The sequence below is a fragment of the Mya arenaria genome, chromosome 7, assembly GCF_026914265.1.
Source record: "Mya arenaria isolate MELC-2E11 chromosome 7, ASM2691426v1".
NCBI lineage: Eukaryota > Metazoa > Mollusca > Bivalvia > Myida > Myidae > Mya > Mya arenaria.
This window is the reverse complement of record NC_069128.1, coordinates 29,031,234-29,151,459: the sequence shown is the minus strand read 5'-3', so window position 1 is coordinate 29,151,459 and position 120,226 is coordinate 29,031,234. Positions and strand designations below refer to the sequence as shown.

Below are 120,226 nucleotides of genomic sequence, written 5' to 3'. Positions count from 1 at the left end.
GTAGTAGTAGTAGTAGTAGTAGTAGTAGTAGTAGTAGTAGTAGTAGTAGTAGTAGTTTTCACTTGTCTGCATGGTTTTAACTTACATTCTTCAAGGCCATTTAATAAATGCAGGTGTGTAATCTGCAAAGAAAGAAGCATAGAAAATAAATTGTTTAATTTTTAAATGCCATGGGCAGCTTTATAAAAACATTAAAACTTCAGTTTAATTATTTCAATTATGACGGAGTGTACCTGATAATAAAGTAAAACATTGAATGGCTTTCACGGTTTAAACAATGGACAAAGCCAAAGTATACCAACAAGTACCGTTTGTAAACTGAGTGCATGCCCAAATGCATTTTGATTTAAGCATGCTGTAAGTAACTCACTCAAATTTATTTTAGCATTTGATGTTGTCATTTACAAGCCTGTGGCGTCGTAAAATGACTTATCTTTTAAAAACAATGTGTTTTGCTGAAAACTACCGTCAAGTTGAATGTTCTTGAAAGCAAAGCCTTGTTGTACGTCGTAACTTGTAATGTGCCCGATTTATTGAGGTCTTCCTTTGGGACAAGAAACCAGCAGTTGTCAAGGTCAATCATTTGTTGAAGGCGGTAACACACATCCAGAACACAGTTACACGATGCGTCTTTGTCACAGATGCCTGCAGTCTGTAAAATAACAGCAACAAAACAAAATATGTTTGTTGACAGTTATTTGGATCAGGTATTTTGCCGCGAAAACTGTTACGAATTCATCATGCAGGCATTATTCCTGATAATTCTATAAAAGCTAAACACTATTTGCACTGTCAAACTCGCAATAATATTTGTATTACAACCTTCATTTTCAGCCAATGAAATTGCAGGTAGTCAATCATTTAGTACTAGGCTTAATCATGAAGATTGTCAATTTTCGCGGGTATTTAAAGGTGCGCCTTTGGCTACTCATCCGATGAAAACACCTTGCGTCAGAATATGTGCTGACAATGAGATAGTATTCTATTATAGTTAGATGACTTAAAATCACATTTTAATGATTATGAATGGCTCGATCGCTTCGCTAACTCCGCCCATTCTTAATCATTAAATTGTGACTTCGTGTTATCTAACTATTATTAAGCTATTTAACTTTTACAGTGTTGCACCTGCATAATAAGATCATTTTTAGTTTCTTACCAGAACAGGCATTTATAAACACATATGTTATTAACTCGTTTAAAGACATGAAGAGTATGACCTATGTCAAGGTTAAACACATTAGCAGTAAGTGCGAAATGCACAAAGTATTGAGTAAATTAGTGATGTGTAATTTATACATATATTCATAATAATGATACAGCAATGTTGCAGCATGGAAAACAGTATGGTAACGAGGATGAATATTATTAAGAAGAATTATTGAGTATACCATAACGATCAAGTTGTGATTCTTGAACAAAGGTTCAGAGCATAATCAGTCTACATTTATTAACATAGATTAATAGATGGTGGTATATAAACTCAGATGATAGTTTCATTTTTTGTGCTACCGATCGTGTTTTTTAGAAACATTGACGGTAAAATGCTGGCTTAAGTTATGTTTATAATAAGACCAGTGGTTCACTTATTGAATGAACTTACGTCGATTCTGTTTGATGTAACATTGTGTACTTTTTTCGGTGTTAAACTCTTTCCGACATAAAGAGTCAATTGAAACATTGAAACATTGACGGTAAAATGCTGGCTTAAGTTATGTTTATAATAAGACCAGTGGTTCACTTATTGAATGAACTTACGTCGATTCTGTTTGATGTAACATTGTGTACTTTTTTCGGTGTTAAACTCTTTCCGACATAAAGAGTCAATTGCAATTTATGAACACCACTACCGTCGTCCGATGCTTGAAATGTGACTCTGAAAATATAGCGAAATATTTATTTAATTACCAATCATTAATACACCACATACTCGCTTTGTTAATGGACATGGAAACATCAGTGTAGCTTGGGTTGAACCATTTGTTTCAAAATAGCTTTTATCTTTTATTGGCAATTGTGTAACCAGGTTTTAACACGTATTCGCTCTGTAGATGGCAGTGGCATCGGCACTGGTGTTGGAGTCGAACCAAGTATCCAGAAAGTCTTCTTTTATTTTATTTTATTTTATATTTTATTTTTATTTATTTTATATTTTATTTATTTATTATTTATTTATTTATTTATTTATTTATTTATTTATTTATTTATTTATTTATTTATTTATTTATTTATTTATTTATTTATTTATTTATTTATTTATTAATTTATTTATTTATTTTATTTTATTTATTTATTATTTTTTTTTTGGGGGGGGGTTGCTCCCGGGTAATACCTCATATTCGGTTAGCTATCGCGGCGGCAGCATCGGTGGTATAAGAGCTTCGAAAATAATTCAATGGGCATTTGTCTTACAAAGTAATATACATTGGTGTTTGGGTCCATGAAATATTTTAAAAATATTTTAATAAGGGAATAATGCTTGCAATTACGCTTCACATGCTAACCTTTATCATTGACTTATGCCTACATTACGCTTCACATGCAGCTAACAAGGAACAAATGCCTACAAAAACGCTACACATGTAGATCACATGGGACTAAAGCCTACTATTACGATACTCAGGCAAAACTTCATCATTTCATAGAGGTGATATAGTACCAGATAAGCTGATCTGATTGACAGAAAGTTTAAGTTCATATTCTCAATACTGATTTGCATAAGTTTGTTATGTGTTCGTATAAATTGAAAACTCCATTAACACACACACCTCGATGTATACGTATATGTCCCATTTTCAACGTTTTTCTCAAGATACTCATCTGAGACTCTCGGTGGTGTGTTGTCAATATGAACTTCAGTGTAATCAACAGCCATATTGTTCATGGCATCAGTTGCACGCAGCCAAACCCTAACGTGACTCCCATCGTCGAGTTGCTCCGTGATGACGTAACTCTCCTCCAATGGTATAGGCTTCCAATTTGAAGCTGGAATCTAAATTATTACTCGATTTAATAATTTGTAATTTCAAATTGATATTTCAGGGAAATGCAGATACCCTGTAAAAGTCTAATTGTGATGCTTGTTATTACATTTAGATAATGAGCCCTATAATTAATGAGCGTATGAATTTTTTTTCAAGCATTTTCGTTAATTTAAAAGACAAACTTACCATTAAGATGTAAAATTGTACTGTTTTAGTCAAATACACTTTATATAAACTGACAAATCAACTAAACATGTCCAATATGAAATGTCGTTAAGTAAACAATGACAGTACAGTACGCTCTTTGATAAGTGCAGATCCAAAGCCGAATGGCAAATCAACTCTACAAGGCTCTACTATACTCTTTTGTGTATACCGAATGCGCTTCGGTATGATATTGACAATAATGAAACAAATCTGTGTTTAAAAATTAATCTGCACTCAGACAAATATTTATTAACTAACCTGTCTGTCGTCTGTAAAAACACGATTAAGTTCAAATTTGACTAGACCGTGTTTATTAGGTATCGCCTTCAATGTTCTATCGCCCTCATTGTCATCGATAGCAACGTATCTGAAACAGATATCAAGATAAAGTGTAATTTGTGGTGTGTTCCGAAACCTGCCCCATGGCAATTTAAATTAAACAATAGTATTTGTATTTGTCCAAAAAACGGACTCCTTCTTGAGTTAAGTTGTATTAGCTTGCACAGATGAGCAAAGTATGCAATGCGGTGAATGCAATGAAAGGCTAATTGTGATGCTGTGTTAAGTGATGAAATGCTGCCCTTTTCAACCCAACGTTTATCATTAAAATGGATAGTTCTTTACAGTGGCTGGTTTGTTTTTTAATGATAGGTAAATTGGTATTCAAACTGTGGGTTGAGGTTAAACAAAGAAACGGTTTGCTTTGACAAACAACAATCTTAAATGTTCTGTTTCTTTATAACAATTGATGAATTTACTTTTTGCTTCTCACAATTCCATTATCTTCCAAATCTTGGAACTGGGTTGGATAAGGCAATACTTTATTGAGCAACTTTCCATCGTCGTGTACTTTATTTATGAAGTGATTTTCCCAGTTGATTTCAATCCTTGATTTTGAATCCTTTGCAGATGTCTGCCACATGAATCCAGTTTCCTTAACAGCACTGACAATATATAAACCACCATCTCCAACGACCGTATGTTTAACATCTTCAGCGTTTGGTATCTTTGTAAGAAGACCAGGTTTTGTAATTGTTATTTCAGACGAGTCGTCAAACAACACAAGGCGCCTTGCAATCTTTGTATTGTTAGCCCTATCGGCGGCTGTAAGTAAGACAGAAAACATTCCCGACCTCGGAGGAGTAAATGTCGGAGATCTGACGTTGTTGGTATTGTTTTCAGTGTAGGTGAACACAGGAGACAGCGGATTTCGCTCAATGAGCTCGTCATGAATATTGGGCTCAAGAAGAAATGCCTCAATTCTGTATTCAAGGAGACCAGAGAGATCGTCGAACCATCCCGACCATCGTGGTGTTATGGGATTCTGGAATATGGTTAAATTGATTAATATATTATATACTCACTTCATATAAAGGTCGACCAGCAGAAATGAGTAATTCAGTATGTTTTTCGAATTTTATTTTTACATTGCTTTCACAGCAACCTTTCGCGATATATTTACTATGTAGCATATTTCTGCTTGTCGCCGTGTCTATAAAAGGTATCACACAATCATTTTAAATGTTTTCTGATTCAACAAGAAATTTGTATAGAATGTGTTCATTCGATGACTTCATGATTTTAATCTAAAATATTTAACCTATGATTGCAATGCCGATATGGACTGTTAATTCCACATATTATGTTATATTTGCTATAACCTATATTTTCAATTTGCTTTTCATGTGTAAATTAAACACCAAATATGTTCAGACACATCAACACATTTAGCAAAAACGATACTAATTGCTAAGTGTGTCGTTTTATATCATTGCATTCCTTGTTTATTTTATGTCTACTATCCTTGTGCAATTAAACAGAATCTTTGTTAAACTTAAGCTGCTTGGCTGGCCTATGTGTTTATAAAAGCATGCACAGTTTGAGATTTGAAATCAGATGTTGTATTCGACTCGAGTCAATTTTTCAGCGTGAATTCGAAATCTGAACAAAATCCACAAAAGTCGAAAACGACCTCGCGAATGTTACGACATGACGTCAGCATGGTGGAACACAGCCGTAGCCGTATTGCACTGGAGTGGAAAACAGATGTCCGTATTTTGTGATAAATGTGTGGATTTGGGATTGGTATTTTATAGATACGTATAACCCAAAATTAGGATAATTAATCAAATAAAAACATAAATGTTATTGGTATAACCTTAGTAAGGTCTTCATAAACTGTGATTGGTTCTTCTCCTGGTATACACATTCTTCCAGAGTCTTGTTCGGAACAATGATACAAAGTCAAATTTAAACTCAACTCTTTCCGACACTGTGTGGCCATTATACAACTCGGTTCTGTAAAAGGTATTTGTGTTGATGTTGTGCAGATTCCGGAACCCACCACTTCTTACGTTGAAACTCACGGTAAAGCTGCGGAAATACAAACAAAATTATAATTTGCACCATTCTAGCAAACGTCAGTATGAACATTTATTCGACTTAAACTATTAAACACTATAATTGCAAGCTTGTGTTTTCGATCTTTGTTTCTTTATATTCGCATTTTATATCACAACGGGCCAGTATCGAATTTCGCAGTTTCCTTAGTCTATTACTAAATAAATTTCAATGGTTAGAACATCAAGTCAATGAGAACAAATGTAAGACAAACAATATAAAGAAAATAACTTACTTGTCTCCGTCTTCAATACTATACAAGTGGTCTCTTTGTAGGTGGGTTCACTTTAAATCAAACAAAGGATCTGTGTATGACACTTGTGGGCAATGGAGCAGGCTATCGTAAGCGATGACAGGAACACCTTAGTTGAAATAAGTAAAACAAAACTTTGAGAATGAATATATCGCACATTGTCATTTTTAAAACATACTGTGTTACTTAAGGTGACAGTTTTCTGCATTTTGTGTTTCACACTTTGACGGAAAAGGGTAGAAATTGCGACAAATCGGCACACGGAGGAGCGAAGTAATAACTAAGCGCATTATCGCGAAGCCTCTTGGTGTATGTTCGCATGTTTGCCTGGCAAATTGATTTCATCTACCACTTGGAGCATTTTTGCAAGCTAAGGGGCAAAACTGCCGCAAGAGTCAGAGCGAAATTGCGCCAAATAGCCCGGAAAATAATGCAGCGCATTACAGTATCAAGATTGGTCTTGATAAAGCAAAACCCGCCACATGGAGGGGCGTAAATGCGACAATGCCGAAGATTCGAAGCTAAAATGTAAAAATAGGACCTTGGGCAAAATTGCGTCAAATTATCCCGGGGAAATAATACTGCATTACATTTTCGTCCCACCACAGCGTATTTTCGCTGCGCCACTTGGCGCTATTTCGCGTTGTAACTTGGTGCATTTTCGCCTTTCGGTAGGCACGAAGCCACTTTGCGTAGGTGTGCATTTTCGCTCAGCATACTGATTACATCAACCACTTGGAGCATTTTCGCAAGAGTGGTGGGCCAAGGGGCAAACCTGCCGCAAGCAATTGCGGCAAATAGCCGGAAAAATAATGCAGCGCATTACAATATCAGGATTGGTCTTAATAACGCGAAATCCGCCACATGGAGGGGCGTATATCCGACCATGACGAAGATTGCGAAGCTAAAATGTAAATATGTCCTAGTGCAAAATTGTCCCAGGGAAATTATAATGCCTTGAATTTTCATCCCGCTACTTGGCGTATTTTCGTTGCGCCAATTGGCGCTATTTCGCCTTTCGGTAGGCACGGAAATTCAGCGTAATAATTTGTTGTTATAACGTATTATGCATGACGAACGGAAGGCAACACGGCGGAATTGCGCAATAAACGCATTTTGCTCACATCTTGCCCCGCAATGTGATGGATTCTGTATTTTTTGAAAAGGCGAACACAAAATGGCAGAAATCAGTGAACATAATTACTTGAATGTACGCCACATAAAGCATTCGAAATAATACTTTATATATGGAAATACTGCAAATCACTTATTGTACGCTAAGACTTACAATTAGGAGTTGGGGTTGAATACTCTCATTATTCGTGTCGTATTCTGCTAACTAATAATCGAGTAAATTACATTGCACGTGTTTTGTCATTTCAGACGCGTATACACACCTGGATATCCTTCATGGCGTACCGCACGGAAAAGTTATATACATGTACACGTATCCGTATAGCCGTATAGGTGGCGTTTCGAAACCTCCGTTATGTTTAATTATGTTTAATATTTGCAACATTATAAATGGTTTCCTTACCACTTTGATCCTTGTTGACTTTCATATGAACAATATGGGCGTTGCTAGAAACGATTCCGAAACCTGATTTTGAAACATAGTTTTCCGAGGGAAAGGTCGTGAACATCGGCTCAAATTTGGCTTGGAGTTGAACGTGGACATAATTGAAGTTATCCTGGTTACTCCAGATTGGTGCATTGGTTTTAGCACACGGCTCACTGCGTATTAAAGGTATAAAAACATTAATAATCGACACATGACAAAATAATGGTACTATTTGATTGGTTGTAGCACATGGCGCACTAGGTAATAAAAGTTATATAGCATTGGTTGTATTACACGACACTCTGCGTAATAAAAGTAACATATTATTGGTTGTAGCACACGGCAAACTGTATATTAAAGGTAACATACTATTGGTTCTTCTACGTAATAAAGGAATCATAACATTGGTTGGAGCACATGGCACACTGCGTAATAAAGGTAGCATATCATTGGTTGTACTACGTAATAAAGGCATTATAACATTGGTTGGAGCACACGGCATACTGTGAAACAAAGTGGTTATAAAATTGAATTGAATGTTTGATAAATGTAGAATTATATGCATGCAATTGACACACTTTGCCTTTAAAATTGTTTTACTAATACAATGTACAATTAAATCGTTTTTTAAAGATTTTTTCGGGCACAGGTTGACAACCGTTAATTGGATTGACCAAACGTAAAATTACAACTGTTATCAAATACACTAAGCAAATCGTTCTCATCAATCGGTTTCGATGCTGTGTTATATGACTGGCACGTCATAAATGTGTCACTTAATTCGTAATTCTCTTGATGGTTTGTTAGCGAAAGTCACTTCCATTAAATGCTTCAAAATATGTAAATGCTAATTGCATTTGTAAACACACCAGTATGCATGTAATAACCTCTTATTGTACAATTCATGTCATATTGTTAAAATTACGTTTTGAGAAATGCATAATATTTATATATATTAGGTTTTAAGCGTTTACATTGTAAAATAACAACAAACATACTTCATGTAGAAGAGGTTCTTCAAATCGGTTCTCCTGTCATCTTTTAAAGTTACATCGCAGGAAAGCACTTTTGGCATGTTCTTTCCATACGAAACTGCAGCAAAGTGGGAGTGAGTAATTGGTCGTTATGTCCGCATATTGTTTCTTTGCCATTATAACGTTAAACGGGTTTTATTGTCATGACTGGGATATAGTTTGTTTCTAAATACTGCTATGTAATGTGCTACATTCATATGTATTACTACTAAGCAATATTCATACAATGTATTACCACGAATCATTTCTCATCACATATATCTTTATAACATTAAAGCAATTGCCATACTTTGTTTAACAACTAAATATTATTGATCAGTATATGCATGACAACCTAGCGGATTGCATCAAATGAATTATAACTGAGCACAATGCATCATAATTATGTATTACAACTAAGCATTTTCATTGTATTGTTTAAAACAAGCAATACTCATCATATGCATTACAACTAAGCGATATTCGTCATATTTATTACCAATAAGCAACTACTCAATATCATCAATACATTGTATTTCTACTAATCAATATTATCAATACTATGTATTTCTATTTCTCAATATTATCAATACTTTGTATTTCTACTAATCAATATTCGTCAGATATATTACAAATAAGCAACTACTCAATATTATCAATACTATGTATCTCTATTAATCAGCATTCGTCAGATATATTACAAATAAGCAACTACTCAATATTATCAATACCATGTATTTCTACTAATCAATATTCGTCAGATATATTACAAATAAGCAACTAATCAATACTATCAATAATATGTATTTCTACTAATCAATATTATCAATAATGTGTATTTCTACTATTCAATACTATCAATAATATGTATTTCTACTTCTCAATATATCAATAATATGTATATCTACTAATCAATATTCGTCATATACATTACAAATAAGCAACTTCTCAATATTATCAATACCATGTATTTCTACTTATCAATATTCGTCAGTAATATATTACAAATAAGCAACTACTCAATATTATCAATACCATGTATTTCTACTAATCAATATTCGTCATATACATTACAAATAAGCAACTACTCAATATTATCAATAATATGTATTTCTACCAATCAATATTCGTCAGATATACTACAAATAAGCAACTACTCAATATTATCAATACTTTGTATATCTACTAATCAATATTCGTCATATACATTACAAATAAGCAACTACTCGATATTATCAATAATATGTATTTCTACTAATCAATATTCGTCAGATATATTACAAATAAATAACTACTCAATAGCATTAATACTATGTATTTCTACTACTCAATATTATCAATAATATGTATTTCTACTAATCAATTTTCGTCATATATATTACAAATAAGCAACTACTCAATAGTATCAATACCATGTATTTCTACTAATCAATATTCGTCATATATATCACAAATAAGCAACTACTCAATATTATCAATACCATGTATTTCTACTAATCAAAATTCGTCAGATATATCACAAATAAGCAACTACTCAATATTATCAATACCATGTATTTCTACTAATCAATATTTGTCATATATATTACAAATAAGCAACTACTCAATAGTATTAATACTATTTATTTCCACTAATCAATATTCGTCAGTAATATTACGAATAAGCAACTACTCAATACTATCAATACCATGTATTTCTACTTATCAATGTTCGTCACTAATATTGCAAACAAGCAGCAACTCAATATTATCAATACCATGTATTTCTACTAATCAATACTATCAATATTATGTATTTCTAGTACTCAATATTATCAAAAATATGTATTTCTACTTCTCAATATTATCAATAATATGTATTTCTACTTCTCAATATATCAATACTATGTATATCTACTAATCAATATTCGTCATATACATTAAAAATAAGCAACTTCTCAATATTATCAATACCATGTATTTCTACTTATCAATATTCGTCAGTAATATATTACAAATAAGCAACTACTCAATATTATCAATACCATGTATTTCTACTAATCAATATTCGTCATATACATTACAAATAAGCAACTACTCAATATTATCAATAATATGTATTTCTACCAATCAATATTCGTCAGATATACTACAAATAAGCAACTACTCAATATTATCAATACTTTGTATTTCTACTAATCAATATTCGTCATATACATTACAAATAAGCAACTACTCGATATTATCAATAATATGTATTTCTACTAATCAATATTCGTCAGATATATTACAAATAAATAACTACTCAATAGCATTAATACTATGTATTTCTACTACTCAATATTATCAATAATATGTATTTCTACTAATCAATTTTCGTCATATATATTACAAATAAGCAACTACTCAATAGTATCAATACCATGTATTTCTACTAATCAATATTCGTCATATATATCACAAATAAGCAACTACTCAAATATATCAATACCATGAATTTCTACTAATCAATATTCGTCATATATATTACAAATAAGCAACTACTCAATAGTATTAATACTATTTATTTCCACTAATCAATATTCGTCAGTAATATTACGAATAAGCAACTACTCAATACTATCAATACCATGTATTTCTACTAATCAATGTTCGTCACTAATATTGCAAACAAGCAGCAACTCAATATTATCAATACCATGTATTTCTACTAATCAATACTATCAATATTATGTATTTCTACTACTCAATGTTATCAATAATATGTATTTCTACTTCTCAATATTATCAATAATATGTATTTCTACTAATCAATATTCGTCAGTAATATTACAAATAAGCAACTACACATTATTATCAATACCATGTATTTCTACTAATCAATATTCGTCATATATATTACAAATAAGCAACTACTCAATAATATCAATACTATGTATTTCTACTAATCAATATTCGTCATATATATTACAAATAAGCAACTACTCAATATGATCAATACTTTGTATTTCTACTTATCAATATTCGTCATATACATTACAAAAAAGCAACTACTCAATATTATCAATACTTTGTATTTCTACTAATCAATATTCGTCATATACATTACATATAAGCAACTACTCGATATTATCAATAATATGTATTTCTACCAATCAATATTCGTCATATACATTACAAATAAGCAACTACTCAATATTATCAATACTATGTATTTCTACTAATCAATATTCGTCAGATACATTACAAATAAGCAACTACTCAATATTATCAATAATATGTATTTCTACTAATCAATATTCGTCATATATATTACAAATAAGCAACTACTCAATACTATCAATACTATGTATTTCTACTAATCAATATTCGTCAGATATATTACAAATAAGCAACTACTCAATATTATCAATACTTTGTATTTCTACTAATCAATATTCGTCATATACATTGCAAATAAGCAACTACTCGATATTATCAATAATATGTATTTCTACTAATCAATATTCGTCAGTAATATATTACAAATAAGCAACTACTCAATACTATCAATACTATGTATTTCTACTAATCAATATTCGTCATATACATTACAAATAAGCAACTACTCAATATTATCAATAATATGTATTTCTACTAATCAAAATTCGTCAGATATATTACACATAAGAAACTACTCAATATTATCAATACTATGTATTTTTACTGCTCAATATTATCAATGCTTTGTATTTCTACTAATCAATATTCGTCATATACATTACAAATAAGCAACTACTCAATATTATCAATACTATGTATTTCTACTAATCAATATTCGTCAGATATATTACAAATAAGCAACTACTCAATATTATCAATACTTTGTATTTCTACTAATCAATATTCGTCATATACATTACAAATAAGCAACTACTCGATATTATCAATAATATGTATTTCTACTAATCAATATTCGTCATATACATTACAAATAAGCAACTACTCAATACTATCAATACTATGTATTTCTACTAATCAATATTCGTCATATACATTACAAAAAACAACTACTCAATACTATCAATACCATGTATTTCTACTAATCAATATTCGTCAGATATATCACAAATAAGCAACTACTCAATATTATCAATACCATGTATTTCTACTAATCAATATTCGTCAGATATATCACAAATAAGCAACTACTCAATATTATCAATACCATGTATTTCTACTAATCAATATTTGTCATATATATTACAAATAAGCAACTACTCAATAGTATTAATACTATTTATTTCCACTAATCAATATTCGTCAGTAATATTACGAATAAGCAACTACTCAATACTATCAATACCATGTATTTCTACTAATCAATGTTCGTCACTAATATTGCAAACAAGCAGCAACTCAATTTTATCAATACCATGTATTTCTACTAATCAATACTATCAATATTATGTATTTCTACTACTCAATATTATCAATAATATGTATTTCTACTTCTCAATATTATCAATACTATGTATTTCTACTAATCAATATTTTTCAGTTATATTACAAATAAGCAACTAATCAATACTATCAATAATATGTATTTCTACTAATCAATATTATCAATAATGTGTATTTCTCTACTTAATACTATCTATAATATGTATTTCTACTTCTCAATATATCAATACAATGTATATCTACTAATCAATATTCGTCATATACATTACAAATAAGCAACTACTCAATATTATCAATACCATGTATTTCTACTTATCAATATTCGTCAGTAATATATTACAAATAAGCAACTACTCAATATTATCAATACCATGTATTTCTACTAATCAATATTCGTCATATACATTACAAATAAGCAACTACTCAATATTATCAATAATATGTATTTCTACCAATCAATATTCGTCAGATATACTACAAATAAGCAACTACTCAATAAAATCAATACTTTGTATTTCTACTAATCAATATTCGTCATATACATTACAAATAAGCAACTACTCGATATTATCAATAATATGTATTTCTGCTAATCAATATTCGTCAGATATATTACAAATAAAAAACTACTCAATAGCATTAATACTATGTATTTCTACTACTCAATATTATCAATAATATGTATTTCTACTAATCAATTTTCCTCATATATATTACAAATAAGCAACTACTCAATAGTATCAATACCATGTATTTCTACTAATCAATATTCGTCAGATATATCACAAATAAGCAACTACTCAATATTATCAATACCATGTATTTCTACTAATCAATATTTGTCATATATATTACAAATAAGCAACTACTCAATAGTATTAATACTATTTATTTCCACTAATCAATATTCGTCAGTAATATTACGAATAAGCAACTACTCAATACTATCAATACCATGTATTTCTACTTATCAATGTTCGTCACTAATATTGCAAACAAGCAGCAACTCAATATTATCAATACCATGTATTTCTACTAATTAATACTATCAATATTATGTATTTCTACTACTCAATATTATCAATAATATGTATTTCTACTAATCAATATTCGTCAGTAATATTACAAATAAGCAACTACTCATTATTATCAATACCATGTATTTCTACTAATCAATATTCGTCATATATATTACAAATAAGCAACTACTCAATAATATCAATACTATGTATTTCTACTAATCAATATTCGTCATATATATTACAAAAAAGCAACTACTCAATATTATCAATACTTTGTATTTCTACTAATCAATATTCGTCATATACATTACAAATAAGCAACTACTCAATATTATCAATAATATGTATTTCTACTAATCAAAATTCGTCAGATATATTACAAATAAGAAACTACTCAATATTATCAATACTATGTATTTTTACTGCTCAATATTATCAATGCTTTGTATTTCTACTAATTAATTTTCGTCCGTAATATTACAAATAAGCAACTACTCAATATTATCAATACCATGTATTTCTACTAATCAATATTCGTCATATACATTACAAATAAGCAACTACTCAATATTATCAATAATATGTATTTCTACTAATCAATATTCGTCAGATATATTACAATTAACCAACTACTCAATATTATCAATACTTTGTATTTCTACTAATCAATATTCGTCATATACATTGCAAATAGGCAACTACTCAATATTATCAATAATATGTATTTCTACTAATCAATATTCGTCAGATATATTACAAATAAGCAACTACTCAATAGTATCAATACTTTGTATTTCTACTAATCAATATTCGTCATATACATTGCAAATAGGCAACTACTCAATATTATCAATTATATGTATTTCTACTAATCAATATTCGTCAGATATATTACAAATAAGCAACTACTCAATAGTATCAATACTTTGTATTTCTACTAATCAATTTTCGTCATATATATTACAAATAAGCAACTACTCACTATTATCAATACTTTGTATTTCTACTAATCAATATTCGTCATATATATTACAAACAAGCAACTACTCAATATTATCAATACCATGTATTTCTACTAATCAATATTCGTCATGTTTATTACAAATAAGCAACTACTCAATAATATTAATACTAGTATGTATTTCTACTAATCAATATTCGTCAGTAATATTACAAATAAACAACTACTCAATACTATCAATACCATGTATTTCTACTAATCAATATTCGTCAGTAATATTACAAATAAGCAACTACTCAATATTATCAATAATATGTATTTCTACTAATCAATATTCGTCATATATATATTACAAATAAGCAACTACTCAATATTATCAATACTATGTATTTCTACTAATCAATATTCGTCAGTAATATTACAAATAAGCAACTACTCAATACTATCAATACTATGTATTTCTACTTATCATTAATCGTCAGATATATTACAAATAAGCAACTACTCAATATTATCAATACTATGTATTTCTACTAATCAATATTCGTCATATACATTACAAAGAAGCAACTACTCAATATTATCAATAATATGTATTTCTACTACTCAAAATTATCAAAACTTTGTATTCTACTAATCAGTATTTGTCAAATATATAACAAATAAGCAACTACTCAATTTTATCAATGATATGTATTTCTACTAATAAATATTCGTCATATACATTACAAATAAGCAATTTATCAATACTATCATTACTATGTATTTCTACTAATCAATATTTGTCATATACATATCAAAAAAGCAACTTATGAATACTATCATTACTAGGTATTTCTTCTAATCAATATTCGTCATATACATTACAAATAAGCAATTAATCAATACTATTATTACTATGTATTTCTACTAATCAATATTCGTCATATACATTACAAATAATATATATATTGTATTTTCATACTTTATTTTATAGATACTACTAAGCAATGCTTATTCTATGTATGAGTAATAAGCATTTTTTATCATATGCATTGCTTATAAACATTATTCATCATAAGCATTATAAATTATATACATAACTTCTAAGCAAAATTCATACTTTGTTCAACTACTAAGAAATGTTCATTATATGTATTTCTTTTAAACAACAGTCATCATACGTATTACAACTGAGACTTTTGCTTCAAATGTATTACTGATGTATTATCGAGGTCTGCTCGCGCCTATTGGCTACATTAAGTCTTGACCCCGCCGTGACGCCATCACGACTAAAATTGTGCTTAAATGCCATAAATGACATGAGATAGAAGTGACAGCAATTCGCAGTCAAATCCAGACATTGGAAGACATGAAGAAACAGAGTGAGATACAAGAGATCCGGCTGCGATACCCTAGCTCTTTACGAAGAGACCTCTTGGCCATTTAACGTGCTCGGTGTAAAGCACCGATACACGGGATACAACTTTCATTGGTTGAACCAGTACTGAGTACACCTGCGCACTTATTGTAGCTAATTACCTTATGTAGTGGCAATGGCATCGTTATTTTAAGCTTGGAATTATTAGATTTATTAGATCAATGATGTAAATGGGCCGGTCTTGTCCATGAGAGGGTTTAGTTTGCTCATGATCTAAGTAATGTATAGTTCGATGATACCCACTCCAGCTGTTGTAGACAAACGTTTGCGCATACATGCTATATAGCGTGCAAAATTGTACCAGTGTCATTTTTTCATATAGCATCTAATCAAACAATATCACAAGAACCAACTTAGCATTATAAATGCGTATAAATGTGCCGGCTCTCTAAATATGTTATACGCAATTCCATTAATTTTAGCCATATTTGGGTGACTGTACGATGTTTTCGTCAGTTAAATTAGGAGAAGTAATTGCATGAATTATCGCATGTTAGTGTATATATATATATATATATATATATATATATATATATATATATATATATATATATATATATATATATATATATATATATATATATATATATATATATATAAGCGGCAGCTACTTTTATCGTTCAATTGGTCAAGTTATGTACCAGTCAGTTGTAACCACCCCCCCCCACCCACCCACACACCCCCACCCCCAGGGCCGGGGATTAGCGGGGACTTTGACTTTCCGTCCAGCCAAGCACGGGTAAAATCCCCGCCTTGCGAGGACAAACTGCTGGTAAAATCCCCGCCAAATGCCCCCACACCACACGGACCTTAAGTAAGGACCATTCCCCACTATTTTTGGCGCGAAGACAAAACCACCGCATTCACCCGACACTGCAGAGCCACCTGTAAGGTAAAAACGCCCATTTTCCCGGCTAACCCCGGTATACCACGGGACCTGGTGGTGGGGGGCGGGCGTGGTCACAATTGACTGGTGCATTATTGGTCTGAAAATAATAAGTAAACTTGCAAGGACAGTTTAGCCAGTCAGGTAAAATAATTTATTCACTGGTTGACTATTTGATCTCTTTCCGATGTCAATAATCTATGATTGTCCTTAGTAGAACTTATTTGTGCAAATACAATACTCTTATACAAAAATTCATATTTATAAATATTATATGGTGTTAGATGTATATTATTAAATGGCTATTTCAAGTATATGTATTTCATATATGTTTATTGTGATTAAGAGCAATCTTCAGCGAATGAAGTGAGAGCATCCTTTTCATTCCTGACTATTATTTACTTGTTTACAATGTTCTGTATCTTTGAGAGCACAATGCTCCAGGTTTTCCTACTGAAAACATCTAAAAGAAGCTAAGAAGACTAGCATAAGTTTTATCACAGAGAGGTGACGCATTTCAGCACTTTGTCATTTTACATAACTAATTGTTTATTCTTAGATGATTAGCCACGAGATTGTTTTTTTCTGAAAATTAACCAAAATAAAGTAACCATTTTTTTCGTATTAGTTCTGGTTCTTTTTAAGTATGGCTCTGACTGGTCAATGAAGGTCATTGTACAACAAATCACGATCAATGTCGACAAGACAACGTATGGAATCGCTGCCGTCCCTACAATTATAACAGTACCTAAACAGCTCGTTGTCGTTTGACGGAAAAAAGTTATCCGGTGTTTAATTCACACTTACTTGTTTTCTTTAGATAATTTCTGATGGATGTGACAGATAGGCGTGTCTTGCAACCTTTTCATACGCAGCCGACATCCCTTTTGCGATATAAGAAAACGTCCAAAAGACGGGTTATTTATTGCTATGCGCGCAAAGGTGGGTGGTGAGCACTTAATTAGTTACCCGTAGTTTAGAGTGAAGATACCCCGATTTCAGCCGACTTAATTTATGTAAGTACCAAACGCCCGACCATTGAAGGTTGGCAAATCCTTATGACAAATTGTAAAGGTAACTTCTTCTCTTAATCTAGAAGCAAAAGACAGTGCTGTAATTTCCTTTTCGTGGTGACTGGTCGGTTTCGTTTGCTTAGTTAGCGAGCAATCTCTGCCTTTATCATTCTAGTGACGATCAGAAGCCGCCTCATATCTGGTTTCGTAACGCTTTGGGTCATGTTTGCTTATCATTCCAACGTGTCATCGCAGTTTACCAGGATGGTGAATTATATTAATTTTTGCAGTAAGTGACGTCTCCTCTTATCCTCTTTTACTCTAATGAGTTCTAGATAAGCTCTGAATTCGGTGTGCATGTTTGTCAGTCTGATTTGTATTCAACAAGATTAACCAGGGTGTTTAACTGACTAAGTTGGGAGGTAGAAAGTAAGACCAGGCCGGGCCACTGGAACTGTATCGTTTTTTTTAATCAATTTTCGACTCTTTAAACGAGAAACATAAAACCCGATTTTGGTGACATAACTGTGGGAATAGTTTGCCGTGTCCTCTTCTACACATTGTTTGAGTTCTTCTGACTACTTCATTGTAGAGTGTACCAGACAATGGTGGATTTCAGATTGGGTACAGACTAATCAGCAAGTTCTTTTAAACGAATACATGAGTGCCCCAATGGTGTTTACTTAATTCGGTGGAAAGTTGGCGTGTAGTACGTGTAATGTTGTCAGTGTAATGTATATAACAGACCCAAAACGGGATGGTTTAATATAGCTTTATTACATTCATACTCATACGCACACGATCTTGAATCTAATCAATCTAATCAATAACTTAACTATCGACATACATGCAACTGTTAGCCAGAGGCGGGCTTATCATACACAGAGGCGGGTTTACCAATAGTGGGCTCTGATTGGCCACTACATCCCTCCTTTACATGGATTTGATTTTACTTATATGAAAAAAGATCAATAAATCATATAAACATATTTTTATGAATTATTCATAAAACATTGTATTATTTCTTTTTAACAGAAACTATCATTTTCTTAAATATCATTGCAATAATCAAATCACTTGCAACCATGTATTAAAATAAACAAGATAATTGTCTGTCTATAAATTAACCTCTGACCCTTTTTCCTCACAAATTTAGAAAATGTCAGGTAATAAAACTGTCTAATAGCACACACATTATAGATCATTAAGAAAAAGCATTAAGTTCGAATGTTAGATATTCTGGCTTGTCTTTATAACATTAAGATGATATCATGTAAATGGTTTGACCGGGAACAGATTTCCCAGCAAATGTCCGTTTAATTATCATGATGTGGTTGTAAATCAGTTTCGGATCTCTGCAATGTTTTGGTCCATTGGACGCTCCCAGATTTTTGAATTTAATTGTTATTACTCCCCTAAAATGGTTAACACACTTCACGGATTGAGTTTATTAGCATTTTGCATGGGAATAGTTGTGTGTTTTTTTGCTATTAACACTCTATTATTATCTAGAAACTCATTTATACTATGCAGGCATTATTATGACCTGGATAAGAAAATCACACAATTAACACTCATTCAATCACGATAACGTATCGGCATCTGACGATGTCTGTTTGGTCGCCGTTGTTCGTTTTCGTTGTTTTGCTGCTCACGCGGTCCTGAACGCTGTTTATGTTGTTGGCTGTGTGTGGGCGGTACAGGTACCAACTTAAAGTGTGCGGCGTCGCGTGTCATTTCACGGCCATCATAGCGTACTGTGACCATGGATCCCTTTCGTCTGACGACGTATCCCCATTTATGACTGAATGGCGTTGTTAATTTATTTTGTTTGGGTTGTATAACGAGGACCGGATCGCCTGGCTGTAATGTAAACGGTTTTGCCTTCCGTTTCTCATCGGCATACTTTTTGTTCTTTTGCTTTGATTTAGTATCCCTTTTGCGTACATATATATCATTTCTCGGCACGATAAATGTTGGAAGCTTTGTCTTCATTTTGCGATTGAACATTATTTCAAATGGCGAAAGTCCTGTGCTTGGATGTGGGGTTGATCTGTAATTCATTAGAAAAATAGTAAGTTCAGATTTAAAGTTCTTTCCAGACGCTGTAGCAGTTTTCATTGTTTTTACTAGTGGCTTCATAAATGCTTCTACCAATCCGTTGGCTTGTGGGGCTAGTGGGGTTACCTTCCGGTGTTTGAACCCGATACTGTTTGCAAATTGCGTAAATTCATGGCTATTGAACGGCGCTCCGTTGTCGGATTTTACCACACTTGGAATTGAGAACATTCCAAAAATTCTTTCAAGGTGCGATATGACATTTTGTGCAGTCAGGCTTGTTAACTTTTCAACTAATGGGTATCTACTGTAGTCACAGATAACTACCATAAAATATTCTCCTGTGGGAAACGGCCCACAAAAATCAACTGACACTTCATCCCACGGTTTCTTTGCTAATGGGCTTGGCTTGATCGGTTCTACTGTCGTTTGTGGTGATGCGGACATGCATGGTATGCAATTTTTGCATTGTTCGTCGACTAGTTTGTCCAGATAGGGGAACCAGCAGGTTTCTCGTAAGAGCGCTTTTGTTCTGTTTCTCCCTTGGTGACCTTCGTGTGCTAGGCTAATTATTTTTGATTGCAGGCTGTTTGGGATACACAGCTTGATTCCTCGTAGGAGAACGTTTCCATGCTCTGTTGACAGGACGGTCAGTTCGTCTGCAAGCTGCTGATAACAGTTATAGCTGCCATCACCGGCGCATGTTTGCTTAATCCACGTGTTGTTTTGAAGCGCGGATATTATGCATGTCAACACACAATCTTTGGCTGTGGCACTTGCCACGTCTTGGAGATTTAATGACTTGGGCACTGCGGCATTGGCAATAAAATTCACATATTCCTCAGCTATGTTTTCGTGTGAGTAATTATTTATTGGATGTCGGGAACAGTAATCTGCTATCATTTTATTTCCAGGCATGTGCTTGACTGTAAAATTGTAGGTGGTAAGTCTCAATCGCCATCGTTCAAGTCTAGCTGACTGTATTTGTTTAGAGTTTGTGCATATTGAGAGCAGGGGTCTGCAGTCGGTTACTAGCTGGAATGCCTTTCCATACAAGTAAATGTGAAAATGTTTGCAGCCCCAAACACATGCAAGCATTTCTCGTTCTGTTTGGCTGTAACGCTTTTCCACTGGCGTCAATGACCGGCTTCCATATGCGATAACTTTGTTTTCTTGTATTAATATCCCTGATATTCCCTCGGGGCTTGCATCTACCCATAGTTCTGTGTGTTTTTTCGGGTCAAAATAGCTCATCACTGTATCGCTCCATAGCGCTTGTTTCAGCTGGTCGAAAGCAGTCTGCTGCTGATTTGTCCATTTAAAATCGCTGCTATCTTTCAATAAATCACGCAGGGGTGCCGTAATTGTAGAGTACTTGTCAATGAACTTTGAGAGGTAATTGGTCATACCTAAGAATGACCTTAATTCACCTGTAGTCTTCGGCTCGGCTATATTTTGAACTGCTGTGATTTTGGCCGGATCGGGACTTATGCCTTTGTCCGAAAAAACAAAGCCATAGAATTTGACAGAGGTTTTACCAAATTCGCACTTCTGCTTGTTGAGTGTGAGATTTTTGTCTTACATTCGTTGCAGTACGGCTACGAGTCTCCGATCATGTTCGTCACGGTTTGGTGCGTGTATTATAATGTCATCCGATATGTTCAATGTTCCCTCGAGACCTGTAAGCACTTGTCGTATTTCATTCTGGAATATTTCTTGCGCTACGCTTACACCGAAATTCAGTCGTTTGTACCTGTATAATCCGACATGCGATGCAAACACTGTCATGTTGCGTGACTCCTCGGACAGCTCAAGCTGGTGAAATCCTTTATTAAAATCCACTTTGGAGAACACCTTTGATCCGTTTAATTCCAGGATTATGTCATCAGTTGTAGGCACTACATGACGCTCGCGTTTCAATGCTTGATTTGCTTTTCTCATATCTACACAAAGCCTTATTTGGTCTGGAGCGTTTGGCTTTGGTGCTACAACAATGTTCGAAACCCAAGGTGTCGGCCCGTCCACCTTTTCAATGACATCTTGCTGTTCTAGTCGTATTATTTCCTGTTCCACTTTTTCTCGCACGTGGAATGGAATTCTTCTAGCTGGTTGTGCTATAGGCACGACGTTTTCGTCAACATGGAACTTGATTTGTTTGTCTTTTAATTTGCCTAAACCAGTGAACACGGACTGATATTTGTCACATAATTCCTCGTATTTGTTACTGTTCACTGAGTTTATTACTGGCACAATACCGAGTTCAACAGATGAAAGGTAACTGATTAATGTCACTGATGATCCCTGAACAATGTGAAATTCTGCTGCTGTCACTTTTGATTTAGTTTCCACTGTAAATGTATATTTGCCTTTTATAGTTAACGGTTTATTTTGTGCAAATGCGAACACTTCTATGTTTGTTTTTTCAGCATTGGCCTTGGTTTCATTTTGTTAACAACATCTTGGCTGATTATGTTTATTGAACTTCCGGTATCAATTAGAGTTTTCGTTTGAACACCATTTATGCTTAATATTATCTTTGGTACTTTGTTATCTGTCAAAACGTTGACTCCAAATAATGTGTCTGTATCCGACACCGAATGCTCCTTTTGTGCCTCATTTTCCACCTGGTCAATTCCATGAACCTGTGCCTTACGCGTTCGTTTTCTGCATACGCCAATAAAGTGGTTTGGTTTACGACAATAATTACATGTCGCTCCGTAGGCTGGGCACTTGGTCTGATGTGGATATATGCCGCCACAGTTTCTGCACGTTTGTCTTGATTGTGACTGTTGTTGACGTTTTCTTTGTGCTGAGGGTGGATAACTATAATTTGCATGTTGCGATTTTGTGTGTTGCGGTGTGACTTTAATTTTATTTACGTCGCTGTATTGCGGTTCCATTGCTTTGGCTTGTCTGTCCGCAATTTCCATTGTTCTTCCCATTGTTAAAATATCTTTAAGCGGCTTGTCTTCTTCCAGACATTTAAGTCGTAGTTTCTTTGACACGCAGCCTTGGATGATTTGGCTCTTTATTTCACCGTCTTTGTCCGAAAATTCACAATTGTCTGCCTTGTGGCGGAGGCAAGTTGCAAATTGGTCTATTGTTTCGGCGTGATGTTGTTTTAGGTTCCTAAATTCGAACCGCTCGAACTCTCTGTTTTTCTTCGGTTGGAAATAGCCTGTTAACCCTTGCTTGACGTCATCGTAGTTTGAATCGCTGTCTCCAAGATTCAATGTTTCGTATATTTCGAATACTTCATCTCCGGCATAGTGAAGTAATAGCGCTTTCCTCCGTTTTTTGGAGTCAATGCTAAGTCCTGTGAACAAATTTTCCAACTTTGTCACGTATTTAGTCCATCTTGTGCCAAGGGATGTTTCCTCCCCGTACACATCAAATTTCGGGAACGGCGCTAATCCAGCCATTGTGCGTTAATCCTGACACTGACGTATTTCATATGTTAATCTACTAGCACTTTAATCCTCAATCCTCGTCGCCAATGTAATGTTGTCAGTGTAATGTATATAACAGACCCAAAACGGGATGGTTTAATATAGCTTTATTACATTCATACTCATACGCACACGATCTTGAATCTAATCAATCTAATCAATAACTTAACTATCGACATACATGCAACTGTTAGCCAGAGGCGGGCTTATCATACACAGAGGCGGGTTTACCAATAGTGGGCTCTGATTGGCCACTACAGTACGGAAGAAATTTTGTAAGTATATACCGTTACAATGATCAGTTAGTGATCGTTGCCGGTACAACCATTTTTATCAAATCGAAGACGGTTAACCAGTTTAGATACAATTCAACTATATTAAAAAGCGAAGTTATCGATGTGTTCTGTTTTAATAAATTAATTCCACACGTTAAGATTCAAGCCCATATTGAATTTAAAATACACACAACTGTAATTGAATGTGCCAGTTATCTTCAAAAAGTGTCAATATCAATCATTGAATGCATTGAACTATACAATGCACGGTACAGAATTACATAAGTACGTTAAATAAATACACAAAAAAAAACGTTTTACTTCTTGATTTTTGGTGAAATATGGAGTTTTTTTCAGTGAAATAACAGTGACCTTGATATTTTACTGCTGTGGCACTGCAAATTTAGGAGCAAAAATATTTACTTTAGGAACTACTTTTAAAATCAATTGTAGTTACTTCCCTTCGATCAGAACTATAAAACTTCAATTTCGAACCTGTAAAGTATGTTAAATTATAATTTGATTTTAAAACAAGATTTCATTTGATTGTGTAAAGATTTTTTTTAAATAAACACAACTGATAAATTACAATACCTAATCAAGTATGTATCCATTTTATTGTTACCGTTGCAATTTGGTAAATTGTTTCATGTCCTGTAATATTTGAAATTAACTCTTGCATCTTGCATTAAATGTTATTTTTAGGTACATAAATGCATGAATAAAATTGCATTGATAGATATATAATGTATAATATTTTAGCACTGAAACAAGAGAAAATTACAAATATTAAATAATGATTGCCGAAATGTTTCTCAACGGTCCAGCGTAGGAAAGACAATGTACGTTATCAGCGATCAAAACTTAGCGTGGGGGGGGGGGGAGTCTCAGAAGGAGCCGTGTAGCAAAAGGTTATTAAAAAAGGGTATACTTAGAAAACAAAATCAAAATGCCAATAAATCTCCTTAAATAATCATAACAGACATAAAACAATTGTTAATGTAAGTGTTAGATTGTATTTTATATCACTTTTGACATAAAATACGATCTGAAACTGAAATCATCAAACTTCCTTTAAAAATGTACGTCTGACCTAATGCAACTGTTTATGGTACTCTGTCTAATTTACTGCTACTATGTCACATTGAGTATAGGACAAAGCTGGATTTTAGACTACGTCCGACGTTTTGGACCATCTTTACGCTTGTGTTTAACGAGAAAACGAGATTGTAATGAGTAGTGACCAGTCCCTTACAACACCTGCAAGGTGGTTACCTGCCTACATATCCTTAATAAGTACCAGATCCAACCGAAAAGCGAATTTTGTGGCGATTTATTGCCACCTGGGCAAGCGTTTTACGAGTTTCCCAAGACTGGTGACATAATTGTAAGGTAGTTTGGCGTGTCTCCTCCAACAATTATGGTAGACATCCGCATACTTCACATTTGTGAGTACCAGACCAAGCCGTAGAACGGGCTTTGTGGTTATCTGCAAACACACTTTGCAAGTGCTTTTAACGAGTTAACGAGTTTTTTTCCAAGAAGTCTGACCTGTTCTGATGAAGGTTCCCTTGAACACGTATTCTGTGGTCCATGGAAACTGGATTTTGGCGACTTTGATCCGTCATGGTGAGTGCTTTGATAGAATAAACGCTTTTTCCAAGATTGGTGACCTATATGGTGTAGTAGATATTCGTGTCGCTCTGGGTGGTATTCTGAACCAGTTAAACGACTATGGTAACTATGGAAACCGAATTGTTTATACATATTTGCCATTTCTAGCATCGTCGGCAACCGAGGTACTTTCTTCCGTTACACTTCATAACGAAGCATATCGAAGTGTGTATCGTGGGTATCCGACTATGCATTTCTAACAATGGGTTGATCTAATCATTTTCCAAAAAAGGGGAGTAAATATATTTGCCTTTTTTACCCATTTTGTGTATTGTGTTAGCTTCTGCAACTGATTCAATTGCACAATATATTTACATACAATAGTTCTGTGTCTCAAATTAAGACAGAGGTCAGTTTGGATAACGATTTCTTGTGAAATTACATATGAAGTTCTTCGATTTCCTTGAAAATTAGTCACAAACTATACTAGTGGATTTTAATTATTATAATGGGCAATTAGCTTACTTATGAAATACGAAAGTAAAGACAGTTGTTAAGTTTGAAACGCTTAATCAAACACTTCAAACCAATCCTCTTAAAAGCCACTAAGGGCTGCTTACAGCTTCTGCGAACTTTTATGATATATTGAACACAATAGAACATACTTAAATCACAATGAAATGTAACAATGTAAGGAAATAAATTATGATGACAATATTTTAAATTGAGAAAGGAAATTTATTCTAAAGTTGTTTCATGTACTTGCGGACCTTAAGTCACTAAGAGCTTCTTACAGCTTCTACGAACTTGATATACAGTCGAACCCCGATGGCTCGAACTTCGAGGGACCAGCGTAAATACATCGAGCCAAGCGGGAATGATTCCGTTCAGTTAAAAGAAATCGGTCCTTAACATTCAGTTCGGGCCAACCAGGAATTCGAGCCAAGCGAGTTCGAGCCAACGGGGTTCGACTGTATTTGAAAACAATTGGGCATACTTAAAATCACTATTATATCACAGATCATACACAAGCGTTATCGAGTTTATTTGTTTGGTATATTTTCTATATCAAGACTTTGTCAAACGAAAGAGGAACTGAATGTTGACGTGTCATTTATTGTTTATGGCTGCACTCTCACAGATTGACCGTTTTGACAACATTTTTTTTGTCTTAAAACGAGCCAATTGTTTTGCAAATGTCTGAAAATCAGCGATATAAGACTGCTGACGATCTCAGTTTTTCATATTTACGTTCAAAAATTGATGTTTTAAGGCTAAAAGCTTTACTAACGCTTTAAGAAGAATAAAAATTTTCGGCAGTTTTCCAAACAATTAAGATAATTATGTTCTATAGATTTTATCTTATACGACCAAATTGAAGGCATTAAGGCCAAAATCAGCTGATTCTGAAAAACAAAACAATTTAAAACAAATGTAAATACTGTCAATCTGTGAGTGTGCAACTTTAAATGACTAAAAATGAAATAATAAAAACCAAATATTGTACCAAAGTAAAAGTACAGCTTTAAACATAGGTTGGGAATACAAAACCACCAAAAGCAAGAACAATAATACTGGTAGATTTGAACACTTTTATACCGGCATAAATGCGTACCCTCCTGATAAAAGCCTGCGTATACCATGAAAACCTTCTTTAAAGCTGCACTCTCACAGATTAAACGTTTTGAAAACTGTTCTTTTTTTTGTCTTGGAACGAGCATTTTTTTGCGAAAATCCATGGAAACCAGTGCTGACAAAAATAAGATCGCAGATTATTATATTCAAGTTCACAAATTGATGTTTTAGGCATTTTTCTTACACCGTAAGTAATTTAAGCCATAAAACATTAATTTTCGAACGGAAATATGAAAATCTACGATCTGATTTTTTGTCAACAATCTAAGATCATTGATTTGCAGATATTTACGCAAAAATCTGCTCGTTCCAAGACAAAAACATAAAAAAATGTAAAAATGGTATATCTGTGAGAGTGCAGCTTTAAGGCCAATATAAGAAAACATTCACATTATACAAACGTTGGTGTTAATTGACGTGAAAAGAAAAAGAATCATGCAGTCTTGTGGTGGACTGATCAGGTGACCTCTTGAAGTTCTGTTCACTTGTACAGTCACAAAATAGTTGTTTACTATAAAGTGACACTCTTATTCAAAACAATGCATATAAATGTTTAATAAACATCCATTTTTAGTAATATACCTTTTACTACTTACAAAAGTATGCATTTATTGAAAATATTAATCACTGATGACAAGATTGTAACTGAGTTTTTAATAGCTGAAAACGCAAAAATATTAAATGATTGGTGAGTGCTAAAAGATTTACTATGTTATACTATTGTCTTAAAAGGTAAAAATGCTGTGTTTTTCTGTACCTTTCTTTCAAAAAAAATAACTATGTGAAGAACTACAGTAAAAAGCTCAGTAGCCAAAAGTTAAACATAATCCTCGTTTATTGGCACTGGGTAAACGCCAAAGACATAGAACACACAAACAAATATTTTACAAACAAGAAACATGGAACAACAGCACAAAACTCAACAAACAGCACAGTGCTTTATACTATACAAAAAACTACGTATGTTTATTAAACTCTGTATCCTTCATAAGAAACATTGTTTTTGACATTTAGTCGACCTTTTTGGTATATTCAAACAATTGCATTAATTGTGGTAAATCTTTTTTTGGGAGTAAGAGTGCATCTTGGTACAATTGGCATTAACAATTGATGATAAATTTAAAAACTGAGAAAAAAGGGTAAAATCCAGAAAATTATAAAACAGAAAAAAAGTTTTTCGGAGATTATACCAAAATTTAAAAAAAAAAAAACGGAAGATGAAATTATTCGTTCGAGCCGCTAACGATTAAGTTTGACTACAGCTCGAACTAAACCGAATCCCCGTGTTGTCCAATTTTAGCATTTGTCACATAAACATTCTTTATCAATATAATGCATCATCGTCAATTATTTGTAAAGTGGATGTATTTGCGTATTTAAAGAAACACTATTAATGAGATCTTCGATCCGGTCATATCAGGGTATTCATAGAAAAGGCTTCTCGATAAAGGAATAATAGAATAGGTATACACATGTACAAGTTAAGTTGAATTTTAAGGATCAATTGCAGTTAAACCATCTGATATAATAAGGGTCTAGAGTGACCCGCAAAGTTGGGAAATATTTGAGTAGATCTTGCTTTGATTTTATGTGTTTATATAAATTAAATTTGAAACTCAAAAGTTTTAGAGTTGAAGTCAGTACGATTTCATTAGGTTCATTCGGAACTTATCGGCTATTTTCTATCGAAAACATCCTCGGATGTATATGTACGGTTAACAATGTCAGAATGCTTTACACTATAACTAGACTGGCGGATTCGTGGACTTGTGGTAACACATTTGACTGTCCATCCAGGGGTGGCAGGTTCGATTTCCCGCCGCACCACTAAAAATACTATAAGTCTAATCGTCTTCCGGGAGAAACATTAAAAGGGGAACCCGTTTGCCAGTGTTAAACATTCCTGCACGTAAAAGAACCTGGGGCTACATTCTATCTGTGCACATTGCTCAGAAAACCTTACAGTACATGACTTACAATTTTATCGGAGCATTCGCCGAGTAGGCCTTACCCGAGTGCGAGTATAAATAATATTTTTTTACTCCTACCCATAACGCTCCTAAACATTCCAATTAAAAATTAACGGTTAGCAAAGCAATCATATGATGCATTTAAATTTGTTATCAGCTGACAGTTTTAACTAATATAAACAAATCCAGAAAGTTTCAACAATTTATTACGAAGTGAACGTATACAAAAAACATCACAAAAAGTACAGGGAACAAGTCACGGAGCAGTCCGTAGTCTCATTGCGTTACGTTATTAAAATATATTAAAAGTAAAAGGGTTTTTTTTTCAAAAAACGCTCATACTGCACGTACACACTTTCGGTGGCGTTCAACCCATTGTTTGAATATCTGTCCGTACCACTCTTTCTGATATCGTTCCTCTGTTGTTCTCACAGCGGAACGAAGGTCCTGTAGATCTTCGTAGCGATTACCCCGTATATCATTATTTAGCCTCGAGAAGATTTCAAAATCATTTCGATGATAATGACAAATATGCCTAATGTGTCAACCCCCACCCCCTTCTACTCAAGTGGATGATGATAAAATGAAATCATAACTGGTGTTTCTGATTAACTGAAACTTTCTTAATCATTTCATTATTTCTTGAACGTGTCTCTTCTAAATAGCCCTTCAAATTTAAACGAATAACAAGTTCAATCTAAGTGTTTCAATGATTCTTAAAGTATGTAATGCATTGTAACACGTGCATTATCAACAATTTGAAGTACTGTTATATTTCTATTTAATAATCGGAAAATATTATGTCAGTAAATGTCACACAAATTAAAACGTACAGACTGAAAAAGGACGACCAGCTTGGTTAGGCCTAAAAAAATTGTTTGGTTAGGGTTACATCCTTTTCAAAAATAGGTAGGGTAGGTAGGCTTTTTATATTGAAAAAAATATATATTAGCGTAAGGCATTATATAAGAATGCAATTTTCATCCTTGGAGAATGGTGTTAAAGTTATCTTCTATATAAGCATTTAAGGGTTTAAACGTCATAATGAAAAGCAAAACTTTTTTTAGATTTTTTAGTTTTTCATTTTTTTTTCAAACTGATTATAAAAACGATAGGGTCGGCGCCTATTCCATAGGTAGGGTCGGGTAACCCGAACCAAATGTATTTTTATAGGCCTTATTATGAACGCCCCTTTATGACGTCCTGAGGATAATCATCAAACATTTGCCATTCTTTTTCGGTTACAGTATGGATGCAAATACTGAATCATGAACGTTCGGATTAACGCTGTTTTTATCTGTTTATATATTTTATGTTTGGAGTTGGTGACGTCGCTTTCGGGACCGTATGTAACTTATTTAGTTTCTAGTTTCAATTAATTCTTTATTCTTGCTAAAGCCATTACTAAGACTTCATTATAAATATTTTATTTTATAAAAAAAATCAGTATGTTCGTGAACCATTTTGTTCATAAAAAGACAACAACAGTATTCAACGTAATTCAATTATTTTGCTATTTATAATCTTTTTGAAACATTTAAAACAGTCAATACTTTTATGGCTATAATATAGACTTACAATGAAGATATGTGAACTCTTTTCTCCATCCACTAGCAATAAATGGCACAGTAGATGATCTTTATAAGCTTTTAGCTTTCGATCAAATTCTTAAATATTTAGAATGAAATACATGTTGTCACTTGTATATTTTCATTAAAAAAATATGTTTAAACCAACAATAAATGATATCGAAAACTACGAGTTTCAGTTAATGCCAGTTAACATACCACACTTAATGTGATTATTATCATATTCGAGAACTATTTGTCAGTGTTTGGACTTCAAAGCTGCACTCTCACAGATTAATTTTTTGACTTTTTTTATTTTATTTTTTGTCTTGTAATGAGCTTATCTTTGAGTAAATGTCTGGAAACCAGTGATAAAAGACAGCTGACAGAAGACAAGATCACAGTTTCTATATTTACGTTTGAAAAATGATGTTTAAAGCTGCATCCTCACAGATTGACCATTTTCACAACCTGTTTGTGTTTTGTCTTGGAAATACCAATTTTGCGTAAATATCTGCAAACCAATGATTCATGATTGCTGACAAAAATTCAGATCGTAGATTTTCATATTTCCGTTCGAAAATTAAAGTTTTATGGCTTAAACCGTTACTAACGGTTTAAGAAAAAGGCATAAAACACCAATTTTTGAACTTAAATATAAAAATATTTTTTCTATTTTTTGTCAGCAGTCTTATATAACTGGTTTCCATGGATTTTCGCAAAAAATTGGCTCTTTTCAAGACAAAAAAAAAAAAAGTTGTCAAAACGTTCAATCTGTGAGAGTGCAGCTTTAATGATTAAAAAGTGTTTAAAACTCTAAGAAAAAGACAGTTTCGGCAATTTTCCAAACAATTCATATCTGTTCTATTGTGGGTTAGCTTATTTGACTAAATTGAAGGCGTTGTTGTCCAAATCAGCTGTTTTTAGAACAGTTTAAAATATCAAATAGAGAGAGTGCATCTTTAAATAACAATTATATTCTTCATGGTGATCAAAATGAATCAATTTTTATTTTCGATATTTAAGATTAAGGTAGAAATTTTGCTTCTTAAGCTTTGAACTTTTGAAGTGACACTCTTACTTAAATTCAATACATACATATATCTATCAAACATAATTTTTAAGTGAAAAACATTAAACTACTTACAGAAACTCGTATTAGCCTACTTTGGTCGAGATTAGGCAAGTTTTTAAATATATTGTCGCCAATTATCAAGTTTTAGTACTACGATTGTCCCGGTATCGCGTCAAATACGTTATAGTTCATTGATTAATAAATTATGGTATGTCTTTACAGACATGTGTGTTCCAGGAAAGTGCTAAGATCATATAGCGACTACACGTCATGTGGGTTTTGGTGAGTATAAAAGTCATTAAAGAGGATATATAAAAAACGGCTATGGAAAAGAGGTTTCGAATTTCAAGTGACTCTCTAATTTAAAATTGATACACTCACTTCTATAACAGACATTCATTTTGAGTGATAAACCTTTAATACTGACCAAATAATGTATTTATAGAAAATATTATTTATTGATAACAAATTTGTAACCATGTTTTTATTAGCAGAAAGCGCTATTTTTTTAAATGATTGTTGAATGCTAAAAGATTTACTGTGATCTACAATAGTGTTTTATGCTCATTCCTTTCAAATTAAATTCGGTATCCTTTATACGAACCATTGTTGTTGACATTTATTCATCCTTTTTGATAAATTAAAACAATTTTATAATTTTAGTAATCTTATTTGGGAATAAGAGTGCGTCTTTAAGTATTTTCGTGTTATTTGGGCCTGATATCGAAGCACCGCTTAAGCAGTTTCTATAGGGCATTTAAAGTGTTATTTTGTGTACGCTCTTCCGAATGATGTTCTTTCAATTATGCATGCTTACAGCCAAAAAGGAGATTGGAAAACAAGATAATTATGATAGAAGCTCAACTCATGAAGACGGAACACAGATAAATAAAGCAGACATAAAATAGATAGTTAAATAAATTTTGCCGAAAAAGGGAGGCTATAATGTGAACTATACAAAGATATATTATGCAAGCAGCCTCAAAACACGCCATGAAACACACGATTTAATCACACAAGTAGGAAATAAATATAATTATGATACACAAGCAATACGAATAATACAAATAATAAATATACATAATCAAGACATATAAACATGTCACACTATTATAACTATCATTCTTAGCACAACATCCAAAAAAAACATTAAGAACATGACAAAAAAATAAAAAAAGTCAAACCTATTTATTAACTTTGAAAAGGGTATTGGAGGTGGGGATTAAATTTAAACTATAAATAACCGTTTGGCTGGCGGCGCGCTGAACAATAAATCCGATATATGTTCTCTCAATAATGCATGCTTACAGCCTAAAGGGAGCTTGGAAAGCAATATCAATACAAGAGATGTGTTAAGAAAAGATAGGATACAGGAATGTACTGGTAAAAATATATTGATTATTGCACTTGACTTGAAATTATAACATCTGTAAACAAGATTGAGTTTTACAGGGGATGGGGTCGATGCCATAGACGTCGCTACTACTTGGAAACCAAAGAATTCTGCTGTGAAGACTGGACGGAGGACAACCATGGCTCCTGTAGTAGACGTGGGTATTTCATACGCTTCTTGGGCCCATTTTATAAATAGATCTTATATGTATATGTTTGTCATAGTTACAAAACAAATATGTCATAAAGTTATATCACAGACTGTTTAACAAAGAATAAGGGATGATATCTATACTAAATCACAACATCATTAGAATGCTTTGGATACATACCTGCGTTAATAAAGACTAAATTCAGTGTTGCAAATAATTATATAACACAGGATAACCCATTCAACTTATTTCCAATGGGGTCCTTATTACAAATATAATTATTTGCCAAGATCTTAGATGTTAGTTGTTTAAGTTAGGTTTTCTTATACAAACAAATAACATACTCTGAATAGTTAAAGAATGATATAATGTTTGAGATTGAAATTCTTTTACAGTTATAATGCAACTGACTGTAAAAAAACATATGACACTTTAACATTATATGACAAAAATCTTAGAACTGATAGGCAAGCTTAAAAACTAAATGATAACAATTAATAAAATATGAAATCTTCCAATTTTGCACATTTCATACCAACAGTGAGATGTGATTTCACTTTTTTTTAAAGTATTCTTATTTTTCAATTCTTTTAACTTACTATATTAATCACGTTTACAGCAATATGCAGAGTGCCATGCCAAAACGGAGGGACGTGCATTGCTCCAAATAAATGCCAGTGTCCTCCTTCCTACGATGATGGAAGATACTGCACCAACGGTAAATACTTTTAATCATTGAATGCAATACAAACAGAGAGAGCCGGTGTGGGGGGAGTGAGCAAGAGAGAGAGAGAGCCAGAGAGAGAAGAGTGAGAGAGGGAGAGAGAGACAGAGGGGAGAGACGGAGGGAAGAGAGAGCAAGAGAGAGAGAGACAGAGAGAGAGAGAGAGAGAGAGAGAGAGAGAGAGAGAGAGAGAGAGAGAGAGAGAGAGAGAGAGAGAGAGAGAGAGAGAGAGAGAGAGACGGGGGTGGGGGAGAGAGAGTCAGAGAGAGCCATAGAGAGCCGGGGGGAGAGAGAGCCAAAGAGAGAGCAAGAGAGAGAGAGAGAGAGAGAGAGGGACGGGGGTGGGGAGAGAGAGCGAGCGAGAGAGAGAGAGAGAGAGAGAGAGAGAGAGAGAGAGACGGGGAGAGAGAGAGAGAGCCGGGGAAGAGAGAGAGAGCCGGGGCAGAGAGAGAGAGAGAGAGAGAGAGAGAAAGAGAGAGAGAGAGAGAGAAAGAGAGAGAGAGAGAGACGGGGTGGGAGAGAGAGAAAGAGAGAGAGAGAGAGAGAGAGAGAGAGAAAGAGAGAGAGAGAGAGAGCTGGGGAAGAGAAAGCCAGAGAGAGAGAGCCGGGGAGAGAGAGAGCCGGGGAGAGAGAAAGAGACGGAGGGGAGAGAGAGCAAAAGAGCAAGAGAGAGGAACACAGTTTTATTAGCTAAAACATTTTGCAGATAACAGCATGTGTATTCTGTATTTGATGTTCTAAATAAAAAATAAATATTGCAAGCGGCATTTTTTTATTTCTTAAAAGGAACACAGTTTAATTTGCTGAAACGTTTTGCAGAAAACAACATGTGTAATTTACCGCTGATGTTTTAAACATTGTTTTGTGTCTATTGAAAGCGGTGTATTTTTCTTTCTTAAAAGGAACACAGCTTTATTAGCTAAAACATTTTGCAGATAACATGTGTAAAAAAAACAAAAAAAAACATGTGATATGTTCTAAACGTTGTTTTGTGTCTATTGCAAGCGACATTTTTTTCTTAAAAGGAACAAGGTTTTATCAGCTTAAACGCTTTGCACATATTGATAGTGTCTTTGATTTAATAAGTCCCAGATGACAAACAAAAAACAGTAATTTGCAATGGTTTTAGATATTTAGAAAGACTTTATCAGGTTTCACAAACAATCTTTGCTTTGAATTTATTGTCCGGTTTAAAATGCTTTCAATCTGTTTTGAAGGTTATGATAATAACTTCTTTAACGACGCTGAAAGTATTGAAGGCTGTAGGCACGACAAGCGTGATTTTACTTTTTTTCCAAATCTGGCAATTTACATAAAATCCCAAAAATCGTTTTTAAAGTGGCCCTAAACTGCAATCAATTAGGGCCTGTAACTACCTAAGAATACGTAAAGTAAATTGATGTGTTTTATTGCAGTTGGCTTGTTTCATGACAGTAACTGATGTGAAAGGATACATGTTTAAAGATAAACCCGGTTTAATGGCACTGGGCAAACGCCAAATTCATAGAACATAAAATCACAAGTCGTTTTCTAGTGTTAAGTCATGTAACTGAAACCCGGTATTGGCTGAGGACGTTTTGACTATTTGAAGGAGACAAATTAAAACAGGGTCTTCTAGTCATGCTTTCTAATTCATATTAACTTGAATTCGTATGAAGGTATTTAAGATTGTCAACCAGTAGATCTGACCATGCCTGATTTCGATTTGCGTAAAGTGACACTCTTATTAAAAAAACAATACATACATATGAATAAAAACCATAAATTTTGACTGATAAACCTTAAACTCTTTACTAAATAATGCATTTATGAAATCTATTAACTACTGTTAACAACATTGTAACATTGAAATTTAAAAGCAAAAAATGCAAAGATATTAATTGATTGGTGAATGCTAAAAGATTTACTGTAGTCTACTATAGTTTCATAAGGTAGAAATACTGTGTTTTATGTACTCATTCCTTTCAAAATAAATTCGATATCTTTCATTAGAACCATTGTTTTTAACATTTATTCATCCTTTTTGGGATATTAAAACAATATTATTTATTGTGGTCAATCTTATTTGGGAGTAAGAGAGCATCTTTAATCACATACACCACACCGTTTAACGGGGCACGAAATCTAACGCGAGATATAAACTAAGCTATGCGTTTTATTTCTAGTCCAATGCTCACATCTACACCCGTGTTTCCCTGGCTTGTGCACATCGTCAAGCCGCTGTAGTTGTATGGATGGATGGCAAGGGTCAAACTGCCTGACATGTACGTATACAATATTAACCCTTACATGTAAATAAGTTTTAAATTTCATAATTAGCCTGATGTTTGGAAATGTTGTTATCAATACAATATACCCATATGTGTTCTGTTGTGTACTGGTTTTTATTGATATGTTAATGAAAAGTCATTTGTACTTCTTAAGTTATACATTTATAATGAATATTGAATAATAGCAAAATAACGAGTATTGCTTTATAGCAAAACTCAGTATAACTTATGCTTGGTAATAATATATACTTAGTTTAAATTGATATAAGTAGTTGTACTTATGATGAATATTGCTTATTTTATAAACATATGATAAATATGATTGAGTAGAAAGATAGCATGACTATTGCTTAGTATTAATATACAGTCGAACCCCGTTCGAAATGCTAACATACAATATAAAGAAATCGGTCCTTTACATCAAATTCGACCCAACGAGGAATTCGAGCCAAGCGAGTTCGAGACATCGGGGTTCGACTGTATATGATACATATTTTAATTGTAACACATATGAATTAGACACACTACATAGCAATACTAAGAAACAAACTATAGCTCAGTGATTAAAGCCGCACTCTCACAGATATACCGTTTTTACACCTTTTTTTATTTTCTGTCTTATAAAGAGAAAATTTATGCGTAAATATCTGCAAACCAATGATAAAAGATTGCTGACAAAAGATCAGATCGCAGATTTTCATATTTCGTTCGAAAATGAATGTTTTATGCTAACGGTTTAAGAAAAATGCATAAAACATCAATATTTGAACTTAAATATAAAAATCTGCGATCTAATGTTTTGTTGTTGTTTTTTTTCTAACTGGTTTACATGCATTTTCGCAAATTGGCTCGTTCCAAGACAAAAAGTAAAAAAGTTGTCAAAACATTCAATATGTGAGAGTACAGTTTTAAGGTTCATGGCAATAATGTCAAAAATACAATAAGCTTACATTATACTTACTTATCACGTCCACGTTGCTGCAGTTACGAACGGAGCGAACATGCCAAAATTGCTTTCATGCGACGTTACTTTGAAAGATGATAGAAGAACCGATTTGAAGAACCTTTTCTACATGAAGTATGTTTGCTGTTGTTTCTAACATTTATACGTTAAATATAAGCATTTATCTGCATTTCTCAATCACTACTGTTGACAATTGTACATGAACCGTACGTTTGGAAGTACTTAATTGAACATTTATGACACCAGAGTTTAGAAATGCACTGAGCATTACACAATTATACATCGTTGAATTGAAATGATAATTGACAATTGAAAAGGCGGTACGAGTTAACAGTCTCTCCTGGGCCAAACAAATCAAGCAAATAAATCATCAAGAGAATAACGAATTAGGTGTCACATCTATGACATGCAAATTGACTTTAACACATCATCAAATCACAAAATACCGCCGTCATCTATAAGCCGTATTATTTTGCGTATCAAATTCAATTCACCACTGAAAAGGCGAGCTCATAAACTCGCAATGCATTGGTTTCGCTCCAATAAATAAAACCGTAGCTTTAAATTTCGCTTTTGTACCTGAAAACGTATTCTATACATTGCAAACGATCAAGTTACGTTTATTTTATTAACTAGCACGTCTGGCAAGTTTATTTGAAAAAAGTAGAATGTTAATGCTCTAGTTGTGCCATATTTTAGTGAAATGGCGAACGAAATGAGTATGCGACACATTACCTTAAACACTCCTAGAATTTAGTATTGGTCAGTCCAATTACGGTTGACAAATTGTGCCTTAAAATATATATAGTAAAACGTATTAATTGTATTAAAATAGTATGTCGCCGTATGCGACAGCAAAATATTATATTACATTCATTACGCAGTGAGCCGTGTGCTAAAGTCAATGTTTTGTTACCTTTATTACGCAGTGCGCCGTATGAGACAACTTATGTAATGATACCATTATTACGCAGTGCGCCGAGTGCTACAACCAATATTATGTTACCTTTATTACGCAGTGCGCCGTGTGCTACAGCCAATGTTTTGTTACCTTTATTACGCAGTGCGCCGTGTGCTACAGCCAATGTTTTGTTACCTTTATTACGCAGTGCGCCGTGTGCTACAACCAATGTTATGTTACCTTTATTACGCAGTGCGCCGTGTGCTTCAACCAATGTTATATTACCTTTATTACGCAGTGCGCCGTGTGCTACAACCAATGTTTTGTTACCTTTATTACGCAGTGCGCCGTGTGCTACAACCAATGTTATGTTACCTTTATTACGCAGTGCGCCGTGTGCTACAACCAATGTTATGTTACCTTTATTACGCAGTGCGCTGTGTGCTACATCCAATGTTATGTTACCGTTATTACGCAGTGCGCCGTATGGTACATCCAATGTTTTGTTAACTTTATTACGCAGTGCGCCGTGTGCTACATCCAATGTTATGTTACCTTTATTACGCAGTGCGCCGTGTGCTACAACCAATGTTATGTTACCTTTATTACGCAGTGCGCCGTGTGCTACAACCAATGTTATGTTACCTTTATTACGCAGTGCGCCGTGTGCTACAACCAATGTTATGTTACCTTTATTACGCAGTGCGCCGTGTGCTACAACCAATGTTATGTTACCTTTATTACGCAGTGCGCCGTGTGCTTCAACCAATGTTATGTTACCTTTATTACGCAGTGCGCCGTGTGCTACATCCAATGTTATGTTACCTTTATTACGCAGTGCGCCGTGTGCTACATCCAATGTTATGTTACCTTTATTACGCAGTGCGCCGTGTGCTACATCCAATGTTTTGTTACCTTTATTACGCAGTGCGCCGTGTGCTACATCCAATGTTATGTTACCTTTATTACGCAGTGCGCCGTGTGCTACATCCAATGTTATGTTACCTTTATTACGCAGTGCGCCGTGTGCTACAACCAATGTTATGTTACCTTTATTACGCAGTGCGCCGTGTGCTACAACCAATGTTATGTTACCTTTATTACGCAGTGCGCCGTGTGCTTCAACCAATGTTATGTTACCTTTATTACGCAGTGCGCCGTGTGCTTCAACCAATGTTATGTTACCTTTATTACGCAGTGCGCCGTGTGGTACATCCAATGTTTTGTTACCTTTATTACGCAGTGCGCCGTGTGCTACAACCAATGTTTTGTTACCTTTATTTCGCAGTGCGCCGTGTGCTACATCCAATGTTATGTTACCTTTATTACGCAGTGCGCCGTGTGCTACATATAATGTTATGTTACCTTTATTACGCAGTGCGCCGTGTGCTACATCCAATGTTATGTTACCTTTATTACGCAGTGCGCCGTGTGCTACATCCAATGTCATGTTACCTTTATTACGCAGTGCGCCGTGTGCTACATCCAATGTCATGTTACCTTTATTACGCAGTGCGCCGTGTGCTACATCCAATATTATGTTACCTTAATTACGCAGTGCGCCGTGTGCTACATCCAATGTTGTGTTACCTTTATTTCGCAGTGCGCCGTGTGCTACATCCAATGTTATGTTACCTTTATTTCGCAGTGCGCGGTGTGCTACATCCAATGTTTTGTTACCTTTATTACGCAGTGCGCCGTGTGCTACATCCAATGTTATGTTACCTTTATTACGCAGTGCGCCGTGTGCTACAGCCAATGTTATGTTACCTTTATTTCGCAGTGCGCCGTGTGCTACATCCAATGTTATGTTACCTTTATTACGCAGTGCGCCGTGTGCTACATCCAATGTCATGTTACCTTTATTTCGCAGTGCGCCGTGTGCTACATCCAATGTCATGTTACCTTTATTACGCAGTGCGCCGTGTGCTACATCCAATGTCATGTTACCTTTATTACGCAGTGCGCCGTGTGCTACATCCAATGTTATGTTACCTTTATTACGCAGTGCGCCGTGTGCTGCATCAAATGTCATGTTACCTTTATTACGCAGTGCGCCGTATGCTGCATCAAATGTCATGTTACCTTTATTACGCAGTGCGCCGTGTGCTACATCAAATGTTATGTTACCTTTATTACGCAGTGCGCCGTGTGCTACATCCAATGTCATGTTACCTTTATTACGCAGTGCGCCGTGTGCTACATTAAATGTTGTGCGCCTTGTGCTACATCCAATGTTATGTTACCTTTATTTCGCAGTGCGCCGTGTGCTACAACCAATGTTATGTTACCTTTATTACGCAGTGCGCCTTGTGCTACACCCAATGTTATGTTACCTTTATTTCGCAGTGCGCCGTGTGCTACATCAAATGTTATGTTACCTTTATTTCGCAGTGCGCCGTGTGCTACATCAAATGTTATGTTACCTTTATTACGCAGTGCGCCTTGTGCTACACCCAATATTATGTTACCTTTATTTCGCAGTGCGCCGTGTGCTACATCCAATGTTATGTTACCTTTATTTCGCAGTGCGCCGTGTGCTACAACCAATGTTATGTTACCTTTATTACGCAGTGCGCCTTGTGCTACACCCAATATTATGTTACCTTTATTTCGCAGTGCGCCGTGTGCTACATCAAATGTTATGTTACCTTTATTACGCAGTGCGCCGTGTGCTACATCCAATGTCATGTTACCTTTATTACGCAGTGCGCCGTGTGCTACATCCAATGTCATGTTACCTTTATTAGAAGTGCGCCGCGTGCTATATCCAATGTTATGTTACCTTTATTACGCAGTGCGCCGTGTGCTACATCCAATGTTATTTTACCTTTTTTACACAGTGTGCCGTGTGCTACATCCAATGCGCCGATCTGGAGTAACCAGGATAATTTCAATTATGTCAACTTTAAACTTAGTGCCATATTTGAACCGATGTCTACGATTTACCAATCAGAAACCTATGTTTCAACATCAGGTTTCGGAATCGTCTCAGGCAACGCCCATATTGTTCATAGGAAAGTCAATAAGGACCAAAGCGGTAAGGAAACCATTTTTAAATGTTGCAAATAATGAATGTATTTAAATTAAAGAGTGTTTGCAAGACTCTAAATGTACTGAAACGTATCATGTAGATTAACTTTTTGTGTGGTATGTCTTCCAGTGCCATTAAACCGGGTTTATGTTTAAACATTTTGCTACTGAGCATGTTTCTGTAGTTTTTTCACGTATGTTTTCCAGGACATTCACGTATTGTACAATGTACGCGTCTTAAATGGCATACATTCACGTATTGTACAATGTACGCGTCTTAAATGGCATACATTCACGTATTGTACAATGTACGCGTCTTAAATGACATACATTCACGTATTGTACAATGTACGCGTCTTAAATGGCATATCACGTTTAAAGTTATTTATACGATTATCAATCAGTAAAAATGAACACGTTAATTGAGATGATTAGACTCAACTGCATCTCCTACATGTACATGTGGGTGTTAGCGATCAAATAGTAGAACATATTACAAATAATGTTCGCTTCATGAACGCGTTTATTTTAGTTACTATGTTGACTCATCTTTGTCATTCCATTTTATGCGATTTCGCGCGGTGAAATGCCCAAAGTACAAACTCCGACACATGGCGGAGCGAAAAAGCGACAATAAGGCAAATAGCGGGACATACATGCGCCTGGCGTATCTTCATCCTTTTCACTTTCGTTAGGTTTGCGCAATACGGTATCAACGCAAATCACATTGTTGAATTTCCAGCCTCCCAAAAGGCGAGCAAGCAAAATTGTGCCAAGTGGAGTAGCCAAATAGCGCGGAGGAAAAATATGCCATTCGTCGTTTTCCGGTATTTTTATACGCTAATGAGTTGTTTTACTTATTTACCTAGGTAAGCCTTTCATCGCCTACAATCACACGTTCAGCTGCTCTGATGTCTCTAACACGAATCCGTCGTCTGGTTTTAACTGCACCCTTTCACAAAAAGACTACATATACAGTATTGAACATGGTGACAAGTGAGTGCTTCTGTACAGCTTTTGTCTCGTTTGAATTGGGGGTTTTAAATAATTGATACATGAAACTTAATGTAATGTTATCTTTATACTAATGGACTTCGGAAAATACAAGAATCCATACTGGTCCGTTGCTATATAAAATAAGGATATTGAGACACATAGGTCGAACACACATTGTTCAAGCTAAAAATTATAGCATTTAATAGTTATAGCTTAATTCGTGTTTATTCTGAGGTTTGATACAATAATTAAAATGATAACTTTGTTTGTATTTTCGCAGCTTTACCGTGACGTTTAACGTGAAAAGTGGTGGGTTCCGGAATCTGCGGAACATAAACACAAATAGATTCTACAACACCAATGTGTATGATGGCCATACAGTGTCGGATACTGTGGAGTTTAAATTTGACTTTGTAGCCCCAAAGCATTGTTCCGAACCAGACTCCGGAAGAACGTGTAGATCAGGAGAAGAACCAATCAGACTCAATGACGATTTAACAAAGGTTATACCAATTACATATTATTAAATGCTTTGCCTTTATTTGTGTTCTTAAAAGCCAAAAGGGGGTATATAATATTTATTGTGTATATATCATAAATCTTCAATCCGCATCACAAAATACGTTTGTCATGTTCCTCTCTTGCACAAAACGGTCATATTGCACTCTGCTGACGTACGAAATACCATTGAACTATGTTTAAATGGCGTCACGAAACAGTACGTCATTATTCGACTCAAGTGGATTTTTCAGATAACATGGCATGCCTTAAAGCTGCACTCTCACAATTTTACTGTTTTGACAACTTTTTGTCTTATATTGGATATACAAATATCTTGTTTAAACAGCTCTACCTTTCCGTACGTATATTACGTCAAAGCAAAATAGCTGATATGAAAAAAATGATTTTTTATAGCAATTAAGATGATTGTGTGATACCTTTTATATCAATTGCGACAAGACGAAATATGTTTCATAGAAAATATGACGTCTTAGTTAGCTGTGCATGCAGACATAATAACTGAAAATTAAAAACAAAGAAATGCCTGTTTCTGCTTGCCGTCTTTCCTATGAAATAAATATATAATAATCCATGGAACTATATTCCAGAATCCCATAACACCACGATGGTCCGGATGGTTCGACACTCTTTCTGGACTCCTTGAATACAGACTTGAGGCATATCTCCTCGAGCCTAATATTCATGACGAGCTAATTGAGCTAAATCCACTGTCTCCTGTTTTCACCTACACTGAAAACAATACCAACAACGTCGAATTTCCGACATTTACTCCTCCGAGGTCGGGGATGTTTTCCGTCTTACTGACAGCCGTTGATATGGCTAGCAATACAAAGATTGCAAGGCGCCTTGTGTTGTTTGACGACTCGTCTGAAATAACAATTACAAAACCTGGTCTTCTTACGAAAATGCCGAACCCTGAAGATGTGGAACAGATTGTCGTTGGAGACGGGGGGTTATATATAGTCAGTGCTATAAAGGAAACTGGATATTTGTGGCAAACATCTAGCAATGATTCGAAATCACAGATTGAAATCAACTGGGCAAATCACTTCAAAAATAAAGTACACGACGAAGGAAAATTGCTGAATAAAGTATTACCTTACCCAACACAATTCCAAGATTTGGAAGACGATGGAATTCTTAGAAGCAAAAAGTAGAGTAAATCATTGTAACATACGTACAGATAAAAACTTAAAAAAATCAAAAATTAGTTAAAATAAGGCTAAACATGTCGTTTCTTTATATAGCCCCAACCCAGCGATCTGAAAACCTTTCTTCTTTTTTTTTAAACCCAGCCATTTTAGAAAAATAAAATAGCCATTTCATTGATACACCTTGATTATAAAAGTGCATCCTTAGACTGCTTGAAACAACATCACAAATAAGTTTTCCTCATGGTATATAAGCTCACCTGAGCAATATAACTAAAGATTAAGTCCGTTTCTTGAAAAAAAATACTGCCACTTGTGAATCGCCATAGGAGTGTGCCGCCAATGGGATTAGAGAGATGAATACGTACACTTTCTCGTTATAATATGTTTCAGATACGTTGCTATCGATGACAATGAAGGAGATAGAACATTGAAGGCGATACCTAGTAAACATGGACTTGTCAAATTTGAGCTAAGTCGTGTTTATACCGACGACAAAGAGGTTAGTTATATTTATATTTAGAATTATTTTTATACATGAACTATTTTTTAAATTTTATCTTTACCCCGAAGCTCATACGGTAGAGTTGTTGATTTGATTGTCCATTTTGCTTAGGATTGGCATTATCTTATCAAAGGGCGTATCGCTTATTCTTAACGGCACTTCCAAATACCTAAGTAGTAAATATAATATTTGTTTCGGAAATATTAAGTTGATTGGTCAGTTTAGAAAAACAGTGTGTATTTGAACTATGCAGTAAAATGTTTTATCTTACTTGTGACGTTGACTTAATAATGTACGAGATGATCGGATATTTCGTCGTATGTTTGTAGATAAAAGCGCTCAATATCCTTATTTTTATAATAAAAATCCCTGTTAGGCTTCACGAGGGCTCCTTATACTTATACTTATAACAAACATCACAATAAGGCTTTGCCAGAGGGCACTATATCTTTATATTAATAACAAACATCCCAATTAGGCTTTGCCAGAGGGCACTATATCTTTATATTAATAACAAACATCCCAATTAGGCTTTGCCAGAGGGCTCAATATCTTTATATTAATAACAAACATCCCGATTAGGCTTTGGCAGAGTGCTCAATATCATTATATTAATAACAAACATCCCAATTAGTATTTGGCAGAGGGCTCAATATCTTTATATTAATAACAAACATCCCAATTAGGCTTTGGCAGAGTGCTCAATATCTTTATATTAATAACAAACATCCCAATTAGTATTTGGCAGAGGGCTCAATATCTTTATATTAATAACAAACATCCCAATTAGGCTTTGTCAGAGGGCTCAATATCTTTATATTAATAACAAACATCCCAATTAGGCTTTGTCAGAGGGCTCAATATCTTTATATTAATAACAAACATCACAATAAGGCTTTGGCAGTTGCAATTGTCTGAATTATCCATTACTAATCACAAATTCGTCGCACGAATAACAATTTAGATCCCAACAAAATGGGAGCCTATACCATTGGAGGAGAGCTATGTAATATTTGAGAAACTCAACGATGGGAGTCACGTTAGGGTTTGGCTGCGTGCGACTGACGTCATGAACAATACAGCTGTTGATTACACTGAAGTTCATATTGACAACACACCACCGAGATTCTTAGACGAGCATCTTGAGATGAACATTAAAAATGGGACATATACGTATGCATCGAGGTTAGTATGTGGATATTTTTCAATTCAAAAGAGCATAAAACAAATTTAATCAAAGTAATTAGAGAACATGTACGTTAAATGACTTTCAATTTCATCAGCTAAACAGTTACTTTGAACAACTAAATCTAAAGAAACAATTGAGTCTGACGCGTGTAGCGTTATTGGAGGTTTTAGTCCAATATAAACTGATTTGACAATACTTTGTTTGACACCAAAACAGTTACATTGCCATCGCCATTAACGGATGCAAAAAATCGGTACCTGCTACATAAGCCAATAAAAACAAATACATATACAACTAACCATTCACATATGATGTTCGATTATAACCTTTTTCATAATTTCAATGTCTTTTAAGAGTTACGTTTCAAGCATCGGACGATGGTAGTGGTGTTCATAAGCTGCAAATGACGTTTTATGTCGGAAACAGTTCTATACCGAAGAAAGTATACAATGTTTCAGCAAACAAAAACGACGTAAGTACAGTTTAATAAATGAACCACGGCATGCAGTAAACGTATCATCATAAACATGTCCAAACTTAAGCAAGGAGTATAACGTTTATGCTCACTTGAATCGCAAATTGACTGCACCATTAAAATAATGTATTTTTAAGCTCATTGACTCTTTCAGAAAATTTATTTTGTGTTAAATAACGCCAGACATATATGTTATTATGCCAAACTACTACTATAAGACCCATACCAGCTTGATAGGGCTCCTCATAATATTGGAATATAAATATTTTAGATCTGTTTAATTTGGTATTTTGGAATGCTCAATTACGAGTTCCAAAAATATTGCAGTGCAATAATATCAATGTCCTTAACTGAGGAAGTTATTTGTCACTTTGTGATACTGGAAAAGTGCCAAATTACGTGTCTTTTTGCCGATAAGAAGAAACGCAACACATACAGTATCATGTCAACTGAAGCAAGAGTTGCATGTATACAATCTTATAATTACTATTATTATTATTATTATTATTATTATTATATACACCCACTGAATTTAAAGGGCACCAAATATTTATCTATATTTATAAATGTAAACTATTATGCTCTGCAAATATGTCCAAGGGCCATTAGTTAAAGTGCTAGTCGTAATAATACGTATAAACAATGTTAATTCTCGTTACCGAACTGTTTACCGTACTGCAACGTTATTGCATTCAAATCAAACACTTGACATATTTCATGTGTTTAGATGATGTACTTAGGTTAAGTTCTGTTCTGTTCTTTAATAGTATATTATGTTCTGTTTATATGTGGATGCAAAACTGTCAATGAAGTAAGCTTTGTGAATTTGACAGAGTATGAAGTGTGTGTTTTATAAAATTATCAGGAATTTTGTCTGCATGTTGATTTCAGAGTCGTTTACAGCGACAAAATGCATGGTCCAGATCCCTTTCAAGAAATAATATTTATTTCTGTTGCTGTTATCTTACAGACTGCAGGCATATGTGAAAAAGACCCATCGTGTAACTGTGTTCTGGATGTGTGTTACCGTGCTCAACAGATGATTGAATTTGACAACTGCTGGTTTCTCGTCCCAAAGGAAGACCTCAACAAATCGGCCACATTACAAGTTACCACGTACAACCAGGCTTTGCTTTCAAGAAAATTCAACTTGACGGTAATCACGGATATTTTTGCAATAAAAATTAACATTAATAAAGTTATTATTATAAGGTCACAGGCTACAACTTGTAAATGACATTTAGTGCTCAAATAAACTCACACCATACTTTATTTGAATTCAGTTTACAAACAGATATTTTGCAAAGGTTTTGAAATTAGAGTTGTGATTTAAATTAAAACGCGATAGCCTTTCCATGATTTAAAAACACTGCGTAGGAATTACAATAAATAACATTAAGAGTTTGAATGTATACGAAGCCACTTAAGATATTAAAATAAAATGTTTTGGTTTTCTAAAAATCTTTTTTGCAGATAACACACCTGAATGCATTAAATGGCCTTGAAGAATGTAAGTTAAAACTGTATTAAAAAGGGACAATAACCATTTTACAAGTTCTTTTTCCTAACGGTTTTCATAGCAATAGTCAATTTATATAAGTTTACAATATCACTGACACTACTTGTTCTCTTACAATACTAGAACAGACATCATCACCACCACGGCTAGTTAAACTACTACTACTACTACTACTACTACTACTACTACTACTACTACTACTACTACTACTACTACTACTACTACTACTACTACTACTACTACTGCTACTGCTGCTACTGCTGCTGCTGCTGCTGCTACTGCTACTGCTACTGCTACTGCTATAACGACTACTACTATTACTACTACTACTACTACTACTACTACTACTACTACTACTACTACTACTACTACTACTACTACTACTACTACTACTACTGCTGCTACTGCTACTACTACTACTACTACTACTACTACTAATACTACTACTTTTACCACTACTACTATTACCACTACCACTACCACTGCCACTGCTACTGCTGCTGCTACTGCTACTGCTACTGTTACCGCTACCGCTACCGCTACTTTTGCTGCTACTGCTACTACTACTACTACTACTACTACTACTACTACTACTACTACTACTACTACTTCCACCACCACCACCACAACCACCACCACCACCACTACTACTACTACTACTACTACTACTACTACTACTACTACTACTACTACTACTACTACTACTACTACTACTACTGCTGTTACTGCTACTGCTACTGCTACCACTGCCACTGCCACTGCCACTGCCACTGCTACTACTACTACTACTACTACTACTACTACTACTACTACTACTACTACTACTACTACTACTACTACTACTACTACTACTACTACTACTACTTTTACCACTACTACTATTACCACTACCACTACCACTGCCACTGCTACTGCTGCTGCTACTGCTACTGCTACTGTTACCGCTACCGCTACCGCTACTTTTGCTGCTACTGCTACTACTACTACTACTACTACTACTACTACTACTACTACTACTACTACTACTACTACCGCTACCACTGCCACTGCCACTACTACTACTACTACTACTACTGCTACTGCTACTGCTACTACTACTCTATACTGCTACTGCTACTACTACTACTACTACTACTACTACTACTACTACTACTACTACTACTACTACTACTACTACTACTACTACTACTACTACTACTACTACTACTACTACTACTACTACTACTACTACTACTACTACTACTACTACTACTATTACCACTTCCACCGCCACTGCTGCTGCTGCTGCTGCTGCTGCTACTGCTACTGCTACCGCTACTGCTACTATTGCTACTACTGCTACTACTACTACTACTACTACAACTACTACTACTACTATTGTGAATTACGTCTTTTACTTATACTTTATAAAACAAACAGATTCCGGACCAACAAACATACGAATTGAAGAGATATTGCCAAATGGAGCCCGCCTTGTATGGGATATACCAGATACACCTTCATGCTACGGGAGGGTGGAGATAGCATTAGTCGTCTATCTTGGCAACGGACAAACTAGAGTGATACAGGTTAACAGCGAACAGAATTCAGTTGACATTCTCGGCTTGGACCCAGACAAAGAGTATAATGTGTCACTGAATGTTGGATACGAGGAGACCGAACTGGCTGCTCTACCATACGCTTTTAAAACTGGTATTAACGATAGATGTTTACATGTCAACATACGACACTAACCGAATCCTATTGTTGCTTTTTAGGTCATCGGTGACCTGGAGAAATACCTATTTAAATGGCAGGAATTCAGACAGCAATTCTTACTTTAAAGGCATTCGGTTATTTTCGTCTGTAGCTAATCTTTCTTTAAAGTTTTAAACACCCTCCCTGCTGAGATATATATGTCGCCGAAATAAGAAAATTATCAAAATGGTTATAACTGTCCGTCAATGGTCTACATATAATACTTATAGATAATACTACTTTGATACATTTAAACTTTTAAAGGATAAGCAACGTGCGTTCTTTTTCAGCGGAGAAAGAAAATCATCTGAGTGTAGGCGTAATTGTCGGTATTTTTGTCAGTAAGTAAATATAACCTGCTAGTACTTGTGTATTAAGGGACTGTACACCAGATTGGAAACCAAAAAGTGTGTTATTTTCTGTAACGAATCTCAGGACAATTATTAAATAGAATGTGTTACGCTTTGATATCATAATTGTAAAATTGCAGATCAGTGTTGTATCCACTGTGCTACGAAGGCTTTAGTATATTTGAGCTATATACCTAACTTGGTAATATCACGTGATAACATCGACTAGCCAATCACGTAATAGAAATGAATTATTCTAGGTAGACATACCCAGTAATCTTTTATACTAAAAAATACGAAACAACTGCTAAACTTAAATAAATTGTAAACTATGTGGTACTTCAGTTGGTAAGTTTCAATGCAGTGTATACATTAATACCTAGTTTTCATTAGTTTTCGACAATTTTCTTTTTTTCTTGCAAATTGATCATCTGGTGTACAGTTGCTTTAATAATCAAATGGAAAACCCATTATAAAGACTCGTACAAGTTTGCACGTAATACAAGTTGTCATTTCTTATGCGCAATACCATTATCAATATGTCCTGATTTTTAGATTATTCGGGATATTTGTTTAAAAAAGATCTGGGACATCTTCTTTTTACTTTTTCTTAACTTTGTGTATACAATTTATAAATTTATTGTTATTTATAAATAGATATATATTCATTGAATTGGCATTCGATTGGTTTACTATAACACCCATTAAACCCATTTAAGGTGTATTAGTGGTTATCGCAGTGTTGATAGCAATTATTGTGGTCATGTATCGGCGAGGTCATATGAAGCCGATACGACGAGGACTTGAAGCAGTATCGGTCAGGTATAGGTCATCAATGGCTGGCTTTGTCGTTCGCAGTAAAGTAAGTATATGCATAGTATTTGTATATTTTATAATTATTACACACCACTGTGGGTCATATGACAGTATAAGGACCGGCCAGTCAGTCCCCTAAGGTATAAATGGACCGCTTTGTTTGCCGAGGTCCATTCACCTTCGGCGGCTGACTGGCCGGTCCTTTTAATGACATGAGGCCCGAAATCGTGTTTTATATTCCTTAAATTATACCGAACATTTAATATTACCATTGAATACTTTGAAAGCGCTTTTGATGAATTTTATTGAACTAAGCAATAAATGTTTAGTTAGTCGTACAAAGCATCTGTTTGACGTCAGCGGTCCATATTATTTTCTGCGAGGTCCGGACCGGCCAAAAACATGATATTGACCGCTGACGTTATTAACTCGTGCTCATATATTAAACCTTACATAAATGTGTTCCTTCTTACTGTTTATACAATTTATCGGTCCGTATATCGATGTATTTTAATAAAAAAAAATGTGTTTTTTGGCCGGTCCGGACCTCGCCATAACAATAATATGTACCGCTGATGTCATATAATATGGACCGCTGACGTCATAAAACTGGTTAGTGCTGCTTGCAATTTTCACAACGACATTTTTTTTCGCAAGTAAACATTATTAGATGTGTTAAATAAAACACATCAAAGGCGCTTTAAAATCATTAGATGATAAAAGAGTGTTCGGTATAATATGAGAAATATTATACACCTTTTCGGGCCATATGGCATTATAATGACCGGCCAGTCAGCCCCCGAAGGTGAATGGACCTCGGCTAAAGCCTCTGTCCAAATACACCTTTGGGGGCTGACTGACCGGTCCTTATAATGTCATATGACCATCAGTGGTGTGTAATATTTCTTAAATATTGATTACTACAGGTTTCATATAACTTCTGAGAATATCCATCACACAACAATCCTTAAGATGCAGCTTTTTTAAATGTTTGAACGAGTACGAGTGATTAGCATTGCTATAAACCTATAAACCTTGGATTGACAACTCTCGTCTGTGTTAATGCGATTAGCTTGAACTCACGCGTGCAGCGCGATTTCCTTCCGAAAAATTACCGTGTGGTCATTTTCGAGACGTCCGATATCGGCCGAATATATACATGTAGGAAAACGTTAATTAGAACTAAATATAAACTTAACCAGGAGCTTATTAGGTCCTGATTAATACTTCGATAATTAAAGAAAATACATTAACGACAAACTTCAAACATATTACATGCGACATGTCGATCGGTGTTCAAAAATAATTATTATCAACAAAGCTGGCGGAAATAACCGAATATCGCCGTTAATCACCGATCGGAGATTCGGCGGAATTTTCCGATATTTGCAGAGCGCGCGCTAAGGATTGTTGGTAAATTATTATTTCTTATCGTTTCATTGATATCGGGCAGTTGCCAATTTATGGTTTATAGGTACGTGGCATTGCAGTCGCTTTTTAATTGGACTCTCATAGTCAACGAACTGTTTTTGCAAATTCATTAAATGCCAAAATGTAGCTAGTATTATATTGTTCAATTGAATTTGTGTTAGTCATATTTATATGTGACAAAGTTTGTTTAGAATGTCTTTACTTATTTATTGTACATTATTTTTTCAAGTCCATGAATAGACTTTTGTTTAATTTATGATTGAATGTTGTTAATAACAGTTGCAAATTAAAATTCGGTTCCACCGTTTCTTGTTTGTTTATTTGCTATTTAAATTCACCGTCATACCAAAAATCTCATCGTCGTCGTCGTCGTTGTTGTTGTTGTTGTTAATTATGTTAAATTAAATATTTCAGAACTCTCGGTCTCATGATAACTCTATGTACATCTACGGTGACATGGACTACGCAGATGTTGATTCTTGGCAACTAGCTCGAAATGACGTTAGTTTGCAAAGTATCATTAAATCAGGGACGTTTGCTGACATTTACACGGCGTCCATCGCAAACAACTGTAACACAGTGATAGCAAAGGTTCTTAAAAGTAAGTAATCGCGTTTCATGCGTGAATATAGCCATGCTTTAACTATAGCTGGTACCAACCTATTCAGGACTCCTCATCCATTTTATCATTTGGAACTCCTCGGCCATTTTTTTCGAAAACAACCTCGGATGTATGCCGGTACATCAGTTGAAGTAGTTCGTATTTTTTTAATTATTTCATTAATTAAATGTAGTGTTATAGAGTTGTTTTTATTGATCTAAGTTTAAATTGATTGCCAGTGAAGTTAATTATTGCAAACATCATTAAGATTCCCAAGAGTTTAGTCATAAAGTTTAACTGCTAAATAAAATTACTACGCGATCTACTTGCAGCGGACTTAAACGTACTTCTTTTTTGAGTATGTAAACCGTCCAAATACATCCAAGGTTGTTTTCGAAAAAAAATGGCCGAGGAGTTCCGAATGCCATTTTTATCAACAACAACCTCAGATGTATGCCGGTACATCAGTAAAGGTAGTTCGTAAATGTTTGAATTATATCATTAATTAAATGTGGTGTTTTAGCTTGTATTTATTGATCGAAGTTTAAATTGATTGCCAGTGAAGTGTATTATTGCAAATATAATAAAGATTCTTAAGATTTAAGTCTTAAAAATTGCCTATTAAATTACTACGCGATCTACTTGCATCGGACCCGATTTTTTGACATTGTAAATCGTTCATATACATCCGAGGTTGTTTTCGATTGAAAATGGCCGTGGAGTTACGAATGGTAGCAACCCTACGAGTTTTAAAATTCGTTTTAAAGTGTTATGAATAGTCAGTATATCAGTACACAATTCAAAACAAACCCTGATATGTTATTGTAAAAATATGATATCTGAAAAGAGTATTTGTTCAACGAATATATTATATTAAATATTGCTTGTGTTACCTAATTGCTACCTGAAATAAAATATATTTATTAAAGTTTGATCGTGCACAAAAACTCTGTTTTTTATAGGTGAATATTCAAAACAAGACGAACATCTAATGAAAGCCAAAATCAATTACTTCTCTACCGTCGTTGGCAAGCATGAAAATGTAATCAAGTTTATTGGAGCAGTTGTCGACGACATAGTCAGTAAGTATCTTTGAATAACGCTTTTATTTATAAATAGTATTCATTATTATTTATCATTATAAACATTTCATGAAATTGAGTTTCTTGTGTTTTCGTAGAGCTATATGCAATCGTTTGTCCCCCATTTCGATAAATGCTTGTTCTTTATGGGAATTTATTGATTAAACACAACAAGCTGAAGGCATGTGTCCTACATTTCTACGTTAAACATGAATCATGAAGATGGCCTTGTCAAAATTGCTCTTATCATGTATGTCATCAGGTATTCTCAATTAAGCCGAGTAGTGAATGAGTATTTTCAATTACACCGAGCTATAAATGAACATTCCCTATTAAGCCAAACAGTCAACTAACATATTCTGTTACGCAGAGCTATCTATGATCCTTCACTATTACGCCAAGCTTTAAATGAACATTCTGTTACGCCGAGCTATCAATGAACATATTTTATTACGCCGACTATGAACGAGAGTCAATGAACACTCTCTAATAAATCAAGCTATCAATGAACATTCTTTTTAAAACCGAGCAGCCAATAAACACTCTCTCTCTCTTTTAAGCCGAGCAGCCAATGAACACTCTCTCTCTCTCTCTCTTTAAAGCCGAGCAGTCAATAAACACTCTCTCTTTTAAGCCGAGCAGCCAATAAACACTCTCTCTCTTTAAAGCCGAGCACACTCTCTCTCTTTGAATACTCTCTTTTTTTAAGCCAAGCAGCCAATAAACACTCTCTCTCTCTCTTTAAAGCCGAGCAGCCAATGAACACTCTCTTTTAAGCCGAGCAGCCAATGAACACTCTCTCTCTGTTAAGCCGAGCAGTCAATAAACACTCTCTCTCTTTTAAGCCGAGCATAAAATGAACACTCTCTCTCTTTTAAGCCGAGCAGCCAATGAACACTCTCTCTCTCTCTTTTAAACCGAGCAGCCAATGGACACTCTCTCTCTCTTTAAAGCCGAGCAGTCAATGAACACTCTCCCTCTTTAAAGCCGAGCAGCCAATGAACACTCTCTCTCTCTTTTAAGCCGAGCAGCCAATGAACACCCTCTATCAAAAGCCGAGCAGCCAATGAACACTCTCTCTCTTTAAAGCCGAGCAGCCAATGAACACTCTGTCTCTTTAAAGCCGAGCAGTCAATAAACACTCTCTCTCTTTAAAGCCGAGCAGTCAATAAACACTCTCTCTCTCTCTCTTTAAAGCCGAGCAGCCAATAAACACTCTCTCTCTCTTTTAAGCCGAGCAGCCAATAAACACTCTCTCTCTTTAAAGCCGAGCAGTCAATGAACACCCTCTCTCTTTTAAGCCGAGCAGCCAATGAACACTCTCTCTCTCTCTCTTTTAAGCCGAGCAGCCAATGAACACTCTCTCTCTTTAAAGCCGAGCAGCCAATGAACACTCTCTCTCTTTTAAGCCGAGCAGCCAATGAACACTCTCTCTCTTTAAAGCCGAGCAGTCAATGAACACTCTCTCTCTCTTTTAAGCCGAGCAGCCAATCAACACTCTCTCTCTTTTAAGCCGAGCAGCCAATAAACACTCTCTCTCTTTAAAGCTGAGCAGCCAATGAACACTCTCTCTCTTTTAAGCCGAGAAGCCAATGAACACTCTCTCTCTTTTAAGCCGAGCAGCCAATAAACACTCTCTCTCTTTTAAGCCGAGCAGCCAATAAACACTCTCTCTCTCTCTTTAAAGCCGAGCAGTCAATAAACACTCTTTCTCTTTAAAGCCGAGCAGCCAATAAACACTCTCTTTTAAGCCGAGCAGTCAATAAACACTCTCTCTCTTTAAAGCCGAGCAGCCAATAAACACTCTCTTTAAAGCCGAGCAGCCAATGAATCTCTCTCTCTCTCTCTCTCTCTCTCTCTCTCTATCTCTCTCTCTCTCTTTCTCTCTCTCTCTCTCTCTCTCTTAAGCCGAACAGCCAATGAACACTCTCTCTCTTTTAAGCCGAGCAGCTAATGAACACTCTCTCTCTTTTAAGCCGAGCAGCCAATGAACACTCTCTCTCTCTTTAAAGCCGAGCAGCCAATGAACACTCTCTCTCTTTTAAGCCGAGCAGCCAATGAACACTCTCTCTCTCTTTTAAGCCGAGCAGCCAATAAACACTCTCTCTCTCTTTTAAGCCGAGCAGCCAATGGACACTCTCTCTCTTTAAAGCCAAGCAGTCAATGAACACTCTCTCTCTTTAAAGCCGAGCAGTCAATAAACACTCTCTCTCTTTAAAGCCGAGCAGTCAATGAACACTCTCTCTCTTTAAAGCCGACCAGCCAATAAACACTCTCTCTCTTTTAAGCCGAGTAGCCAATGAACACTCTCTCTCTCTTTTAAGCCGAGCAGCCAATGAACACTCTCTCTCTCTAAAGCCGAGCAGCCAATGAACACTCTCTCTCTTTTAAGCCGAGCAGCCAATGAACACTCTCTCTCTCTCTTTTAAGCCGAGCAGCCAATGAACACTCTCTCTCTCTAAAGCCGAGCAGCCAATGAACACTCTCTCTCTTTTAAGCCGAGCACCCAATGAACACTCTTTCTCTTTGAAGCCGAGCAGCCAAAGCAGCCAATAAACACTCTCTCTCTCTCTTTTAAGCCGAGTAGCCAATGAACACTCTCTCTCTCTTTTAAGCCGAGCAGCCAATAAACACTCTCTCTCTTTAAAGCCGAGCAGCCAATGAACACTCTCTCTCTTTTAAGCCGAGCAGCCAATGAACACTCTCTCTCTCTTTTAAGCCGAGCAGCCAATGAACACTCTCTCTCTTTTAAGCCGAGCAGCCAATAAACACTCTCTCTCTTTTAAGCCGAGCGGTCAATAAACACTCTCTCTCTTTAAAGCCGAGCAGTCAATAAACACTCTCTCTCTTTAAAGCCGAGCAGTCAATAAACACTCTCTCTCTTTAAAGCCGAGCAGTCAATAAACACTCTCTCTTTTAAGCCGAGCAGCCAATAAACACTCTCTCTCTCTTTTAAGCCGAGCAGCCAATGAACACTCTCTCTCTCTTTTAAGCCGAGCAGCCAATGAACACTCTCTCTCTTTTAAGCCGAGCAGCCAATGAACACTCTCTCTCTTTTAAGCCGAGCAGCCAATGAACACACTCTCTCTTTTAAGCCGAGCAGCCAATAAACACTCTCTCTTTCTTTTGATCCGAGCAGCCAATGGACACTCTCTCTCTTTAAAGCCGAGCAGTCAATGAACACTCTCTCTCTCTTTAAAGCCGAGCAGTCAATAAACACTCTCTCTTTCTTTTAAGCCGAGCAGCCAATGAACACTCTCTCTTTTAAGCCGAGCAGTCAATAAACACTCTCTCTCTCTTTTAAGCCGAGCAGCCAATAAATACTCTCTCTCTTTTAAGCCGAGCAGCCAATAAACACTCTCTCTCTTTAAAGCCGAGCAGCCAATGAACACTCTCTCTCTTTAAAGCCGAGCAGCCAATAAACACTCTCTCTCTTTTAAGCCGAGCAGCCAATAAACACTCTCTCTCTTTTAAGCCGAGCAGTCAATAAACACTCTCTCTCTCTCTTTTAAGCCGAGCAGCCAATAAATACTCTCTCTTTTAAGCCGAGCAGCCAATAAACACTCTCTCTCTTTAAAGCCGAGCAGCCAATAAACACTCTCTCTCTTTAAAGCCGAGCAGCCAATAAACACTCTCTCTCTTTTAAGCCGAGCAGCCAATAAACACTCTCTCTCTTTAAAGCCGAGCAGCCAATAAACACTCTCTCTCTTTAAAGCCGAGCAGCCAATAAACACTCTCTATTAGTCAAATTTATCAATGAACATTCTGTATTAAGCTAAAATATCAATGAACATTCTGTATTAATCTAAGATATCAATGAACATACTGTATTAAGCTAAGATATCAATGAACATTCTGTATTGAGCTAAGATATCAATGAACATTATATATTAAGCTAAGATATCAATGAACATTCTGTATTAAGCTAAGATAGCAATGAACATTTTATATTAAGCTAAGATATCAATGAACATTCTGTATCAAGCTAAGATATCAAAGATCATTCTTGATTAAGTCGAGCCTTGGCTGCGGTTACCTTGTTCAAAGATGTTTTGTGCTTCAGAAGGATCGTGCTCTTGCATACTTAACCAAAAAACATTTCCCTTCTATTATTATTATTTTTACTACCGTTACTTATGCACCGGCATACATCCGATAGTGTTTTCGATGAAAATTCGCCGTGGTGCTCCACTCGTCGATGGTAATGCCTTTGGACAATTCACTAAACATCGTTTTCCTTTTTAGTGGGACCGTTCATCATATATGAATACTGCTCTAACGGGCAACTTAGTGACTATCTGCAGACAATGAAATCCAACTTGACCTTGGAGTCACAGGAAATACTATACAGGTTTGGCCTTGGTGTAGCCCGCGGCATGGAGTACTTGGCTGGAAAAGAGGTATATTTAACGTAAATAAAATGTTGATATGCAATTAAATCCATGTGCTAATTATGATATGACCGGCTGTCATATATATTATTGCAATCTTGCGAATGTTTGTTTAGGTTTATTACCTTATGCAACCCTGTGTGTATATATGTTTCAAAAATATGTTCATATTACTATTGAACCGATTGGTATGGTGACAAGATTGGAAACAAAATATGTAAGGCGAACTTATTTTAAGGCATGACGTTCAACATCTTCCATATCGACACCAAGATACACATAATACTAGACAAACCATATAGAGTTTTATAGGTTAATTAACATTGTTTTGTACAAAATGGATTTATATTTGAACGAGTACACAGCCTGGAAAGTCTTATTAGATGAGTTTTTAAGCTGTGTTCGAGTCCAAAATATCAAAATATATTCCGTATTATACTGAACATTGTTAAATGACCTTTTTATTCTATATCTATAAATATAATCTCAAATATATTCTGTATTGTACAGAAAATGTTAAATAAAAATAATAATACTAAAAACAATAATAATAATGATAATAATAATAATAATAATAATAATAATAATTGCCCCAATTTCTTCGGTTTAAAAGGCTTAAGTAGCTTATTTCAATAGTAAAAATTCATACTTAAATCAGATTTTGATAAATAAAAAAATGTTAATTCTGATTATCATAAAGATAATTCCTATCTAAAATATAAATACTTTTAAAGAAGTAAATATTAAGCAAAAAATTGAAAAGCAAAACAGTGAACAGGACACTTGTACTTGGCACTATCAAGGAAAAGGATTTGAAGGGATTTCTGAGATCTTCATGTAATAGTTTACGTCACAGTCGGTCTAAAATAATAAGCAAAAACCTAATGGGAATTAGTTTGAATCCTGTTCGCATCTCCCGGCAAAATTTGAAACAGAATGATCACGACATTTAAGGTGAAATGTTCGTCTAAAGAGGTATTTCTACCTTATAGATTGTCCATCGACGACTGGCAGCACGGAATGTTCTACTCGACAACGCTTTTGAAGTTAAGATTGCTGGTTTTGGACCCATGGACGTGGACGAACAGGGTGGAAAACGCGTAAATACAGATAGTTTGATCAGCGACAAGCAAAAATTATTTTTAAATTATATTTTTGTGTTTCCAGTTTTGGGAACACACACACACAAAAATAATAATATAATAAGTTACTTTAACTTTGTAATACTGTACAGGGCTTCCGTAAAAGGAAGTTTGGAAGTATATTACTCCCTAGAAATGGGATAAAATTCCAAAAAATGATTCCTTGAAGTACAAAAACTTCCATAATTTTGAAGAAAACTTCCGAAGTTGAAAGCTTAAAGTTCAAAATATCTGTAAAATTTGCAAGTTATAGTTGCAAATTATTTAACTTTAAGATACTAGTCGAAAAACAGCGGAAATCATTATTGTATTCGGGTGATTTTAACTTCCTCATTTCACTGAAAAACATACAATATTGAAGCACAGGAAGTTCATACTTCCAGTTCCAAATTCTAAAAGGAAACTTTGTAGTATCTATGATTTTTTAAATTAATTTACACAATCGCAGTTTTCTATACAACAACAATAACCTGGAACCTTATTTCGCGTAAGTTGTGTTTACTATAAAACTAATTTTGACTTTCCGTGGTTCAGACTTTATTAAAGCGTTCCTTGTAGTTTATATTGTCACTCTATATTTCGGTCACTGGTATTGTACATGCTCATCTGAGTTGCGTATCTATTCAAATGCATTTACTTTATATATCAATGTGCCAAGTGTTTACGTCGTAGATATGTGTATAAGCGAGGCAATGTCAGAATAATGGTTGTTCATGCTCACTAAACCTTATTTTATCTATTTCCATGTCATACAGTAACAGGAATCTATTTCAGTCAATATTTTAATGATTTGTTTGCCGACTTTTCAAGTGCTATTGACCGAGAACTCGAACCTGAGTTCAAAATAAGCTGACTGGCCAGCTACATTTCTGTCATTCTTTTACATACCAAAATAATTTGCAAAATAGATAACTAATGTAGTAATATACATTCAAAGATTACACCTAACAGATTGAGCGGTCAATGTGAACAATGATATAAGAAAGTACATGACTTGATATTGAATCACATCAGCAATTAACATATATCCAAACTTTCGTTTTTTTGTAGTTTTTATAACGCTTTTATGAAAATAAAACATAGCAAATGAGGCGTCATTATCATGTTTCATATTTTATGTTACATTTTGCTAACGCCTCATGTGTCACCTTTCGACCAATCAAAATTGCGGTTACATGTTTGGTATGTAATACTGACTTTTTTGTGTCATGTTTATACCATTATGTATGCATCAATAATTTATTCAGTATTTTTAATTTTACTTATCTTGAAACTATTTTGGGTGGTATTTATTATTGGCCTTAATCTGATCTAAGAATGCCGTAGCAAATAGTTTTTACCTTGTACCTGTATGTTGACCTAAATAATAATGAAAGTCTATGATGCATGCAAATAAGATTGAATTTGGCACATATTGATAATTTATACCCTCATATCTCATTTTATATAAAAAAAAATATTACGTCTTCTTTTATTTGAAATGAACGACTTCACCGCATTCATCCAGGAGCGCATTCCAATCAAGTGGATGGCTCCAGAATGTTTGAAGACAACAAAGAATGCGACAGAGAAAAGCGATGTTTGGTCGTTCGGCGTTGTGTCATGGGAAATATTCTCTGTCGGTGAGTGTTTTTATGATGACGTATTATACAAAAATAGGATTCAATGTCAGTTACTTCCTTTGACATTAGAAATTATTTAAACACTTGGGACACAATCCATGCAGATTATTGCATATTAAATGCTTCGTAGACTCCTTGAACAAAAATGATAATTTAGTCATCATCTGCGCAGAAATAGACAAATGTACCTAGATAAATCCATATGTTTATGAATTTGATATGTCGTTGACGACCTAAAGAAATGAAAGGATAAAAGTCGGATTCTCAGGTTACATTAAACATTGGAAGTGGACATGTGTCAAGAACAGACCGATTTCCTAAACTTGTATTAGGTTGTATCTAACCTAATTAGTCAAAACAGTCCTTTTCTAAATAACTTTAGTAGTAATTTTTGTTTATTTTGTATAAGTATATTTTTTTTTATAAATTATGACGTCGCCAATGTGAAAATGGTATTTATATATTGTAATAAATACTTAGCGTTAAAATGATAAACTATGTGTTAATGATATCAATAGAACACATTCACGGTCATTCAAAACAAAATTGGTGAACACGTTTACGAAATTTTGTTTTAAATGGTCATTCATAGATATCCTTTTTTAACCCAATTACCATAAAAAAGTTGTCTCAGTCAAAAAGCTATTTTTTGTAAAAATCTTAAAAAGTGATTTTTATTAACAGGTGATGCTCCCTATGAAAAGATTGGAGGAAGGGAAATCCCAGGAAGACTGAAATCCGGTTACAGGCTTCCAAAACCAGAACTGTGCGATAAAAAGTGAGTCTGGCTTAACATTAAAAAGGCATTGGTATAAAGAGCATTGCGATAGCGACTGAGTCTAGTTAAACATTATACTAGCCTTGGTATACGAACTTTGCGATACCGACTGAGTCTAGCTAAACATTATACTAGCCTTGGTATACGAACTTTGCGATACCGACTGAGTCTAGCTAAACATTATACTAGCCTTGGTATACAAACTTTGCGATACCGACTGAGTCTAGCTAAACATTATACTAGCCTTGGTATACGAACTTTGCGATACCGACTGAGTCTAGCTAAACATTATACTAGCATTGGTATACGAACTTTGCGATACCGACTGAGTCTAGCTAAACATTATACTAGCATTGGTATAAGAGCATTGTAATACAGGCTGAGTCTGATATAAGAACATAAGGCTCACAAGTGAGTCTGGCTAAGTATTGTACATGCAACGGTATAAGAACATTACGATAACAACTGGGTCTGGCTTAGCATTGTACATGCAACGGTATAAGAACATTACGATAACAACTGGCTCTGGCTTAGCATTGGACATGCAACGGTATAAGAACATTGCGATAACAAGTGAGTCTGGCTTAGCATTATACATGAAACGGTATAAGAGCATTGTAATACCGGCTGAGTCGGATATAATAACATAAGGCTCACAAGTGAGTCTGGATTAGCATTGTACATGCAACGGTATAAGAACATTACGATAACAACTGGCTCTGGCTTAGCATTGGACATGCAACGGTATAAAATAATGGCGATAACAAGTGAGTCTGGCTTAGCATTGAACATGCAACGGAATAAGAACATTGTGATAACAACTGGCTCTGGCTTAGCATTGGACATGCAACGGTATAAGAACATTGCGATAACAACTGGCTCTGGCTTAGCATTGGACATGCAACGGTATAAGAACATTGCGATAACAACTGGCTCTGGCTTAGCATTGTACATGCAACGGTATAAGAACATTACGATAAGAACGGGCTCTGGCTTAGCATTATACATGAAACAGTATAAGAACATTGCGATAACAACTGCGTCTAGCTTATCATTATACATGAAACGGTATAAGATAATGGCGATAACAAGTGAGTCTGGCTAAGCAATATACATGCAACGGTATAAGAACATTACGATAGCAACTGGCTCTGGCTTTGCATTGGACATGCAACGGTATAAGAACATTGCGATAACAACTGCGTCTAGCTTAGCATTATACATGAAACGGTATAAGATAATGGCGATAACAAGTGAGTCTGGCTAAGCATTGTACATGCAACGGTATAAGAACATTACGATAACAACTGGCTCTGGCTTAGCATTGGACATGCAACGGTATAAGAACATTGCGATAACAACTGCGTCTAGCTTTCCATTAAACATGAAACGGTATAAGATAATGGCGATAACAAGTGAGTCTGGCTAAGCATTGTACATGAAACGGTATAAGAACATTACGATAACAACTGGCTCTGGCTTAGCATTGGACATGCAACGGTATAAGAACATTGCGATAACAACTGCGTCTAGCTTAGCATTATACATCAAACGGTATAAGAACATGGCGATAACAAGTGAGTCTGGCTTAGCATTGTATATAAACATCAGGAGCAGATCCAGGAATTGACGTTGGAGGGGGCGTAACTTAGTGGCGCCAATATTTGACATACACCCCTCCTTCAGAACCGAAACTATTTCTATTTAAAATTGGAGCATTTTAAGCGTATTTTATTACTTTTTCTGATATAATGACATTAAAAAAAATGGGGGGGGAGGTGCACGTCGGTTGCGCCCCCCATCCCCCATTGCTGACCCCGCTAATTGATAAGAGCATTGCGATAACAAGTGAGTCTGGCTAAGCATTATATATGCACCAGGAAATTGCGATAATACGTGAGTTTGGCTAAGCAATATACATGCACCAGGACATTACGACAACAAGTGAGTCTTGCTAAGCATAATATATGCACCAGGACATTTTGACAACAAGGGAGTCTGGCTTAGCATATTATATGCACCAGGAAATTGCGACAACAAGTGAGTCTGGCTACACATTATATATGCACCAGGAAATTGCGATAACAAGTGAGTCTGGCTTAGCATTATATATGCACCAGGAAATTGCGATAACAAGTGAGTCTGGCTTAGCATTATATATGCACCAGGAAATTGCGATAACAAGTGAGTCTGGCTTAGCATTATATATGCACCAGGAAATTGCGACAACAAGGGAGTCTGGCTTAGCATTATATATGCACCAGGAAATTGCGACAACAAGTGAGTCTGGCTACACATTATATATGCACCAGGAAATTGCGATAACAAGTGAGTCTGGCTTAGCATTATATATGCACCAGGAAATTGCGATAACAAGGGAGTCTGGCTTAGCATTATATATGCACCAGGAAATTGCGATAACAAGGGAGTCTGGCTTAGCATTATATATGCACCAGGACATTTCGACAACAAGTGAGTCTGGCTTAGCATTATATATGCACCAGGTAATTGCGATAACAAGTGAGTCTGGCTTAGCATTATATATGCACCAGGAAATTGCGATAACAAGGGAGTCTGGTTAGCATTATATATGCACCAGGAAATTGCGATAACAAGTGAGTCTGGCTAAGCATTATATATGCACCAGGAAATTGCGATAACAAGTGAGTCTGGCTAAGCATTATATATGCACCAGGAAATTGCGATAACAAGTGAGTCTGGCTAAGCATTATATATGCACCAGGAAATTGCGATAACAAGTGAGTCTGGCTAAGCATTATATATGCACCAGGAAATTGCGATAACAAGTGAGTCTGGCTAAGCATTATATATGCACCAGAAAATTGCGATAACAAGTAAGTCTGGCGAGGCATTAGATATTCACCAGGAAATTGCGATTACAAGTGAGTCTGGCTTAGCATTATATATGCACCAGGAAATTGCGATAACAAGTGAGTCTGGTTAAGCAATCTCTATACACCATAACATTGCGAAAAGTCTGGCTTAACATTACACATGTACTAAAACATTGCGATACCAAATGAGTCTTGCTTAACATTAAACATGCGATGGTAAAAGAACATTTTTATAACATGTGAGACTGGTTTGACATTACACATAAATCGCTTATAAAACAGTAAGTTTTTTATTCCAGGTGTAGTTTTTAAAAAGTGCTTAATTTTATGACGTCAAATTGTTTACCAGATTTTACGTCTGTACTTATGTCCGGCAGTGCCGTTATGGATGTATTAAGAAGGGCACAATATAGGTTGATGCAACAAAAATATTGTAATGCATTTTTATTTTAAACTCATCCGACTTTAGTAATCAAAACAAAACAAGCATATGATTTGTGTACAGATTAAAAAAATATTAGCGTTTTTTTTAGCGTTTATAAATGTTTTGTTTTCAATTAATAGATATGTGGCGCAAATTCCCCAGTTAAACAGCGCCAAAATATCGCTAAATTGTTTTGATACGTGTACAACTCATATATATTTTTATTTTTTTTTATCTTTAATATTAAAGTCAAGTTTCAACAAAATAATGAATAACAATTAAAAAAAAACAGACACCTTTTTTGGATTCACCTATATTGTGCGCATTTCATGCAAGCTTTGTTTATTTCACAGTATGTCGCAATTTTGTTAACCATATAATGTTTCTATACTAATATATGTTGCAGTTAGCTTTTGGATGTTATATGTAATCCAATAGAAGGTTGTATGACGTAATGGCGCCATGTTGTTTCTCATATAGCGTTTCTATACTATACTCCTTCTATTTGAAGGTTGTATGACGTAATGGCGCCATGTTGTTTCTCATATAGCGTTTCTATACTATACTCCTTCTATTTGAAGGTGGTATGACGTAATGGCGCCATGTTGTTTCTCATATCGCGTTTCTATACTATACTCCTTCTATTTGAAGGTGGTATGACGTAATGACGCAATGCTGGAAAGCCGACCCAGATCAACGCCCGACATTCAAAGCCATCAGAGAAGAACTGGATGAGATGTTTGTGGCCGCCCCTCAAGACGATTACTACATCTATAGGAAATAGTGTTTGACGATCCGAACGAGAGAGATTGTATATATTTAACATTACTGTCGAAATATGTGGTGTTATAGATATTTGAAAAAATATTACAACTGCTTTACTTTGTTTATTTTAAGAGCCATATAATTATAATTGTAATATTATCTGCGTAAATGAGTAATGCCAAGGTTGGTTATTATGTTAACGAAACGTTGAATCAATTGATTTGGTATAACAGTGTAATGATTTCAAATTTAGCAATTTTAAGATATATTTATTTGATATTTTAAAAAAAAATGAATGTCAACTTATGAGGGACGATAACTTGCGGAAAATCACAGTGTTACAGTTTCCTCCACGTAACTCATTTTTGTTGACTGCGTACTGCATTTATGATATAGATCATCGGAACTCCTCGGCCATTTTTATCAATAACAACCTCGGATGTATGCCGGTACATCAGTAAAAGTAGTTCGTAAAATTTTGAATTATATCATTAATGAAATGTAGTAGTTTAGCTTATATTTGTTTATCTAAGTTTAAATTGATTGCCAGTGAAGTGTAGTATTGCAAACATAATTAAGATTACCAAGAGTTAGGTCATTAAGTTTAACTGCAAAATTAAATTACTACGCGATCTACTTGCAGCGGACTTAAACATTAAAATTTCTGAGTACGCAAACCGTACATATACATCCGAGGTTGTTTTCGATAAATATGGCCGAGGATCTCCGAATGGATGTAGATAAGCAATTACACGAAGTAGGATTTGACAAACCGAACATTGAATTGATTGAATATATTTCACAGAAGTTTTGGTAGACATTGAAATTGTAGAAGACATGTTATACTTCTTTTAGCTTCTATTTGCATGTTTTCATATTTACGTTGTCAATCAAAAACAGTAATTAATATTGACTTTTCAACTATTGTATATATTTGGTGTTAGACCTATTAATTATTGCCTTGCCTATTCTCCTTCGTATATCTTATATCTTTTTTGTTTCATATCTAGTACAATCATTCATAAATTTGTCAAACAGTCAGTCACACACGCACGCACGCACGCACGCACGCACGTACGTACGTACGCACGCATGCACACACGCACGCACACAACTATTGAAGATATTGTATATAGCTAACAGTTTGTTTTTTATACATCGAGTAGTTGACATTTGATTTTAAGTAGACATGTACTATTTCGTAGTTCATATATTATCATGGTTTGATGTGAAAATAATATCATTTATGAAGTTGTCAAACAGTACAGAAAAAAACTACTTGACCATGATTTAAATGTTGAAAATATTGTATATATCTGACATTATTTTGAAAGACATCTGGTGGTACACAATTGCAATTATAAAAGACCTGTTATACATGATATATTATAATTTATCATTGTTTTATGTTTAAATTATATCATTTATGAAGTTGCCCAACGATTAAAGAAAGATTAAGTTGACTCTACAATAATTCAAAATATTGTATACATGTATACCTGCTAATTTTCTTTTCAAAATAAATTCCACTAACAGTTTATTTATATAAATGCAAACACAACATAAATTGTAACCGTACATTCTGATGGAATTATCATTGTATTCATGATATACATGTGTGTTTGTGTCTTTATATATGTAATCGCATTTTATTGTTAAAATCTTAAAATTAAATTACTCCTCTGAATGGATGATCATCATAATAGTTTTCGTTTGTTTATATTGTTTGGCGCCTTTAACTTCTTGTTTTGTGTTTGCAGCGGAATCAACTGCTTTCGTGTTGCTTAAATCACCGGCAGCGTGCCACATAAAAAAATTAAAAACTCATTTCATAAACCTTGCGAGTTATTTCAACATATATTTTTTAATGAGATTTGTGGAACAGTAATTTCTCCTAGTGGAATTTGTACAACAAATGAAAAAGGGTCAAATAAGATTGACCTTTATAAATGAATTAATTCCTCATGAAGTCTGATCGCATAACGGTTTTGGCACTGACGACAGCTCTCAACGATTTAATTTATCTCATTGATCGACTGCACGTAGGCTGAGTCATTAGAACATTGTAGTGTCTGTTGACCAAACATAATGCAAGAATTAGACTTAGTGTTTACGATAATACCTATGAGATCTTCGGACGGATTCTGATTAAATGATTAAAGAAAACCTATAAATATAAAAAAAACTCTAAATTTTAATTTGATCATTGATTTGTTATATCAAGTGGGTAATTTAACGATTCGCACATGCGCTTTGATTAGTATAGAGGCAGTTAGCATTGACACTAAGATATTTATTGTTTAGCTTGTTGTTTTAAACAACTTAATTGGCCCCGCATCGCGCTCGTTATTGGTTTAGAGGACCAAAACTACACAAAACTATTACATACATTGGACTGGATATCCATCGGATGGGCAAACTGCATGGAAATGAAATCTTAATAGTGTATATGAAAAGTTTTCAATGCACTTTGAGTGACATGCATTGATAGCAAACATAATAATATGCAGTATATAAGGTGCTATATTTTATATTGTTTGTATCATTAGTGAAAGCGAAAATTGAATGTGGGAATACTCGACAATACAACTTGAGGATACTTTATGTGTATACATGAAATAAACGCAGTAAACTCCTTAAACCTGAGATTTGTGTATGTTTCAATACATTAACCATTAAACCAATGTTCATGAAATTTGGCAAAACTTATTTAGAAAGTTAATATATTATTGATAATATGTTGCCTTTGCTATTGCCATTTAGTTATAAAGTAAATGCAACACATGTAGTAATCATGAACACTTTAATTTGGAACAGGACAATAAGAGTTCACAAACCAGCCAATTAATGCAAGTTTTAATTTTGGGGAACGATGGGGGCGTGTAAAATACACACGTATTGTACATGATTCATTGCTGCCCGCCTTCCATTCTTCGCAGAAATAGTGTTCGGTTCCCAGTAATAGCATGTTATTTTGCGTCGTGCCATTCCCCTATTGATCGCAAACACGATATCCGGCATCCGATAATAAATATATTCAAAAGTACTTTCTATCCTGTGAAACATTCGCAATGCATAGGTTACCTTTTGGAATGAACTTAATGATATAGATACAATTTAATATATAGGCATATAACCAGGTTTAGTTTCATCTATCCAAAAACAAATGATTTCATTGATGTTAAATTCAAATGAGTCATTATTATTTACATGGAAAGCAGACTAATTGCTGATCAAGTATGACACTAGACATTAATGAACACAAAGTAATTAGAGACGGGTTGAAGCATCACTTGTTAGTGTACTTGTTTCGGAAGTTGAACTTAAAGGTTTCATTAAAAGTGTAATTGTTGTTTCACTTATGCTCTAAGTATTACATCCTGTGTGCTAATTACGTCTTATTTTCATACATTGTTGATGATCAGTTTACAAATACAGTGCAACGTATCAGGACAAGCTATGTAATCAACAATTTAAAGCTGCACACTCATAAATTGAACGGTTTTTTTTTCTAGAAACGAGCCATTTTTTGCAAAATTGCATGGAAACTAGTGATATTAGACTGCAGACAAAATATTACAAAATTGATAAGTCATAAAACATTAATTTTCGAAGGAAAATATGAAAATCTTCGATCTGAGCTTTTGTCAGCAGTCTTATATCACTGGTTATAAAATATATTTGCAAACATGGCTCATTTCAAAAAAAAATATTTTTAAAAAGTTGTCAAAGCGGTAAATCTGTGAGAGTGCAGCTTTGAACCCCGTTTAGGAGCACACTGGGTCAAGGTGTAACAGGCACTTTACTTGAGGTACACAACATACCAAATCAGCAAAGACTACACTTTGGTGGGCTAAGCCCCACTTAAATAATCATCTTAATTAAAAGAAACAAGAAAAAATGCTTTCATCAGGCGTGTTATTGTGTCAATACCGACATGTACAAGCTACAAATAGTAATTTATATGTATTTGTTGTACAGAAATGCATATGGAATCTCATAGAATTATACTCTTGTATCTAAGCAATTGGGCCAGTTGCGAATGTAACAAAAATATTCAGCTGTGACTCGAATCGCCCACGAAAAAACAGATGTAAATATGACTTTACTCTGGAAACGTGTGCCCGTTTGTCCCTTTCCGCCGGTTAAACGTTTCAAGTACCCACGTCGGGCCTCAATTGCTGAATATGATAACAATATGACAGAAATGAACTAGCCGACATACGAGATGAGTGTGTATATGTAATTTATGAAAAGTACAAAATGATTGAATAAAATTATGTGCACTGTAAGACAGTCGTTCGGTAGAATAAACAATAGCCAATATCATACCTGTACAAAATATCGTGCATAAAACTAATCATTATAAAACTGTACCGCATCAGACAATATTTTCTTCGCTGTTCTACGGAACGCTAGAAAATTCAAGTTTAAGCTCTGCCTAAGTAATCATCTTAAGAATGAGAAACAAAACAAAATGCTTTCACCTGACTTGTTAGTGTATAAAATAAAACGAATGGGCCTGAGAAATAGCATTGAAATAGTGCGTTTACAATTCCAAAACTCGATACACTTCCAGTGAATGTTCAACAGAATCTGCAAAATAGCCATCTTTGCCCGAATCGCATTTCCAGCGACCATGCCTCCTTAAACAACGAGCAGAACCCTCCTCCCCCCTCCCGAGTTACCTGCCTTTGTTGCGCCGCCTGAGCGTAAAGAGTGCATGCCTTTCTCTAACGTACCAGCGACTTCTCTTAGCCGCCCGACCAAAATTGCATGGAAACTAGTGATATTAGACTGCAGACAAAATATTACAAAATTGATAAGTCATAAAACATTAATTTTCGAAGGAAAATATGAAAATCTTCGATCTGAGCTTTTGTCAGCAGTCTTATATCACTGGTTATAAAATATATTTGCAAACATGGCTCATTTCAAAAAAAAATATTTTTAAAAAGTTGTCAAAGCGGTAAATCTGTGAGAGTGCAGCTTTGAACCCCGTTTAGGAGCACACTGGGTCAAGGTGTAACAGGCACTTTACTTGAGGTACACAACATACCAAATCAGCAAAGACTACACTTTGGTGGGCTAAGCCCCACTTAAATAATCATCTTAATTAAAAGAAACAAGAAAAAATGCTTTCATCAGGCGTGTTATTGTGTCAATACCGACATGTACAAGCTACAAATAGTAATTTATATGTATTTGTTGTACAGAAATGCATATGGAATCTCATAGAATTATACTCTTGTATCTAAGCAATTGGGCCAGTTGCGAATGTAACAAAAATATTCAGCTGTGACTCGAATCGCCCACGAAAAAACAGATGTAAATATGACTTTACTCTGGAAACGTGTGCCCGTTTGTCCCTTTCCGCCGGTTAAACGTTTCAAGTACCCACGTCGGGCCTCAATTGCTGAATATGATAACAATATGACAGAAATGAACTAGCCGACATACGAGATGAGTGTGTATATGTAATTTATGAAAAGTACAAAATGATTGAATAAAATTATGTGCACTGTAAGACAGTCGTTCGGTAGAATAAACAATAGCCAATATCATACCTGTACAAAATATCGTGCATAAAACTAATCATTATAAAACTGTACCGCATCAGACAATATTTTCTTCGCTGTTCTACGGAACGCTAGAAAATTCAAGTTTAAGCTCTGCCTAAGTAATCATCTTAAGAATGAGAAACAAAACAAAATGCTTTCACCTGACTTGTTAGTGTATAAAATAAAACGAATGGGCCTGAGAAATAGCATTGAAATAGTGCGTTTACAATTCCAAAACTCGATACACTTCCAGTGAATGTTCAACAGAATCTGCAAAATAGCCATCTTTGCCCGAATCGCATTTCCAGCGACCATGCCTCCTTAAACAACGAGCAGAACCCTCCTCCCCCCTCCCGAGTTACCTGCCTTTGTTGCGCCGCCTGAGCGTAAAGAGTGCATGCCTTTCTCTAACGTACCAGCGACTTCTCTTAGCCGCCCGACCAAACACTCTCGAGCCCTTTTACGTATAACTGAGTGCTTTATCCTTGTTTATTAATTTACAATTGCTTTTGATCGAAAACAAGGTCGAAAGAGGAAGTATTCTGAACAGTTGTTCTAACAAGATAATTCATTTCAAATACTTCTTTAACAAATAATAAGGACAAGCGGCATAATTTCCTTTCCAAATTTGTATTGCATTACCAAATCTGTAAGGAAAATATGAATCACAGAATTTTATATAAGAACATCAACGATTCCTTAGCTGATCTTAATTAATATAACGTAAACAAATCCAGTCTATGATACAACTATTATATGTACAAACATCTCTGACAACAAGTAAATCACTAGCATGACAATATTTGTCACAAAGTTGAATAAACATTTCTGAGGTATCTGGCTCTTTCTTTAATACAGGATTTGAACACGATCGTTTAGAAGTCTCTAAAAGATTATTAACAAACATATTTTCTTTAGGATTTGATAAGATTCGCATGTTATGCGCCCACTAAATTGCATACACAGTAGAAGAATAACACTTCCTGAAAACTTTTTTATCAATTAAACATGTCAAGTAAAGCGCCACATTTATAGGCGAAGCTGGTAAAGCCGAATCGTCAAATTCACAATTTCTGCTTAACATTGTCACAGCTTGGATCCCATTTGGTTTTAAAATTAATGGGGTTTTATTTCTTGACAAACATCATTAATGGACAAAGCAATTTTATTCAGATACGGCCTTTTTACTGCCGTTTATATTTGCCGAAATTATTTGTACAACAGTTGCGTTGTCAGTGTTAACAACTGCATTGCCTTCCATGATTTTATAGTCACTAAGTACCACACGATGAACAGCCTTTTAGCTCACGCAAGGTAGAGCTCAAAAGAGTTTCATTTACAAATCAAAAGTCTACTACCGCACTGTCTTCGTATATCCTTCAAGATAACCACAATAGCCTGCAGTACTCACATCGCATTAACAGTGTGTGTATACCACGTGACAAATTGCGTCATAAATGCTACGTCGGAAAGCAACATTTTGCTTCGAATGAAGACTTTAAACAAAGATAACTTCAATATTTCCTCACCATATTAAATGAAACATAGCGCCACGCCTTCGGTCTTTTACCAGAGTTTGATTGAGAGTTTAGTTATTTAAAACACTTAGACAAACCTTTTCACAATACGGCCGTCTGACGGAGCACTGTCAAAACATTATTTTGGAGACAGGTTTGAAAGTGTTTGTGGAAACTAATCACCTTATCAAACTCCGGTAATAAAACGAAGGCGGTGCTCTGCAAGCAGCATAGACTGCCCTTTGTTTCATTAAAATGGTGTAGTAAAAGAAATGTTATCTTTGATTTAAGTATTCATTTTAAGCAAAATATTGCCTTCCGACGTAGCACATTGAAGCCGTATTAATCCCTTATTTATTCAGGGTGGCTGCTTTTCTACACTTGACTTGATTTTGATATGCATCCTTAAAGTGACATTGCACATACTTATGAATAAAGCACTGTACATTGTAAGGAAGCATGTCGTTTCGTCTTAATTTCGTAAATCGTTTGCCAAAACGTCATAATATTATGTTTGGTATGTTTCACCTTCGTCGTCCATTTTGTCGGTGTACAAAATCATAATAGCCGTCAAATCCACCGGGTTAAATACAACTGTAATATCCAACCGTACGAAGTGGTTCAATTACTTAATAGGTTCAAATATTCCTAAAAGGTTTATACGAAGCACTCATTTTTCAGTCGGAAAACAGAATGGCTACCTTTAAAAGTAATTGCCAGCATATTTCTCATATAAGGCAAGTTTCGACAGCCAATGAAAATGGCCCATTTCTCAAAATCTTATATTGGACGAGTTAAACAATCAAAACGGGGGAAACTCATATAAGTCGAGTTTTGTTTATAACGGCCGAGTTTGGTCGATATTGAGCGAGTTCTGGCATATATTGTCTTGAATTGTCTGGTATTGGTACCGCAATTGTCATTGTAGCTCGTCAAATATGTAATGGTTAATAAGATTTGATATAAACTCATATAACTCATAGTATATAAAATATGTCTGCGCTTAATCAAGACAACATTAACAAAGTCTCAGTGTATCAAGGCATTCAATTCAAGACAAATATTATCCGATAATAGTAAATTTTGACATGATCAAATGTTAACAGGTTTTGATGAATCATACATTTGTTAGAATCATCATTTTCTTGTTTTAGTATAAGTTTGTAGTGTAGAAGAAGGAAATATTATGCGACATTAAAACGTCATGAGACAAATTGTAATATAATTTATGAATAACTTTGGGCGTCGCATCTCAATGTTAAATTCAGTAAAATTAAAATCCCTGAGCAGTCTTGATTTTACAGATTAACGATCAAGCAGATAACTGTCATCCGCACTAATGTGTCAATTTCCTAGTAAGGCCTCTGAAAAGTAATCGTTAATATATCAAACATGTAACTTGTTGTAAAACATCCAATATTAACATTGAGGGATATGAATATTTCAATTGTCCGCGCCCAATCATTAATAGCAAAGCTACCCAAATCTCTACGTTTTACATTCTTGCATTTCCGCACTAGTAATTATAAATTCCCTATCGAAGTCGGTAGATGGAGACAGAATGCTGTACCACATGTCAATAGAAAGTGTACGTTTTGTAATCTAAACGATATCGGTGACGAACTGCACTATTTACTTACATGTCCATTTTTTAATCCTACCAGAAAACAACACATAAGTAGTCGTTTTTACTCAAGACCTAATGTCTTACACTTTAGTGAAGTTTTAAATTGTAAGAACCCGGATACCTTAAGGAAAACACCAATTTTTGTTAAAATCTTAGTTAATCACTTTAAACGAATCTGATCATGTATTTTATAGTTTTTCATTTGATATCTCATAACTATATCGATTATATTGTATCTTAATTCAAATAAATGAATTTGTTTTGCTATAAAAAAAATAATAATAATACTATTTAAACTAACCACATTCCCCTTACTTACTAATTATTTTGTATAATGATAAACTCTAAACCTGTTGTGAAGCCGCCATTAACCCACATATTTATACCTGTGTTAACATATATATATTGCGTTTTCACATGCTTTTACTTAAATGTAAACTGTGATATAATTAAAGAATATTGAGTTGAGTTTGAGCTAAACGTTCAAGCGGGGGCATTATTGTGTATTTTAAAAAGTGCTACTCAGACCATTTACACTTGATTGAGAATAATGATAAAGGATATATAAGGTTTAAGTTAAAAAAGGAATTTACTAACTCTTTAAAAGATTCCTATCATTGAGTCTGCTATATACCTCCGCATGATTCAAGAGTTTACAGAAATCCGAACTCAATTTTATTTCAGTTTGACTTTTTTGAACAATTATCCTCTGACATTCGTAAATACAGTGACCGTGGGAATGTTTACTTGACCGGAGACCTAAATTCTCGGTCTGGTGATCAGCTGGACTATATCCCAGAGATACACCTGGACCGTTATGTCAACATGCCAGAATAAGATTCATTAGTAAATAGTTTACCTGTACGTAAAAACTCCGATAAACAGTGTAATGCGTTTGGTTTAAAATTATTCACTCTCTGTAAAGAGAACAATTTGTGCATTTTAAACGGGCGATTAGAGGAGGGAAAATATACGTACCATGGTGTTTATAGAAATAACCCTGTTGCCAGAACGGTTGACTATCTAATTTGTAATCATGACTGTTACTTATATGCATATTTTAGACCTGTCCGAGTTATCGGATCATTGCCCGATGACGTTTAGTATAAATATTCATAATACGATAATTGATAATAGTTCTGTGCACAAAAATAAAGTAGTTTGGAATACAGAACAAAGGGACATATTTTATGAGAATTTACATAAAAATTCCGAGTTATCTAATGAATAAATACTAATTGAGGAGATTAGTAAAACTATAAAACTGATGTCCCGTTACAAGTCAGGTGACTTCGATAATAATGTTACGGACTTTTTCATAGATGCAAATGATTTTAGTTCACCATATTTATGTACTATCTTTAATTATATATATGACAATTGTGTTTACCCTAAATCTTGGTCTAAGGGAGCTATTGTCCGAATATTCAAGAAGGGGAATAAATCGGACCCTGCTAATTGCAGAGGTATTACATTAGTTAATGTTACTTCTAAAATATTTTCTTTCAATTTTGAGGAATAGAATAAATAGTTGGTGTGAAATGAACAATAAGTTTAGTGATTGCAAGTTTGGTTTTCGTGATAATCATTCTATAGCTGATGCCATTTTTTCTTTTACACGCTATTATCCAAAATGTATTAAACAACAAGTCAAAACTTTGGTGTGTATTTATTGATTACCAGAGAGCCTTTGATACGATAAATAGAGATGCGTTATGGATTAAGTTAATTTTCCTTCTTCACGCATCTATACAAAAAGTCCTTAACAAAGGTTCCAAACTGTGGTGCGCATTCATAGATTACCAAAGAGCTTTTGACACAGTTAATAGAGATGCATTATGGGTAAACTTGATTAAATCAGGTATCAGCTGTAAAATGACCAACATGATCAAGTGTATATATAGCGACATCCAATCCTGTATAAAAATAGCTAGAGACAATAGCTATTCTCAAATGTTTGATGTTACAATCGGTTTGAAACAGGGGGAGCCTTTATCTCCCCTTTTATTTATATTATTTATAAATGATATATATGAAAATATTGATTTCAACTCACTCTGTACTAAAGACCTTGAACTGTTATCTATGTATATGATACTATTTGCTGATGATATTGTGCTTTTTACTACTGATGCAGCCAGTCTCCAAGCTCAAATTAACTCTATTTTTCATTACTCTATCAAATGGGGTTTGAAAATTAATGTTAACAAAACAAAAGTTTGTATATTTGAAAAAAGGAAGCAATATAGAAATATTGAGTTCTTTATAAATAATGAGATTATTGAAGTTGTTGATAATTTTACGTACTTAGGTATTAATTTTATGTATTCAGGCAATATGTCTAGTGCTGTTAAGATATTACATGATCAAGCCCTTAGGGCATATAATAGTCTCCTGATTTTGTTCGATCGAGTCAAATTAGATGTCAAGACCAAGTTATCGTTGTTCAATACTATGATTGTGCCTATTCTTGTATACGGGTCAGAAGTCTGGGGAGTTTATAATTTTAAAGAAGTTGATAAACTGCAAGTTCAATTTTTAGCATTTACTTTGTGTCAAAAAACAGACTCCTAACTATGCTGTATACGGTGAATTTGGGGAAATACCATTATCTGTCGTTTGCAAGGAAAGGGCAATCAAATTCTGGTTAAAGATTATGAAAAATGGTGACTCTCCGATGAATTATATGTATCTCGATCAGTGTAATAATATTAATGGCCCTTGCTGGGCGACTAAGATGAAATCTATTATAAACCATTTAGGATTAAATTTTCTTACTGATAATTTTGATGTAAATGCCGAATACTTTCCTTTGTTAAAAGCTAGACTCCGTGACCAGTTTATCCAAGATTGGCGTGGATCGATAAATAGCATGACTAAATTAGAAACATATTGCTCACTGAAAACAAATTTTGAATACGAAGAATATCTTGATAGAATTGAAAACGATAATTTACGCAAACGTTTTTCTTCCATGAGATTGTCTGCTCACAAGTTAGAAATTGAAGTCGGCAGATACACCGGTATTGCAAGAGAAAACAGACTTTGCAAATGCTGTAACGCTAATGTTATAGAAAATGAATACCATTTTGTATTATGCTGTAGTAAATTTAGACTCTTACGCTTAAAATACCTAGGAAATATATCATGGCCAAATTTAAATATGTTTAAACGACTAATGTTAAGCAAAAGACAAACTAAGATAGCAATCTACATTAAAGAAGCCATGAATTTAAGAAATACTTTCCTTGTACAATAGTAATCCTCCTTATGTTAACTTTTGTTAATTTCTGCTTTTTCCTTCTAAGTGTTTAACAATTTATATTTTCATATTTAATTACATGATGTATATTTATTATTATTCCGTTACTTTTTAAAGTTGATTTATGTTTTTGTCATATTTATGTTGTTAATGGCCAAAGGCTATTCTATGCCGATCTGCCAATAAACTTTGAAACTTGAAACTTGGTAAAAATAAAAATTTCTATTTATTCATTTATAAATATTTCTTTCACATTTTATATTTAGTATACATGTGGAATACGACAGCCTTTGAACATATGAGCGATTTCCACAACGCGACACACAATCGGTGTCTTAGTAAACAGACGACTTCAAACTAAAACTACACTGAAAGAAATTCATAGCAGAGTCGAGAATTGAAACTCGGGTCGTTCGAAACATCGGCTTCCTCGAGGTTTAGGCTCGGTCCCTGGCGACCTCGAGCGATTGCAGTTTTACTGTATTTGTTTTATGCATGGTCAAAGGAAAACTGCTAACATGACTGGCAATTTAGGCATCCCACCTACAAATAAGCTTGTCCTGTCATATCTCATTTGCCATTTTATAAAGTTTTGATGCCTGAGTACCCTATACAATTTTGGTATTATTCAAATGGGTATTGCTATGTGATTAAATGCTAAATACATATCAAAAGGTACATTATAAATTAAGATATTACAGATGTTTTCTGCTCAGTTAGAATCGGTGCCGTAACATAGTTCAACAACGCCAAAAAAGGGTCAACGCTCAATTTAGGATCGACTTAGGGTTATGATATGAGTAATATTGACGGTATATGGTTCAGCACTCAACGATCAAACTCATATACGTCGATTTTACAGTGTTTAAGAACGTGTTTTTGTTTCATTGTTATATTTTACCATAATATTTTTCTAAAACCTAATCCATCAAGTAGACATTTGACATCTTTAAGTTCTTTATCACATTAACGTTTGGAATTGAGTTGCCTCTAATATTTTTGCATGTACAAATGTAATAAAAGGTTTCGGGAAATTCGTTACTTTAAACGAAACTTAAGAGCTCTCTCGTAACATATAAATGGAAGCAATCAAGTTAACAAACCTGCTTAATATCGATTAGATATTGTTAACCACGTTTAAGACCATTTCATAAAGTGTTTTAAAAGCATCCTTGAGAGTACCATTATAGAAAAATTTGCGTGCTAAGAACGTAAAACGGTGAACTAATTTATCAAGTTATTATCATTTAAATGAATTTATTATGTGTTTCTCTTTTGAACAAAACGTTATTTTGTTTTATTTACATCGATGTTCAAACCATTTTTACATGAATAATTGATAATACAATTGAGCGGAGAATATTTACAAGGCTCTGTGTATTTAATGAGAATGTATTTATGTCAATAAAATTGATAAGCGTCCGTCCCGAACATTTTTCTTATGATATCTAAACTGTGTTATGAACAGCACCTCAATATTAAAGTGTCACATTTAACTGACGATCTAGATACAATTGTTGTTTGTGTGAATATTTTGTAAAAACTAATTAACTTAATATTATTATATTTGGGCCTGTATTTCTCATTTTAACTTCCTATGATTGTATGCTTTCCCATAGTGACTTTTCAGTGAAATAAAATTGATATTTCACTGATTCAAATAGTGCCGTCTCGGTCAACATTATAAATTTCAATAGCGCCCTCACAGCAATGAACTATTTGTATTATATAAACACAAAAGTAACCTAAATTGTTAACCTTATTAAACCCTAAACATTTCTCATAGCTTCAAAAAGGGTTTTGCCCGACAAACTATTTTATTCAAACTTATTCATATCATTCAAACTGATGTGATTCAAATACGTTATTTTTTCTCTTTTGTCGAACTTATGCCTGTACAGGTTAAAAATGTATCTGTGGTTTGTCATATTCAATACGGAGTGAACAAGTTCCGCTTATATAACGTTAAATTGCTGATAATCAGCTCCTACATTTATATATTCTTATGTCCAATTTCTCGTAACATCTGTCGTGGACCAAGCTTAAGTTTATTATGTCATTTAGCCAATTTATTTACTAAAACCAATAATCGTGTGATAATCATAAACGCCTCTGAACTCCTCAAAATTAGCAAACCACGGAAATGATACCAATCCAAAAATTAGTATTCTTAGCTTGATCCTGTTATAAGGGAAAAGGAAGTCAGTACGGTAACGTTTAAAGGGGCTGTACTCCGTATGATAAAAATAGCGATAAAAAAGAAAATTGTCGAAAATTGGCATCGATGTGTACAATGCATTGAAACTTACTTACTGAAGTACCACATATTCAAGTTTTGCAGTTATTTCGTATTTTTCATCAAAAAAGATTACTGGGTAGAATTTATTCCTAATGCGTGATTGGCTAGTCGGTTTTATCACGTGATATTACCGAGGTAGGTTTATAGCTTAATAATGTCACCAAATTAGAGTAAGCCTTCGTAGCTCAGTAGATACGACGCTGGACTGCAATTTTGGCTACACGGGTTTGAACCCGGTCTCCGACACAACTTTTGTTTTTACATTTTGGTACTTTTTTACAATTATGATATCAAAGCGTAACACACTCTATTAGATAATTGTCCTGAGATTCGTTACAGAAAAAAATCTTTTTTGGTGCCAATCTGGTGTACAGTCCCTTTAAGAATATGACATAGTTCAGCACAGTCTAATACTATGTATCTATAAGATACATATAAAACGAAAGTAGTAGTTATAATCACCCTGGCCCTTACTTTCATTTTAAAAAATTAAAAAGTAGAAAAATAAAAATATGCTCTTACCATTGTTAAATATTCATACAATTAACACAAGTACATTCAACTGTATAAAATTAACAATAAAACTGAAAGCAGGTATTGTTTGACAAAGTTAAATTTGTCAAATCTGTTAAACACGGAAGTTGATTAGATATTTATTCGACCGTAATCGTAATAAATCGACCTTAAACTGACTTACGTTTGTGTTTAAAATCATTGATTTGAAAATATGACACCATGGTTATAACAGGATAATAATAGATTTGAATAGAGCTTCATTACATAAGCTGTATAGCAGAGCAAAGTTGTTACGATACATGCTAGTCTGTGTTAATAGGCTAGTCAATTTGATATTTTGAGTCAAACAAATTCCTTCACAAACTTTGTGTGTATTTTGCGATTTGTTTAAATTTTGTCTTAAACATGTGAAAGGTCCTCACCCGAGCTCACGCGGCATGACGTGTTGTAGATTTTTTCTCACTGTTGACTTAAGATAGTTCCTCTGAAAACATCGCCTTTCCAAAGGAGACTTATTCTCTTTTGTAAATATATTTCTTACACATATATGTATTTAGCTCCACTGTATTGAATTGTCATAATTACGTAATAGATACAGTACGTGTTTTTTTTCAAAAGTGTCCTCTTACAGACAAATGAAGCCGTTTCGCTAGTGAGATTACTCGAAATTATCGTACATGGTCCGCTTACAACCGTAAGAAGACACCTTTTCAATAGCTCTGGGGTGTCTTGTCGTGTAAAAGATGTTTTCGTGTCAGTATTCGACTAACTTGTCTTGTGTATATATGAATTTATTTATCTATGTATTATACGCTTTAATTGTAAGAGAGTTTAATCCTAGACCTAAATATAGCAACAGGTGAACGTGCATAATTTAAGACCTCGAAGTAAATAACCCCGGTATATCAATCGAAAATTAAAAAGCAAGACGACCTATCTCAATCGGTTATAAATAAAATTTAAATATTGTTTGGATAGCCTGTTACTTACTCATTACGATACGCTTATGTGAAACTAAATGTAATAGTGCGCCAAGAACACTCTGAGCTCATTTACTACCATTTTATGTATTTTTATTTCATCCCAAAACTTCTTTTTCTCATTTCATCATGTACCTTAGTCTTAAAAAGTTCGTCTAAAGATATAGAGCTAGAAGGATGGATAGGTTCATAAATTGGCTCCCTGTGCAAAGAAACTTGATGACAACATGTATTTGTTCTTGCACAATAGGATTATTCAGGGAACCGAATCCAGAAACTCTTCAATGGAAATATATTTAAAATAGTGTTCGAAATGTTTAAGCCGATAGTTATTTGAGGGCTTTGTGAGTTGTAAGCATATATAATCGATTATTCGATATGCATTTCCATACATAAATGATTATGGCGAAGATAGCAAACGTTTGTTTTTGTTATACCTTTGTCGAAATGAAAATGTGTATCAGTTGTTTTTCTTTTTTATCTGGACCATTCAATATATCATATCCTTCGGAGCAAATAGTAAAACATTGTTTATAATTTGGGCAAACTAATTTGTTCATTCATCATAAGTTAAATGTACTTTGCTTTGTTGCGCTTTGTTGGTATACCTGTATGCACGTTTTGCATTATTTAATAAAAGGACGTGTGTATGTTTATTCCTTAGCATATGCTGATTTTCTTTTACAAACTGTTATATTGACGATTTTGAGTTTCAATTTTTTAAAGTCACAAATCTAAATCAGCATTAAAAACCGTGTAATCATTGAACCCCTGTTTATCATTCCTGTAAGGTGTTTTAAGCTTGATTTTTATTAAAGATATTCTATAAAATTGTTTAGCATGTTATGACATGTTTTGCCACTGTTTTGTACCGAACCTATATTCAACTCCATGTAGGTGTCGTAATACCAAAGTGTCATATTTCCGAAGCTTTACTCTGTTATTTCTGGATATAACCTTTAGTTAGATAAAACAATCCTTCGATTATAACCTCTTAAAGGTAGTTTTCCGACTTTTTCTATAGTATCGAGTTTCTATCATCCCTCCAATAACAAGTACGCATTGAACAACCTTCGTGCGCCTTAAAAACGCGTTAAGTCAGACACTTTTTTGCTTTTAAATAAGTTTTAATAAGTACATTACCTTTATAAATGGAAACTGAAGAAAACATTCATAGACGACATGTTTCTCCTAGGTTAAATAAGTTTCAACATTACGTCAGTTATTTTTGATGACTATATGTACTTAAAGAGTCTGTAATGCATGCATTTAATGATTGATTGCATTTTTTTTCTTGCGTCTTTGCTGAATGAACGCAGTAGAGCACGCACGCAAATTCAATGAAGCGCGCTAGCGCTTCTTGGTCATTTGCTCGATTGCCTTACTGCGTTCATACAGCTTAAAAAGGAAGATAAAATGTGACCAATACTTATAGTTACATTTTAGATAAGTATTCATTACGATAAAGGGCTAGTAATAGTTTCTGTAATTTATGTGTTCTTAAAGAAATGTAACTGACAATTTACGTTTATATAGAAGAATAGCTGATATTTGTAACGTCGTAAAATATTGGTTTAATGACGTCGCGCTAATCCAATTTGAGCGCAATAGTGAATTTAACAATACGATACATAATATATAAAAAGCAGCATTGTTTAAAAGGTCAATGTAGTGTCGGAGAAAATGAACAATTCTCATAAACCCTTGAAATTCGGATCAACACGCATGACTGGATTGATTCACTGATAATTACAATAACCATTTAACTGACCATCCCGTCAGATCAAGCTAGATCTCAATTATATATATATAAGGAGAAGTGCAGTACATTATAACAATAACTCTTTTATTTGTTATGGCCCTTAGTAAATTATTTTCGAAAATCCCTTCGCAAGGCAGTTTGTATAATATTTAACATTATTGTAATCATTGTTAGCTTGCCGACAATGGAATTATAATGCAACTGATTCTAATGTTTGTATTCACTTTCACGATAAGCTATTATTTCCTATTAGGGTTGATACCTAACCAAAAACAAATATGTTAATTTCCTTCACAGTACCAAATTTTGCTGACTAAATAGTACTTTGGTTTTTCATGGATGATGTTGACAAGCAATCACTGAAAGTAATTGTGGTTAAAGCGACTATTTATCTGACAGTATATTCGGTTGATATTGAAATAATATAAGACATGTAGAATTGATAATGGTATTGTCAAACAGTAACAGAGATTATTTTTTCATCAAACAAATGTTTAAAACAATTGTATTAATGTAACAGTTCTTTCAAAGTCATCGGGGTAAGACAAAGAGTTACGGAAAGTATCATTTAAATATACAAGTATTTAAATGTTGTTTATATGTATATCTTACTGCATTTTCAAAAATTTATTCAACTAATATTAAATGCATACAAACTATGAAATGTAAAAGTAATTATTTCACATGTTATTACAATTGAATTCTTAGAAAACATGTTGTGTTTATTTCGTTATATACGTTACGGCAATTATTTGTTAAACATGTTATAGTTAAATTACACATCTGAAAGGTTAATCACGTTTAATGTTTTTGTTTGTTTATATTATTCGGCGTCTTCAACGTCTTGTTCTGTGCATTCAGATGAATCGACGCCGTCCGTCTTGTTTAAATCATGCATTTGCGGCTGCGTTCCATATGAAATTGAGAACAATCATTTTATAAACCAACATACTCCATACTAATAATGACGTCCACCAAGTAGAGTTTGTAAACAAAAAGAAAGAGATCAAATAAAATTTACCTTCACAGATGCATTAATTCCACATGAAGACTCATTTAATAACGAAAATGACACTAAGGATAACTCTTAACAATTTAGATTGATATCATTGGTCAATTTTACGTAAAATGGGACATGATTCTTCACAATATAGTTTTATTATACACAACCCCATAAATAAATAAATGACTTTCATCCTATACTTAAAGCCTCAGACTCGTATACTTTCCTTCTGCTAAACGGTGCAAAAATCATTTGAAAGTTTTAAAAAAAAACCTCGGAGTAATACGAAACATCGAATAACTCGTGGTTTTAGGTGTAGCTCCGGCTTTCATTAGTAATAGCGGTTTCACTACGTTTTTATCAATAAATTATCACCCTTGTTACAAAATGAATGAAACATAATATCAGACTATGACCAATTTAACATGGAACAAGCCAATATACGTTTCACAAATCAATTAATTTGTACCTGCATCAGTTAAAGAAAGCAGAAGGAGTGTATAAAAAACTCACGTATTGTGCAGGATCCATTGCTGTCTGCCTTCCAGCCTTCACAGCAATACTTTTCGGTTGCAAAGTAGTAAACAGATCCTCTGCATCGGCTCCATCCACTGTATGACACAAATACAAATGCAATTAATATAGTTTTTTTGGTACTCTGTGCAACATTTTGTACATGTCTTATTGGCAACGTTGTTGATTGATTCATAACAATTTATGTTAAAGCTGCCCTCTAACAGATTGACCGTTTTGACGACTTTTTATTTTTTAGTCTTAGAATGAGCCAATTGTTGTTCAAAAGTTCAGTGATAGAAGACTGCTGACATCTCATTTGTTTTTACATATTTACGTTCGAAAATTAATGTTTTATAGATTAAAGCGTTACTAACGCTTTCAGAAAAATCAAAAGGCAATTTTCAAAACAATCGAGATCTGTTCTAGAGTGAGATATCTTACATGACTTTATTGAAGGCATTAAGGCCAAATATTAACTGCTTCTGAAACACAAATAAATATGTAAAAACTGTCAATCTGTGATAGTGCAGCTTGAAAAGAAGACCATTGCTGAACAACGAGTCATTAGAAGGGAATAAACTTGCACTTTTACGTGTGCTTGTATATGCAACAGTACGTTTGTAAAAAGTTGAGAAAAAAAAGTTTTATCTTTATATGTAATTATTGCAAATCTTATGCTCTGACATTCTTCGTGCTTCCTAATTATTCATTACCATACATTACTAATGAATGGTCTAATAATACAACGCAGGCTACAAATAAAAGATCAGTAATCCAAAATATTCTAAAGAAGACCTAATTTTGAGACACGGGGTCAAGGCCGTACATACACTTTACAAGAGATAAACAACATAACAATAAATATATGAAAAACTACAGAAACCAGCACAGAAGTCGAAAGCTTGAGCAAAAACCCCGCTTAGTGGCATAGGGTCAACGCCAAAGACATAGAACACAAAAACAAACAATCACCAACCTAAAACATGAAACTACAGCACAAAACTCCACAAACAACACGGTACATATACTATTTAATAATAAGGATTGTTAGGTACCGCCTTGGAACGGTCAGTTAAATGTAAATGTACTGGCCCCAATTTCTTGAAACTTCTTAATCTTAACGGGCTTAAGTAGCTTATTTCAATAAGTCAAATTACATGCTTAAATTGGATTTTGATAAATAATAAATGGTTTATTGTGATTATCATAACGATTATTTCTAAGTATAAAAACTCTTTATATAAATAAATATTACGAAAATTATTGGAATACAAAAATAGTAAGCTTACCTTAGTCCTGTCATAAGGGACTTAAGAAGTTTCGAGAAATTGGCACTAGGGTATTAAACTAGTTTGTGTGCAACACAGACGGGCCACACTGGGGTACAATGGAGCATGTAAAGTGCTTTAAAGTACCTCGTTGCGTAAACCTACTCATACATGTAAGACATCGTTCACACATTCAGACATGTTAAAGGCCTCTGAAAGTGTTTACTTTCTACGCATACTTTTGTAGCTTAGCACTCAATGAACACGTGTATTTTGCATATCGCAACAACTTCTCGAATTGTACAGTTGCACTCATATATTCTCAATAAATACACGTTCATTTTGCAGTACGCGACTTCTCATATTCGTTTTATACTCACAAAAATTCGCACGACGTGTATCTGGGTTTTGATTTTCGCACAATTCTCGAGCATTCATTTCTGCAAGGAATAACAAACTTGGTATGCTTTAACCGGTTGAATTCATAGAAATGACAAAAATATTTAGAAAATAATACGTAGTCTGAATTTTAATTTAACATTTCATGTGGTATTATTAAAAAGCATTATCTATCACCCATCCATTTAAAGTGAAACTCTTATTCAAAATCAATATATACACATGTATAACAACATAAATTGTGAGTGATAAACCTTAAACTACTCACTAAAAATGCATTAATGAAAAATATTAATAACTGACAACAAGATTGTAACCGTGTATTCATTATGATCTTTCTTTCAAATTAAACTCGTTATCCTTAATTTTAACCATTGTTTTCGACATTTATTTATCCTTTTCGGTATGTGAAAACAAAGATATCAATCGGTATCACAAACAGAATTTAAATTTAAAATGTAGATTTCCGAATGTACTGCCTGTAGGTTTCAATGACAAAAAAATCATCTTCTTAACAAAAATGTACAGATCAAAGACATCGCGGGCTTGGTGCAGGAAAGACGTAACTTATATTTGTACAGGGCAGTTGTACACGGCCGTATATCGCTAACATTGCTAGAAACACAGACATAAACACAGACATAAATATATAAATAGATCTGAATAAAAAAAATTCAATTTTAAATCTTACATATTACAAATGTGAACACTGTATCCTTAATAAAAAACCATTGTTTTCGACATTTCACTTTTGAGTTATAAAATGATATTTAATTCCCAATATGAATCGAAGGTGAAACTGGATTTCTGCCAATATGACATATTCGAACGCATATAAAATCACGAAAAGTAAGCAAACACGCATCTGGTAAAAAGCGCACTGTTTTATCTCCGTTAATGAACGCGTAATTTTCTACCAGTACTTGCTTATTGCTGGATGACAAAAATATTCACATTTCCATTATTTAAAGGTTTATTCAACATTAATTTTAATTATTTAAACGATTTCAATAAAATATTACAAAATACTTGAATACTTTAGATTTTTTTGTTTACGAGTAGTTTTTTATTTCATCTTATATTCTAAATTTATTGATTTAAAATAAACTACTATTAACTAGATTGATGAACGAAAAATGAGCAAAGTAATAATAACATACGGCCCAGATAACGCAGTAACCAACTCCAAGCGTGAAATTAATATGAATAATATAAATAGAAAATTAAAGAATAGATTAGAGAATTCATCTTGAACTCCTTGCATCAATAACTTCACTAGTTTAGAAAGGCAAAATGCTGTTTATATAAGTTGATTATCAAGTCGCGGAGGGGCGTTCATAAATTAAACACTGGCCAAACAATTTGTATAAATTTAAAAATACATTTGTCTCTGATGTTTAACAAACTCTTGTTGTTTTAACTGTTATACTAGTTTTATGTCGGTAATACTTCTAAGGGACATAATAAGTTGTTTATAAAAACATTTTATAGCGCAATTTAATTGTGCAAACGTGCATGGTGGCCATTTTGGATTGTTTCGGTCATCTTTGAATTATTGGTGTGGGCCTAATGTTAGTCCTTAAGATAAAGTGTTCAACATTTGTTGCTTTTTCATTTTATGAAGTAATTTGGTAACACTTTGACTGGATGACAGTGTTTACGTCAGTGTTACTTACCTACATGATATATGTCCCAAACATATGAACATCAATGAATCAATGGTATAAACAAAACAAAACCGTTCAATTAATTTCAATATAAATAAACAACATTGCTCTTTTTATACTGAATACAGGCATCTTGTTTGGAGTGCACAAAATATTTTAAAGGTCTTATATTGTTTGCAATTAATGTTTATCTTATTTTTATACACATTTTCTGCATGTAAAGGTATACATTGATATAGGTGCAATAACCATTTGGCAAAATATTTTCTGAATTATTCAGAAACCAATCTCTACACTTTATTTACTTCAGTCAAAATAAATTTAGACTTTGTATAGAGCAAACATTGATATATTTGCCTCTGAATTATACATATTCCTGTAACCGACAACACAAGCATAATATGATCTAGCGAATATACTTTCGGGGTTAAGACCGAAGCACCATATAAATTTTCATTAAAACACACTGGTTCCTTTTATATAAGCACTTTATTTTCACATTTACTGTTTAACAAATTACGCACGTTTACCACGTGCCCTCTGAAGAATACTGCGCATGAAGGCAATTACCCTCCATTCTTACAAATACACATAGGTATAGATAATACTATGTTAGATTTACGTTAAAATCAGCCAATACTTTTAATTTTAATTGAATAATGTCTAAATATCTTGAGGAGTATATATTTCAGAGAGTTAAATATTATAAGTATCTATCATGTGTTTCCGGTACGGATAGGAAAATCCGACCCGAGGGCACGCACGTAAGCCGTTAACGAGACTTGCCGAGTTATCGGCCACGCAGCGTGCCCGAGGGTCGGATTTTTCGATCCGGACCTGAAAAACATGATTGATATTTTTTCTTATATATCTAAAATTATCAATTTATGGAAAAAAATGAAGTAGAAAACGAACTTTTGTACATTTCACCAAAAACCGCGTGCGACGTTGTTTACTTATGTCATAAAGCGCATTAATTTTAAATAACTAAAAATCGCTTTTTACGATTATTTATTTTAAATTTTAATTAAAAGTCTTGTATAGATGTATATTGGATTGCGCTTTATTGAAATAGCATAATACTATTTTCATAAACCATGCAATAAGAGAAATAAGAAGTGGCGCGTGACTTATCTTACATGGGGTATGTAAGATGGGGTTTTCCAGCCCTTGTCACATGACCGGAAACACACGTCCGGTATGCAAGAATAGAGGAGCTGTACAGGAGATCACTTCCAATCACAACCATATAAGCATTTAAAGAGCATGATAAGGATCAAGTGAAAAAATAAAAACATAGGAAAAAAGCTTTTGGCCTTGCAAGAGATAAATATAGACTTTTTCACGTTCAAATACTGTTACAGTAATAAATGTATTAAATGTATTTATAATGTTTCTGTCAGGCATTTATCATACATATAATCAGTGTACAAGACAAATCATACCAAACTATAAAGGATGAAATGTCACGCTAAATTAAACATCGGATATCTTAACTAAAAATATATACACTTCTACCAATAGAGCTTCGAATTTACTGCTTAAATGTAAGTATTATAATCGAAAGCGTATCGATTTTTAATACCATGTCGAGATGTTTTGTAAGCATACATATACTCCATCTACCAAACCTGCTTCGTAACGTTTACCGAACCTGTAACATTCCAAGCTTGTCATTCTTACTCGTAATCAAAATATACGTGAACAAGATTTTTAAAGCTGATTCGTTGAATCGGTGATTTCATGAAACAATTATAACAGATTTAAAAATAATATGGTATCACCAGGCATCCAAACTGCCTATGCCTGTATAACGGAAACCTTAATATCATATCAGAGATGTTGTTCTTTTTGAGTTTCAGTCTTCTAGGTTGAAGTGTTGAATTCCGAAACAATCTCCTTAAATTTTTATCGTTTTTAGTTTGGTTCATTTGAAACTTCTCTCAGTACTATTAAGGTTTAGTTTGGTTTATTTGAAACTTCTCTCAGTACTATTAAGGTTTAGTTTGGTTTATTTGAAACTTCTCTCAGTACTATTAAGGTTAAGTTTGGTTCATTTGAAACTTCTCTCAGTACTATTAAGGTTAAGTGTGAATACATTCAGCTTAAGAACACGATAGAAAACATTTAGCTATAATTTCATCCATTTGTCTTCAGATGCATGTTTGTTACCGACCCTGGATTTTATGTTTGCTAAAACAGAAAAGAAACGCAATTAAAATTCATAAAATGGAATCAATTACACATACTCTACTTCAAATGAAAGGCGAAACTAAAAGAAGTTTCAGGCGAAAGAAACAGATCTTGTTAACAAGTGAAGTTTCGCCACACAATTGAGTTAATATTAAACGATAAGTGTAACTTGTTTAATCTTCCGACTTGATTGATCTAAGTATAATGATGGTCATGTGTACTGAATATTTTACTTTATATTTCTTCCGTATGTTTCATATTTGTCAGGGGTTTGAAGCTGTTTTATCGTACATGAAATAAATGTACAATCTTAAATGGGTTTTTCATTTTTATGGATGCATAGATAATTCAAATATTAACTATACATCACTGCACAATTTTTTTGAAGAGTATTATAAATGTACAAGAAAATGAACACTTTCAGTGAAGCATATAAAACAGATACATGTATACACTTGTATACACCCTACTATAACATCATATATGTGTTATATGGTACAAATGCATTGAAGGACATAATATAACCATATACGAGTGTTTATACTACAAACATGCACAGAATATATATGAATACCACTCGTTAGAAAAGAGGAATACTTTTTGCATCATATTAAGGTTACAACAACTTAAGTTATTTATAAAATAATACATGGTTGACCATGGCTTTTGGTTGATAATAGCCCCAGTGGAAGGCAATTATTTTCACTGGGTCAATTATCAACCAAAAGCCATGGTCAACCATGTATTATACTGTATAATACATATGTTTTGTCATTTGTCAATGATTTCAAATGGATTTAAAAACATGATTTTGTGGAATAATGAAGATTACGTCATATAATTAGCATGTAGTCAGAAAGTCTTAAAACTGAGATATAACCAAATGGTTTTGAAGGGCATTAGCTGAAACAAATAAAGAATGACTGAAAATCAAAATAGTAAACCTTTTCGTTCGTGTTTTCAGAATAAGCCTGTTTTTTTTCCATTTTCAACTTTACTGTTTTACATCCGCTGATTGTGATGTTCATTTCAATAAGTGAGTACAGCTAGGGTCGATCAAGCCTATGAGCAGTTTCATAAGAATCTCGGCTTTAATGACCCTAGCCATTTCGCTGGAATAATTAACATTTTTCAGCGAATAAAGTAAAACAAACCGTTTCAAAAAACATTTCCTTGTCTCACTGCTTTATGACCTTTACCGAATGTAAACATCCGGTACGTTTCGGGTAATACTCGTTACTAAAACACGGAAGGTGTCATTATTGGTAAAACTAATTTCACTACTTTTGCTTCGATAGTTCCATTTAAATCCCTTTTAAGCTTTTAATGTTTAAATGTTTGCCTACCAAGTATACGGCGGCAATTTTTATTTTCGTAAAAATGAGGTCAGTGTGCACGTTTTTGTCTTCGTCAGGCAATTATGCCATAATCACCCTGACGTGCCGTGATAATCTCACGGGCAGATACGATAATCATTATTGCGGAAACGAATTTCTACAGTAAAATGTTACTATTTATAGTGACATGTGTATTATTAAATCATTATCTATAGCTAATTGCAAAGTTAGAAAGCTAGACGAAAGAAAAATTCTAGGTTTCAATTTGCATCCGCGAACCCAATGTGTTATATTATATCAACTTTAGGGGAACAAATATATGAAGATTTCAGTTTATGTCTAATGAGTGCACATCGATTGAAAATATATGACAACTTATGAAAAATAAATCATACGATTATATGAATAAACAATAATGGCAATAGATCACTGGTACAGACACCAGAACCACTTTTATATGCGCAAATATACTGCTATTGGCTTTGTCGACACTCTAATGGTATCATATTAACATACTGCATGAGCCAGAAAGTGGTAACAAGACGGAGTCGTACATAGTCCACCAGCAACAACACGTAATAAATAATGCATTGTTCAAGGGGTGTACATTTCAGAAATGTCATGTATTCAATGATTTTTTATACAAAAACTGCCATTTTATTTTGAAGATCACTTTATTGTGGATAATAGCACAGGCGATGAATAACAAAGTTGTCTTTAATCAGTGACACTTTGAGTACTAAAGTTCGCGATGATAATTTCCCTACCATTTAAGTACTCTTTAAGATAATTCAAAATGTCGTTTACTCTCGCAATTTCCCATAGCAATGAAGGTTGTTTTTCATTCAACACGTATAGAAGCAACTGTCGTAACGGAGGTATGCTAAGAGTATCGCCGCACGTTCACGTTTATCAGACAAGTCACACACGAGTGCAATATTCTATTCTAGACATGCTTAGTAGGAGATGTTCCTTGTCTGATATAAATGTCCATATATTCAGCAATCTATACTTTGTAAGAGTCTGTATAACTCGGTGATATAACCCTTAGATTGGTGTTCGTAGTTTATCTTATGAGCCTATTTTTGAACACTGTCGTTGGTATATATTTGTTCGGAAGGCGACAAATCTGGCCGAAAAACTGAAGTTTTTTATAATCGATTCAAGTTTCAATGGAATTTAATGAAATTGAACATAATGCAAAATCTGTTCTTATCCATAAAACAACCGATTGAATAATTTTAATGCAAAACATGTGGGCCCGTTTTAGTTTTAAGATGTCTATTTTGCGTAGATTTTTCCATAGTTCACAGCCATACAAAAATTAAGGTACACTATGCTGTTATATATTGTTTTCAATGTAAGTGGATTTATTGATGTCGGGTTAAACCCACAATTACATATTGACAGTACGGTGCCTCTCAATTTAACGCAGCCACCCGATACAAGGTGAGTAGTGGTAAAAAACTGTCACACTTGACACCAAGGTGTGTGTAGCAATCAGTCTCTTCAATCACCGTTTGTATGCGTCCATGCTCGTTATAATCAATCACAGAACATTTTGAAGCATTGTATTGGTACCTCCATTGTGCGGTATAGTTCTGACAAATTTCCAACATTGCATTAAGTCCATTTACGGATAAAGATGCGAGAACTATATCTTCAGCAAGAGTGTCAGACCCATTTTTTTATATTATAGAAGCAAATGCCATATCAATTAATCCATTTATAAAGAGGAGGTATATTGTTGATATCGGTCTGAGGATCAAAGTGGTGGGGATTTGCTAAAGTTGATTTAAGGTGTATAAGTTCGTCCGCATACATTAGAAACATCAAAGCTATGCACCACCTTAATCTTCGTGTCCTGTTGAAAGAAGAATATGTAAGCCTAAAACTGTGCAGAGTGTAACGTCCGATAATGAAAATATAAAGCCGAGGTTGGATTTGTATCAACGACGAACGACTTATTAAACATGACATAATGAAACGAGAGGAGAGTAAGAATGGCTATCCGTGGTTGACTTATAATTCTACATTATTCTGGTGTCCGTCGAGATTAATTTGTATTTTTTTTTGTGAGCTGGAGTTGATCCGAATGTCTTCCTATGTATTTTGATTCCTTGCGCTCTCTTTCGCATTTCATTGATTGTCATCAGTGATATTCAGGTTTAAATATATCTATTTACTTTCAATTCATATTATTCAATTCATATATTACATAACTGCTTGTTAAAATAATATTATTTCTCGAAACAGTGATTAGTTGATGTAAACCTATTTTTGGCGTAAGGATTTGAAAAGTTGAATATCGATTCGAAATCAACATGATGTCATTGCAGTTCTACTTATATGTATTACAGTTTAGGATAGACAATGTTACAAATATAAAATACATAATGCGATGGTTGCAAATATACCGCTTTCATATTTTTATACAGCAGTGTTGATATTTTCTGGTCCTTCAAGGAAATACAATGTAAACGAGTATGTCTGTATCAGCATCATTATAATAAAATCATTGGCACTTAAGATTCAAGCCCGGTAGAAAATATTTCAGAACAAACCTGTTTAAAGGCTTAAAAGCCAAGGGCTAACATGTACCAAACGGGAGACACACACCAACCTTAAACGAAGAATGCAGTTTCATGTAAATATAGTTTGATCATAAGTTATTCCGAATTTGGAAATAAACTGTATTTCAGTACATTCATTCAATATATCTAAGTCAAATTAATTTCCAATTAAAGCAAAGGGAGGTAAATGTTTTCTTTATATTTCAATTTTTGTTTAGAATTATACATCTTTGTTTACGCTGTAATAGATGACATCGGACGCTAGTTGTCAAAATCGATCCAGAAAAATATTAAATATACGTTATAAAATGATGTGAATATTTCAGTAAGTACTATTTCTTACACTGCTACAAGTTCCCATCTTTAGTGCACATGGTTGTTAGGAATATTAAACTTAACGATATCCAAGGAACATGTATACCCTAATATTGAGAGCTGGTGACTGTATACTGTAGTTGTTTGGATTTGAAAGGCAGTATAAAAGGTGCTGTTATAAACAGGGGATTTATTGCGTTTCAAATCAAATGAAACTTCAAGGTAGGAGTTCAATTTCAACGCCTGGACAAAGACAAGAGCATCATGAAACCGGAATGGAAATAGAAGAGATGGAACTGGTATTTTCAGCACTGAGATAATAACGTCTGTCTGTAGCATCTTTGTTTACGCTGTAATAGATGTCATCGGACGCTAGTTGTCAAAATTGATCCAGATAAGTGCTGTTTATCCATGTTTCTGGTTTGTGATTGTTTGTTTTTGTGTATGGCGTTTACCCAGTGCCATTAAACGGGGTTTATATGTAAACTTTCGGCTACTGAGTTTGTTTCTATAGTTTTTCATATAAATAATGATGAGTCGAGCGTACCAAATAAGCGCAGTGTTTGTCTGTTTAAGGGCAATTACCACACTATTTTATTCACACTATTATCCAAACGTCAACGGGAGTAGTGTCCCTTAGTAAGCGCGTCCGATACAATTTCAAAGAAAGACGAACGTTCAAATTTGCGTTTCTGTGCTAGTTTATTTACGTTTAGTTCAAGAATTTTCTTTCACAGACATTTCTTAAATTGTACTTCTTCAAGATAATATATAATTCAGAATCGAATTAAAATGACTGGTTATCTAAAGTATAAAATTTAGCAAGTTTTTAGTTTAAAGCATGCGAACTATTTATTTGGGAGGAGATACAATTACTAATACTGTCTTATTACAAATCATTCAAAGAGCATTATCAATTTGTTCTTGTCAAACTGAAAGCATGTATGATTGTCTATTTTTCTGTCTTATAGGCAACCTCCTTAGACACTTTGGTTGGTCGAAGAATGCATTTTAGATTCAATCATCTAACTTGTTCTATGTCTTCGGCGTTTTCTCAGTGCCATTAAAGGTTAATGTTTAAATGTTTGGCTATTGAGCATGTTTCTGTAGTTTTTCACATAAGTATTAATAGAAAGCTGTTTTCGATTTCCTTTAGAAAAACCATTTATTTTCTTTAAATGAATATTAATTGTATACATGCTTTATTTCTATGTTACGTACTTCAATTCTTCTGGTGAATCCAATTGAACAGTTTCTGTTTCCTCCTGTACTTTAGATATGTATATCAGTTTGTTAGTCATTGTTTGTCATTATTGCATGCTGTGTGTCATCTATGTATGCCTTAAATAGGCGCTATATGTTCAATAAAAATACTAGCAATGACCCGGTATTGAGGTACCGAAATAAACACTCGTTCATTGAAACTACGCGGTATGCAAAAACTAAAAGCTTGTTGACTGGAACTTGGCAGTGACCGAAATAAACACTCGTTCATTGAAACTACGCGGTATGCAAACACTAAAAAACTTGTTGACCGGAACTTGGCGGTGACCGAAATAAACACTCGCTCATTGAAACTACGCGGTATGCAAACACAAAAAACTTGTTGGCTGGAACTAGGCGGTGACTGAAATAAACTATTGCTCATTGAAACTAAGCAATTATCCAAATTAACAATTGTACATTAAAATTAAAATTCCTATGTCCTGTATGGTTCTACTTTGTTTAATTGATGATCACAATATTTATTTTCTGTTTATGAGGTCGTATATGAGAACTGTTTGACAATTCTACAGGCGTACAAACCATTTAGGTGTTAACAACCTTGCCTAAGGTCTTGCTTAGGTCCTAAGGTCCAAATCATGCTTTAAGTAATAATTCGAAAAATTAGATATATGTAGGAACAGCACAGTTGAGAACAAGTTGTTTTTATTTCCTCAAAATAGTTTTCAACTTTAAAAATGGCGTAAGTTTAATACATTTTTTTCAAATTTAGTTTGGTTTATAATCGTGTATTATTTGGTTAACTGTGGTACCATTTGTACAGTATATTCCAAACCATTTACTGATTTGTGTTTCGCAGTGCGACAGGTTTTGCAAGAACAAACGATAATGGCGTTTTATTTCATTTATTTAATCAAACAATCGGTAGCTTATCAGTAGAAATTGTCTCAAGTATGGCCAAAAGCGAGAAGTTCTGCTCTAAGAAAATCCAAATATCGTTACTGCGCCAGTAATTCATCATGGATTTACTAAGGCTCTTGATTACAATTTAACGTAATCCAAATTAAGCATTCCTTAATATTTTCAAATTGAGACAATTTCCGAAATCCTGATTGGCATCCGGATTAGTATGCACACAACACACGTTTTAGGATCATTGGTAATATAATACAAGAAGCGAACAAAGGTTAACACCAAATTGTTCTCTTGAACGTACTGAGATAACTCATACATTTAAAGCAGAAAAGAAACAATAACTGTCAGTAGCACAGAAATAAACAATGTGCCGAAAGCTCCCGCGGCGTTGCATGTCGACTTGACGTTCACCGTCACCGTGGTAGATCCGGTCAGGGCTGGGGTGCCGTCATCAATGGCATGGAGCACCAACGTGTAGGTTGCAGTGGTTCTCTGGTCAAGTGTCTTATTGGTCGCTACTTTCAGACTACCATCTGTCCCGTATGCGAAGCCAGTGCTATTGTTTCCAGCTGTAAATGGATACAAATTTAAGATAAATTGTATTGATTTTGTTTCGCAGTGTCATTTATTCGCCATATATTGATTTAAGCCAAATGCATGAGGCTGAAAATACACGAAGCCTATATTATCAGAAAACAGTGGTAAATTTAAAGCTTCGCGAGGTTTAAAATGCGCGACCTAACTGATGTTTAAATGTCCAAAGATCTGAACACTTTACCGCTGCATGTGTTGAATAGAAACATCGGGCACAAATATAACAAGTAATGTCAGACGATAATTTGTTAATGGAAGAGCTTTAGCTCCTCGGCGAGAGGTCAGTGGTTCCAATCCCGATCGTGTCCATTCTAAAACAAACCAGATAATGAAATTAAAACCAATGGCTCTCTCGCCATAGACAAAGCCTGGAGTTTTGTTCAACTCAGAAAGTTGTATTCCGTGCAAAGGTGCTTCATACCAGATACTAATATGTTCAAAATGAGAGCTTAACGATAATATACGGATAAATAAAAGCACACTATTCATCATGTCTTACAGTTGATGGAGTAGGCAATGGAATCGTCTGCGTCTTGATCCTTGGCCGTGTATGTTCCTACCAGCGTGTCTGAAAGTACGTTTGATTAGAATTTGATACTTGTAATATTGTTATAATACAGTCAATACAGTCAATTGTTTATAAATTTTTCTATAGTTTAGCGGTACAAATAAAAGGTCAACTTCGAGCTATTGCAATTCATGTAACAAACCAATGACTCTATTGTTTTCGAAGTAACGTGCGTATATTAAACGGTATAATTTTGTTTGTACCGGGGGATTATCTTTAGAAAACAAAAGTATTTATAAATCCGGGCTTAAACTATACATGTTCGTTGATTATAATTAAAACGTTTGGATATGCACATTTTTTGTTCTCTGTGATTGACATGTATAGAGCCGATATCCTATTTTTTCATTTAGGTTCAGAATAAAACATAATAACGATTACTACAATATATGGTGACGGTCAAGGTTGTTCCAAGTTTTGCCATATATGGCAATGATCTGTGCGTTTATACAACTAAGCGGCTAGTAAAAAAGCCGCTTGTTCATGTGTTTTCGTCATTTGAGGTTGTATACCTGGCGATCATACAGAAGAAAACTGGTTTTCCCACTTACCACGCTTTATTGTTTTGTTTATGTGTGTATGCATATTTTAGGATTATGATTTGAATTATGAACATATTCATTACTGTAGTATCTTTTCAGATGAACCAATGTGTGTTGTTCTGCATGAGAGTCTGAGTGGATGACATTGTTGCACAGATTAAAAGAGGAGATTTCATGAACATTTAGAACAGTTGCTTGTGCAATTTGTACTTTTGTTTTTCATGATACTATGTATAAGTGATCGGACACAATTTACCACATGTAGTGGTCTTTTTTCAGTGTATGTTTTTTGAATAAATATACTTGCCCGGTTTTGAGCACTCTTATACAGTCGTTGTTTTATATTTGATAAGGTTAATAAATAATGATTTATGATTGGCTAAAATTAGTGAAAGAAAACGTAATTGTGAAATATACCCGCTCAAATGAAACACTGTGCCGTATAATCTGGAAATAATACATATTCCTACGGTTTATAGAAGCTTTAAAACCAAATTGTTACAAGAGGTTTGCCACAACCAACACGGTAAGGTAACTTCCTGACTATCCTGTGGCTGTCTGCATATCGAATTAAAAACCCATACATCCTTATTATTTTTTTATTTTTTTTACAATTCATTGACATTTTACTGTCCTTAAAAGCATATCAAATTTTTATAACTAAAAGGGTGGTGGCAGTTTTCTTTAAATGAAAAATGTCTCTCTAAGATAAGACTTTACCAGCGATAGACTTGTCCGCAACGCATACATTGTCTTGTTGTGCCTTGGTGTATACTGGTGCCTCGTTGAGGTCTATTATTGGAAGGGTAATAGTTGCAGTTCCAGCACTGCTATCGGTAGCATCTGTGCCTCTGTCAGAAAACAATAAACTATGTGTAAAGTGTCGATTACACATAATTGCTTTAAATATATGGTATCAAATAATTAGATATTTCATTTAAAGAACTTATGTTGGCTTTAGACGGGAGTATTGCCGTTTGATTGAAACTTCAAATAAAGGTTTTGTGGCCAATTCGACGAATTTGACTCTATAAATCGTAAAATTATATATTAGGACAGATAAATGATGATTTAAAGCAACATTTAATTAGTGAGATTACGTAGAAACAATGTCGTAGGACAAATTAAAGTTTACTTAACGCTGCTAAAAGTGCGAAAAACAATTCATACACATACTTTACTATAAAGACGAGTGTCATAGCTGTCTCATAATCAAGCGACTGGCCGGTAGCCAAGGACACTACACCAGTTGCAGGGACAATTGTTCCTTTCCCACTTGCATCGTCAACAAGCTCATAGGAGACGGTACCATTAGCAGTTGCAGTGGCATTAAACAGCGCTGTTCCAGCAGTGATGTTTTCATGTGCTCCATTTGCGGTAGCGATTGTGATAGTGCCACTTGATGTGTTTATAGCGCCTGGTTCTGACCAATCGATCAGGACCGCATCTGCAAAAAAACGAAAGATTGCGATAACCAAATCGAATACATTATAAAATCTTTGAGCTTATTTTTAAACAGCGTATTTAAATACTTTTCTTCATTCCCTATTAAAGGTATTTGTACACTATCTCTTTGAATTACCTTATTTTCAGCGATCAATATTTCTTTCTTACAACATAAAAGTGGAAACCACATGGACAAGCCCGGTTACCTACACTTTAACAAAGGTCTTGATTAAGGACACAATGAACTATGATAACATGGGGATTGAAATACAACGGCAGGTGTATGAATGTAATGAACATTTATCGTTTGTCTTAGTAATGCTTGAATTGTTAAAACTAACAAAGCGGTAATAATAATATTTGCCATTCATTGTTGTTCTGCAGACATATAATTTGACAATGTCTCTTGCCATTTTAAGACACTTCCAACTAGGAACGTTTTTTTGCTCGTCGAAAATAAACTTCGAAGGATAGGCGCACATATTCACGATAGTTATAAATGTTTGATTCATGTTTTAATTTGATTAATAAATATGGCTTAATGACAACATGTATTTTCAAAATAATATATATAGAATTTCTGGCATATGCAACATATTTTTTATCATCTGTTTTGTTTTTAATCATAAAATCATTTAAGTCCTTATCTGATCATAAAATGATATTTTGTTCGTGATATCTTATGTGACTATCTGCGTAAAAATCGATCTGGTTGTTCTGATACATAAAATATCCATTCTGATATCGAATATAGTTCAATTTTTAAATGACCTTAAACAGCTTACATATTATAACGCTAATGGGTTTTTACTGTAAACACGTGTTTAATTGTCCAGTTTGATAGAGCAATGATGTAGAATGAAATAAAATAAAACGATAACATTTAGCATTGACAGACTTATGTGTCTCCAGCATGCAAACTCAAGCATGCAAAATCTAACAAATTCACAAACGATGATGTAGGACAAAATTACATCAATGGACTTAAACTAACTTAAAACTAAGTTCGAAACACAAAACATTCAAATATATTCGCACCGCACATGTCTACATTTCTTACTTGTTTCAACTTCAGCAAGGCTATATCCATCGCCGTTGTTTTTTAGTATATTTTGTTTTTCTCGCAACCTGACTGGTACGTTGAATCTGACCAAAATCGTACACAACCACTGGTCAAGGGTGGGAATTTAGGAAATATAAGTTGTTTGATCAGAAATCTTAATATTTTTGGATATATGAACATATTATAAAAGGATATGTGTTAAAGTTATTTATATTGTGTGTTGTAAGATCAATGTCAATGTTATTTTGGCTAAAAAAAGAGAAGGAACATGAGTCCTTGATTTATAACATCGATGAAATAGCAAGCCTTAAGTATTTCGATTAAGTGATACATATACATTGTGGTGACGTCATAACATTGTTTTACTGCTTTTAAAGAGAAAACACATGCTATAAGTATATTATCACATTTGTGTCCATTGTTTGTTTTTTCAAATAATAAACTTGTTGCACATAATGATAATGCTTGGTAAAGTGCGCCCAATATCAATCTGTGCAACGTGTTTAACACTTTCAATTAACATTTCTATCTTATCCTCTATTTAACATTGTCAAAATATGGACCCGAAACCTCATGATGGATTACTGGCACAAATCGCAATTGGTTCAAGTTCTTGGATCAAATTCAGTAATTGTTGCTAAAAGTACATAAATGTATAAGGTCAATAAATCCAGTAAGAATTTACATGGCTGAACTGCTAAATTATGTTGTTATATTGCAGATATTTGAACTACTATTGACCAATTACTATAGTTCACTGTGGTAGCACAATCCATGTCAAAAAGTGGTCTGTATAAGGCAAAGGAATCACTTCAGAGTTTGCCTTGAAGTTTGTATATACACGGCCGATCATTCCTCCCTAGACGTGTGTGGACTGATTATGTTGTCACAACAAAAGTTTACAAATAGTGGGTCACTCAATGAGGACAATATTTATACCAAGTTATATGGTAATCCATCTATGCATAAGTAAGTTATAGCGCGGACACGAGCATGTATACTATGACCTATAAATGTCAGATGTGAGCTTGACCATTGAGGTATGGACCCGGGTCAATATCAATGTACATTATCTCAATGAGGACAACATTTGTACCAAGTAATATGGTAATCCATCAATGCATACGTAAATTTCAGCGCGGACATGGGCATGTGTACTCTGATCTTTAATTGACTCGTGTGACCTTGACGTTTGATGTATGGACCCGGGTCAAGGTCACTGCACATCGTCTCAATCAGTACAACATTTGTACCAAGTAATACGGTAATCCATTAATGCATAAGTAAGTGATAGCGCGTACACGAGCATGTGTACTCTGACCTTTAAATGTCTTGAGTGACCTTGACCTTTGAGGTATGCACTCGGGTCAAGATCACTGCACATCGTTTCAACGAGGACAAGATTTGTACAAAGAAATATGGTAAACCATCAATGCATAAGTAAGATATAACGCGGACACGAGCATGTATACTCTGACATTTGAATGTCTCGTGTGACCCTGAACTTTGAGGTATGGACCCAGGTCAAGGTCACTGCACATCGTCTTAATGAGGACATCATTTGTACCAAGTAATATAGTAATCCATCAATGCATAAGTAAGTTATAGCCCGGACACGAAATGTTAAAGACAGACGGACGGACGGAAGGAAAGACGAACAGACAGACTGACAGACGGACGAAGCGCATTCCTATAATCCCCTCCCGTCTCCGTGGTGGGGATTAATTAAAGACAAAACAGTATTAGTTGTATGAATATTCATAACAGAACATAAGCTTAAGGATGGACTGTTACTCCCATTTAAGATTTACCACAATTAATAGTATAGTTTTAATATTCAAAAAAGAATGAATAAATGTCGAAAACAATGGTTCTTATGAAGGATACCGAGTTTAATTTGAAAGAAATTAGCATAAAACACGGTATTTCTACCTTATAAAACTATAGTTTACCACAGCAAATATTTGAGCACTCACCAATCATTTAATATTTTTGCGCTTTCTGCTATTAAATACACGGTTACAATCTTGTTTTTAGTAATAAATATTTTCCATTAATGCGTTATTTAGTGTAAAATTAAAGGTTTATCAAACAAAACTGAGGTTTGTTAAACATGTGTATGTAATGATTTTGAATAAGAGTGTCACTTTAAATCAGTTTTGAATTATAAGGTAAAAGCTGACAATTACGAACATGAATTTTTTCATCTTGTTTAAAACATTTTCTAGAGCACATTATTTTTATATCACTAAAACAATTTTCAAGCCGACAGAAGAAAGACGTTTGACATAATAATTTACCTAAGTTAAATAAAAACTTGTACAAAACGTTGGCAGACATTACGTATGGATATTCTAACACCAATTTCACAAAATAATACTAAGCAAAATTTTAATTATAGAATGGTTCAGTTTTGTGTATGCTTCTTATGTAAAAAAATGCACTTTTTTTACAGAATGCGTTTAAAATATCATTTCCCCATAATTCAAAAATATGTTTATTTTAAAGCAAAAGGTGTACCTTAGAAGTTGCTTAAAACAAGGGGTTGTACTAATTTCTTTTGCCGTATAATATATATCATATGGGGAAATCTTGACCGAGGTTTTTTATCAATATATTGTATGGGAGAATGCGGTTTAAAAAAATAACAAACATTCACGATTTTAAAAAGTTTTTGATTTAATACGGCAAAATGCATTAAAAACGAGATAGATAATATTTTTGTGATATTTGACCCGATATTCTGTTTTCCTACTATTATTATTTGTTCATATTATTTGTTCACTAAATAAATGTCTAAAAAGTATGCTGACATTAAAGGGACTATACACCAGATTGGCACCAAAAAAAGTGTTTTTCTGTAACGAATCACAGGACAATTATCTAATAGAATGTGATACGCTTTGATATCATAATTGTAGAAAAAAGTACCAAAATGTAAACAAAATTGTGTCGGAGACCGGGTTCGAACCCGTGTCGCCAAAGTTGCATTCCAGCGTCGTATCCACTGAGCAACGATGGCTTACTGTAATTGGGTGACATAATTAAGCTATACACCTACCTCGGTAATATCACGTTATAACACCGACTAGCCAATCACGCATAAGGAATGAATTCTACCTGGTAGACATACCCAGTAATCTTTTTTAATGGAAAAATACGAAATAACTGCTAAACTTAAATAAATTGTTAACTATGTAGTACTGTAAGTTTCAATGCATTGAACACATCAATGCCAAGTTTATGTCAGTTTTCGACAATTTTCTTCTGTCTTTCGCTATTTTATCATACGGAGTACAGCCCCTTTAAAAAGTAATACATGATAAACTTGAATGGTGAACAGACGGCATTGTTGAGCAAAATCAAAGTATAATAAACAACAACGTTAAAGTGACACTCTTATCCAAAATCTTTACATACAGATATAAAACAACTATAAATTCTGAGTAATAAACCTTTAACTACTTACCAAATAATGCGTTTTCGGAAAATATTGAGTACTGATAACAAGATTGTAACTGTGTATTTAATAGCCGAACACTCATACATATTAAATTATTGGTGAATGCTTAAAGATTTACTGTGATTTACGAAAGCCTCATAAGATAGAAATGTCCTATTTTCTGCACCTTTCTTTCATTTTAAACTCTGTGTCCTTCATTAGAACCATTGTTTTCGACATTTGTTCATCTGTTTTGGTATATTAAAACACTTGTATTAATTGTGGTAAATCTTATTTCGGAGTAAGAGTGCATCTTTAAATGAAAACAACAGGTAACTCGCACCCTTTGCAATAAATCATAAAGCAACAAAAGAACAGTTATTACCTTATTTCCGACGATACTCCCAGTCCCCTCATTTTACAAATAAAATTATATCACAATTGTTAAGCTATGACAATGGAAAGATACATACCACATCCCTGAAATAAGCACAACGCCACAATGAGGCATGTCCCTAGCGTCCCTTTTGGCATTTTATTTTAGTATTTTACAAAGCATTATTAATCTGGAAGTATGAAAAGGCCAAATGCCCAGGACAGAGAGGTGTAAAGCTATTTATACGTTATTGTAACCATGACTTGAATTTGCTAAAAAAAACTATCACCAGATGTTTAGGGGATTTTTGTTTCGTATCAAAGTCCATGCACACAAAGCGTATTAATATAGTTGAGTCACTTCAATAAGGAAAACGCAAAAAAATGAACACCCATTTGGTCGTTGTACAAAATGCAGGGCGTAGCTAGAGAGATTGGATGGATGTGCGTGGTCGCTTCGTATAGATGTCCGCCTCGCACGTAAGAGGTTGTGGGTTCGAGAGCCACATCAGTGGGAGAGTGGTCTAGTGGTATTGGTGTCCGCCTCTCACCCAAGATTTTGTAGGTTCAAGCCCCACCAGGGAAACAGTCTCCAATGTGATTGAACATAAAGAAATCTAGATTATTGGCAATTTCAGCAGACACATGCCTTTGGTCGAACAAAACAATTATGTAAACAAATGCAATTTCAAAGTTTACATAGTATCTGTACATTTTTAAGGATTAAATTCAACCTGTTATTTTAAGTTTCTTTATAGTCTGATTGTAAGCACTAGACTTAATTAATACACATTTGTCAATAGTGTTAAAACATATATTCAAATAATACTTAGTTCTCAGGTCAGTAAACAGAGAAATAGTGTTAAGAAAGTGATACCTTGATCAAACCGTATAACAGAGAAATAGTGTTAAGAAAGTGATACCTTGATCAAACCGTATAACAGAGAAATAGTGTTAAGAAAGTGATACCTTGATCAAACCGTATAACAGAGGAATAGTGTTAAGAAAGTGATACCTTGATCAAACCGTATAACAGAGGAATAGTGTTAAGAAAGTAATACCTTGATCAAACCGTATAACAGAGAAATAGTGTTAAGAAAGTAATACCTTGATTAAACCGTATAACAGAGGAATAGTGTTAAGAAAGTAATACCTTGATCAAACCGTATAACAGAGGAATAGTGTTAAGAAAGTAATACCTTGATCAAACCGTATAACAGAAGAATAGTGTTAAGAAAGTAATACCTTGATCTAACCGTATAATAGAGGAATAGTGTTAAAAAAGTGATACCTTGATCAAACCGTACAACAGAGAAATAGTGTTAAGAAAGTGATACCTTGATCAAACCGTATAACAGAGGAATAGTGTTAAGAAAGTGATACCTTGATCAAACCGTATAACAGAGAAATAGTGTTAAGAAAGTGATACCTTGATCAAACCGTATAACAGAGGAATAGTGTTAAGAAAGTGATACCTTGATCAAACCGTATAACAGAGAAATAGTGTTAAGAAAGTGATACCTTGATCAAACCGTATAACAGAGAAATAGTGTTAAGAAAGTGATACCTTGATCAAACCGTATAACAGAGGAATAGTGTTAAGAAAGTGATACCTTGATCAAACCGTATAACAGAGGAATAGTGTTAAGAAAGTGATACCTTGATCAAACCGTATAACAGAGGAATAGTGTTAAGAAAGTGATACCTTGATCAAACCGTATAACAGAGGAATAGTGTTAAGAAAGTGATACCTTGATCAAACCGTATAACAGAGAAATAGTGTTAAGAAAGTGATACCTTGATCAAACCGTATAACAGAGGAATAGTGTTAAGAAAGTGATACCTTGATCAAACCGTATAACAGAGAAATAGTGTTAAGAAAGTGATACCTTGATCAAACCGTATAACAGAGAAATAGTGTTAAGAAAGTGATACCTTGATCAAACCGTATAACAGAGGAATAGTGTTAAGAAAGTGATACCTTGATCAAACCGTATAACAGAGAAATAGTGTTAAGAAAGTGATATCTTGATCAAACCGTACAGAGAAATAGTGTTAAGAAAGTGATACCATGATCAAACCGTATAACAGAGAAATAGTGTTAAGAAAGTGATACCTTGATCAAACCGTATAACAGAGAAATAGTGTTAAGAAAGTGATACCTTGATTAAACCGTATAACAGAGAAATAGTGTTAAGAAAGTGATTCCTTGATCAAACCGTATAACAGAGAAATAGTGTTAAGAAAGTGATACCTTGATCAAACCGTATAACAGAGAAATAGTGTTAAGAAAGTGATACCTTGATCAAACCGTATAACAGAGGAATAGTGTTAAGAAAGTGATACCTTGATCAAACCGTATAACAGAGAAATAGTGTTAAGAAAGTGATACCTTGATCAAACCGTATAACAGAGAAATAGTGTTAAGAAAGTGATACCTTGATCAAACCGTATAACAGAGGAATAGTGTTAAGAAAGTGATTCCTTGATTAAACCGTATAACAGAGAAATAGTGTTAAGAAAGTGATTCCTTGATCAAACCGTATAACAGAGAAATAGTGTTAAGAAAGTGATACCTTGATCAAACCGTATAACAAAACGTTGTGATCAAAATTGAAATACCTGGTTATAGTTCTATATTTTATATATATATAGCCATAGAAAAAACTCACTCATATTGAAGACATACTCAAATGTTGACTTGTTGAACTAAACTAATTGTAAATGTAGTATCGAAATAAATATTGATTAAACCAAATGTTGATATATGGGCGTTTGCGATCATCTTTATAATATACCGCTTCAATGGATGAAGCTGTATTAGTATTTTGTAATGAATGTTTGATACCAAGCCTACGCGGGCAAAAACGTTTAAAGTCCATTGAGTTTATTTACTTGTTTATGTAACTTGACACTTTGAGCGAGATGAGTTTTAAGCAAGTGATATTACTTTTAGCTTTATTTAAATGGAGAGGATAATGCTGTTTGTTTTGAAAATGATACCGTGCAATAATTGACTGCATTAAACCGTGTAATCTGAACTTGTTTGAGTACAAATTAATTTTACTGTTCCCTTTTATTACAATATATGAATTAAACCCACTTTTATGCAACCACAGACATGAATCGTTTTTTGCCATGATGCTTATTTGATTACTCAAATCGCGAAACGATATATAAAGCTATTTTCTGCAAGCCTTAACGAAAATAAAATATAGACGAACAATTGTAATTATTTGGTAACAGGCTGTACTAAAAGTATCTTAATGCGGCAATTTATGTCTTAAAAAGAATAAATTCGGAATGTGTAATAGTTTTTCTTGAGTACTGATGTAATTCAGGCATCTGATGGTATAATTTGAAAAGACAGCAGCAATCGGAAATTGCTCAGCATAAAATAATCATAGAACTTTTATTAATTAGAAGCTAATACTCCCATCTGATCAAATACTTATCACTTCAAACTGTGATATGAAATGTAAAAAATCGTTTACGTAATTTCGAAGTATCCCTTGTAGACAATGGCATTTGAAACCATACGAATTATCTTGAACAATATTAATTATCAGCGTAAACATACATAGCATAAGGACAACCAGATACCCATGAACAGTAAACCATACGAGTTTACCATAGCCGGCAGGTTGAATGTCTTGGTATTATCTGCAGGTATTAGCTCGCCTTCGTTGTTGACAATTACATGAGCATACTCAGTCACTATCCTTGACTGACGTTAACTATAACAGTTGCTCACGTAAGCTTCCTGTTTCGATTTGTATTCCTTTGCCATTGCAGCACTTTGACTGAACGCGGGAAACCAAATCGCCAACGTTAGCTGCACACAACTTTGGTAAGCCTTAACCGAGCTTAGCGTTCATGCACCTGCATGTTAACAATAAAATATGACTTGTTACTCGTACGACTTGGTTTCATATTAGCGTTGAAATTATGCCCATTATGGAATGCTTTTTTTCCGAATACGTTTGTGGCTACAGCTTCATTTTAAAGATAATTTTATTCAACTGACTGCAATACAATCTTTACATTATGCGCGTTTTTATGAGCATGCATTATGCATCATTTAACACACATGATATATCTGGTAATAAACAACCATAATAATAACTATTTTTGGCGTTTTATTGTTTTCAAATATGATACACATTATAATAAAGAGGCGATCGTGATAACAGGTTTGGGCATCTTTTTCAGAGCTCAAATAACAACGTTTGCAGCGACAACTATTTGATAACAGCATTATAAAAAGCGGGAATAATTTATTTATTGTTTCTTATTATGTTCTCAATTTACACAAACACTTAATATTTTGACAAAGAAAACTCATTAATTATTCTTAAATATATTTTCTTTTGTATTATTGGTACGCAAATAAGGGTTGCATGCCTGCACGCGAGTTTACAAATCTATAAAGTTTTCTATAAAATTTCGAAAGTTAATTGGATATTGTGGGCATAAAAGTTTGAAATGGAATAGTGATTTCAATTAGGATCATGTAACTTGTGTAATTCTCTCGATATATTGCAGCGCAGACATTCTGGCAATAAATTTAGGATGGTTAAAGTAACATTAGAAATTTTTATAGCGCATAATATATATCCATTAAGATCACCTAACCTTCAAACACAATTATTTTTGTATCATGGTATTTAGGCAGACGACAATGGGTTAATATTGTATAAAATGCGAGCGAAAACTTGAAATGGTTGCACATAGCTGATTACGGTACGTTTCAATAGGTACACTATTCTACTTCAGTATTGATAAAACTACCCAGCTCATTTAATATTCTGGTTGAAACAAGTACGAAAACAGTTGATTTCCTACCTATTTTGGGCTAAAACAATGGTGTAAGATATCTTAAACGTACAAGCTAATTATGAAAAGAAGAGTAGAAATTGATGTCAAAATGTGAAAATGACGTCAACGCACTATGTTCTTTTCCTTTACAGTTTTTCAGTAAAATTAATTTATACGCTCATTATTAACTTTCTTTCAGAATTAAAGCCTATCTGGCTTTATAAAATACGTTTCTCCCAAAAATACCATTGCTGCATTTCAAGGATCTAAGATACCTTGTCATATAATACACTATCTTACGTATGGCATATCTTATAATCTGACCGTTACTCTTGTATGCTTGGCCTTTGTCCTAGGCAGTGGTCTCCCTTGACGAGCAGAAAAGATATATATCACCACGTGCGATAATAATTGGATTTCAGCTATATTCTTGAAAAAATTGTTTGCATGCAGTTATGCAATGTCTTATTTAGAGTCCATGAAAGAAACATTCGAAGTTAGAAACAACATTTCCTATCAAATAGACTAACTTTTGAATACAGACTACACGTGCTTTTGATCATAAACCATTCATTTGCGCGATACTGTCATTATGATAACAGTGATTATTGTCATTACTGTTCGAAAACGGGAAGTAAACTATGTGATGACTTTAGGATTTTTGCCTGTAACGGTTGCTCAAGAAAAAAAGTCGAGGATCTTCTAGTTTGAGAGCCATCGTCTTCGGCGGGGGTGTACATTGACAATATGCATATATATGTAGCAAGTTTGAGTAAGAACTTTGTCGAAACATTCATTGATTCAATACAATTTACAAAGTTAAGGAATTGTGTTAAAACAATATGTTTTTATTGTTATATTATTATACAAATTCGACTCCTTAAGCCTTTCATTCCAAGACATTACCGGAACATCTAATTAACATAAACATTGTGTTGGTGTCGAAGTAGTCTTGAGTGTAATTGCGATTTCCTTTTTGCCATGTGGATATGTTCATACAACACAACAGTATGTTTTTATGTAGCAGAGGTGGTATTTTATTTGTCCAGGGGAGACTATTAATGCATGTCTTATCTAGACTGATTTACCTGCTGAAATTTTGAAATTACTTCCCTTAGACCACTGTCAGTTCAATTATATACATGTTTGGTGAAATTATTTGTTATTTTTTGGCAATAGATTTCCCTCCATTTGTAAATTTTAAGAAGTTTTGGAAGCTCCTATGGTCAGTTAAAAGAATTCACAACGTTTTCGTCACTTCCTCATTGGATGGGGCAACACGGTTAGAGCATGAAACTAGTTTATGAATGTTTTATGTCATAAATGTACAGAGTGTATTTATCGATGCATTATATCACAAGTCATATCCAGCATCCTTTAGTTGCAATCGTTGCATTGTCTAATTTATCAACTCTGATGAGAGTACATTACTTTCTGTCAGGGAACTGCTCTGAAAACGATGCTGGAGCACTTGATTCAATCCTTTGCATCACCGGCTGTAAGATGAACCGGTATAACGCTTGATGTATTTAAAGAAGTGATTAAGTTTAACAGACATTAAATATTGAAAATAAGCTTTCTATGTATACAGGTTGGAACAATAAGAATTTTTAAAATACTGTACTTCTAACGATATATTGATATTATTAAACCAAATTGATTAGAAAATAGTTAAATACATTAAGAAACATACTAAACTGGAGGACGAAAGGAACGCCTCATGTATGTATTGTAATAAAACGTATATGTCACAAAACAATAGTGGCAATCGAAAACATATCCTGATAAGTTGCCCTTGTCTAAACATGCAGGTAATTATTTTGCATTTTAACCGCTTCGTTTGTTTTTCGTGCACGTGATACTCGAAGAGTTTTCAAAAAATGTATTGTTTTAAGAACTTACTGTGTTGTATGAACGATTTACAGTCGAATATACTGAAAGGTTATCACACACTAGTAAAATTAAAAATGCCTCGATCAAATTTTGAAAATCGGCATAGGATTTTAGGCCAACTCGGTGCTAGTGTTTCTCAGTCTTTTGTCGCAACTCGGCTTAATGTGAGTATATCGACTATAGTGCGTCTTATGAGACGATTTAGGGATACCAGGACGGTAAATAACCGACCTCGCTCAGGTGCACCTAGGGTAATCACTCCCCGTTAAGACGTATTCATACGCCAACGTCATTTGCGCGAACACTTTTTGACAACACAAGCAGCCGCAGTCGGGATCGTCGGCACTCATGGTAGGCAAATTCATCAAAGGACTGTGTTTAGACGTCTCTGAGACTATCAAATTCGCTACCATCGCCCTTATCGATGACCCATTTTTTCCGAACGTCATCGAAAAGCAAGGCTTCACTGGACTCAGAATCATCTTCGAGGGCGTGATTGGAACAATTTTGTGTTCAGTGATGACTCGCGCTTTAACTTGTTCCTCGCTGATGGCCGAGCGCGAGTATATCGTCGACGTGGGGAACAATGCAACAGCACCGACATTCTGGAAACTGATCGATACGGAGGGGGAGTGTGATGGTCCGGGGTGCCATAAACCATAGTTTTCGGTCAGAACTCATCGTACTTGTGGGAAATGTGACCGCCAGACGATATATTGACGATGTATTGCGGCCTGTTGTTATTCCAATGATGCGACGTCAACGTAAACTTTAACTTTCAGCACGACAACGTCCGTCCGCATACGGCAAAAATCACAATGGACTTCTTACGTACAAAAAACATTTATATACTAGAATAGCCCCCAAAGTCACTGGATTTAATCCCTTTTGAACATAGATTAGGACCGACGACGTCACTCAGCCCCACGGACACGCAATGAACATTCAAACGCATTGAGAGAGGATTAGGCTCGTATTCCGCGGGAAGTGGTGCGATGTTTGTGTCGATCAATGCCACCCAGAGTAAGAGAATTATCCAAGGAGGGGGTGGGCATACTCATTAATAAAGTTCATGCGAAAACTTGACCCCTCCTCTGTTCCGACGTATTTTATCAACCAACCTTGTTGTTTAACCAAATCGAATGAATTGTGTTTGTACTCGTTGGTATATTTCGTTCCTGTGAAATTGATAGTATTATAATATACAACTTACAGTTGTACAGTTTCAGTTTTTACTTTGTACGAAGATGAGGCGTTTCTTTTGTCCTCGAGTTTATATTCTGGCATAGCCTAGCAGACACCGGACGAGAGATACCCAACAACACAGCAATACAACATATGCCTGCAAAATGCACATGTAATGTTCTGATGGCAGCATTTGTACCGTCAGCGCACGTAGGGGTTTGAAATAGATTCTAAAAAGCCAAATGGATTTTGTCATAAATGTAGTTTGATCATAACTTATTGAGTATCGGGTAATCAACTGTATTTTAGTTCATTTATTGATTATCGAAGCTCAATTCAAGCCAAGGGAGCTTGATGTGCCTTATTCTTTTCATTTATGCTTTAGAATAATTTATCTTTGTTTAAACAGATACACGATTTACTGTTTATGTTGATTGGAAAACTTCAGCAAGTACCCTTGCCTTAGTCTTAAAACTGCTACATTCACCTATATACATTTTAAAGGGTTGTTATGAGTACTAAAACTGAACATAACAAAAGGGCAGGTAGACCCTGATATTGAAATCTGGTAACAGTACACAGAAGGCAGTTGGATTTGAAGGGAACGATAAGAGATGAAATTATTCAGGGTTGATTGATTTCAACGGAAACAATGAAGAAGGAGATCAAATTCATGCTTGGACGAACACTGGACCATCATGAATCGCAATAGAAACAGACGAGATGGAACAGCACTGAGACTAGAATTTTGACAAAGTTATATACTTTTAATACGGATTCTGTATGTATCGCCATGTCATAAGATTGTGGACACAGGTTAAAAGTTCTCTTATTCCCATTATTTGGGGTTACTGGAAAACAAGGTTATATAACAACCTAGACGCCAAGCTTGACATAATTAGTTTCTTGGATATTGTGGACTTTAAGTTGACAAACATTGAATGTAAACTGCCTAGGATCGTTGAGGCATGGATGATATACACAAATCTGATAAATACGTGTTTTTATACGTTTGGTATAAACCCAATACAATGAAGTTGAAAGGAATGTTTTCATCCCTTAAATTCATAAATAGTTTAAAAGAAACAACAAAACACAAAATTGATTAAAGTGTTTGAAATTGTACCAAAAAAATCGAAGAATTTTAGGCTCTAGTCATATCAATATAACAATGTTACTGTCGAAGCGTGTTTCACAAATTTTAATCAGCATTTTTGTTTGTTTTGTAGTTAGTTTAATAATAAGTGAACCTTTCAAAACATGAATCTCTCGTTGGAGATCGAACTTCCGGTCTGTGTGGGCGGAACGTCATGCGTAAAGCGTAACGTTGATGTTGGATTGGGGGGGGGGGGGGCAATTTGGACTCAGTGGCAGGTGACGCTGTGTGGTCGTCGGTTGGGCTAGTTTCCATGAACGTCAGCATTGATTGACGTCATAGGACATGTACAGCGGAGCCCTTGACGCTGTTAGATCGTCATTTGTTGGTTTGGCTTCCACAGGAGTCAAGATTCGTATGGCATCGGTGTATGGGAATATGGGACGCTGTGTGATCGTCGTTGGTTTGTTTGTTAACGTCGGAGTGTTAGTAATCTAAATGATTGACATGCCTGTTTTTGGTAACTTTACCAGGATTGACCTGATTAGGTTCTAAAGATCTGACATATCTACACTAAAGAACAATATATTTAACAAAAGAAAACATAATTATTGTTTTCAATGGCTGTATCTTTTTTTTTCTTTTTTTTTTGTATTTTACCTATGTACATTATTGTATGACATAATATTTTTATAATACTTTCATTGTTTAATAAAATAATTGTTGGGTAATGATGTATTTATTCTTAGACATATAGATGGAAGCTTTCCATTCCGAACATATTCCCGCTGTACACACTCAATATTTCATTTATCAAATGGTTCATGTATTTCAAAATTGCATCCAAATACAATAGTAAACAAACCTGTAGCTTATAGCTTGATTAGCAAAGTACTTATTTTGATGACGACACAATTGGCCATGGTATTTTGAAAAGTAAAAGAGAATTAATAATTATTAATAGTTTCTTGTCCAACTCCAAGTATTTATGATAGTATAACAGTAGTAATAATAATAATAATAATAATAGTCCATATTTTATCGTATATGTAATCTCCGTACACACATGCGTTAGTGAAAGAATGGTTTGTTTTAGATTACGCATCAATTCACAAGATAGTAAGATATTTTCAATTTCTATTTGGAATTCTGTTTTTTCCTCCTCAAATGAATTTTATGCGTCATCTATGTATGCCTGTATGAGGCCAGGCTTATTCAAAAAGGTGTTTGTAATGACCAAGCATGGAGATCACCAAAATAAACACTCGCTAATTAAAACTAAGCAGTGACCAAAATAAACAATTGTTCAATGCAACATAGTGGTAATAAAATTTAACATTCCTACATTGCTATTTAACGAACTCTTCTTATGACTTGTACGGTCCATCTTTGTTCAATTCATTGTTATCGTATTTGTTGTTGTTGTTTTGAAAAGGGAATGTGTAAGTACTGCTTATAATTTTGAGTATACAACAAATGCGTTTTTATCAACATTTCTCCCAAATAAATTTGGTATGAAATCGATATTTTCGATCAAAAATTTTGATTTTTAGAAAATGCTGCATTTTAAAGAACAAATGACAACGGCGTTTTATATAATTTATTTCATCAAACAATCGGTAGCTCGTCAGAGGAAATTGTCTCAAATATGGCCAAAAGAGAAAGAGATACTGCTCTAAGAAAATCCAATAGTCGTTACTGCGCCAGTAATTCATCATGGATTAACCTATGCTCTTGATTACAATTTTACGTAATCCAATGTAAGTATATTTGTGTTTTTGTTTTGAAAATGAGACAATCTCCGATATCATGACTGGCATCCGGATTAGTATACACATAATACTAGTATTAAAATCATTGGCAATATATCACACAAGAAGAGTACAAAAGTAAACACTTTAATTGTGTTGTTGTTTTTATAAATGTCAGTTGTGCCTAGTATGAGCTGTGTTTTTAAATGTATGCACAAGATGTTTACAATACTTGAACAAATTACATTTTTGATAAAAGATATAGACACATATAGTGTGTGGCACATTACTAAAAATACAATTAAGGCGAAAGAGAAGTTGCAATACTCTATTTGTAATACAAAAAAGATGTTGCGATACGCTACTTTTAATATGAAATAAAGGTAGCGACACACTATGTGTAATTGTATTAATACTATCAGTTGGTGTTGAAAGTCATGTTAAAACATATTTTTGGATGTTTAGGCTTAAGAACATTCATTGACTTTGTTTGTAATTTCTTAATCATTTCTTCCCGATGTTACCATGTATTCATATAAGATAATTTAGTTTGCATACGCCTATGACTTAAACCAGTGTGTCTGTGGCGCTTTAAATGTATCAATTGCGAACAAACGTGCATTGCATAGCTTTCTACAAGTAACCAAAATGTACACGTGCACGTACAATGAGAGGATTGCAACTTTTCTTTTATCAAAATTGGGGCTTGAATACGATTCTTTTTGTTTTATTTATTTGAGTAAAAAATACAGGTTTGCTACTACAGTTAAGGAAAATGTAACACATACTTTGATTCAAGCGAATTAATCCATAAATTCAAAAATAAGCTACGAAATCGTTAAGAAATCTGGTTCGTGAATTGACGTATATGAAATACGTGCCCTTTTGTCATTTTTTTGTTCTTGTTAAATTGGTTCAATTTAATATATGACTCACTAGTTCACCATCACAGGGCATTATTTTTTTAACCAAAAACTAGGTAATGTTGAAAAAGAAACGTCTTAAAGGTATCTGATACAACTCCTTTTTAGATCAAATACGAAACAATCGCTGCCAGTAGCACAGACGCAAACATGGCGCCAATTGCTCCTGCACCGCAAGCTGCCTGGACGCTAACGGTCACCGTGGAGGATCCGGTAAGGGCTGTGCCGTCATCATCAGTGGCATGGAGTACCAACGTGTAGGTAGCCGTCGTACTCATGTCAAGGGTCTTGCTTGTCGCTACTTTTATTTTGCCATCCGTCCCGTATGTAAAGTCAGTGTTGGTGTTCCCAGCTGAAAATGGGAATTATTTTATATTATATTTTAACTTTAACCTGTCTTAAAATCCACAACCAAAATCAAAGTTTGCAAGTATTAACGCGATTCCAGCAAATGTAATCGGCTCATTGCACTTAATCGAATACAAAAAAGAATTGCAATATAAAATGCTTGCAGATATATGACAGGTAATTAATTCCGACCTCTAAACTGGTAAGCACTGAAATTGCCACTCTAAAACAACTATTAGTCTAATTAAAACTTTGATTCATATTAAAAGTAACCGCATGCGCGTCATCGTGTTTTGTAAGCCTAACCAACATGTCTTACAGTTTATGGAGTATGTGATGGTATCACCAGAGTCCTGATCTGTGGCCGTGTAGGTGCCTATCACAGTGTCTGAAATAACGCATACATGATATAAAAACACAAGAAAAGTACTCCACACTTGATAAAGGTTTTCAGAAGATACAAAAAAAACCTTTTTAGAACGATTTCAACACGGCCGGTTTGGAACCATATTTTATGCCAATAAATTTTCCAGGATGAAGTCAATCAAACAAAGCCTAAAATTCAATTTGACACTTTATATTCATCCCTTGCTTAATAAACAAATCAAATGGGAAACTCTCGAAACTTATTTGAAAAAAAACCGCGCAAAGTCTAATACAATAGAAGCACAAAGGAAATGAGCTGTTTTATCTTCATGCAGCCAAATCTTATATGTTTATACTTTCACTTGTATGTTCTCTAAGAAAATAAATAGTTTTAAACCAAAATAGTCATAATGAAAACAGATTTAAGTATTTCAGATTAATGGTAAAGATTACCAGCGGCAGAGTTGTCCACGGCACATGCCTCGTTTTGCGCATTAGCGTACGTTGGCGCCTCGTTGACGTCAGTTATTGGGAGGGTAATAGTGGCTGTTCCAACAGCGCCACCCCCGTCGTCAGTAGCCCTGGTATAGATTTGTACAACAAAGTGTCAGTTTTTATTTACACAAATTATAGTACGAAAATTTATAACATTTTTTAAATTTTTAACTTTATTATTAAATGTTTGGGCAGCGAAAAAAGAATTTCCTAAGAGTTTGAGCTCGTTTATGAGTACTCACACTAATGTTTCTAATATCATAATTCATCATTGAAGGCGGTCATCAGTGTAGCTTTGAGAAGGAATCATACATACTTTACTTTAAAGACGAGCGTTGTAGCCGTTTCATAATCCAGCGTCTGACCGGTTGCCAAGGAAACTACGCCAGTTGCAGCGACGATCGATCCTTTACCGCCTGCATCATCAACAAGCTCATAGGAGGCTGTACCGCCAACAGTTGCAGTGGCTGTAAAGAGCGCTGTCCCAGCAGTTGTGTCCTCTGCTTTCCCATCTCCGGAAGCAATCGTGAAACTACCATCTGGTGTTGCAATAGTTCCAGGGTGTGTCCATGCAGTTACTGCTGCTTCTGCTATCAAGAAAATGTCATAAAATATTAACAGCCTACTGACACAAGTATAAAACGCATGAGCTTATTATAAACAGTTTATTGAAATTATAATTTATACAGATACCTAGAACGCTTTTTCGTTGAATTACGTATATACAGTGATCAGTAATTCATTTTAATGAAACAATTAAAATACAGGGCCTAACCAGGCATTTCACCAGTATTCTGTTTAAAGGGGCAAGGGTGTCGGTTGTGATTAGAATTGATATCGCATATCCGTTGGTGCACAAAAATGACGCAAATACAAATTAGAATACTTGCTGCATGTCAACTTTCACCACTTTTTTTAATCATTACTGATTGAAAAAGCAACATTAATTTTGCGCCCGTCCGGAAGCTCGAGCGCGAGGCTGCGTGCCCTGACACCTCCACCCCCTCAAACGACATCCTCAAGCCCGGTTTTCGCTGTTAACGAACATTTTGACCAAGAAATGCATATTTAAAGAATATGTACCAATATTAAATATTTTTGCCATTGTTATAATTCGTTAGTAAATGCATTATCAGCATGAGAGCGATTTTGCCAAACCATCGTACGCGTTAGCGTTTCTTAAAAAACAAACAAGATCGAGTCAAAGCGTTTTATTGTATGAAAGCACGGATTTACGTTATTTCTCTGTTTGATACGTGTTTTTAGTTTTATGAAAAAATCGTTTAATCTTATGGAGAGGAAAATGTCGAATGAATAGTTTTTAAACAGGAACGGCGGATAAGTCGTTTTCCAATGTATTATGGGTTGCACTTTTTAACAATGTTTGACTTGCTGTAGTGTCATTTTCTATAATAATCAAGAGCACCGCAGAGCAGTGCAATAACATTTATGCTTCATTTTTTTCTGGCGGAAAACTTGCGTGTGTAATATAATTAGATATCAGTTATGTGCTATCATACTCTGTTTAATTTGAGTCATAGTCTTAAGTTTATAATGCTTTCTTAGGAGTTTAAGGTTGTTTCAAGTAACAATAAGGCTTTTATAAGTTAGAAATGTTTGGTATTATTAGTAAACAATCAAAATTTCTTAAACAAAAATTAATTCGGAAAATTACAAATGAATTTCAATATTAACCGCACGTTTTTTCTCCAATCCCTTACAAAGAAAACGAAAAAACGAATTTCCGTCTCAAGAAACTCGTAGTCTCTTCTATCTACATATACTTTTATATCACAACGGTTGAGATATAAAAAATAAAGACACTTACCACATCCCTGAAATAAGCACAATGCCACTATAAGGCTTGTCCCTAGCGTCCCTTTAGACATTTTGTTGAAGTATTTCACTAAACTCTACACTTCGGGAAGAACTATTCTGGAAGCAGTGCGCAAATCAGAGGTGCTCAAGCCCTTTTTATACGTTATAGTAACTATGGTTTGAAGTTGCTAAAACAGACTGTCACGTGATTTTTTGAGGGTATTGAGTTTCGTTCACACGCAGTGTTTGAAGATTATTTGAATCTATTAAATGCTGATAATGCAGAAAAATACGGACTCTTCTGTTCTCGTAGTTGAGACATCGGGGCGTAGCTAGAAAAAATAACGTAGCCCCAAACAATGTGCAGTAAGCTCCAACTGGAAAGTTAATATAATTTATTTGCCATAAAAGTATATTCATGGCGTAAACACGTTTTAATTTCAGCGCCCACTATGCAATTAAATAAAACTAATCAAAGCGAGCACAGTGCAAGTTACGTATACTGTCAATCATGAGGGTTCGATGTAAAAATTGTTTGTACCATATTGTCATTCAAACTTCAATTATTTTAAGCTTATCTTGCAATAAGTAGCTTTGGTGTAGAACTAAAGCGTTCTGTATCAACACTCTTATTTTGACATGAGGGCCCTCATATAATGCTCCATCTTCTTATTACCGTTCTGATATGAAAAGAAGTGCATTTAATTTGATTAAAGACTCAAATAACGTACTTAGTTAAACACCAACAGAATTTTAGTGTAAAAAGAACAAAAAGCAATTTAATATCATAAAATAGTATTACATTGTTTAAGAAGCGAAGTGATAATAGAAAAAATGGCATAAATAATATGTTTGATATAGCATGAAATAAAACGCTTTGCACAAAAAAGGAGAACTATTGTGTCTTTCTCAAAACAGGATATGTGTACAACAAATCTTTTTTGCGATATTTTATTTCATTCAGGCTCAATAGCAAAATATTATAATTTGTGTTTG

The 120,226-nt window shown here is 34.2% G+C and overlaps 4 protein-coding genes, 1 long non-coding RNA gene and 1 pseudogene across 5 annotated transcripts; 1 reads left to right on the top strand and 5 right to left on the bottom strand.

Annotated features, from left to right (window-relative positions):
• Nucleotides 1-8,480, bottom strand: part of LOC128241056 (ephrin type-A receptor 3-like) — a 21,498-nt pseudogene extending 13,018 nt beyond the window's left edge.
• Nucleotides 8,481-21,778: 13,298 nt separating this feature from the next.
• Nucleotides 21,779-23,622, bottom strand: LOC128241055 (uncharacterized protein K02A2.6-like). Its single transcript, XM_052958042.1, has 2 exons — nucleotides 22,908-23,622; nucleotides 21,779-22,548 (listed from the first exon to the last, which is right to left on the bottom strand). Exons 1-2 carry the CDS (start codon nucleotides 23,620-23,622, stop codon nucleotides 21,779-21,781), a joined length of 1,485 nt encoding a protein of 494 aa, XP_052814002.1.
• A 6,335-nt stretch (nucleotides 23,623-29,957) lies between these two features.
• Nucleotides 29,958-67,301, top strand: LOC128241772 (uncharacterized). The gene is made up of 26 exons (XM_052958856.1): nucleotides 29,958-30,052; nucleotides 30,317-30,488; nucleotides 32,009-32,068; nucleotides 33,239-33,336; nucleotides 33,950-34,048; nucleotides 36,220-36,318; nucleotides 37,309-37,402; nucleotides 41,033-41,229; nucleotides 42,092-42,218; nucleotides 42,499-42,721; nucleotides 43,328-43,893; nucleotides 44,285-44,393; nucleotides 45,361-45,581; nucleotides 45,940-46,057; nucleotides 47,031-47,216; nucleotides 47,534-47,570; nucleotides 48,999-49,271; nucleotides 49,607-49,657; nucleotides 50,386-50,528; nucleotides 52,328-52,514; nucleotides 53,477-53,596; nucleotides 57,842-57,996; nucleotides 58,980-59,087; nucleotides 60,637-60,751; nucleotides 61,436-61,529; nucleotides 65,460-67,301. The coding sequence occupies exons 2-26, from the start codon at nucleotides 30,412-30,414 to the stop codon at nucleotides 65,590-65,592; spliced, it is 3,690 nt and encodes a 1,229-aa protein (XP_052814816.1). The 5' UTR covers nucleotides 29,958-30,052; nucleotides 30,317-30,411; the 3' UTR covers nucleotides 65,593-67,301.
• Nucleotides 67,302-83,709: 16,408 nt separating this feature from the next.
• On the bottom strand, nucleotides 83,710-87,550 carry LOC128241629 (uncharacterized). Its single transcript, XR_008262417.1, has 4 exons — nucleotides 87,444-87,550; nucleotides 86,265-86,324; nucleotides 84,614-84,711; nucleotides 83,710-84,001 (listed from the first exon to the last, which is right to left on the bottom strand). It is a non-coding gene; the product is annotated as an uncharacterized LOC128241629 (long non-coding RNA).
• An 8,931-nt stretch (nucleotides 87,551-96,481) lies between these two features.
• LOC128239900 (cadherin EGF LAG seven-pass G-type receptor fmi-1-like) lies at nucleotides 96,482-104,793 on the bottom strand. The gene is made up of 5 exons (XM_052956344.1): nucleotides 104,636-104,793; nucleotides 99,388-99,658; nucleotides 98,932-99,062; nucleotides 97,601-97,669; nucleotides 96,482-97,076 (listed from the first exon to the last, which is right to left on the bottom strand). Exons 1-5 carry the CDS (start codon nucleotides 104,694-104,696, stop codon nucleotides 96,826-96,828), a joined length of 783 nt encoding a protein of 260 aa, XP_052812304.1. The 5' UTR covers nucleotides 104,697-104,793; the 3' UTR covers nucleotides 96,482-96,825.
• A 10,322-nt stretch (nucleotides 104,794-115,115) lies between these two features.
• Nucleotides 115,116-117,951, bottom strand: LOC128241054 (cadherin-related hmr-1-like). The gene is made up of 4 exons (XM_052958040.1): nucleotides 117,826-117,951; nucleotides 117,371-117,503; nucleotides 116,871-116,939; nucleotides 115,116-116,555 (listed from the first exon to the last, which is right to left on the bottom strand). The coding sequence occupies exons 1-4, from the start codon at nucleotides 117,949-117,951 to the stop codon at nucleotides 116,308-116,310; spliced, it is 576 nt and encodes a 191-aa protein (XP_052814000.1). The 3' UTR covers nucleotides 115,116-116,307.
• Nucleotides 117,952-120,226: the final 2,275 nt, after the last annotated feature.

Excerpts from the sequence above, each read along its gene's own strand:
- LOC128241055 (XM_052958042.1), bottom strand. The coding sequence starts at position 23,622 with ATGGCTGGATTAGCGCCGTTCCCGAAATTTGATGTGTACGGGGAGGAA. Across the intron at positions 22,549-22,907 it reads CCCAGCCTACGGAGCGACAT|TGGAAACTAAATCAAAAGTG; the intron begins GTAATTATTGTC and ends ATACATTTACAG.
- LOC128241772 (XM_052958856.1), top strand. The coding sequence starts at position 30,412 with ATGAACGTTCGGATTAACGCTGTTTTTATCTGTTTATATATTTTATGT. Across the intron at positions 42,219-42,498 it reads AGTATTGAACATGGTGACAA|CTTTACCGTGACGTTTAACG; the intron begins GTGAGTGCTTCT and ends GTATTTTCGCAG. Across the intron at positions 61,530-65,459 it reads CCAGAACTGTGCGATAAAAA|GTGGTATGACGTAATGACGC; the intron begins GTGAGTCTGGCT and ends TTCTATTTGAAG.
- LOC128239900 (XM_052956344.1), bottom strand. The coding sequence starts at position 104,696 with ATGCCAAAAGGGACGCTAGGGACATGCCTCATTGTGGCGTTGTGCTTA. Across the intron at positions 99,063-99,387 it reads ACACTCGTCTTTATAGTAAA|AGGCACAGATGCTACCGATA; the intron begins GTATGTGTATGA and ends GTTTTCTGACAG. Across the intron at positions 97,077-97,600 it reads CATTGCCTACTCCATCAACT|CTGGAAACAATAGCACTGGC; the intron begins GTAAGACATGAT and ends ATCCATTTACAG.
- LOC128241054 (XM_052958040.1), bottom strand. The coding sequence starts at position 117,951 with ATGGTAGTTTCACGATTGCTTCCGGAGATGGGAAAGCAGAGGACACAA. Across the intron at positions 117,504-117,825 it reads GCTTGTTGATGATGCAGGCG|ACCAGGGCTACTGACGACGG; the intron begins GTAAAGGATCGA and ends GTACAAATCTAT. Across the intron at positions 116,940-117,370 it reads CGTGGACAACTCTGCCGCTG|ACACTGTGATAGGCACCTAC; the intron begins GTAATCTTTACC and ends GCGTTATTTCAG.